General features: G+C 36.5%; 4 protein-coding genes across 7 annotated transcripts; 1 reads left to right on the top strand and 3 right to left on the bottom strand.

The window, feature by feature from the left end:
- Positions 1-5,559: 5,559 nt before the first annotated feature.
- LOC117983669 (facilitated trehalose transporter Tret1-like) lies at positions 5,560-11,819 on the bottom strand. Its single transcript, XM_034970286.2, has 8 exons — positions 11,647-11,819; positions 10,805-11,034; positions 10,045-10,365; positions 9,616-9,739; positions 9,133-9,228; positions 8,824-9,041; positions 7,944-8,126; positions 5,560-6,286 (listed from the first exon to the last, which is right to left on the bottom strand). Exons 1-8 carry the CDS (start codon positions 11,705-11,707, stop codon positions 6,041-6,043), a joined length of 1,479 nt encoding a protein of 492 aa, XP_034826177.1. The 5' UTR covers positions 11,708-11,819; the 3' UTR covers positions 5,560-6,040.
- A 2,277-nt stretch (positions 11,820-14,096) lies between these two features.
- On the bottom strand, positions 14,097-56,950 carry LOC117983532 (uncharacterized). 3 transcript variants are annotated; one of them, XM_069499627.1, is made up of 10 exons: positions 56,738-56,950; positions 56,350-56,448; positions 55,430-55,550; positions 54,267-54,381; positions 53,428-53,522; positions 52,798-52,927; positions 18,607-18,682; positions 18,068-18,088; positions 16,722-16,817; positions 14,097-16,376 (listed from the first exon to the last, which is right to left on the bottom strand). In XM_069499627.1, exons 1-10 carry the CDS (start codon positions 56,832-56,834, stop codon positions 14,686-14,688), a joined length of 2,541 nt encoding a protein of 846 aa, XP_069355728.1. In that variant the 5' UTR covers positions 56,835-56,950; the 3' UTR covers positions 14,097-14,685. The 3 variants fall into 3 exon arrangements, with proteins under 3 accessions (XP_069355728.1, XP_069355729.1, XP_069355730.1); XM_069499628.1 differs by lacking the exon at positions 16,722-16,817 and having other exon boundaries at positions 14,098-16,376; XM_069499629.1 differs by lacking the exons at positions 16,722-16,817; positions 18,068-18,088 and having other exon boundaries at positions 14,098-16,376.
- Positions 56,951-57,579: 629 nt separating this feature from the next.
- Positions 57,580-58,098, top strand: strat (RAB interacting factor STRAT). Its single transcript, XM_034970105.2, has 2 exons — positions 57,580-57,723; positions 57,862-58,098. Exons 1-2 carry the CDS (start codon positions 57,580-57,582, stop codon positions 58,096-58,098), a joined length of 381 nt encoding a protein of 126 aa, XP_034825996.1.
- Positions 58,099-59,845: 1,747 nt separating this feature from the next.
- Positions 59,846-73,341, bottom strand: LOC117983531 (zinc finger protein 431-like). 2 transcript variants are annotated; one of them, XM_034970101.2, is made up of 15 exons: positions 73,032-73,341; positions 72,279-72,410; positions 67,268-67,687; positions 67,045-67,167; positions 66,513-66,637; positions 65,500-65,574; positions 64,730-64,886; positions 63,712-63,833; positions 63,494-63,557; positions 63,383-63,405; positions 63,201-63,288; positions 62,745-62,867; positions 62,237-62,347; positions 61,431-61,546; positions 59,846-60,429 (listed from the first exon to the last, which is right to left on the bottom strand). In XM_034970101.2, exons 1-15 carry the CDS (start codon positions 73,137-73,139, stop codon positions 60,210-60,212), a joined length of 2,007 nt encoding a protein of 668 aa, XP_034825992.1. In that variant the 5' UTR covers positions 73,140-73,341; the 3' UTR covers positions 59,846-60,209. The 2 variants fall into 2 exon arrangements, with proteins under 2 accessions (XP_034825992.1, XP_069355744.1); XM_069499643.1 differs by lacking the exons at positions 59,846-60,429; positions 61,431-61,546; positions 62,237-62,347; ... (8 more) ...; positions 67,045-67,167; positions 67,268-67,687 and adding an exon at positions 68,097-70,036.
- Positions 73,342-104,237: the final 30,896 nt, after the last annotated feature.

Here is a 104,237-nt window from a genome sequence, read left to right as displayed (position 1 = left end):
TGGGAGCCCGTGGAGTATTATATTCTGAGGTGTCTTTGACGATTTATGTTGGCAGCACTGTCTGAATGTTTCCTAGTTTTTACTTCCTTTTAGCTTGTCAGTGTCATTGTCAATCATTCGTTTGATATTTTAACCTTAGTGTTTTAAGGTTATAAATGAATCGTACGATCGAAGTGATTACACTTTTTGTACTTAACTTTCGGTGTAATTTAGATTGTATTTCGACGATCCTTTGCACAAAGTTGAGTTGGAACAACACTGTTTTGCGGAGAGGTTATTATTTCTTGCGAAAACTATTTAAAATTGTTAGACCGTATCGCAAAACGTCTGACGTACAAGACAACCGGAACCGGAAAAACCGGAAAACAATTTTATGAATCATTGTATGAATTTTTATATATTTTGTCCTGGCATACGACTTCAACCAACTGGTTACGCTACCTACTAGGATCCCCGATATCGCTGATCATACCCCCTCTATTCTCGATCTTTTTCTCACCACTCACCCTACCGGCTACCAAGTTAGTGTCGATGCTCCGCTAGGGACGTCTGATCACTGCTTGGTACAGACCACCGTGCAACTTCCATCATCCGTTTGCACACGTGCTACCGGTAGCCGTAGAGTTTGGCATTACAAATCAGCTGACTGGGATGGTCTCCGCGAATTCTACGCCTCATATCCATGGGGGCAGCTTTGTTTTTCCGTAAATGACCCCAACATCTGTGCTGTGGCCGTTGCTGACGCTATACTCCAAGGTATGGATTGCTTCATCCCCAACTCTTTAATACCCACCGGTGAGCGAGCACAGAAATGGTTTAACGGGACCTGTAAGAGGGCTGCAAACCTTAAGCAATCCTCTTACCGATCCTGGTTATCAGCACAACGCAACAATGAACCAAATACCGCCATCCTGAAAAAACAATTTAATGCTGCCTCTAGATCCTACAAAAATGCCATTGCCAGGGCAAAATTCAAGCATGTCGACAGAATTGGACAGAGACTAGTCGCAATGCCATCTGGTTCCCGCGCGTTCTGGTCGCTGGCAAAAGCCATTCAAGGCAACTTCTGTCGTTCCTCGTTTCCACCTTTGCGCAAACCGGATGATACAGTGGCCCACACCGCCAAAGAGAAAGCCGAAATTCTAGGCACACTATTTGCTGCCAATTCAACGCTTGATGACGGGGGGAGAACACCGCCTACCATCCCGCGGTGTCAAAGCTCGCTGCGTGACATACGCTTTACCCAAACAGCTGTGCGTAAGGCACTCCTCTCTCTCGACGTCAATAAAGCGAGTGGGCCGGACGGTATTCCTGCGGTTGTGCTCAAAATATGTGCTCCTGAGCTGACACCGGTCCTGACTCGTCTGTTCCGTCTGTCTTACTCCTCCGGCACAGTTCCATCTTCGTGGAAGACTGCCTTAGTTCACCCTATTCCGAAGAAAGGCAATCATTCGGACCCCTCAAATTATCGACCTATCGCGATTACCTCCCTCCTGTCCAAAGTCATGGAGCAAATCATAAACGCCCAGCTGCTGGGATATCTTGAGGAGCACCAGCTGATCAGTGATCGTCAATACGGTTTTCGCCACGGCCGATCCGCTGGTGATCTTCTTATTTATCTCACGCACCGCTGGGCGGAAGCCATTGACAGCAAGGGAGAGGCTCTGGCGGTCAGTCTTGATATTGCAAAAGCCTTTGATAGGGTTTGGCATGAGGCACTTCTATCGAAACTACCATCTTACGGACTACCAGTGAAGCTGTGTAATTGGGTCGCCAGTTTCCTTGACGGTCGCAGCATCAAGGTCGCTGTCGACGGTTTTTGCTCGGAACTCAAACCCATCAATGCTGGCGTCCCTCAGGGCTCGGTGCTATCGCCCACACTGTTCATCCTGCATATCAATGACATGTTGCATCACAACAACATCCATTGCTATGCGGATGACAGTACGGGTGATGCCCTGTACAAAGGACATACACAGCTTTCTCGCGCAGTGCTGGAGGAGTGTAGAGCCAAACTTGTGTCTGACATAGAAACCTGCCTAGGTAAAGTGTCAGAATGGGGCGCACAAAACCTAGTGCAATTTAACCCAACTAAAACACAGGTTTGCGCGTTTTCCGCCAAGAAGTCCCCTTTTACACTGCCTCTTCTCTTTCAGAGCACTCCCCTCACACCTTCCAACAGCATTGGGATCCTTGGAGTCCACATTTCGAGCGAGGTTCAATTCCGCGATCATTTGGAAAGCAAGGCCAAATTAGCCTCCAAAAAGCTTGGGGTGCTCAACAGAGCAAAGCGGTACTTCGCGCCCGAGCATAGGCTCCTACTCTATAAGGCGCAAGTCCGCCCTCACATGGAGTACTGCTCCCACCTTTGGGCTGGAGCACCCCAGTACCAACTCCTTCCATTTGATCGGATCCAAAGGCGGGCTGTTCGACTTGTGGACGATCCCAAACTAACCGCCTCGTTGGAAAGCCTGGAGCACCGCAGAGACGTTAGCTCTCTATGCGTGTTCTATCGCCTGTATAATGGGGAGTGCTCTGAAGAGCTTTTTGACCTCATTCCACCCTCTTTTTTCTACAACCGCACCGCGCGCCACCGTAAGGAATTTCACCCTCACCATCTGGGTGTCTGGTGCACTTCGACCGTCCGCTGCGCCAGATCCTTCTTTCCACGCACGTGCAAACTGTGGAACCAACTCCCATCGGCGGTGTTCCCACTAGATTATAACATGGGGTTATTCAAGGGGCGGACCAACAAATTCCTAAAAGGCCGGCAACGCATCGGCGGCTCCTCTGGTGCTGCAAATGTTCATGGGCGGCGGTAATCACTTAACATCAGGTGACCCGCCTGCTCGCTTGCTCGCTATATCTATTAAAACAAAAAAAAAAAAATGAAACAATAAAAAATAGCAACAAAAATTTAATAATAATGGGCGATTTTAACGCTCGTGTTGGTCAACAAGTACGAGGTGAATACAAAATCCTAGGTAAAAACTGCTACGGAAAAAGGGATAAAAGTGGTAGCAAATTGATCAACTTTGCGCTATAATCTCATCAATCTGACCATAATTAACAGCATATTTAATAAAAAGGAAAAATCTCTCTGGACTTGGATCTCCCCCAAGAGTAAGAAAAGTCAAATAGACTATATACTATCCAATATGAGGAGCCCGCCGGGCGATTGTCTAAAACCTGCATCAATCATTATTACAATCTCAATTGTTCTGATTGGCTGAATTTGTGCGATTCTTGTTGCAACAGTGCATTGTAGCCATTAGTGAGCGAGCATTAACCAATCAGAGATGATTGCGATCGTGACATTGTAGCTGTCAAACAACCGCGATACGGCAGTAGTTTACCAACTTTGAAGTACTCAATCAACTCTCCTTCGCCAGTGACCACAGACTCTTGAGAAGCACAATAAAAATAGAAATAACCAAAAAAAGTAGAGCAAAATATGGCAGCTCAATTATTCAATTGAAGAGTGCCCAGGAAGGACGAAGCAAATTATCTTGCAAAAAAAAAACATAAGCAATGTATATTTGTCTAAATCAGAAAGTGTAGAGTCTTTCTACTTAAAAATAAAAGCAGCAATTTTAAATAGCATAAAGCAAAGCTGGGATAAAAACCCCAAGAATCATACTATTATAACCCAAGAAACAAAAAATATGATACAAAGAAGAAATGAATTAAAAAACAAAACCTCTAAAAGTAAAGATGAAAAACAGGAACTAAAAAATTTGTATAAACACATCCATAGACGCATTAAAAGGGATTACCATGAATACAGACTTAAAATTATTGAAAAACAGTTATTAATCAGTTCAGGCAGTTTGAAGAAAAGCGACAAAGAACTCAACTCAAGTAAATGCTGGATTCCCTGCTTAAATACGTCTAGTGAGAAAACTTATTCTAGATCTGAAATTATACATATCGCTACGGAGTTCTATAAAAATCTGTATAGCAAACGTATTGTACCACCTGAAAATACCCATATTATATTAGAGACAAATGGAGACCTAATACACACAGACGAAAAGGTAAAAAAGTTTACGGAAGTAGAGATTTTAAAAAAGTTGGAAAAATTAAAAATTGACAAAAGTAGCGGCCCAGATAAAATATCGAATGAGATGTTAAAAGTTGGGAGAACTCTACTATTAGAACCCCTAACTTTGCTTTTTAATAAAATTTTAGAAGAAAGAAAAGTACCTACAGAATGGGCTAATTCTGATATTATCTTGCTCTACAACAAAGGCGACCCATGTGACATTGGAAACTATAGGCCTATCAGCCTTCAACCTTGCCTCTACAAACTTCTAGCTACTTGCTTAGAGCAGCGATTATCAGAAATAACTGAAAAATATCAACCAGTCGAACAGGCAGGTTTCAGAAAGAGCTTCTCAACCGCCGACCACATTCACACACTAGATCAAGTCATAGAGAAATATCAAGATCAAAGACGCCCTTTATACTTGGCATTTATCGATTATACAAAAGCGTTCAACTCTATCTCGCATGAAAGTATGTGGTGGGCTCTACAAAAAAGCAATACACCTGTAGAACTCATAGAACTGATACAAGATATTTACAGCAAAAGCACAAGTAGAGTCAGGCTGGAGAGAAAAGGACCTGAGATCAAAATATGTAGAGGCGTTAGGCAGGGTGACCCAGTCTTGCCGAGGATTTTTATAATAGTCCTTCAAAGCATAATGAAAGACCTAGACTGGTCCAAAAAAGGAATATATATCAATGGACTATACTTAAGCAACTTAAGATTCGCCGACGACATTCTCCTCTTTTCCGAAACGGCACATGGTCTCAAAAAAATGATCAATGACCTAAATTCTGCAAGTCTCAAAATAGGCCTTGAGTTAAATAGTACAAAAACGAAAGTTATGACCAACAGTGTAGAAAAACCTATATGCGTTCGAGATACTCTACTAGAATATGTGCAAGACTATATATACCTTGGCAAACAAATTTCGTTTAAAAAGTCAAGACACCTAGACGAAATTGAAAGACGCGTAAAAATCACATGGAACAAATTCTGGGCCTATAAATACATACTTAAGTCAGATTTACCTCTAAATTTAAAAACAAAAATAATGGATTCATGTTTGCTACCTTGCCTTACTTATGCTAGCCAAACCTGGATATTCAACAAATACACAAAAAATAAAATCCAAACTGCTCAGAGGGCAATGGAACGGAGCATTCTAGGTCTGCGTAGAATACACAAAACTAGAAATGCAGCTATAAGAAAAAAAACGAAAGCTATTGATGCATTAAAACATGCCATGAAGTTAAAGTGGAAATGGGCTGGTTATGTTATTCGACTCACAGATAAAAGATGGACAAATACTGTAACTGAATGGCGTGGCCCAGTTTGGAAACGAAAGAGAGGTAGACCTGTAGAAAGTTGGGAAAATGAAATTAAAGAAACAGGAGGTATAAACTGGAGAAAAAAGGCTCTAGACAGGAAGACCTGGAAAAATCTGGATATGGCCTTTCTCGCTGAGAGGTCCTTAAAATAAAAAGAAAACAAATAATGACATTTCTAATAATTGTTATATTTTAAGATTAAATAATAAATATTAACTAATGCATGCACAAGTAAATTAATCTATATAGCTGTGAATTTTAATTATTTTTGTCAACCAATTATTTGTTTAATAATTTATTAAGGATGAATAAAAGGCTTTTTATTTTATTTTATTTTATTTTATTTATAGAGGTACCTACGAAAATTGTAATAAGCTATCCGTGCGACACTGGAACGGGTCGCTAGTCATCTTTAATCCATAATAATCCATACTAGGTAGGTACTTAATATTATAAATGCGAAAGTGTGTCTGTCTGCTAGCTTTTCACGGCCCATCTGTTTAATCGCTTTTGACAAAATTTGCCACAGAGATAGCTTGCATCCCGGGGAAGCACATAGGCTACTCTTAATCCCAGAAGCTCAACAGGACTCCCACGGGATATTAAAAAACCTAAATCCACGCGGATGAAGCCGCGGGCATATCTATAAATTACCTAGACTTCAAGCCTTTAAAACCGTCTGTTTTTCTTTTTTCATAAACAGTGGCTGTATTTTATCGGCGGATAGGCCTTTGGTCTCTGGGAGGCAAAAATGGCTGTAGGCAGCGCCTGTGAAACAGAACACGGCAAAAATGTAGAACGTGGCTCCAAGTCCTAATGCCTCCACTAACGGATTAAAGAAAATGAGGGTTATAAAATTTGTTATCCACATGCAAACCATTGATAAGCTATTGCAGAGTCCTCGGACCTGAAACAAGTAAAATTTTATAGTCTTCCACACTGATACATACGTACCTACTTATAGTTAGGGAGGCGAGGTAGCTAAATGGCGTAATTCAACGGCGCCGTCGAGACCTATCAAAATCGAAAGATAAAATAATTTCGAAAAGAAAAGCTCGTATGGTAAAAACCATTTTAGCGGTGGGTTTGGCGTGTACGGTTTTTCAAAAATGTTTAAAAAAACAGTTACTTGGGAATTCTCGAGCGCGTCAGATATTCATACTACGTATGCTCCAAGTGCCTCTGATAACAACGGTATACTAATCTGCCGGTTTGCGTGGTGGGGGTAGGCATATAAAGTAGTCAAAAATGCAAAAAAAAAAATTTACTCGAGCGCGTCAGATTTTCGGAAGGGGTGTTGAGTAAGCCCCAAGGAAGCTCCCTTTAAAAAAACTGACGATTTCGGCGCGACGATAAGTTACGATGAATTTTTGAAAATGCAAAAAAAAAGTTTTTTCGAAATACTCGAGCGCGTCAGATTTTCATAGGGGAGGTTTATCTCGGTATCCTGAAAGCATATTTTCTTAATCTGACAAAAATGTTGGTGGGTTCTCTTAATCTGACCGAAAAAGGTTTTGTGGTTTCTTTTTTTTCCTTTCTTTCTCCTTGATAAAACGGGGAATTTAAGAATGACAATAAAGCGATAGATACAACCAACGTAAATGTAGATGAAATGTAGTACGAATTGTATTATTTATTGTATAAAAAAATGAAATGATAAAAAATTGGATTATAATTGTATTGTTATGTATGCCTTATGTACCTTTACATTTTTGCTCAATACAATTCATCGTCTTCTGCTTCAAGTCAAAAAGTTTTAACTTTGGACAAAAATGTAAAGATACCTTTTTTGTGTAAAATAAAATTACCTTTTTTGTTTATTTAAACTTTTTTTTGGTAAAATGTATCGTTCGCGACTTATATGCCGCAACGCGTTTTTCGGAAGACGAAATGGCTCCTCCACACTTCCGGTCATGCGGAAACCGGCAGATTTTGTATTTTTAGTAAGTTTTAGATTATATTCTTCAAAATAAAAAAATAAAAAATCGCGCTCGAGAATGCCGGATTAACGTTTTTTTTTTTACAAATTCGCGACCCTATAACTCGGCGGCGTCAAGGACTTATCGTCAGTTTAGTTAAATTTAGTCTTAAAACACTAAAATCAACCCCCAATATCTTAATCTGACGCGCTCGAGTATTTCAGACTATCGATTTTTTTTTTACCAATCTGATCGTCTATCCTAGGCGCGCGTCACTACATATAGAGCTAAATACTTTACAAGGTTGTTCTATTAGGTCTAAGGTATCTCTCATATCTTAAACTGCCACGCTCGAGTATTACCGAAAATTCCCCTATTCGCCTCCCTAACTATTACCTGAAATTATCTTTGTCGACTAAAAAATTTTGGAGTTTGCTTACAAATTCTATCATACATCACCATTATAATAATAATATTATATATACGAAAGTGATTGTTTGTTGGTTTGTCTTTCAGTCACATCGCAACGTGGTGATGATTAACGTGATTTTTGCATGGATATGCATAATTAAAGAGGTCAGTTCTTTCGGACTAACGTTCGGACTAACATGTCCTTGTATTTAAAAAAGCTTTAAAGTTCCTCACCTCAGGTAGAAACACCTCCGCAGTAAGTACAAACGGAACTACACCAGCACCAAGGTTATACACAAAGCAGTATGAGTATATTACGAACGCGGTGAACCAGTGTGGTGCCCATCGCATGTGGAGCTGAGAGCCCAGTAATATGGTGAATATTCCGGACAAAATAGACGTTACTGTCATAAGGCTCTGGAAAAATAAAACATGTGTTTTATGTTACACTGAAGCTTCCTTACCAACTGACTTGCTACTCTTAGAATAGGCACCTTCTAAGCAAACGCGTCCCTACTTAGGCCACACCATCACTTCCCAACAGGTGTGATCATGGTCAAGCATGCGCATATAATGAATAAAAAAAAAGTTACATTAGCATCGAAAAAGAGGTTATAGCCTAGTGGTTAAGACATCTCGGCCTCCTTATTGGGCGATCCGGAGTCTGATCCAGATAACTTTTCGGTGCTTATGCGCTGTGCCCCAACGTTGTACCAATAATGTAATCTGTGATTGTAATTATTGGAACCATTTTAAATGTAGATTATCATCATTGTTATGAACCGATAGACGTTCATACACCACGGCCTTCTCGCCTAAATCGTCGTTTGATGTCGTAAGTCCACCTAGTGAGGGGTCTTCCAACGCTGCGCTTACCGGTGCGAGGTCGCCATTCTCGCACCTTGGGACCACATTGTCTATCAATTTTTCGAATTATGTGCCCTGCCCATTGCCACTTCTGCTTCGCAATTCGTTGAGCTATGTCTGTTACTCTGGTTCTCCTACTGATCTCCTCATTTCTGATTTGATCACGTACTTAGATTTGATCACGTAGAAATATTGATAATAATAATGAATAAATGAAATAAATAAAGATAAAATTCTTGATAATTACCCTTCTCCCAAATTTATCCAACATTGTAGCGCAAACCAAACTCGCCAGCAAGTACACTACAGCTAGCCAGATTGAGCAAGTGTTTGGATGCATAGTAGGCAATGCCTCCTTGAACAGAGACTCGGCGTATACTTGTAATACTAAAGAACCCATGAGAATCGCTACTGCCATCATTATAACCACAGCCAATAATGCTCGTTTAGATGATTCTGATCGTTCTATAATTGAAATAATAATAAAAAGCGTTCAGCATCAATCTCATAGCCAATCAAATCTAGTTTGAGTTTGAGTTCAAGTTTTTTAACTTACTCAAAAACTGCCATGGTGTTTCATGGGCCTCTTTTGTTTCTTGAACTGTAGTTGCATTCTGACTTTTCTCAAGGAGCTCCTTTGTTGCTTGAATATCTAAAATAATAATTTTAAATAGAAGAACAATAAAATTTCTTATCATACTTAACTGTGCAAATGTACCTACGCGTAATATCTACATGTACAAGCTCTTACAAATCTCTAAAGATTAGATCTCATATTAATGTAGTGCAATTAGTGATAAGCTGTACGCTTTACATTTTATTCAAATTGTAAAACTTATATTTCTCTTTTTTTTGTTTGTTTTAAACTCGTAATTATTTTCGTAACGATAAAATATACTAAACCGAAAATGTTTATTGCAGGTGATGGAAAGTTTTGCAGATTACCGATGTTCTTCTTTTTTAAAACGTAAACAATCTTCTCCTTTACCATATACCTAGTAATGCTCATCTCATAATATTTCTATTTCAATCTCATTACCATTTCCTTGCAATATTTTATCGATCCGTGGATCTAATTGCAAATAAATCTTCTTTATGTCAATTTCTACCTCTTTAGATGTAACTTCTACTCGACGATAAAAGGCTACAGATTCTGCCGCTTCCTAGAAAATAAAAACATTCAGAACATGGAAATAGAATATACCTATAGCGAAATTGCTTATCAAACAATAGTTCATTTGAAGAACTATTTGTTTCAGCGTATGTACGCTGAAACAAATAGTTCAAATGAACGCTTGACATGCAAACATTGCTTCACATAAAGCCAGTTCTTCAAACATATAAATCAAATCAAAATTAAATAATTTATTGAAAATAGGTAATAAATTACTCTTTTTGATGGTCAGATGTTGGATTTCTAAGATATAGTGGTGATAATTATTACGTAAATTTGCGTTAAAAGTCTTACCTTCTCTTTTCCAATCTTTAGCAAAAATACCGGTGACTCTTTCAATAACATCAACAGCATGATATATAGAACTGATAAAGACAAATGGACGTATAGAACTTGTTGATACGGCAGATACCCTCCAAGGGCATATGAGAATAAAAGACCTAGAAAGAATCCCGATACTGTAGTAGAAGTCAGAGCTCCTCTGATAGAGTCTTGAGATATCTCAGATATATAAATTGAACATATTCCCTGCCCTGCTGCTCCCACGCCAGCGAACCCAATAGCAAATAGAACTAGATACACAGAATCGGTCACAGCAATGATGCTCCAGGCAATCTAAAAAGAAAATTAATATTGCAGATTTTAATTTGTCATGAGTGATTTAATTACTCATATTTGTTTTGAAGTTTTGGAACTAGTTGAATAAGAAAATAAGAAAATAGGCTATCAGGTAAAAAAGCCCTGTGTTGTGAATACTCGTAGGGATTAGGTACCTATGCTAGGATGAACGAGCGTATACGAGTATGTAGAAGTGAGGGGTGCCAGCCAGGTAACCTCCCAGTGTGCCTGGGTGCTGCTGGTCCTTTTTGGATGCGTCCGAGGGGAAGAGCAGTATTCTGACCAGTGCACCCCGGTAACATGGCTAATAATTTCTCTTCGGGAATATTGTTGGCTATGTCTACTTATTATTTGCTATGTCTACTTATTATTTGATCTCTGAACAAGATTATGGTCGGTAAAATGGGATTTTGACTGTAACAATTGAAAGACTTACTACGTAAGGTAATCCAAAGAGCATAGCTGAATATTTCCTCCCAAACTTATCCACCGCATACCCACAAAATGGCGTTGCTACCAAAGCTCCTATATTAGTCAAGCTGCCTAATAAAGATATCTCAGTCAACGACATAGGAGTACTCAGGACCGTAGAGTTTGACTTGAATATTTCCATTGTGTATGAGGGCCAAGCGTAAACAAAGCCTGTTAGAGTAGTAAGATAGGCGACTGAAATCAAAAATATTAGAGTACTTAGTGCCGATTTCACCAACGTCGAGTGACATTTAACCGGCGAGGAATAAATTGGGGGTAATGACAGTTTTTGTATGAAAACCTGCCAAAATATTTTACTGTCGGATGCGGATAAGATTTATTTTACGTTGGTAAAATCGGCCCTTAATCGTTCTATAATTATTATTGAGTTATTTTTTATACGTAGGTAGGTACGTTTTTTACGTATAATATAGAAAGATATTTTTTTATTCAAGTAAGCTTTTACAAGAACTTTTGGATCTACATATTATTATGCATCTGCTTCGAATACCTGTACTACCAAGAAGACCAGAAAGAAACTCGACGGATGATATTTTTAAAGATTCGGTTTGCATTAATATGATGCCGTAATAGTATCAAATAAACTATTGTAATTAATGAAACTCTTATCTAGGATAAAGGAGTTTTGGTAATCACAACAAGGATTCATCATTGTTCAAGTTAATAATTATTTATTTACTAAGTAGGTGTATCTCATTCTTCATAATTCTTTCTTTATAAGACACTAGGCACTATTCGTCCTTCAAGGCTAGGAATATAACTGAATAAAAAAAATTTAAAACTAACTTATCAAGGTCGACATCCCTTGGATCAAGAACGCCATAGGTTTCACTTTTTCACTGTCCATTTTACAGTACAGTACATTAATCTACGGTATTTTTATTTACTATGCTGAAATTACGAATTTCTACGCGTTTTATAATTACATCACTTGTGTAATATTATTATGGTTCAGATGCTTTATTGTACTGGATTAGATAATAACGCGAAGATCAGTTTTGTGTAGTGTATGATACCTTCTCTCTCCATCCGACTCTGCTTGTATTTTGAAAACTATTCTGTTAGATTTTCTATTAGATTTTGTGCTTATTTGTGTGTTCGTCATATGTATTTTTTTCTAGTAGGTTATATTATTAATTAATGTTTTTATTAATGTTTAAAAACTCAGCCAGTTTTTTATTTTATAGATTATGTATAAAAATAATAATATAGCTTACCTATATCGCCAACATTCTAATCTTAAAATTTCTGGTCCTAACTTTAGCAAACATCTTTTCATCTTCATGGATCTATTAATGCAATTTTTTTTTCTCTATTCATATCAACTTTTAATACAATATTTTTAGTAACAATAGTTTGTGATATCTATCGAAAGAAAACTAATTATACACTTACTTACCTATATAAAGAAAAGTCCTGATTCAAACCCTTGGACCTAGAAAGCTGATACTTTGCACAAATGTTCTCATTATAATGTAGACAAAGAGTCAGGCCAGATTTTTCAAAATTCCCACGGCATAGGGAATAAAGAGGATTTATATTTTTGCCAATTTCGCTATTATTTATAAAACCGTAACTTTGCTTACTGTTGTTAAAAATTTAGCTTATATTTCAATCACCGAATTATTTGGCTCAAAGTTGTTTCTTGATTCAAACTGAACAACTACCTATTTTTTTTAACTTGATTAAAATTTTAAACTAACAGATAAACACGCAATCTTTTTTTTATTAATATAATGATCACAATCATACCATTAACATCTTTAACAGTACTATCCATAGTGAATAATATTCCATAAACAGTGACTCCTAACTTAGTAGCATTAAAGATTATATTTAATTAAATATTTTATCGACATGTTTTGCTGTCACTACTGTTATCATAGCTTTATAAATATGATGCTTTAATAAAATGTCTGCAAACAATAGTGGTGATAGTATTATTTGCTATATAATTTAACACTCGTCATAAAATGTAGCGTCTACAAAAATTAATAGTTCATATAAAGTTTCATTTCTAACAAAAGCCTTTTAATATATTGTACTGTATAAAACGGGTAATTACCACGATTAATTAAGCGATTTTAATATATTAACTACCTTTTAATAGATTAGGTACCTACTTTGTATAAATTACTTTTGTTTTCGTAGACCTCATGAGTACCAATATGTTAGTAGACCTTTTAATTGCAGTTATGGTAATAATATAATATCATAAACATTTAATTTATAGGTAGGTACTATCGGTACCTAGGCATACTACACAGCTTATAATATTCGGCCACGAGGTACCTAATTGCCAACATGGCAAATTTAAAGTTATTTAAAGCCATATTTCAACAAATGTAGACTATATTTTAGTTTACTAACGTATAGTGTTATTAACTAAATCTACTGATATAGGTACGTAGTTATACAAGTATCTTTCTATATAATTATTTTGTTACATTTTGCTAAAATCTTTTTGATTTTCTTAACACAAAATAATCAACCATTGATTGACAAATTGACTTCTTTAACACGAGATATCACAAACTAGTCAATCAATCTGTCGATAAGTACTTGGCAACATCATTGAGCTGAGCTTGGCAGCTTTGTTACTTATTTATCACTAATTTTAACTAAATTGATAAACATACCAAGAGCCGCAGCAGAAACAGCTGAAAACGGCAAGCGGCGCAAGTATGCCTCTCTTATCGAGAGTTAAATTTTTGTTCCGTTTGCCGGGGAGACCTTGGGGCCGTGGAGTCTTAGTGCAAATAAAATTTTACGAGACATTCATTTCACCGCGATCAATAGCCTCATCTGGTGATAGAAGGGCTGGCTCGTTTTTTGCGCAGCGAGCAGCCTGGCTGTCCAGCGTGGAAATGCAGCCAGTATTCTTGGCACCATTCCACGCAGGCATGATTTGTATAGTAATTAGATAAGGCTAGCTTTAAGTTTTATTGTAATATCTATAGATACTAATACATAAAATTGAAGTTTCTATCTGTAATTTCGAAATAACTACCCCAAATTAACTGTCTGTTTGTCTGTTTGAACCGGCTAATCTTCGGAACGGCTGAAGCTATTTTGACGGGACTTAGAGTAGTAGACACAGGCAAGTAGAGGATTAATCAGGGTGGATAACTTATTAATTTAATAAATAAAACAATAAATTTTCTTAATGTTTCAGGTATTTATTTATTTATAAAACTTAAATTATATTTACAAAACTTACATAAATAACAGAAAGCTAGGTAAGCTCTTGAAGCCTTTTGAAATAGTTATCTAGGTTCAAGTAATTATTATTTTTTATCATCTTAAAGTCTTAAATAATTATTTATTACCTAGTCTTGCGTATTCTTATTTAAATATTCCATAAAAGAAATATGCATGTATTATATTTTATTTTCTCGTAAAATATTAAGTAAATATGCATATTTTTTTATGTAAAGTAATAAATATTTTATGCAGTGATACGAGCCTACCTATTAGTAAGTATAAACGAAAATAATTATTGTAAAATATTTTAAATCTTACAAAGTATTCTATCAGAATTGGCAGTATTACATTTTATTTATAATTAATTATCTACAAATAATACAATATTAATTCACGACTCTACCATATTACAGTTTGTTTCCTTTTTTAATACTGAAATATGTAATTATAAAAATAATTTATAAAAATGTTACTTCAGTACAATTTAATGTAAAATGTAGTTTCTACATAAATATAAGATAATACACATTTGGATTTTTAAACAACATTGTTAACTCAATGAAACGGCGCAAGACAAAGTCCGCTAGGTAGTTTATATTAAAAACATCATATAAAATATTTTTATGCAAATTTAACAGATCCTCTTGATCTATGCCAACAGAAAGATACGGCTAAGCTACTTAATAAAGATCCTGCAAGTACTAATAATCCTCCCCATAGGGCTGCGCTGGATGAAATACAAATTCCGGTGTCTGCAGGCAAGTCTTCAGCAAAGACTACTCTGAGACCCTTTCCTATAGTTGTCACAGGCTCATAAGTCCTATTTCCCAAATGGATGATATCCCGTCTTTTCCGTCTTGGTTCAGTGCTTCCAGGACTGGGGCAGACCTCACAGTCAGTCTTACATAGTTCGACATCACATTGAATGATCAAATCCATTTCATCAGGAAATTTGAACGCGTTAAAGAACGCATATGCGATGACGGAGGCACCGGTGTTTCCTGTTTCCCTTGTTTTTTGGAACGCCCCGAAAAGTTTTGGTTTTAACACGCATCCATTGGAATCAGTCAATGGTACAACATGATTATTATCAGAATCTCTAGCTACACACTCTCTTACCAAAATATCAAATCCTGCATCTCCAGTTACGGATACTACAAGCGTCATGGTTTCTCCAATCTTAACTAATCCGTTAGCTTCCTGTGCAAAAGGTCCTCTACCAGTTTGAATGTCTAATCGAGCCATTGCAGTGTCTCCGCTGAAATTACTAGTAATTTGATTCAGCATTCCAACGCTTAAAGATGAAACCAGCTGTTTAGTTAAATTTCCTTCCCAGAGACATCTTACTCTGCGAATGTGATCCCAAACTTCTTGTATCCCAGGTTCATTTTGAAGTACTAAGACATTTTCTAAGTAAGCCTGACCTTCATTTTCGAAATCACTGAAGAATCTTGTTCCACATTTATTGAGACTAACAGTAAAGGAATATTTAATTTGGTTTGAGTTTTCTTTAACGTACACACAGTCAGAGTCCTTAAAATGATCTTGTGAGTAGATAATACCATTGTAAACTTTGTTGAACTCTATGTTGATGGTCATCATTTGCTTACCGCAATCAACAGTTATATCATGAATATGTGGAGGATGCCGATCATCATCTTCTGTCACTGACACTGGTGTGTTTGACGGTGTATTGTCACTTCCTCCGTATCCTGGGGTTTCAGGTTTTGGTCGATTTTGTTGGCTTGTGGGTTCTGAATCAGGCTGACTAGGCCTGTATGATGGAGAAGTTGGTTGACTAGTTTCATAATTAGGCTGTGATGGTCGACTAGGTTGATAGCCAGGTTGACTTGGCTGGTAGCTCGGCTGTGAAGGTTGACTTGGTTCGTAAGAAGGTTGTGTTGGTTGACTTGGTTGATAGGAGGGTTGGGATGGCTGGCTGGGTTGATAGGAAGGTTGAGATGGTTGATAAGTGGGTTGAGAAGGTTGGCTGGGTTGATAGGAAGGTTGCGAAGGTTGACTAGGCTGATAAGAAGGTTGAGTTGGTTGACTTGGTTGATATGAGGGTTGACTTGGCCCGTAAGGCGGCTGGCTAGGTTGGAAAGGTTGTTCTTCAGTCTGCGGTGGCTGGTATGAAGGTTGACTTGGCAGGAAAGGAGAGCTAGGCGTATAAGATGGGCTTGAAGGTGACGGACCTTCACTATACGCTGGTGTGGGTCGGTTACCTGATGGAGGGTAACCAAGTGGGGGGAGGTAAGCTGGAGGTTCAAATGGTCTAGGCCTCTCTGGCTTGCCTCCAAAGTATTGACGAGCTGAAACGTGAAAATATTCAGTTAAAATATTTAAGTGTAATTATAAAATATTATAAACAAAGTTTGTGCATTATTGTGAAATAGTGTAGGTAAATGTACCTTCATGTCACCATTAAATATGCGTGAAAGCGTGTTGAAACTGTTTAATGTGAAATTGAAATTACGTATTTACATCCATGTGTGTTCCTATTAAATTCTGTTTAGTTTTTGGTAACGTCACCTATTGGAACTATATTTTTTATATAAATTTTGTAAATTCTAAGGCAGCTTTACCGGGGACTTCATGTAATTGAAGATTTATAATAGTGTTCAAGAATTACTAATCCCTATATTCATATGACGGACCTTTCCTATTCTTCTGCTGATAAAGCCCTTGAATCCACTGGAGAAGATTGTTCACCGTTTCATCCGCATCAGCTTGTGACCCAGGTTGAAGATCAGCTGGAAATCACTTTATTATCAGGAAAATCATCCCTTTGCTGATGATTTCCGCCACCAGGATTAATTCTCTTTGCAGAGAGAAGACCACAAAATAACAAACAAAACTAGAATTTAGCAGTTAGATGAAAAAACCGTAAGAAAATTTAATAGGTACCAGAACCCTTAGAGAATATTTAGAAATTCTTGTTAAAACCACGACCATCTTGTTTTCATAAAAACATAATATTAAACTATGGAATTAGACAATAATGGATAAATGTGGATATCATGAAAATGATATCACCAGTTTAGCCTTTCCAAGTACCTAGCTCGTATATTACATGCTGCGATACCATGTCCAGAAACCAAATTATTAAGTTAGTATAAGTTTTGGAAATTTACATAGATTTAGATGTTAAATCGATGGAAGTTCACATGTACCTGAGTACAAGCAGTAGTTGCCTAACCGAAGTTGGAAGAAGAATTAAAATAATGGATATGCAACGAGAAAAAAGGCAAAGAGAAAATACCAGTAAAAAATATAAGAATTTTGAAGAAAAAAAATGAAGAGGAAACCTTAATATTATTATAACATAATAAATTATAATTTTGTATAATGTAAATTTTATTAACGAATATAGAAGATAAGTATTTACTATTATATTTACATTATAAGTATATTTATACTGTAGATTTCAAACCAGGAAAAGATTTCAGGTGAAGTAAAAACGTAAAAGATTGTCTTACTGAAGTTAATAATGCACTTGAGAAGTATTAAAAATATGTTGTAATTTTTTGTTTTGGAGAGCAGAACCTCCACCATATCGATAGCAGCATCCTGATCATTTGATTGACCTTTGGACGTTACTGTTACTACTATTCTTTGATAGTCCGAGATTGAAAATTTAGTTGCACTCGTAATATAGTAAAACCTGTTGCAATTTACTACCAGGATGGTTTTTTGCAAGCATTATTTTGCTAGTGAAATTATTAAAGATCTATAATAGCATTCAAAGATTGTCTATAGAGCAATTATTACTAATATGAAATTGTAAATAATTAATTTATGTTTAATGTATTTAACTGTAAGAGATATTTGAGAAAGGGAGAAAAAGCTCGCCCTAATATGAAAGCATTTGTAGTACTTAATATGGATAAAAGTTTTGCGTGAATGGCAAATTTTAATGAAGATATAAATTAATATAATATTAAATGATATTTGGCACGATAAAAACCATGTAACCAAGAAGTGTTTTGTGCAGTGTACGTACCACTCCTAGGTTTTTTCGGTTCTGTAAAAATATTTACATATAATAAAGATTTTGTACAGAAGTTTTGCATTATGTTAATACAGTGACATTTTACACTTGTTAATTTAATTAAATGCAGTACCTATTTAAATTCAGTTATTATTTTCAATTCCTTAAAACTACCTAACTTTGATGATTGAATTGTAATACATTAAATTATGTTAGTAGGATGCAAGCCATCTCTGGAACAAATTTTATAAACATCGGTTAAACGAATGGATCTTGAAAAATCTCGTGGAAACTCTTTGATTTTCCGGAACAAAGTTTATCTTGTCCACACCCAGGATGCAAGTTATCTCTGTACTTTTCATCAAAACGTCCGCCACAGTAGAAACGGATGGGCTGTGAAAATCCAACAGACAGACAGATAGATATATTTATACGGAAGGATCTTTAGTAGGTAGTCTATCGCATTATTTTTCCACGAAAACCTTATGACTATATTTTGTAGGGATCGCAACCTGCAGAGAAAGAACAATAAAAATAAAAATAATGCTTACTGAATCGAGAACTAGTTTCGATCGCACTCGAACACGCTACCATCGCGCATAACGCCATCATGCACCACCGGGTCATCTGAAATAAAGAAAATAACCAATTTTCACAATGCTTTTTTACGAAGTTTGTACTGTCAGGTTGGTCGCAAGTTGGGTGAAGATTTGATAAATAGTTTCGAACCTATAGGGACACTACTAATTTATACCATATACATAATTATGTACTATTATGTGTTATATACTATTATACTATAGGTAACCGATTTTGTCGGCCAGCAGGGAGAAATGGCGAATGCTCGTGAGGCGTATAACATCTGCCCTCAAAGACGTTGCTTCGTGATGACCACGACCGCTCTGCCAAGAGTGATACGACAAAGAAGAAGAACCGATTTTGAAAATTCTTTCACCAGTAGAAAGCTTCATTATTCCTGAATGACGTAGGCTACAATATTTTAATCAAAAAAAATTAGAGATCCCTATGAAATTGTAAAAAATTACCCGTTTGAAGCCGGGGCGAGTCGCTTTATATTTTGTTGTACTGTAGCGGGGAATAGAAATACACTTTATGTGAAATTTTCATCTTTCTACCTATTACGGTTCATGAGATACAACCCGCTGACGGACAGACAGCCAGACAGCGGCGGAGGCTTGTATCTAATAGGGTCCTGTTGCTACCCTTCGGATACGGAACCCTAAAAAGTAATGATGTATATTCACGTAAACACTAAATTGTTTAAAAATACTTCGTTTGCATACACTCCACCAATGATGTTACATTACGCAAAGCGCAATTGTTCATTGTGGACGCAGGTTCGATTCCCAGCCGTTGATTTATCACCCACAGACAATGGGTTTATCTAAAGCTATATGTTAATTGTACCTTGACATAGTAATGTTTTCTCGTCTTCCTCATGCTGATTCAACTAAAGCTTTATTACAAAGGCTTAGTAGATAAATAATACCGCTTGAGTAGGAAATAGTAATTAATGTCTGCATTAACTAACTAAATAGTTTTTTGAACTTTACCTAGTTAATATGCACCTGGACGTACTGCGGGCTGCCAGTAGTTTTTTTTAATTACCAACATAAAGAATGTTTAACAAAAATCAAATGTTAAATGATTTTTTATATTTTAAGACGGTAGGTATCATAGGTTATAATGTGAGGATAGTTTAGTGATCAATGAATCTGTACTAAACGGTTAAATCACGGAGTGATCTTTTTAAAGCTACGTAAAAAATACTTGAAATAGTTACGATTTAAATCTCCAGTCTCATTCTACTTTTAATACAGCTTAATAGAATAACGACCTTTGTCTTTGTCTGTTGGTCGCGATTTATATAATTAGCAGTGTTTGTAATTAACACAACCCAGATAATGTGACCTCTTCCATGTGAATCTCCAATTCACACCTTACAATTGTTTGTTTTTAAGAAAACAAAGACTATTAGGAATTAATATTAACTATTTACCTATTTCGCAATCAAAGTGCATTTCAAAGTTACGGTAGGTACAGTTAAGTTAAAGTTCTTACATTTCCACTTTTACATACTTAGGTACAAGTAATTATTAGTACAAAAAGAATTACAAGACATTTGACCGCGATTAATAGCCTCATCTGGTGACAAAAGGGCTGGCTCATTTTTTGCGCAACGAATCAGCCTGGCTGTCCTGCGTGGAAATGCAGTCAGTATTCTTGGCACCATTCCACGTTGTAATATTTGCATTAAAAAAAGAAAACAAATTGCTCTTCCCCCGGAAGAGACCCGCAACACTCAGGCACACGGGGAAGTTACCTGGCTGGTACCTCCACCTACCTACTCCTAGCACAAGAAGCGTTCGCTTAGTTGGAGGGGAAAGGGGAATATTAGTCATGAATAACACGGCTAATATTCTAAAAATATATGAAAATCCAAAAAAATAGACCATCAGCAAAAATTTTTGTACTGGTTCCTCGAAACTTGTCTAGTGCCGACGTCACTAAAATGGCGGCAACGCGCATTAGCAATTTGCGGGCAGTCGCTGTTTCTGTCGGCAGTCCTCACCGACTGTGAATTTTAAACCAACTTCATTTCTAGAGCTCGATATTATCTCGTGGTCTCGTGTCGACTCTGGTGGCATGTTATTAGTGTGCTTCCGGCCTTACTCGTTACGTTTTCGTAGTTATTGGGAAAGCTGTTCACAACAGCTCAATATTACGTGGTTTACATATTTTCCTGTAGGTAAGTACTTGGTAAAAGCGTTTGAGTACGTACCATTCGTCATAGCTATGATTGTTAGCAATTCACGCGTTGCGACGCAACGAAGGTAAACATTAACTATACCTACCAAAGCTTTTATAGAAATGGAAAGATTTTTTTTATCCAAATCCATATCCATACATATTATCATAAATGCGAAAGTGTGTCTGCTTGTCTTTCACGGCTCATGCGATCAACCGATTTTAATGAAATTGGTACAGAGATAGCTTGCATCCCGGGGAAAGACATAGGCTACTTTTAATCCTGGAAAATCAAAGAGCTCCCACGGGATTTTTAAAAACCTAAATCCACGCGAACGAAGTCGCGGACATCATCTAGTAGACTTATACGATTACTTTTGAATCGTCAAATACACCACTGGTTCGAAATGCCTTTTCTACCGAGATGAACCAGCAAGAAACTCGGCGGTTGCTCATGGATCATGGTTATGATGGTTATCTGGAACAGTCAGTAGGCATTATGAAAAGTTTATACGCTCGTGCCTCACTATCCTAAATGTTCAAGTAAAGCCGTATAATGAGAGGCAGTTATTAAAATACGCGGCATAAAATTACAGAGTCATTATTAGAAATTTTTGTCTTATAGGTACCTACTACCTAACTGTTAGTGAGTGCGCATGACCTCTGATGCAATTTAAATAGCAAAGCTTGGTTTTTGCAGACGAGCGCTTAAAACACGCTTTGTTTAATTATTCAAAGCTATTACTGAAATTAAGTATGTAGATTACCTAGATTGTGATTTGGTTGTATGATAAGTACTTAAGTTCGTAATTTGAATTAAGTTGATGTTACATTAATTGAAGTAAAAGTGTAAAAGTAATGTACCTACGGATGTAAGTACCTACTTACGTACTCGTACTTCCGTTTTCAGAACAGTTTTGTGATTTTTTTTTTTGGTAAGTAGGTTAATTAATTTCTAAAAGAGTCCATAATATTTATTATAGTACATTTTTGAATGCTAATGACTAGCTTTAGACTGCAACTTCATCCACGTGAATTACCAAGATTTGTAAATCCTGAGGGAATCCATGGGTCTTCCATTACAGATAGTATCTATCCTAGGGTTCAATCACATTTACAAAAAATAAAAGTAAAACTCGTCGACCCAGTTTCCTTGTCCTACCTAAAACTAGAACAAATGACTTACTGTAGAAAAACCCTTACCTATGAAGGACCTAAGTTATAATATTGTTTATACACATTTTAATTTTTAATTATCAACATGTTTTTATATGGGTCCCAGACCTGATTTTTTTTTTTTTTTTTTTAATTTGTACAACAGAATATCTGCACACATAAAATTGTACCTACACTCATTCGATGCGTTTAAGACTGATTTAGCTGTTTACATTATTTAAGTTAAATATAGGTAGGTACCTACCTAATGGCGAAGTTTGTTAATAATTTCGTTATGTTCAAATTATTAAATTCTCATGTAAGTGACTGATGTCTTCAATGAGAATGTCTTTAAACCAACTTACCACGATTAGGTTGAAGCAACGCAAAGCGTTATTACTAAAATTTTAAGTGCGTACAATTAAATTGAACTGTATCTCCTTCATTATGTAACTAATGAACATAATTTGTGACGAACAAATTAGTCAAACAAAAACCAATCAGTGCATTCAATCATTTCGAAATTATTGACACATTACGTTACAGTATAGGCTATTGAATATCATGTACGTAGATTTTAATTAGGTTCTAGTTAATGACGTGTAATTTTAATTTGATTTTTATGTATTTCCATACATTAAAATTTAAAAAAAATATACTATATGTACCTTATAGCTACAATTAATACAAAAAAACCTGAGGCTCTTAATCATTTTTCCGGATAAAAACAGCCTCTTTGACTTTTTACGAGATTTTGCTATGAAAACATAGTAACGCTCGCCTATAGCAACCTAAGGCAGATTCACATAATTGCATAACTGAATGTATGCCATGTACATTATAACAGTAAAGAAGTGCGAGTTTATGTAATGTGTACCTACCTTATAATGTCACTATTCACTGTTTAACCTTAGGTGAAAGGGTTTACGTCACTTGAACATTTGGTGAAATATGGGTGGAATCATGAATGATGCGGCGAATCATTGAAATATCTATAATTCGTCAGACAAGATTTCTTTAAGCTTTGTTAAGTAACTTCTTACACAAAAAGTAGCTATGTCATTAATCACATAGGCATATATTTTAGTAGGAAGGCAAAATAAATTAATTAACATTGAAATCTAACCGTATACAATATCTATGGAGATTCTTAGATAATGTTAGAAACCATTAACAGCCTCCATTAATAAATACTTATTGAAGGGACTGAAATTTTATATAAAATTGCTTTAAATATAGGTGGATTTAGATTTTTAAAATCCTGTGGAATTTCTTTGATCTTTCCGTATAAAAAGTAGCCTATGTCCATCTTCAGTCCAAGTTATCAATGTAACAAATTCCATCAGAGTTGGTTAACGGGATGGAGTGTGAAAAGGTATAGACACTAGACACTTTCGCATTTATACTAGTATGGAAGTATGGATTCTCTGCATGAGACTAAAAATACTTTGTAGAGCGTTGTTTCTGTCACTCATACCTATTAGACGTTTTGTCGGTTTCAACGACAGAGACAGTGCTCTATTATCTCCTTTCCGCTATGTATATCTGCTACTATCTGCTATCTCCTTTTAAAGGTCAATGTATGTACATTACTTTCTGCCGCGCACTGTACCTACAATCTAATGATAAAGTGCTCTATTAACCGACTACAAATAAAAATCTATTTCGAAATTTGTATCGAACAGCATAAACATATAAACAGATCGACAAAAAAAATATGTTAAATAAATCGGGTTTGAGTTTGCTGCACACAATTTCGAGATGTAGCACGTACCTAAGTATTGTTAGTATATTCTGTTTCCCTTTTCAAAAGCTTGTTTCGACTTTCATGTGAAGCTGTATGTTGTTGCTAGTAAATCCACTAAGAAATTCACAATTAATTCGTTTAGGGAAGATAATCTGAAAGAGAGCTCCTAGTAAGGTAAGGCACTCTTGTTAACGTTGTATCGGAGAAAGCTTCGAGCTTCATCCGTATTTGTATTTGCCTTACATGCACTTCTGGTCTTCTGCATTACTGCATTTACACTTCCTATTCACTTGTTTTGTTTACTATTAGATTTAAAATTATTTATTCCTAACTTATTCCCGAGACTTCGTTCGCGTGGACTACACAAATTTCAAACCCCTATTTTACCCTCTTGGTATTTTCAAAAATCCTGTCTTAGCGGATTACTACGTCATAATAGCTATATGTTGTTAGTGCCAGTAGTTTGACTTTGAGCTCAGCTCATAGATCAGTCAATCAGTCAGTCAGCTTTTCCTTTTATGCAATATAGACTAGATAGCCTGCAACTTCAACCGCGTGGATTCAGGTATTTTAATCCGGTGAGAACAGTTTGATTTTCCGATATAAAAAGTACTTAGTCTAAGTAGTCTAATTATATCCGTCTCCGGGATTCATGCTTTATTCTGTACCAAAATACACAAAGACACCACAAAGACAACGAGGTGTTCTTAAGGTGCAGCAGATGTTGGTAAATCTTTCTATCGTTTTCAGTGATAAAAGAAGCACTTCCTGCGGTCTGAAGGCTTTTACATTGCGATCTTTTATATCTACTTACTTAATTATACGTAATGGTAATCAATGATTACCGTGTGAGGTCAGCGTTGCTAAACAAACGAAATGGTTAAAGCTGTTGCAATCGAGCTATATGGCTATAGATTAGTAGAATAATACTCGTAAGTACCTACTAAAGATAAATCACTAATCACGCGTAGGGACAAAAAGCATCGTGGGAATGCACATTAAACGATTCATACCTATATCTACGTCATCACGAGTAAGCCAAACTTGCTTTAATTTTATAACAAGATTTAATTTAAAAAAAACTTAATCCATACTAATATTATAAATGCGAAAGTATGTCTGTCTGTCTGTCTGTCTGTCTGCTAGCTTTTCACGGCTCAACCGTTCAACCGATTTTGACGAAATTTGGTAGAGAGATAGTTTGTATCTCGGGGAAGGACATAGGCTTTTTATCCCGGAAAATTAAAGAGTTCCCACGGGATTTTCAAAAACCTAAATCCACGCGGACGAAGTCGCGGGCATCATCTAGTGTACAAATAAGTGCTCTACAAAATCACATTTGAAAATGGAGTTATACAGCCGTCATATTAAATTTTTAATAAAATTATAAAATTATAGCTAGTCACTCGGGATGATGTAAGGATTTTAACGATACCCGATGCATCCGTTCATACGTTTAGAAGTTCTGGTGGAACAAAGAAACTCACGTAGGTACATGAACTCTTAAAGCATTAAACTCCTCTTTCTGGGCTGTCATGTAAATTAATCCATATGCCAAGTTCAGCCTCACGTGGTGATGATTATAATTATAATTATTTAAGGTTAAGTATACGGTCGAATGTATAAGCGGGCTAAATTGAAAATAAGTATATTTTTTAAGAAAAGTGGAAGTACTTACTAGAAAAGCTATTGCTCATTTTAAAGCCAATATTTTTTAGGCAGATCACCCTCCAAGCAACAATGATTTGCAAAAAAGATTAAGAAAAGCTGCAAGTCGAATTGCATTCAAAAGAAACCGAGACTCCAACTAGGATTTTGAAGCCAAGAATGATTACCGCACCACTCGATAAGGAAGATCGATTGACTTAAATAGCATTCATACTGCAAATCATATCTCACAGACAGACATCGATAGATGTTCAATTGTGTGTGGAGTTACATCACGATCTGGATTTGTGACAGACAGATGAATATGTTATGCAATGTTTTTAACTTTGACTTAGATACTGTATTGCATGATAATACTACTTAATACAAGCAAAGTAGATATATTTTTTGAAGGATACATAAAATAGCGGTGATAGCCTAATGGTACAGACGTCTAGACCTCCAATTATTGTTAATCGCCAGTAATGGTATCTAATCAAATAATGGTAAATCATACTTTAGGAAAGCTTGAATTGTAAACATCTTGATATTATTATTGTCTCCAACGACGCTAACAAATGTTCTAAGTTCACTACAGTAATTTTCAAGTGATATTACCTGCGGATTTTTTTTGTGTCCCACCTTTATTAGACTGGATTTCTTTCTCCATGGTATGATTGCAGTCAGTATCAAAAGAATGGACTAAGTTAGTCATTTTCCGTATAGGTATGGATTACTTGGTATGACAGTTTTCCCCTAGTACTACCTATACGCTAACAGAATAGATGCATGGTGCATTGTTTGAGATCAATTAGAAAGACAAACACTCAATAAGGTTTCAGTAATATTTGAACACCTAAGTAAATATTATGAAGTCTAGATTTGGAACTCCAAATAGAGCTTAAAACGTCTTTTGTGATTATGTTTCTCGCGTTTAGGTTAAAAATGTATTAATTTATTAAATTTTCCGTTTTTGGTAGCCTGTACCTACAGTCGTTACCTACATCTTAAACAAAAATACTCTTGTGAAAACCGTGCCCGTAAACTTTTAGAGAAGATTTATCTGTAGAGCACTGAGATGGGGCAGGTTAAAATGAAACACGCTTGTCTACTATTGACACGCGTGTCGAATGCCATCGGAATCTGTATCTTAGGGTGGTTACAAACTATCGTTTTACACTCACTGGCATACGCGCTTTACATTTTCCGCTCGAATAAAACGAACGGCATTTGCATTGTGAGTGTAACTTTGCTAGAACTTACATATTTTGCCAACGTGCATTACATATTTTGTCGAATCATGTCTTTCCCGGCCATATTACCAGTAAATTATAGTTTATTAAGGTCTTCGCACATTACACTGACTCGATGCTGACTCCACTCAGACTCTACTCACAGTAAAACAGCATGGATATGTGAGTTTTATACCGTGTTCCTTACGGTGGATTTTCAACATTCAATTGAAAGTGAAGTGTACGACGAGTGGGCTACGCATAATCCACGCGTCGCTCGTGCGCTTATGACCATTTGCCCTTTATTGAACTTGCATTGCCGAAGCATCGGCCCTGCGTCGACTACGCGCAGGCAGATGCTGGTAGGTCTGATCTCTGATAGTTGACGCCGAGGTTGATTACGAAAAAAAATGCGACAATCATTGTTACAATTTCAATTGCAGTGGTTGGCAGAATCTATATACATGTAGTCCTCTGGTGACCGTCAAATTAATCGCCTAGCCGACTACTCATTGATGCTAAATCGAAAGTTAGAGTTGGAACTTGGAACCGTGGTGAATTGGTGTCGTCTATTTAGTGTGCGAAGACCTTTTAGGTCACACACAGTTATTATACTAGACTTATAGAGCCTCAGAATAAAACCCCCTATATTAATATCTACATTTCAATCTTATTTCACTTCTTATCTACGTAATTCAACATTTTCATTGATAGATCAAAAATAAATTGGCTTGAGAACACACACGATTAACCTAAAACAATGTTCGCAGCGTGTGAGCAGTTTTTACGCATCAGATACCATCTTATAACTATTGTTTAGTATATTGTAATGTCGGTTAACATATCTGGGGCATAGTGTAGCCAATAATGAATTTTATGTGGTGAGTTAGTCATGGAAATGTCAGCGGTTTGACATATTATAAAGCGTAGAAATTTACGACAAATTAATTACATGTTTATACAGATCGCGCGGCGAGAGTTTGGCTTTGACCTTCGGGTGGAGGGGATTACTGCGCATGGGTACTGTCACGCACACAATACTTTTCCTTTTTTATGTACCAGGTTGGATATTTGAGTGGGTCAAAATTCATGTACAGTGGTAATAATGCTAGAAAATAATACGAAATAGATAAACTTCTTCATTTATTAAAACTATTGATAGTTATTTTACTTATATAAAATGTTTATTTCCTTTTAAAGTTTACAGAGACAGCGATGAAAATTCTAAATAATTGTTTTTTAATAAAATTATTTATTCCAAGATACATGTAAAATTGGTACATACAAACAAAAGAAAACTTAAAATAATTATTAAATACAAAAGTTAACATTAAAAAAAAGTCTTAGCAGCAGTGCTATTCAGATTCTTATATAATAAACAATTAACGAAAATAGCAATTCACTTGTGAACGTGATTGTACAAACAGAGGCAGGGAACGACTGGAGCAGTGGAGCGCCAATCAGAGCACCGCGTGCGCCTACACACCCGCCCCGCACCCCACTAATTGCCCGTTGATACCCAATTTCTGATTTCTGCGCAATAACGGTCAAAGCCAAACTCTCGCCGCGCGTACTGTAGTTATAGGTATAACTAACGTTAAAAACGCTAACTAAAGTTTTATTTACAAAGTTACTAGTTAGCTAGTTATTGCTTATTAGTTACTAGTTTTATATTTATTTTATACTAGACGAGACGAAGTGGAAGTTTTTTAAAAATCCCGTCGGAAGTATTTTATTTTCCAGGATAAAAAGTAATCTAGTCTTCGGCTTGCAAGCCACCTATCTGTGTACCTACTAAATTGTGTTTAAATATAGGTTAAGAAGATGGACCATGAACACGTAACAGAAGAACAGACGAACACATTTTCGCTTTATTTTGTAATCATAGGAAAGTACATATTTATATGAAAAAAAATGTATTTTAAGTTGAAGTAAGTAATTTAAAACTTATTTCTCATTAATAAAATCATAATACTTAGTTGTCTTTATGTGGAAAAACTCCCTACATGTTATGTTAAAAACTGCTTACAATCTAACTATCTATATTTAATTTTCTACTAAATGGAAATAACGTCAACCTAACTTGATCATTGATGCACTCATAAAACCAATCAAGCATAGATTATTTTTACTTATCTGAGTTGTTCTTTTTTGATATTTCTTATACCCGGGCAAACCTAGAAGTGGAAGACCTGCGAATTTTGACTACAACATTAAACATATCAATATCAGTTCACACGGATTGGTGCACACTGTAAATATTAATTAATGTTATTAACCTATTGTTCGAAGTTTATGAGCTATTATAAAAAGAAGTTTGTTCTACAAACTGTATTACTTATAGATACTCGTACACCATTATACTGTGGCCTAGGCCATAGACATTTTGGCTTGGTTAACAAAACTGGTCTAAGTAGTTTGGCAAAAAATATGATCCATTGAAAGATAAGTGGAGACTGGAGACCGCGTAAAAATAGATAGGTACCTAGGTAGGTAAGCGAATAGTGTAAGGAGTCATTCAGCATGATGGACCGACGACGATATAAAGAGTGTGCTCAGAAGTGACTGGGTTGCTGACTGCTGAGGGCCGGGTGTGGTGGTGGTTATTAGAAAACGCCCATATCCTACGATGGACATCCACAGCTGACGATGGTGAAAAAAGCAGCGATAGTCTAGTGGTTAAGACGTCGGCCTACTAATTGGGAGGTCGCGAGTTCGATCCCGGGCTTGTACCTCTAATTTTTAGAGTTATTTTCTAACTCTAGGGTTTTATCACCTTTCTACGCTTAATGCTAAATATCACATACTATATAACGGCTACAATTTAGTTGCCTGAGAGTTCTCCATAATGTTCTCTAATGGTGTGTGGAGAGTCCGCCAATCTTGGTCTTCCAAACCTTTCTCATTATGAGAAGAGAGCCGTGCTCAGTAGTGCCTGCGATGGGTAAATGGGTTCATGATGATGTTTTATGTAATTCACCTAAAGATCTCAGTATACATTTAAATACAATTTGTATAATCGCCTCAAGAAATGGCGAAATACGAAATCGGAACATCAGTGTACAGAAACAGCATAGTTCGTGAGGCTGCGTCAATTAGCCAACGAGGAAAGCTATTGTTGCGATTTCGCAAAGGACGTCTTATTTTAACGGAATACCTCGTTATTTAAAGCTTTGGAAACTTAAACAGTGTTACACACGGACGAATAAAACGCAAATCAATATAATAAAATACTGTGGAATTGCCGATTGCGTCCATGCTTTGTTATTTAAAAAAATCATCAGTTATTGTATAATAACCTCGATTTAGCTTCATTTCACTAACCGGTTACGTCCGTTTCTTTCACTTGAAAATAAATGTAGTAAACATTATCCATACTAATTCATACTTCCATACTAATATTATAAATGCGAAAGTGTGTCTGTCTGTCTGCTAGCTTTTCACGGCCCATCCATTTGTTAAAGAGATAGCTTGCATACCGGGAAAGGACATAGACTACTTTTTATCCCGGAAATCAAAGAGTTCCCACAGGATTTTTAAATACCTAACCTAGTTATTACAAGTTGGTTTACTTATTGGGAAAAAATCAACTAGTTAATGGAACAGTAGTGTTAGTGTGATTAATAGGTAATAACATTTAAGAGTAGGTACTTAAGTATATGTTCATTTACATTAACATACAATACATTTATTTTGTCTACTTATACGCAATTTGTTCGAGTACCTACACAAGCTTTTCAAGTTCAAGTTTAAAAAACAAAATATAAACAATGTGGTTATTATTAGGTACATATAAGTCGATAAATATCAGTGAAACTCTACAGGTCACGGGGAAAGTCCTAAGTCTAGCCTTCGTACCGGCAGAACCGCTGTTCCTTAACCTTTAACTGCAGGTTAGAATTACCAACTTGATTAACTTGAATTTCTTGTTGAGTCTTCTCAGTAAAACCACGTTCCGATAAATTGGTAGTCATTCAATCTTTATTCTTTACCAATGGATAAATCACTGACGATTCAAGTAAGCATTTCTAAAGTTTCTACCTACGAATTTTTATGTTGATACTTCAAAGTAGAGTGGTACCTATATATGTATAATGTATATAGTGTTTTGGTTTCGCTAGAGTGAGTTACTTTGACGAGCTCTCCGAATGATTAGGCAAAAGCTTACTTAATGGACTAAGAACCAGCGCGTGCCAAACCTTCGTTATTTTATAAAAGCTGAAAGTTTCTCTGCGTATTGTCTCCAACACAAGCCGCCCTTACAATTTAAATGTGTAAGGGTGTTTGGCAGGGTATTGCCACAATACTAAGTGACTGGCAATGCATGACGTGATTTCTAATACCTACTATTCCGAAGAAGAAAAAAAAATTACAGTATACTTTGACGTAAAAAATATACACCTTTATTACCTGTTATCTCCTAAAGCCACCATGATACAAACTTCATAGGCGCTGATCGTTCCTCCCTGTGTTAGGGACATACACAGAGAAACTTTCAACTTTTATAAAATAACGAAGGTTGTCATCAGATATTAGCTCATCAAATTCAGAATATGCTCAATGCTCATACAGAAGCTTAAGTGGTAACAAAGCACCTACTATATTTTGTGTCATTTATGACCACATGTGCCTACATACTAGACTGCAGATTTTCAAATTAAAAATATCTAAGTTTAGTTTCTTAGATTTATCGCTTCGTCATGTGTTTATAGGTATGTTTTATGGCTTATAATCACATTCACTTTGTCACGTTGGCATTCATGATGTCCACTGCCTTGAGCTAAGTGCATCCTTCGGTGACCTTAAATATTTGTAACTACACTTAGCTGGCCCATAACCTTTGCTCATCAACTTAAGTCTGCAACGTTACGAAATATTCCTCTTGGCTAGTCATTATCGTTATTTATAATGTAAGTACTATTACATATTATAGCGATCGACATTAAAAGCTCTATTGGATATTCGATTTTGGAAATAACGACGTTACATAAAACATAGCTATATATACTTAAGTATTTTTTTCTAAGATAGGTTAAAAACAAGATGCAATTTGTGGTTAATAATTCATTCAGGTTTCCTAGTAGGTACGGTACATCTATTCGACCTTAAGATTTTAGAGTTTGTTGACATTATGAAATGTTTTTTTACTACTTCGAGTAGGTACAATCATACAAAAAAATAGTCAATCAAACAATTGTAATGTTTTTACTACTTTATGGGCAACAGGTAAATTGTAGATAGGACAACAACAAATTACAGGACTAAAATTGCGAATTCACGTTATAAGTATGACAAAATTCATAAATTAGGACAAAGACGCCTTGACATAGTAAAAGGATAGGTCATTATTAAATGAACGTATCTAACTATTATATTACATTTAAGCACATTCAAAATAATTGGAGACCTGATGGCTGCTATTCAGATGGACTAGAGAACATGTTGCGAAAGGTAGTGTTTCTATGTCGATAAACAAAATAATGGTGTTGTAATTTTTTATTGATTACAATAATTTTGAGATTGATTGAGAACGTGATGATCGATAAATGTTGCACACTAAAGTTGAAATCTCAGACTTAATCTTACGTAGGTATTTGGTACTTAATAAATAATTATAAGTAAGTAGGTATCCTACAAGGTGATGCAAACCCAGATGTAGAGTAAATCCAGACGTGAATAATGAATACTGACATAATGTTTTTTTAAGTACCACAAATAAACAAATAAATATTTAGATAAGGTTAGCTTTAAGTTTTATTGTAATATTTTCAATAAAAAAAACATTATGTACCTACGTGTTTTTATAAAAGCACTCAGGTAGGTATATTATTTATCTGTTTCAGTCCTAACATAATATTATTAATAAAATAATATGATTTACACTCTATATCTATCTCCGCACTGATCTATCAACCAATTACCATTACCAAAAGTTAACTTGAACAGAATAAGTAACTCAAGATATAAAATTCACATTATGTAGTAGGTATACACATTGTATTTTTATTAGTATTTGCAATAAAGTGTTTAAAACAAACTGATTAATGTACTCTCAAACGGCTCTGGGTCTAGAAAGAGATTTTGTAGGTAGGTATTACAGGTTTTGAAGGTTTTAGGTAACCAGCTGGACGACGCGATGGCGAAGACTACAAGCCACCAGAATAAGAACGAAACCGCACAATAGAAGAATGGCAGAGAGTAGAAGATGAGGTAGAACAAATAAACAGGCAAACTATTTCAATCTTACTATTGCAGAGATTAGAACAAAAAGAAATATCAACAAAATGCAGCAAGCTTACCATAAGCTTAAATAACTACCAGCTAATTTAAATATCAAAATAACAACTAACGTTTAAAAATTTTACGGTAACCAGAATTCACTTTCGCTGTTTTCGTTAATAGTTAGGTATTTTTTAATTACACGCAACTTTTACTAGACTATTATGTGATTTATCCTAGCCGCTGTGAACAAAATGAAAGTAAGAATGAAAATTTCAAGCGGATCTATAAATCAAAAACAGATTTAAATACAAGCTTTAAGGATACCTATAATTATACCTACAATTTATTAATACTTTAATAATACTATTGACTTTGATGTCATACATTTAAAACATAATTTTACTTTTCCAGCAAACTTTTTTGGTAATAACGGTTTTTAAAACGAAATCTTAAATAAAGGCGTAAGATTATGAGCTACGAAATGGCTACGAAAAATCATCAACTCGCAGTCGGAACCTCTCTTACCTATCTACTAGGTTTAGTTCAGCTTCAGATTGCAATTTAAAATTTAGTTAGTGTAATTGGACAATTCATTAAGAGATCCAGTATTAGTATCAATAGTGACGATCCAATTATTATGAATCGTCTTTCATGAAAATTCTTTCACGTCTTCATCTACGAGTTTGCCAAAAACCATGTTTGCCAAACTACCTACATTAATTTAATTTTTGAAAATATGTTTCGCATTTAGTTGTGTGGGTATGTAGTTATAGTCGATGATAACTGTCGATTCTTGTATTTCAATCCGCACATTGTCAGTGTGGTGGACTATGGCCTAAAACACATCTCTAGAAGAGACCCGTGTTCATGGGCCGGGGATGGATTTAGATGGTGATGATGAACAGCTGTCGATGATTTATTTACAGTAAGTGTTGCAAATTAAAAATATATTTTGGACAATTTTGTTTACATAAACCTAACTTGCACATTATTTTGTACAGATACCATTATATCACACATGTATCCATTATTTAACATCGTGAGGAAGAGAACAGTTAGATACATAGGTAACATAGGTAAATCATTAGAGTCGTGACAATATCATCTGTGACACGAAAGTCCTTTCACTAGGAAGTGCATTATTTGATCCTGTATATATTGTTTCGTTCGTGTTTTGGAAATAGTGTGACACAATTTATGGGTCATGCAATTATTAAGTATGCTTTCGATTTCGAACGGAAGTCGGAAATGTACTTAGGTACCTACCTATCGAATTGTGTACTTTATTGCATACAGGCACTTTAATAAACTGTATTTAGGCACATTAGGCGGGCTTATTTGACTACCTACTTGTTTGTTAAATCTTGCGATTCAGGTAAACATATATAATAAGTAGGTAGGTATGTATCTACCCTATTTAATCCGTTCTTAAAGTAGATATCACATTATATTATGAACTTTGAAAAACCATTTTAATAATATTGTAAATAATATCGGATTATTTTTAAATCTAATTCTCAATTTAATTGTGGGCTAAGTTATTTCTTTTATGAAATTTAGTAAAAATGGGCTTCATAAACGATTTATTTACTGTCGCAGCGCACTTATTGTATAATAATAATTATCACTCTGACCTTGTTTTGAGGTGATGTCAAAAAGTAAAAATTCACAGAACTCGGTCAGTAGCTACTGCATTGTTTAATTATGTAGAACAATTAACTATTATTATACTCGTTGAAAATTCCTTATATAATGCATACATCGACCAAAAAAGTATAAAAATTTGCAATAAACAGGTAAAAAACATACATTGTAATATCGTTCTCATGGTACAATTTCTTAATAGTGCAGCCGATCTATGACTTTATCTTACTCAGAACTAGTTGAAATGGAAAAATTACATTTGAATTAAGTACAAAATATAAGTTCTCAGGTTGTAAAATATTTAAACAAGGACCGAATTCAAAATAATGAACTATCCATACTTTATCAATGAAAAATAAAAAACTTAACTTGGAAAACTTAAAAAAATGACCTACCTATTTATGCATTATGCAATTGCAACTATAACTCAAATTAAAGGACACCAAATAATTAAGTAGATTAGTTTAGTGAAAAAAGCTCTAAGTATTTAAAATAAGTACATAGGTACCTAGTTACAATTGTGTATTTAATTAGTTTACACATTTTGAATTGTTGCTTATAATGAACAAGTGGGTAGGTACAAAAGCATTAGTCAAAAGTTTCTTAAAAGCTTTCAATTTCAAAAATTGGTTTCATGTGGTTTCACCATAAGCCTTTTCCCGCAAATATAAAAAAAAATCTGAAATCTCTTACCTTAAAAGCTTTGCTCCTAAACTGTAATCAGTAATCACCGCTAAAAAGAAAAAAAAATATTAAAATACACATCACTTGTTTCACAAAATCCGTTAAAACTGCGAACTATAAATTCAAATTGTGAATGAATGGAACGAACCGTTTTTTTTTAATAATAAAAGGAATGCATTGCCGGCTCTAGGTATTGGAGGAGAATGTTCGCGGGTGTTTCATAGTTCACGCTTATAACCTCTTGGGAGACATTACCACCATTTTGAGTTGACCCCCATTTGGTAACGTGTGGCTTTGCGTATGGGATTATTTAATAATGGCATCTTTTTCACACAATTCGGGGGCTTAATGAAATGAATTTGGTAATTAATTCATACGGGTGACTTAATGTGACTTAACATTTTTAGGTTTAATAATTTTAATTGACTGATAAAGAACAATGACATCTCATCATGGCTCTTATTTTGTGATATAATAGGACGTGAAGACCAGATTGCCCGGTACTACTACATAAGTCGTTTATGTTTTTTTTTTTTTTAATAACTTAGTAACTAAATAAATACATAGATTTTTCTATCATGCACAACTATGTTAAATCATTTAAAGGTAAACACTGCATGCAAATTCCGTATGTTATAGGTAGGATTTTATTTAAAAGTTTACGAAATTCGGAAGGATGGAAGTCCACCGTAATAAGATTCCAAGATTATGGAAATGGTCACAACCATTCATAATCAACCATAGTCATAACATGGTCATGTGGATCATAACATAACCCCCAGTTCCTAATGAGGATTACACACGATGAAGAGCAAGAGAGAAAAATTTTCGAAAATGAATAAGCTCAAGGCTTAGTGAGATTAGCCGACTTAAGGCGAGTCACCGAGGCTAAGCGGAAAAAACTGGTTTGCTAGATCAATTTTTTTAGGTATTTACTATTAAATAATGGCCTTGCTAAAAATATACAATATACCTAAAGACATTGTCTTAAGAATGTGCTACTTTGATACACAATAGGAAGTACTTCACTCGATCAAATAAAATCTTAAAATAAGCTGAAATAAAAGTCTAAAAGGAATTATTTAATACTAAAATTTCTGACTTGGCAATTAATTTTTATATGAAAATATTTGTCTTTAAGTACTACAGAGAACCTGCTAAATTTTGGTTTTCAACAGGACTTCTATAATTTATTAAATTCAAATTTAACGTTTGAAACACAGAATTAGAACGTTGCCAAGCGGTTTACTTCAAAGCCGCGCTGCCCGCCTCGGTGACTCGCCTTAAAACTTGTCTATAGTCCGTAAAAAATGACTCCTCACGCGCCGTTTTAACTCTATGGGTTTAACTGTCATGTCAAAAGTACGGTTCATCTTAAAAATAAAAACCGGCCAAGTGCGAGTCAGTCTCTTTACTACAACCGTATTTTTTCGACACTTGGTATAGTAATCTTACTCTGAAAGTTGAAAATACTAATTATTAGTTTAAACTTTAAACAACACATTTTACCACAAATTCACGGTTTTCGGATTTATTCCTTTACTTGTGTGTGCTACCTACCTACCTATCTGATAAATTACATGATTCTAGCTCAACGGGAAGTACCCTATAGGTTTTCTTGATAGACAGACAGACAGACAACAAAGTGATCCTATAAGGGTTCCTTTTTTCCTTTTGAGGTACGGAACCCTAATAAGGACTGATTCGTACTTTTGACATGAAATTTTACACAAAAATTTAAAATGGCGCGTGAGGAGTTAAATTTTACGCATTATACCTAATAGTAGGTAGCTACTTAAATTAAATAGGTACAAAGCTTCCATCGTAATTGTATTAAAAGTTAAGTAAGTACCTATATATTACTTACTAGCTGATGCCCTTGGCCGCGACTTCGTTTGCGTGGATTCAAAAAAAATCCCTGGGAATTGTTTGATTTTCCGGGATAAAAAGTAGCCTATGTCACATCTCCAGGTCTTTGACTATACACATGCAAAAAATCACGTCAAACCGTTGATCTGTTGCGACGTGATTGAAGGACAAACCAACAAGCAAACACACTTTCGCATTTATAATAGGGGTAGTGATTGTCTACACTAATATTATAAAGAGGAAAACTTTGTTTGTTTGTTTGTTTGTTTGTTTGTTTGTTTGTTTGTACTGAATAGGCTCAAAAACTACTGGACCGATTTTAAAAATTCTTTCACCATTCGAAAGCTACATTATCCACGAGTAACATAGGCTATATTTTATTTTGGAAAAAAATAGGGTTCCGTAAGATATTTGGGTTTTTCGGACACAAGGTGTAAAAAATCAACCAGAAAAGTTACTTATTTTGCGTACGCTGCCTAAACTATAAAAGATAGAACCATAAAATGTTCTAATTAATTGTAGATCTTATAAATATCTACAAAAAAGTCCGCGACACACTATACCCATCTATGTCGAGTGAGGCACAGCAACCATTTTTTTATTTAAAAATCTTGAATTTTTTTTGGACTACATTTAAACGCGTTTATTTTACTCATGCCATTAATCCTTATCAAAATAAATGATTTCATCAATAAGAACAGTTTATGGAGATAATATTTGGTCTTTGAATGATTAAAATTGGACGTTTGGTTTTGAAGTTATGGCGAAATTAAAATATTACGATTTCTGCTGCACGGCCCGTTGTATTATCTACACTAATATTATAAAGAGGAAAACTTTGTTTGTTTGTTTGTTTGTTTGTTTGTTTGTTTGTTTGTTTGTTTGTACTGAATAGGCTCAAAAACTACTGGACCGATTTTAAAAATTCTTTCACCATTCGAAAGCTACATTATCCACGAGTAACATAGGCTATATTTTATTTTGGAAAAAAATAGGGTTCCGTAAGATATTTGGGTTTTTCGGACACAAGGTGTAAAAAATCAACCAGAAAAGTTACTTATTTTGCGTACGCTGCCTAAACTATAAAAGATAGAACCATAAAATGTTCTAATTAATTGTAGATCTTATAAATATCTACAAAAAAGTCCGCGACACACTATACCCATCTATGTCGAGTGAGGCACAGCAACCATTTTTTTATTTAAAAATCTTGAATTTTTTTTGGACTACATTTAAACGCGTTTATTTTACTCATGCTATTAATCCTTATCAAAATAAATGATTTCATCACTAAGAACAGTTTATGGAGATAATATTTGGTCTTTGAATGATTAAAATTGGACGTTTGGTTTTGAAGTTATGGCGAAATTAAAATATTACGATTTCTGCTGCACGGCCCGTTGTATTATATAAAGAGGTAATGTCGTTAAGTTTGTTTGTAGGGGGTAATCTTTAGAACTACTGAACCGATTTTAAAAATTCTTTCACCAGTAGAAAGCTACATTATTTCTGAGTGACATAGGCTATACGGGATCTTTAAAAACCTAAATCTACGCGGGCGAAGCCGCGGGGATCAGCTAGTATTATATAAAGAGGTAATGTCGTTAAGTTTGTTTGTAGGGGGTAATCTTTAGAACTACTGAACCGATTTTAAAAATTCTTTCACCAGTAGAAAGCTACATTATTCCTGAGTGACATAGGCTATACGGGATCTTTAAAAACCTAAATCTACGCGGGCGAAGCCGCGGGGATCAGCTAGTATTATATAAAGAGGTAATGTCGTTAAGTTTGTTTGTAGGGGGTAATCTTTAGAACTACTGAACCGATTTTAAAAATTCTTTCACCAGTAGAAAGCTACATTATTCCTGAGTGACATAGGCTATACGGGATCTTTAAAAACCTAAATCTACGCGGGCGAAGCCGCGGGGATCAGCTAGTGTTAAAATAAGTCGGTAAGTACCTACCTATTTAATTAAATTTTTGTAAAAGAATATATTACTTAAAGCATAATATAAGCAAACTAAGTAGCAATTTATTTTTAAAGTGGCTATAAGTACCTATAATAAAACATAAGTATAATAAAACAGAAAAATTGTAGGACGTAAATGAGCAAAAATTAAAAATCTAAATATTTTAAATTGACGTTCCTACTCAGTACCTACATAAGCCAAAATTATTATAACCAATCAAGGCTATCCGTAAATGTATAGGTACTATAAGTAGGTAGTTAATAATAATTACTTTAGACCAATAATTGATAATGTGAATTTTACCAATATTGGTTATACATAGTTATTTGAGTTTTCGCACAAACGTCTATTTCTCTAATTACACCAAATAGACCATTGCATCTTATTTCGTAAATGAGACAATGAGCGGGGTTGCCTATTGAGACGTCGCTATTTCGCAACCTGTCAGACCATTTACAATACGCACAACAAAAGACAATTTGTTAATAACTTTATCTCTGAGGTTCATCTCGATACTCATTAAGAAAACTGCTGGTTCCGTAGAAGTATTTTCTACTACAATAAATATTAAATAGATTGTATTGTAGTAGGTAGGTACTTATCGAGGCAACGCCCGTCGGCGCCAGACGGATCATTCGTCCTATATTAGGACCATCCACACCCAGTTCCCCAACTCCCGTCAATATCACTTCAAACAGTTTTCCAAAAACTATTTTGAGAAAGCAATTAGGCTCTCTAACCCTAGTCAAGTTGTTAAGGCTGCCTCTTACACCCCGATCGTAACGACTACCCCTCTACCTCCTCCTCTCCTCTACCTCTAAAGACATCTGTCTTTAGAGGTTTTAGGAGTAGTCGTTAGGGGGTTAGGTAGGAACCTATTTAAGCATACGAGGATTTTTGATTTTATTGTCTTACGAGGTGTTAAAAGTAGAGTATTAAACTTAGGGGTAATACTGTCTAAGGCTAGAATCTATAGAGCGTGCTTTGACTTTGCTTAGACTTAAGTCACTGTTAAAACGAGACAGGTTTACGCTCCTATTTAAACGCAGCTATTTAACCGTATCTTAAGTCTGAGCAAAGATAGTGTGCGCTCTATAGATCTCACCTTTAGTCTTGGGCGCCCCTAAACTCCGCGCTTCACTCAGGATTCTAGATGCAGCACCCTCGCTACGCTCGGTAGTTACTATGAATGGAGTCCCTCGTTACGCTTGGGATTTATCGATATTACCGCCATGTTGAATAGAAGTAGGTAACTGAAATATTCGTCGCAAGATACCTATAAAACAAACTAAACAAAAGTGAAGCTATGGAAATAAAACTTTAAGATAAACCAATCAGAGAGGATCTCTAACATCGAAGCTTTTAAAGCGCGTAACGACCATGTGAACAAAAAACAACTAAGTATGGTTTGTAAGAAGTTAAGAACAGTCGTTTAATTATCAATTTTGAAAAATTAATTTGCCTCATTGAAACAGATTCAAGGCCGCAAAAGCTTTGTTTTAAAACTGTGGGTTCGCTTGGAATCTGACGTAATATGTGAAATAGTATGTAATCTAGAGCCACACTACGTACGTACGTATACGTACCTACTAGTTGACATCAAAGTACGGTTAGATAATATATCTAATAATAATTAATTAGATCTAGTTGAAGTGAAAGAGGTTAGCCGCTGAATCCAACTTAAGTAAGATGGGTAGCTTTAAAGAAGCTTCGACATGTCTTCTCGTCTAAAACTCCTGAGTGCCTAAAGGCCGAAGTCATCGAATAGTGCGTGTTTCCAGTTGCATACGTAGGTACACACGATCCGATACAATATGGTCGCTAACTATAACTTCTGCCCTCATAAGAAAAGTCACTCAGCGGGTAATAGAGAGAGATATATGCTCGGGGTTTCTCTACGTGATCAAATATAAATTAGAAATGGGGATATTCATATATGTAGTTGTAGGTACCCCGAGTAATCGATATAATTTAACCGCTTACGAAACTTTGGTAATGGGCGGGGCACATAGTTTGAAGACCCGATAGGTACCTACTTAGATCTAGCGTTCCAGTACGATGCCGCGTAGAAACCGTTCCAAGTTTCCAAGTTCCATATTAGACTGCATCATTACTTACCTCCACCAGGTGAGATCGCAGTCAAGGGCTAAGTTGTATACGAATAAAATAAAATAAAAATGGATTCCCAGGAGGGACTTGGAAAGGCGACTTCGCACCGGGAAACGCAGCGTTAGCATAACGCTCCTAGGTGGACCTAGGTAGACAGATGACATCGAACGTGTCACAAAGAAGCCGCTGGATCAAGGCGACGGAAGAGCGCGGCTTCTGGACGTCCCTATACAAGCGACCTACGTCCAGCTGTGGACGTCTATCAGTTGACGAAAACGACGACAATCCTGTTACTATTTTTTATTTAATTCATTGTACAGTTATCTAGTCCCTACGCTCAGTTAAACACTCTTAGGTACGTTCCAATGGTTGCGTTTACGAGCTATAAGTGAAGATTATGGCGTACATAAATTCAAATTGACATAATTATTATGAAATCTCTCTAATGGTTGTATAACAAGATCAGTTATTAAGATATTTTAATGTTACGTTTATAGAGATACACATGTTATTCAAATTCCAGAATGATTAAATTATCTACGGTACAGTTTATAGCTATCATGAGAATTTAGAAAAATTCGGCTTTATTCTTTGTAAAGGAAACCCCGTTGCAAAATTTCAATTTTCTAGGTCCAAGGGTGAGTTGGATGCGGATCTTGTACTTTAAGCGATACCTAGGTCACTTGATGCAGTTGTATCATTAATTGTAGATGCCTATAATACGCGACAGATCGATACGGCAATCGGGGTATATGAGGCGGAGGGACTCCACGCACACCCGCACGTCACCCGCGCTATCCCGCATCGGGTTAGCGCGGGGGCTGTGCGGGTGCGCGGGGCGTCCCCGCCCCGATTGCTTCTCGACCTGTCGCATACTAGTCTTACCTAAAATCAAAACAAAAGGTCTACTTCACAATAGTCGATAAAATATTTTTGAAATGTTGTGCGCTAGTAAAAGCTAATGATTACGTTTAACAAGTGTAAGCTAAGTACATATTTATTGTGTGTTTATTTTCTACACTGAATAGCAGAAACACACATAACAGTTTTCCGTCCACGGCATAATTTCCGGAATTGACCAAAACAATAAACTTAAACCACAAACGAAAATTGAAAGTAGGTAGCTGTGGGCGTAGTAGGTGCTAAATTAGTTACATTGTTAGCACCATAACACACGCAATACTTATATCCTGTAATCTTTGTATTTCTTAGGTAATGTCATAAGGCTAGCGTAGACTTTGTACAAGAATTCTAGCGCGACATCATTCCTATCGTCGAGCTTTAATTTCTTTGCTCTGGATAAGCGGAGCCCCTTATAGCTATGGACACAATCTCAAGTTTTAAGGCGGGAATCCACTACGTTCGTGCTCCGACTTGCCTTCGCGTGACTATGTGCTATAAATGCTCCGGCGGGTAGTGTGGCTACTACTGGTCCACGCGGTGGTGATTTATGTGCGAACACAAAGCGAAGCGCAGTGCGTGTGTGTGTGGTGGTGCGTCTAGTAGCAATGCGCGTACCGTCTCCATTAGAGCAGTAACTCCAGTAGAGCAGTAAGAGGGCGGAGCGCAGTTGGAGCTCTGACATAGGGGATACCCAGCTTTTGGTAGGATATTTGTGAGCTATGACTCAGGTCATCCTTACCTAGTAGTTTTCCATCTCTGGTCAGTGATAAGATTGTATGGCCAGTGGTCACTGTCGACTTCTCTATGGAAACTAAAGCAAAAAACTGGTTTCCTAAATGCTCTTTACAAGTTAAAAATCTACCAACAAGCCGTCCAGTATAGAGTTCTATGTACTTAGTTTTACTCACAACGTTTACCTACACTTTTCCAATAAACCTACCTTTCTGTTAGTTTTAGGCAACATATTTCAATTTCATTTATTCTTTCATAATCAACCCATCGCCGGCTCACTACAGAGCACGGGTCTCCTCTCAGAGTGAGAAGGGTTTTGAACATTGTCTACGCACTCTGGCCATGTGCAGATTGGTAGACTTCACACACCTTTGAGAATATTATGACTCTCAGGCATGCAGGTTCCCTCACGATGTTTTCCTTCACCGTTAAACAAGTGACATTTAATTAATTAAAACGCAAATAACTCCGAAAAGTTAGAGGTTTAGAAGACGGACGTCCTAACCAATTATTTGAATTCCATTGAACTATAAGAGTGGGGAACACTTTGATTTTCCGGGATAAAATTTTTGTGTCCTTCCGGGTGCAAGCTATTTCTATACCAAACGTCAAATCTGTGAAAAGCTAGCAGACAGAGAAACACACACTTTCATCGCATTTATAATATTAATATGGATTTTCTTACAAAATAAAACAATCTTATCCAAACTTTAACTACTACTACTACTATAACTTAACCACTTATTTTTTAAACTTGGAAAAGTTACAGTCTTTTCAAGTGCTTATGTTAGATAATTCATAAGAATTTATTATGATAGGTATTCTCAGCCAGTACTTTCAATGCTAACAACGCAACAGAATTTCTCCCATGAACTTGGCAACCAATAGGAAAGTACCTACCTACCTACTCGTAATCAATTTGCTACAAACAAACAAGTTGTCGGAATCCTCATATTATCTGCCATAATTACATAATTGTTTTTTACCATCACTTTCACTAAAAACATAAATAAAATTCATGTATTCATACATTGTCACTTTCGTGGACCTTTGTATTCAAATGATTTTGTGTTCTGTCATAGGCCAATCCTAAACCGCCGCGACATTTTTTTTTCAGATCGATCTCTAAGAACCAGTGCGTGCCAGACCTTCGTTATTTTATAAAAGCTGAAAGTTTATCTGCTCCCCATCACTGGGAGGAATGGATGTTTGGATGTTGGACGTCCGCGGACGTCCGACACATATAATATTATTATCTCGCAAGAAGACTGTGCACACCTAACAGCCACGGGCCGCGGCTATTGACTATTGTACCTATTATGATAATTATATGACCTAAGTACCAATAGTTCGTTAATCTAAGAGTACTTTAAGCCGTTAGCTAACCTTTGCAAATAATATTTCAGAATTATGCAATTCTTGCCTTAGAAAATAAAAGGTAAACTTTAAGCAGGCAACAATTAGTAACGATCTTGTAAGGTCTTGCAAAAGGCAACATAAGATTTGCGTGGCCATTGTCTAGATACGCTTGTAAACGAGTTAGCCCAGTTACGCCTACTATGTGTTGTGTGTACCTAATCTTACTTGCAGGCTGCAGCAGAGCAGCCAACGGTTAGTAAGATACCCATCCAATGCACGTCGAAGCGTATTCAACGCAGCTCCTCGAAGTTATATGAAACGAAATGCGTAGCAGCCTCCCAATATGCGTTGAGGGTGGCCACCGGTCCTTGTAGTATAAATCGTACACAAAAACGCGCTTGTTTACTATGATGTCTTTCAGTGCAATTGCTGTTGCACATCGCTGCCGTCGTGCTTTTCGTTTGTAGCTATGTATAATATTAGAAGTTAATGAAGAGAATAAAGTAATATTATAAGCGATGTTACTTATTTGATGATTGAGCTTACTTCAGGGAGCTTTATAATTATTTTTCACACCACTCGCTCTAGAATGCCTTATTACAGACCTGTTAGCTAAGGGTAAATTACGTCATACCATTCCTATGCAGACTTAGTCGGGTTGTAATGTTGTACTGAAATCCATTATGCCTTAAGAGATGTAGGGATGTAATGATTGAAAACTAGGGAGTTTTCAATAGATATTTCATAGATATGAGGCTATATAGTGAGAGAGACCAAAACTATCTCTGAAACATTGTAGTGTGGTATTACTTATATTATACATATATTCTGTGCTTATATGTAAAAACCACTAGCTATTTAGTATTTTGTGATAAATGCAAGAGGTCACGACCCACATTAATGAGTATCTACTTGAGAACTGCTACAAAACAAAGAATACCACTTACCTAAGCTAAAATATCTCGCTATGCTTATGAACTACGTAAGCTATGGTAGACAGGACTTATGAATTAGGTAGGTAACTATTGGGTATTTAGGTACCTAATGTTGATTTTGATTGACTACAATGACCCTCGAATTTAACTAAAATAATTGTCAAACAGATGACTCCAAATATATTTCTTTGACAAATCTTTGTTGTGGTTATTAAATTTAGCTATTAACACATGCAGTAGGTACAATCGCGAAGAAAATACTTTAATAAAATGCCTAAAAACGTAGGGCGTGCCTCTAGCACATGAGTAGATAAGGTGGCCACACTGCATAGGCGATAAGCCAACGAATCGCAGCTACGTCGCGTAAAGACCGGCCGCACTCGTAATTATGTACACCGACATGTTCTATACCTACAAATAACTTGATCAGTCGAGCGACAAATCCAAACTAATTTATTTCCATCGCAGGAAGTCTTGTCGCAACTCGTCGCACATGTAATGGCACTCTGTTGCTACATTTGAGCGTGCCAATGTGGCCACGATGATGCATTGCTGCTTGATTATGGATCGCACCTAGTCGCCGTTCGTGTCAAATGTCGCTGATCGCCGAAACAATTTATTACACTCAGGTTAGCTGTATTACATTTGAAAAAGTCGCAAGTTATAATCAAATAAATTTCACATGCCGCTGGGGCGGCAGTGCGGCCATCACCGTTGTCTGTGAAAGTTTGTTTCTGCGTTGTCGCCGTCGCATCGCCATCGCCGGTGTGTGCGGCATCGGTCTAACTTTTTACTTACTTTTTTTTCAATGGAAACAGCTCAACAGTTGGCATTTTTTTACTTTTTTTTAAACCTTAGGTAACCTACTCCAATTATTGACCCAATGTAAACACTACTTAGATGAGTAGGTAGGTAGTAGGTACCTACAGATATTTTTTACTCATTTAGGTAAGTAAGTAAGTAGGTGTGTCTTGTTATTATTGAAAAATCTTTCAAGATCATGAAGATTTTTGTATCTCATGAAAAATTATGTCTGTGATATTATGTTCTTCTTCTTGATTAAGCGATTTAATTGTAAGGTCAATTCTCCAGTAGCAAGTTGTATCTTCAGAAATCAGCTTATTAACTTGTTTCCTTTACCTATATGGTAGTATTTAAAACCATACCAATCAATGATAAGAAGTCGGTAAAAAATAGAAGCAGTTTTCTTTGCGATTATCCTTTTGTCTAAGGTCATTATTACATCAACTTAACCCTGACCCAAGGTGGTCACCTCTAATAAAATTTTGATGTTTTATCCTAAAAGCCGATTAGTTAGTTTCACTATAATGATACCACCCATTTAATCATACGATTTTTAGCTGAAAGAAAAGAGTTTGGTTGAAAGTTGAGACTTTTTGATTGTCAATTTGTAAAATAAAGATGGAATGTTGATAATTAATGACGTAAACTTAAAACTAAAGCTACGTTCTAAACGCGCCCTGGTCTGAGAAGAGCTCACAACAAACTCAGCCGGGTATTCTTTTTGGTTTTTACCATTTTACAACTTATTATTTTATTGTCTATCCTACTAGTATTATTTTTAATGCAACGTGTGTCCGTCTGCTAGGTTTACATAGCCCATAAGTTTTTAAGCGTTTTGACGAAAGGTAGGTACGAAGATAGCTAGCTTGAATCCCGGGAAAGGACGTAAACTACATACTTTAATCCCACGTAATACTAGTCAAAGAGTTACAACGGAATTTTAAAATCCGTAAATCCACGTGGACGAAGTAGCGACTTGCAGGAATCATATTTTATATGGGTATTTGCCCTACTTGGTACAATAGCTTGCATCCTGACGGAGAGATAATCTTACTTTTTATACCGGAAAATCAAAGAGTTCCCGCGAGATGTTTAAAAACCTAAGTAGGTAAGTACCTAAGTAAGTTATTAAATCCACGCGGACAAAGTTGCGGGCATCATCTAGTACCTACTTATATCATAAAGGAATTAAACTCACGAACAATAAAACCGGGTCGTGTATAAAAATAAAATAAATAAAAACCTTTGTGAGTGACACGGAATCTTAGGTCGCAAATTTATTAGGTACCTCTTAGGCACCTACCTATTTAGGTAGACTATACAAATTTTGTAAGTTCCAACATCTTGTTTGTTAAACTGATAAAGTGGCCTCTGGGCAGTTAGGTTTAAACTTTAAAGCAACATCAGACTAATTCAATATTAATACCACATTTATTTTGAAATCAAAGTGACAAGTCGATTTAGGTCTTAGAGATTGATGTACCTATCAGCTGCTACCTAACATTACAAAATGACCTAAGATTATTTAGCTCATTGTTAACCATAGTATTTCACAAGTAAATGTAGGTTTAGATCTTTATACCTAAGCTCTATGACTAAATATATCTAATAAGCAGGTAATAGGTAATTTTAGAGAACCCACAGTTAACAGGAAAGTAATAAGTAATAACTAAATAAAATGAAATAAAAATATGAAAATATAGCTACCTACCTCACTTGCTATGGACGTCAGCAGTGAAATATAAAATTCAAGCAATATTAACCGAAAGTAGAGACTGATGATGGACATTCTAACGAATTTTCCTACTCTAGAGCGAGTTGGTAATCATTAGGAGCTATAAATTATTCAGTAGATAGGTACCTACCTAAGTATATCATTTACATGTTTAAAGTTGTTACCTATCTACCTATATAGGTACGAAATTAGAAATGCGTAAGATATTTTTCTACCTACTTCCTTAAAAAGTTGATAAAAATTTCAAATTCACCCGTTCTTGAGTTAGGCGAACTTCTGAGAATCGTCAATTTCCAAAAAACGTTGTTTCCTCCGATCACAATTGCCGTTATACGATAATAGCACAGTTTAAGGAATTCAAGGCTGTGTCACAGCCGCGGCGCGTGCGCGAACTGACTCCCTTGAAAAAGGACCCCGGATGGGTTCGAAACTAGTCGGGCTAATGTCGACTAGACACGTGAGTACAGCCGGGATAGATATTATTTATAATTAGTATGGATGGAAATCACTCACGATAGTTTAAACGCTAAAATACATATTCTGATTTCTGTGTACTGAACCCACTATAAGACCGTTCGCTCGTAGGTACCTACTTGAGTGGATTTTCTTGTAATCGTGTAAAAAGTAAATTGTGCAGCAAAAATAATTAACGAATTTTAAAATTATGTATAAGACTTATGTAATGTGATATAGGTAGACGTGGGTACTACGTCTAATGCGTACATAGGTCGACAGGTCGAGATGGTTATCAGGGTATGACTTATGAGGTGAGGGGACGACCCGAACACCGCGCTGTCCCGCGCCGGGTTAGCACGGGGGCATCCCCATTCCCCACCCCGACTGCCATCTCAACTTGTAGTAAGTAGCACATTCTATTTACACTAGCTATAGTGCAGGGAGGGAGGGTGCTGGATTCAGGTGGCGCAGGACCGTTTCGTGTGGAAGTCCCTACAAGAGACCTATGTCCAGCAGTGGACGTCTATCGCTTGATGATGATGATGATAGTGCGTTTTGAGAAAGGACTCGCCGTATTATTTTCTGAGTCAACTGTCATGACAAAAATACCGGTTTACCGTACTAAATCATAGTAGGTAAGGTAAGTAGGTAGGTACCTAGATATTTAGCTAAAAGACAAAATTCAAGCATTTTCAGAAATAAGTAGGTAGGTAAATACATAGATCGGTACTTAGATATCCGTAATCCAAATCTGTACAAAACATAAAAGCACGTAAAAGTTCAAAGCTAGGTGGGTAGGTACCTATACCTACCTACTATCTACGAAGAAAGTCCATAATTTCCATACTAAATTGGTCACGTCGTCTGACCTCACGGCACATGGAGATGCTATGTAATCTGTGGAGATGAAGAATCAATGAGCAATAAGTAAGTATTGATTCACTTACCTACCCATAAGTATCGGCTTAACTAGTATGAATCAAACGGTTTCTAAAGTCCTACCCACCAAGTTTATAATATTAAGTTCTTACCTAATTTCGTATTATACATATTACTAGCTTATGCTCGCGACTTCGTCCGCGTGGACTACACAAATTTCAAACCAATATTTCCACACCTTAGGGGTTGAAATTTCATAATTCCTTTCTTAGCGAATGCCTACGTCATAATAGCCTATCTGCATGCCAAATTTCAGCCCGATCCGTCCAGTAGTTTGAGCTGTGTGTTGATAGATCAGTCAGTCAGTCACCTTTTCCTTTTCCTATTATTCGCCCCGAACTAAGACCTTGCAGTATCCCATACTTCCAGATAGTTTTTAGGGTTGCGTACCTTAAACGGAAAAACGGAACCCTTGTAAACTTTCATTTATTTATTTATTTGTATTTATAAGATTGTGTACTTTGTTGTCTGTCATGAAACCTATACGGTACTTCCCGTTGACCTAGAATCATGAAATTTGGTAGGTAGGTAGGCCTTAAAACTCCGAAAACCGTGAATTTGTGGTCATTAGAATCACAAAAAATAGGTTCAAAATAAGACACCAGCTGATAATGTACGTCATTATATTCATAAAACTTAAATAAAATCACATTTCATAGTACTCGTAAACGCATGGGAGCAATTATTATTTACTAGCTGATGTCCGCGACTTAGTCTACGTGGAATTAGGTTTTTAAAAATCCCGTGGGAACTCTTTTATTTTCCGGGATAAAAAGTAGCCTATGTCACTCTGCAGGTCTTTATCTATACCCATGCAAAAAATCACGTCAATCCGTTGCACCGTTGCGACGTGATTGAAGGACAAACCAACTAACCAACAAACAAACACACTTTCGCATTTATAATAAGGGTACTGATTTACTAGCATACATAATTATGTAAACAGTGAACAAGACTAACCTATCACTATTATTAAATTAGCGTTTAGGTAATATTAACTTTTACTATCACAAAATATAGATATATTTTAAAAGAGACTACACATCACTGCTTCAATACAAAAAGGACACAAATCTAAAAAAAAGTAAAATCGTTTTTATTTCAAAAATGCGACTATAGGTCATAATATATAAATGCCGCATTTAGTTTATTTTTTATTTGATAAATAAGAGTTTACAAAAGGACCACTAGACATAAAACATATAATATAATATTATATACTACTATTTACTAGTAGTATCTATAGCCGTAGCCCGCCTACGCCGCCGGTTTTGCAATTACTTACAGTAGCCGGCAGAAAATATTGTACATCAACCTTTAGAACGAGGTTTCTCCTTCGTAAAGCTTTGCCTCTGTCACTCATACCTAACGTTTTGTCGGTCTCAACGACAGAGACAACGCTCTACGAATCCGCTTTCTAAAGGTCGATGTACAATATTTTCTGCCGCGTACTGTATGTAAAACGCGGCAGGCCGCTAGTTTTCGTTCAGTATAATCTCTTTTAGATTTTAAAAATACATACACACTTAATTAATGTCAAATTAATTAATTATTAACTGTCAAACAGTGGTAAATAAATTACCACGTTTTAATATTTTACAACTAAGTATTTAAAACCAAACCCCTTATTTCGACGTAGACTACCGATATAATATTTGAATTATACAAAGAGAGAAATAGCATAACAAAAAAATATATAGGATCGAAGGCTCTAAAAATATTTATTATTTATTACTTTGAATCGTTGTTTATTTTCAACTTTGTTGGTATTATATACAATTTGAAATACCTACATAATTATAATAAATAAAAAATACAAATTAAGATATAAACATAGCTAATTTTTTTATATAATAATATTACCACAGTTTAACGAAATACTACCAGTTGTTCGACGCCTTTGAAGTCGAGCGATGCCGCCGCTCGTGTAGGTATATACGTGTTCCTATGCAAATATGCAAGGGTTGTCACAAAATTGGGATTAAAATCGCGGGGAAATCGGTGAAATTTTAGACCCTTGTTCTGTTTAGAATTCGTGTAGCATCCGTAGACAGAACAGTAATGCACCAATTTATGATAGAACTTACTAAACAACACTTAAAATATTTAAAACCACGCTCACGTAAACTCTCGTCCATCAATCACGCCAGACTACGCGAATCTGCGTGCAGCGGGCCGCGCCGCCTGCGCTCCGCAACCCACCCCACCGTTGCTCTGTACAAGTACATTCGTAATTGGACTGTATATTATTTCAAGGCTGTAATGTTACTATTATTAACTAGATAATGCACGCAACTTTCTCCGCTTGGATTTAGGTATTTTGTTACAACCCAATGGGATCTCTTCGATGAAGTGCCTCCAGGATGCAAGCTATCTCTGTATCAAACATCAAACTCGTGCCGTGAAAAGCTATCAAACAGACACACTTTCGCATAAATTTATGGATATTAAACATACTCTAACTTCTCAACAATACTTCTAAAGTACATATTTTGTCGACATGTTATAGGCCAAATCCGAAATGCCGGCACATCACGATTGGCCTAGACAATCCTTAGAAATGCCAACAATGCTTAGTCTATAGCCAAGTTTTGGCACCTGCCTTGCAAGTTTTCATACATAAATCAGGATTGCCTAGTCCAAAACCAAATTGATAAAATTGAATTTTTAGTTTAGACTAAGAATTTAGGTACTCCATGGATGGGCTGCCAAACTCGGCAGCAACCGAAGATTTGGCTTTAGAAAGAGTGCCCTCGGCATTTTTAAGGATTGTCTAGGACCTAGGCCAATTTAGTGAAGTGCCTAAATTTCCACTTTGAACAGAGGGGTTAAATACCCATAAAGAAAAAAGTTGTTTAAGATTGAAATCTCGTAATGTATAATGCTTGCACAGTAACAGCCTATTCCCACTTGTCGTCTGTAGGGGCCCGGTTTTTAATCCGATGTTCCAGTGGCAGAACATTTTGGCACAAAATTGGTTTCAGGCAAAACTTGTGAATAGCTTGATATCAAATGTTCTGCCACTGTGTTATGTATACAATATGGATAGCAAAGAGTATTAAAGTTTGTGTTTAGAGTAGGTACTTACTTCTTACTTTGTTGTATGAATAAAGTTAATGTAAGTAGGTAGGTTGCAAAAGTGTATGACAATCTCAGTTCATGTTGACACTACCTAGTCAATACATTTTCTAATGTACTCAAGTGTTTAATTTACTAATACAAACATAATACACTGGAACATCCGATTAAGCTCCCGGTCCCACGACAAGTGGGAACGAGCTGTAACATAACACAGCCAACAATCATGATCAACACATTATAAGACCTTTTTTAGTACATTAATTGTATGTTTTTCTATGCATTCTACAGTGACTTCACTGGCCATGTCCCATGTTATCATGCACGCGTATTACTTATACAATTTGAGAAAATCTAACTCTTTTCCTCTTCTTTTCGTTTCACTTCAGCGGTTTGATCGGGCCTGCGGCCTAAAAGGTCTCTTTTAACGCAGCATTTATCACTCTGAAAATTAAATAATCAGCTTGTTATACTATTAACATTTGCATGCTGAAGTAAATATCGCCTCCAAGACCGTCTCGTCACCCGCGCTAACCCGGTGCGGGCGAGCGCGGGTGACGTGCGGGTGTGCGGGGCGTCCCCCGCCTCATAACCCGATTGCTATTTCAACCTGTCGCAGACTATAAGCGCGAGCGAGAAATCCGATAATAATGGTTTATGACTCAGTTCGCGCGTTTGTAATGGCTCAACAAAAGCAATCAAACTAATAAAAAGCGTTAAAAAAAACTAAACTGAAAACTAACATACACTCACGGAATCGTCGTCGCTCGAGTCGCCGGTGTCGCTGGAGCTGTCCGTGTCGTAGTGGCCCAGGCCGGGCAGCACGCCCACACACTGCATCGCGCCCAGGGTCTCGCCGGCTACCGGGGACGCTTTCTGCCCACTGTTCATAACATTCAAACATATTATTATACAAGTCAAAACTAAAACCTTTTTCTGTCGCTTGGTATATTATAATTTTATATATATTATATATATTGTAGTATATTTATATTTATGAATTTTCAAAATTTTCTCTTTCATTTGATACCCCACTGGATTAGATTATTATATTTTTTGAGACCCCTATATATATATATATATAGGGGTCTCAAAAAATATTTTTTGAGACCCCTACTTTTTTTAGTGCAACATCCCCCATATTAATTTTGTTCATTTAAAATGTTGCCTATGTGACCAGGACTCTAATAACAAATCGATTTACACCTCGTTCATCAAAATCGGCTCAGTAGTTTACAGTGAACACAGAACACACATAAAAACAAACCTTCATAGACCGCTAAAATCATAACCTTCCCTCCTTCTGGCTTTGCCATAGTCGGGTAAAAACTCCACAGGCAAAGCTCATACAACGTAATTTTAAGTAGAAAAATCAATTTTCACCTATTAACAATGCCATTTTTGGGAGGCGATAGACTCTTCTCCTTTTCTTGCTTCTCTCCTTCCATTTCACTTGCTTTCCTCTTCCGCACAACTACCTGCAAATAAATATTCCCAACGTTAATCTATAGTCTATATTCCTCTCTCGCGCTCCCGTAGATGATTTTACAGTAGACTATTACAATCGCACGTGCTGGCGATAAAGTGAAATTGTTTAGAGCAAAATAAGCTTTCGGACTACGGTTGCGGGGCGTCAACGACGAAGATCTGCAGGAACCGTCGGGAGATAATATGGAGCCACCTCCACCATCTACACTTCAGGGTATGCACTTATGCTGTGGTTAAGAGGTGGTTGGCTGAGTCTATGAACACTTTAATTACTTACCTAAAAAAGTGTTCAGTGTGTTTTTCAGGCTCCTAAACATGGGAGTTTAGTGTCCGTTCACACAGACCGGCTCTGACAGAATCGGACGGTGCTCTTCTTTTCACACAGACCTCCGGCGCGCGTACGGTTGGAACTGGCCAGAGCGACCGAGCTTTGTTTCACATAGACCGGCTGGAAGAACACTGTACTGAAAGAGTACGCAAACGGAGCTGTTCGGCTGCGCGAGACCGGAAGAGCGCGTCATCAGAAATCATACGTAGCCGGTCGGCTCCTTTCATTTTTTCACACTAACCGCGTAAGGTTTACTCTCCGGCATGCTCAATAACAAAAGAGGTGAGAACTATCCAACACTCTATTTTAATCGCTATCAAAATCTGCTCTCCGGTCCAAGCCGGTCTGTGTGAACGGACACTTAGCTGACATATATTTCTAATTTTATAAGGAGTGTTAAACTCACCCCTTGCAGTTTATTCTTCTGTGGCTGAGCTGTAGTTGGTGCGGTACGCGCAGGTGCTAGCTGTGCTCGCAGTCGAATCAACTCTTCACTCTCTGCCAAGGTTGACACTCTTTCTCTGTATGGACATTAAATTATTATTGTAAATAAACAAAACACTAGTCTATAACATGAACAGTACTAGTCTGTGGTCTATCCAACATTGTTTATTAACCTGTCGGAAAACCTGCATCAATCATTGTTACAATCACAACTGTTGTTATTGGCTGGAATTTATGGCATTCTTGTTATAACAACGCATTGTAGCCAATAATGAGCGAGCATTAGTCAATCCCTCTGATTGTAGCTGTCATTTTACCGCAATTGAGCACGAGATGATTACAATTGTCACACTGTAGTTGTGCCCCAGGGGCTCATACACAAGGGTTTTCAACAGTCACAGTGACAGGGGTCAACTGAGTTTGAAGTTTAGTACAGAGATAGCTTGCGTCCCAGGGCCATATGGGCATAGGCTACTATTTGTCTTGGAAAATCAAGAGTTCCCACAGAAATTTAAAGGAACTTAAAGCCATACAGACATAATCATCTAGATTCGAGAAGACTATAACTAACAATTAAAGTTGAATTTTCAAATTTAATATTGTAGTGTAGCTACAAAACATGGCTACAGTACGCGGCCGAAGGTAATGTACATCAACCTTTAGGAGATAGCAAATTTGTAGAGCACTGTCCATAGACAGTGCTCTACAAAGGCAATGTATTCATTGATTTGCTGTGGTAGCCTAGTGGTTAGGACGTCCGCCTTCCAATCAGAGGTCGGGGGTTCGATCCCGGGCACGCACCCCTAACTTTTCGGAGTTATGTGCGTTTTAAAGTAATTAAAATATCACTTGCTTTAACGGTGCAGGAAAACATCGTGAAGAAACCTGCATGCCTGAAAGTTCTCCATAGTGTTCTCAAAGGTGTGTGAAGTCTGCCAATCCGCACTTGGCCAGCGTGGTAGACTATGGCCAAAACCCTTCTCACTCTGATAGGAGACCCGTGCGTGCTCTGTAGTGAGCCGGTGATGGGTTAATCATGATGATGATGGTTCATTGATTTTGGGACTTTGGTAGGTATGCCTCTGCAAGATGAAAATACTCATAGAATGCCTAAGGATGCTTCACCTGAATTCTTGCATTTCTTTCTTTTCTTCAATGCTGATCTGCTGAGCTACCTCAGCCTTGGTACGCTCAACTAGATCCAGGAAACCAACCTCATCATCATCCAGACCTCTGATCATGTTCTCTAAAAATGAAAAGATACATTTTAAGTGCCCTATAAATGGTCAAACATGTTTGTCGAATATTACATGTTAGTCAAATTATTTGATTGTCTGCGGTTGTGTTTGATGTCTTTGTCAAACAAACTTCATGTTTGTCAAACAAACTACGTGTTTGACAAATTTGATTGACAATGTGTTTGACCATTTACGGGGCACTTTAGCCTGAAATAAATGTGATGTGTGACAGTAACGGTGGTTACGTGCTCATCCTATCCGAGTCGGGTTAGGGATTTAACTGTTGGCTTTGGCCGTAGGTCATGGCGATAACCCATTCTCAGTATCGGCTTTGGTCAGAAATCACTTAAGCTTCGGTCAGACACCAATAGTAATTTTTGTTTTTGGTTTACAGTAAGACAGTTTTTATGACTATGGAATCCTACCTTATGCATATTCTAACAGTCACTTTACCAGTTTTTATTCTTTTATCATTACTAGCTTTTGCTCGTGACTTCGTCCGCGTGGACTACACAAATTTCGAACCCCTATTTCACCCCCTTAGGGGTTGAATTTTCAAAAATCCTTTCTTAGCCGATGCCTACGTCATAATAGCAATCTGCATGCCAAATATCAGCCTGATCCGTCCAGTAGTTTGAGCTGTGCATTGATAGATCAGTCAGTCAGTCAGTCATAGATCTATCAACGCACAGTCTCCTGTCTTTTTATATATTTAGATTAAAGATTAATATCTCTTACATCTTTGGGGCTAAAACTCTCTTCATGTAAATATATACAGTTAAACAGTTAATAACAGTTTCTGCTCACTGAGTTTATGTGCCTCCTCATATTCTGCATCTTTCTTCAACCTCTGCTCTTCAAGACGCTGGAAAAGTGGTCGCGTGTCGTAAGATTCTTCTGGAGCCTCTGTTAAGAAAAATTAGGTATATCAATTGTGCTGTAATGTTACGAGGTGTCAAACTCAGCCTTTTACCATTTGAATAGGGTTACACATTATACAAAGGCATAGTGTGTGCAATCCGAAGTAAAAGCCATATTGTTGAAGCACTTGCATCGGTGTACAAGCCCACCGCAGGACTCAGGCAGGAGTTAGGAAAGAGACATGCAAAAGCACAAACATTTTTAGGTCAACCCGCGCATATTATAATGCAGAAAAACATTCAGGTTGAGTGAGTACTGTATCAAATAGGACAACCTTTTGGCTGATCCTCGGTTCGCACTTTTTCCCATTCTTCTTGACGCCGGCGTCTCGCCTCCATTATCTCAGATTCTGATATAAAACCTGAACTCATTGTGTTGCGTTATTTTGTTAATATAACTTTAATGATTTATTGTATTAAAACAAATTCGGCATTCGCAACCACACTTCTCAAAGCTTCTCAAAATTATCCACAGATCACCCAGTGAAATTATCTCAGCCACAGCAGTTATTATTTTTTAACTTGTTTTACGGCTCTGGAACGTAGTAGTCATGTAGTAGTGTAGTACCAAATAATTTGTATGTACTCCTACGTAGTACACTCAAATTCCTCAAGTTACAGTAGGTAGTCTACAAGTTTCGTAAACAAGTTTCGGCAACAAGTTCTGCAACAAGTTTCAACAACAAGTTGCCGATGCTTGCTGTTTGTTGTTTGCTACAAGCGTGAAGGTCTGAAGGATCACGATTCAAGTCCTTTAGGAGTTGTTTGGCAAATTCTTGCCAGTGTCGGGCAGTAACCATTTTTGAAATAGTCACACAGGGTTGTATCTGTCAGTGTCACCCCCAAAGAGTACCTACCTATATAATCACTACGGAGTAAATGTGTTCTGTGATCACTACGTTTGTCACCCCGTGCCCCCAAGTCCCAACCCAACCCCATTTGAATATTGCAACAACTGTGCATTATTATTATGCATGCAAAATTCATTAAATTCCTTTTACTTTTTCCAAGTATTGTTAACAAATTGTAAATATTTAATTCATTAGCAGAGACTAATACATAATCAACGTTATAAATAACCCTCTGTAGTCATTCAACTTTATTAAATAGCTAGGTCATGTCTGAAGTCGAAAATACGGCCAATGGTGATTCACTAAGCGATTTAATTGATGAGGATGGCTTTAATAAGTTAGTAGTTAAATGCAAATATTGTGGCTCTAAAATATTGGACAAAAAATCGGGAAAATACATCGCTCAAGAGGTAATTTCAAAACCTATTGGTGCTTAGATGCTTATAGTTTAACTTAGGTAGTTTGGCACTTTCGTTTCGTAGGGGCTTAGATTTGTTGCATTCAAAACATTTTGATAAATTATTTGAATACTTACTGTGTAATTTCAGAAAGAGCTGCCTCTCATGCAACAGGACACAAGAAACGAGGGGGAAATACAGAGTGAAAAAGTTAACCAATTCTATCATGTGGAGAATATGTTCACTTTCGAGAACATAGGATTTACACACACAGTAGATTGTTACAAATATCTAAGTTGTGCAGATTGTGATGCTGGGCCCGTCGGATATTATGATATGAACACTAAACACAGTTATGTAGCGTTATGTAGAATAGAGAATGCTTAGAATTATAAAGTAATTGTTGTAAAGGTGCTTTTGAAGTAATCACTAATCAGTATAATTTTTATTGACTGACACTTTATTAGTGTTTAATAGGACCATACACAAGTCTGCCAGCCTGTTCATATGTAATGGTTTTCTAGCTCATAGAATTCCAGGTCTGATTTGGTGTAGAATATTAGCCCAAAAGTTGAAATAAAAATTCAATTCAATTATTTTTAGGTGAGAGTCCTAGGCCCCTAACTTGCAAAACTATTGACATTAATGTGTCTACCAATACATAAAAGACATACTCATTTAAAGATTCATAATAGAGACAAAAATATGTGCTGCCTAGCCTATAAGGCCTTTCCTACCACCTTCATTCCTGCTTTCACTTTTTATGAGTTGGTTCCAGATTCCAAAATTCAGTTATGAAGCTTTGCTTATGGCTGAAATTAATAATAATAATCAATGCTATTAGTAATCTATCTAACTATAATATAAAAGAAAAAGGTGATTGACTGACTGATCTATCAATGCACGCACAGCTTAAACTACTGGACGGATCAGGCTGAAATTTGGCAAGATAGCTATTATGACTTAGGCATCCGCTAAATAAGAATTTTTGAAAATTCAACCCTAAGGGGGTGAAATAGAGGTTTGAAATTTGTGTAGTCTAGGCGGACGAAGTCGCGAGCATAAGCTAGTCTGTCGATATGTTACTTAGCAACCTGTTATATTTATCCAAAATTGTATGGTCTTTTTTGACAAATACCAATATTGTAATCTACAGATTACAGATAGATTGATTATTAATTTTGCCCATTACAGAATTCATTTCTAGAAGACTGATTCTGATAATTTAGATTGAAATTAAATTAATCTGACTTGCTCTGTAACCCTAGCACCACACTTTGTCAGCTACAAGTGTTATCACTTCTTATTAACTAAAGAGTGTAAGTTTTCAAGTTGAACTAACCCAATGAGGTGATAGAAGTACCTATGTAATAATTGCAATGTGACAATCTCAAGTTTGCTAGGGAGCTAAGAACATTATTAAGATTAAATCAAATCATTAATAAATGCAAGTGGTAAATCAGTTTCACCTGTACATATTATGTAATATGTATGTCCATTCCTATGTCCGAAAAAGAAAAAGATGCAGTGCAAACTGCAGTTGGGATTTTTTTAAACTTTTTAAATGATTATTTATTATAAGTACTTATAGATTTTGAGTGTCTGGACTCTGCTGGAAGTACCTATTATAGTAGTATAGTATAAACAACATCTTTAATAAGTATATATTCAATTGCAATTTGCTACATGTAATATTCTATAATGTTGTATTGCTTGAGCTCATTTACATATCATTCCAATGTAGTAATAATTTTTTTCGGAAAAGAATAAAAATATAATTTTGTTAAAAGTATAGTCCATAGGGGACGTCACCGGGTTAGCGCGGGTGGTTCCCATCCTGATTGCCACCTCGTGCACGTGCAGAGCCCCAGAATAATTTTGTAAACCTACTATAAAAAAGTTTGAATATTAAAAAAACAAACAAACATGGAATAAAGGAATAAACATACCTACTTTATTAGATTTGTATTTTTTTAAATGCCTACCTACTAGTTGAAACTGTGCTGTACCAATATTTTCTGTCTACAAATAATTATTTTAATATCAATGAAGCAGCAATGTAGTGTAGGTAAAAATTGGAAAAATATTATCTCCATTGATTTGGTGGGAAATCCTAGGAAAATCATACACAATAATTAAATTACTTTGTATTTTCATTTACCTAAATACAAAATGGTCTGATAAATAATCTACAATAATAGTTAAATTAACTTATTGGAATCATTTGAAGAGAGTAGGTAAGTTGGGCTGCGCTTATTTAAAATATGAAATATATTTTTTTCATTTGCAAATATACCTACAGCTTTTTCAGCTTCTGATAAGTAACAACGACAAAATTTGAAAGAATTAAACAATCAACTAATGTAATTATATTCTAACCACAAATCATTACAAAGAACAAAAAAATATAAAGAACAAAAACATAAATATAAAGTAGTGATTTGGCCTTATACTATAAAAATCCCAAACTATTACATAGCTAGATGCGAGGTATTTGTTTACGGATATTTTTGGTAACCTAGCGTTAAATATTCTAGATTATTATCACTTTGCACCACCGTTGCATCGGTTGTGGTGACCGGATCGGACGTAGGTTCGATTACCGGTTTCGCCGTCGATTTCGACAGCGGCGCATTATCACCAGAGTCCATGCTGTCTTCTGTTATCCTTATATTTAACTCTTCTTTTTTTGGTAATTCGTCTTTTCTTCTTCTGATTCTGTAAAATTATAAATCGTAATATATTGTGATTTCTTTCGAAAGCTTGTGAGAAAAGTGGTGATAGCGGAGGGTTTAAGACATTGGCTTACTCTAATTTCGATCCTGGGCACGCACCTCTAATTTTTGCGTTTTAAGCAATTAAATATTTCTTTCTTTAACATTGAAGGAAAATATCGTGAAGGATCCTGCATGCCTGAGAGTTCTGCATAATATTTTGAAAGTTAGGTATGTTAAGTTTGCCAACGCGCACTTAGTCAGCGTGGTGGACTATGGCCTAATCTAATATGCGAGCTATATGAAATTTGATCAGCTTCAAAAGAAGGTGAAGTAAGTACCTATACAAATTTGTAATTCTCCGAGATTTCTAGACTACTGGGTGTTGAAATTGTTTTTTTTAATCATAGTTTTTGTCAGTTTCAATAATAGAATTAACTTTTTGGCTAACTACGATGGTATCGTTAAAATCACAACGAGGCACAAGTAACGGCCATACCAGACTCGATGCTTTTAGCATTAGCGATCGGCGATTTTGCGACTGCATCGATGCTGTATCGCGTTTTGATAACTTTCTGCGTTCCATCGCTGTATTGAAATCGTGCGATTTAACGATTGTTTCGACGCTACATCACGTTTTGATGACTTTCTGCTTTTGATGCGCTTTATTGGAATCATACTAATATTATAAATGCGAAAGTTTGTATGTGGGTGTATGTGTATGTTTGTTAGTTACTCTTTCAGGTTAAACAACTGGACGGATTTGGCTGAGATTTTTTAAACATGTATCCACTCGGATGAAGTCATCTCCGCTCGTCCGCACCGGGTTAACGCGAGGGCTGTGCGGGTGTGCGGAACGTTCCCTCCTTGATTGCTATTTAAACCTGTCGCGTACTATATGTGTGGAGCGTTCAATCGCAGCATCGAGCTTCAGAAAAGCAACTAAATCGCCGCTTACTGATGCTGAAACATCATGTCTGCTATGGCCCTTAGTAAAAATTTTACCTTTTCGGGTAAGGTTGCATGAGATGGAAGGTTTTATAATGCAATTTCATACTGTTGTTCTGGGTAAACCGCTTATCACACAACGTGCAACCGTACGGTTTTTCTCCCGTATGAGTCTGAAAAGTGCGAAACTGATATGAAATGTGTGTTATGCGTAATCCATACTAATATAATGGTATAAATGCGAAAGTGTGTCTGCCTGTCTGCTAGCTTTTTACGATCCATCCGTTTAAACGATTTTGACGTATCACTATAGCTTGCATTTCAGGGAAGGACATGGGCTACTTTTGGTCCCAGAAAAAGCAAACTTTGCCATGGGATTTTTAAAAATTCTAAATACATTCTGAACAATTCGCTGGCATTATTATCGATTTAGTAGGTACAGTGATAGCTTATACAAGCTTTTCTCCAGACAATGATGTAAACCACCTTTTTATCCTGGAAGAGTTCGCACGGTATTAAGAAAATAGAAACACATGCGGACGAAGTCACGAGTAGGTCATCTACTAATTAAAATATCAGGAATGGGCATAGCGCACTTGTGCTAGTCTGATTCGAGTCTGAGAGAGAAAATTTTGAACTGAATTCGGATGTCAATACTCAATAGTAGCAGTTTCTGATTCAAATCCGAAAAAATACGGCCATTTCGACGGCACTTTCTCGGATTTAAATCGGACCAGTGCAAAAAAGCCCTGAAATACTGTGTATTCATACATCTATTTCGAATCGAATTTTCCCGTATTCGCAATGGATAAGTTTATTAACAACCGAACATAGAAACGTCATTGGTTAACGTTGCAACTCACCACTGAGTGTCGCTTGAGGCCCACGTTGGAGTGGAACTGCTTGCCGCAAGTCTCACACGGGTGCAAGCGCTCGCGGGAGTGCATATTCTGATGCGCCGTCACACTGCCGGGCTATAACATTATTGCTGCATAAATAAAAGCGTTACGTTTTGAAGGCATGAGGAAATAATCGTGTCCTGTCCTAAGGATGACGGCGTTGTCTTATTTAATCATGAATGGCTAGCGATAGCGTTAAACTCTGGCCGTACATGATCAAGTTTACCGGTCAAGTTCGCAGCGGACTTGAAGGGGCGTCTAGTAAACTTGACGGTGTATGAATTGAAGAACGAACCAATAAATCAACAAACACAGTTTCGCATTTATAATATGGACAGTGATGGATAAGTCACGATAGTTTAAACGCTAAAATAGGAGGAGGTTCTCTAAGGAGTTTTTACAAATACCTAAAGCCACGCATACGAAGTGATGGAGGAAAGCCAGTATTACGATACCTAATAGATGAACTAACCGCGAGCGAAGCTCCACATATCTCGCAGATGTGTCTCTCGTTGGGTGCGAAGAACGACGTCCCAGGATGTTCCGAGATGTGGTGCTTCATACACGCCGCTTGCGTCTCGAAATGTTTCCCACACTGAGGACCAACGAGGTACATTTTGAGATCTCACTCGCCATTTAGCTCTATGTGTCAACTGCCATGTTTGTGTCAACTGACATGTAAAAATTACGATTTTGGTCCTTATTTTAAAGGTGTAGTACTTTTAACATGACAGCTAAACATGATGACATAGAGCTAAAATGGCGTGTGTAATCTTAAAATGTACGCACTATTTTATAGATAGTATTGGATATAAGCAGGCGTAGCTGGGTAGAGAATAGCTGAGGTCAAAAACGCGTTTCTTATTAAAAAATGACATAAATAGAAGCATACTTTTAATCAATACAATATGTCTAACTTTTAACTTACTTGATGGCATGTGGTAGGTTTCGTTCTAGCCCTCCGAGTTCTTCTCAACTTTTTCCTTTGTGGTTGGAATATTTTCTCATCAGACTTTCTGAAAATATGTAATTGTAAATTAATTTAGCTGACTAATAATAATTTATTTAAAGAACAGAATATCCAAGATATTAAAATAATATTATACTTACTTGTCTTTTAGCCTGCTCGTAATCTGAAAAACATCACAAAATATTCAATAAATTAAAGTAAGAAAACTTTGGTTAAAATTAAGCTGTTTTTAAATTTAAATAAAGCCTAACCTTTGCTTTTAATAATTTCCCCAAAATTTTTCGTGGTTGCGGATCTTCAGGGTTTTTATCTACACTGAAACAAACGTAACTGTTATAGCTATATACTGAGCGACACGAATATATCAAGAATTTATAGTTAATATCAAGGAATTTAACTAAAAACGCGCCACGCAGCATCGGGCTATGTTATAGGAACGTTTACGCCATGAAAAATGTAGGCAACTTACTCGTCACCTTCAGAATGCATTGCCGAATGAAATAGGTGTTCATCGTAAGCCTTCCTGGTCTCAAAGCGGATGTCGCAACGCGAGCAAAACGTGTCGATTTCGTCATCATCTTCCGGACTCTCCTAATAACAAGTAAATGATATAAAATTTATAACATAAATAATTTCAGGAGCCCTACCGCGGTAGTTTGACAGCTAGTGTGACGATCGTAATCACCTCCGATTGGTTGATGCTCGCTCACTATTGGCTACAATGCATTCTTGTTGCAACAAGAATTATGTATGACGACCTCCCTGGCGCAGTGGTGAGCGCTGTGGTCTTATAGTGGGAGGTCCCGGGTTCGATTCCTGGCAGGGGTTTGGAATTTTATAATTTCTAAATTTCTGGTCTGGTCTGGTGGGAGGCTTCGGCCGTGGCTAGTTACCACCCTACCGGCAAAGGCGTGCCGCCAAGCGATTTAGCGTTCCGGTACGATGCCGTGTAGAAACCAAAGGGGTATGGGTTTAATAAAAACTGCCATACCCCTTCCAGGTTAGCCCGCTATCATCTTAGACTGCATCATCACTTACCACCAGGTGAGATTGCAGTCAAGGGCTAACTTGTATCTGAATAAAAAAAAAAAAAAAAACACAAATTCAGCCCATCAGAACAATTGAGATTGTAATAATGATTGATGCAGGTTTTAGACAATCGCCCTACAGGTGTGGACTAGGAATTCAGGCACTTCTAGATTGGCCTGAACTTCTTACGAACTTTCGCTTTGGACTAAGCGCTCAGGGAATCACGTAGACCAATAGCGATGTGCTGGCATTTCATAGTTTTGGACTATAAATACCATATAAAGTGCGCGACAGGTTGAAATGGCAATCGGGGTGGGGACACCCCGCACACCCCCTGCGCTAATCTGGTGCCGGCGAGCGCGAGTGACATGTCGATGTACGGGGCGTTCCGCCGCCTCATATCCCGATTGCAATCTCGACCTGTCGCGAACTATACCTAGATTTAAAAGAATACTTACAACTTCATTCTCTTCGTCGTCATTTTCAACATTAAAACAGTGCTTGACCCGTTTATGGAGACGCAAGCCAATCTCGCTGACAAATGACGAACCGCAAAGCGTGCATAGATGATCGCTCCTATGCGTACGTAGGTGCGTATAGTACGTTGAGGAATGTCTGGAGGAAAATCATCATCATCAATATCAAGTGTTAGACATTTTTTTATTAGGCCCTCAACTACGATCTCACCTGGTGGTAAGATGATAGAAGCAGGGTAGCCTGTAACTGATGGAAGGGGTATGATAGTTTTATTAAACCCAGTAAGCCCCTAATCAATTTCTATGCGGCAACGTCCCGGAACAACGCTACGAATGAAGCCTCTCACCTGACTAATCCAGAGACAATTTAGAAATTATACATTCCTAGCCTCACCACTTCATAAGGGAGGTCAACATATTATGCCTTATTTTAGGTAGCGCCAACGATTGTAATCCATGGCTTTTTTTCATCTATAAGCTCCACTCCTTCGGGGGCGCCCTGCATTGCGTTTGCCGAGACGCGCTCTCTATTCGAAGAGCAAATACCTACTCCAGTGGCCTTAGATCGAATCGATTCTATCATCGGAATACAAAACCACTTGATAGGTCCAATCCGATGTCCAAAAGTATAGAAAAGTCAAAGTGACGTCACGAAATACAAAGTAGGTAGGGTACTGTAGTAACCCCATATCAACAAGATTTTTTTTACATTTCATTTCATTACTATACAGCAGTCATTTTTTGTTTCTTACCTAAATTCTTCATCACAATGTACACATTTCTTCGTGAAACCACTGTGATAAATGTCGTGTAGCAATGCTGTATTTCTGAAAAAAAAAAGTTTTAACGCAAGACATTTTCGTGTCTGAAATAGATCTTCGAATGACTGGGGCCGATTCTCTAGCACACAATCTCTAAACTAAACTAAATTAATAGGTCTAAATCTAGTGCTCTCCTTTTCCGCAAGCAACATTATGAAAGGGATGGCAATAGATTTAGACGTGCCATTTTAGTTAAGTTTAGAGATTGTGTACAACGGAATTAGCCACATTGATTTACTAAATACTTATGCCGAAGACTTTAAATTGTTTATTGAAGCTGGGTATCCACTATTTTAGCAAACAAGAAGCAGAATTCAAGTAGCAATGCCGCAAAACTATAGGCATCAAAAACCAGTCGCACTTCTATAATCACGCAAACACAAACACTCAAATGTGCGCACAACACTATACCCCTTCCAGGTTAGCCCGCTTCCATCTTAGACTGCATCGTCACTTACCACCGGGTACTGACTATAGTGTGTTAGTGTACACTATAGTGTATAACTAATACACTATAGTCAGTACCTACTACTTTATATATGTATGTATATACAGTATACCTAAGCATTGCCGATTTTTACGTGAACTCAAAGAAACGTTCGCTACTGAGCGCACGTTTCTTTGAGTTCTTCGCCTAAACATTTCAAGTGCGCGGAATGCTACAGATTTAGTTGGTACCTACTCAGCCTTAACATTTTCTTATAGTTCTCAGCTTCCGAGACGGTCAAGCGGCTTGATCAAGCAAACGGCACTTTTCTCATACATCGAACACTCCGAACGTTGCGTCAAGCAAAAATATAAAATCGCATTAATCACGCGTCAAGCACATAAATGCTTGACATGTAAACGGTCTAAATGCTTGACTCAAGCAAAAATCTACGTGCTTGACGTCAAGCAGCTTAACCGTCGCGGAAGCTCTTAACAGAGTAATTAAATAAACTCACTCAAGAGGACAGATTAATCCACACCGTAGACACTTGTATCTGGTATAGTGTTGAAGAAAATGTTTCTTGAGATGGCAATTCCATTTGAACCGCATTCGACAGAAACGACACTCAATAGAGCCAGACTGTGGGAAATGAAACCATTTTGTCAATAACACATAGAGTAGGTGTAGTACAAGGGCATAAAACAAGCCATTTCATTCGAGATATATACTCGTAAGTCGAGGATAAAATGTGTCACTGATAAGTGATACACTGACTTTTTCTTCTGAGACCTAGCTGAGCATGTTTGAAACAGGCGCAGGCATAGATTTAGTTTTAAGTTAACGAAAATAATTATTAGGTACCACAACGGTGAAACATATATAAATGAAAGATTCAATAGGTGCAAAAGTCTATGTGAATATAATTATTTAGAATATAAGTTTTATCTGATTTTAGTAATAACTCTTAGAATAGTTGAACAATCGTATCTAATCAGATTATGATCAGAAGTTGCTGGAATATAGAAGAGAAACTCGCATGTTTTTACCTTATTATGCCTCAGTTTACGATGTCTTTTCAACATTTCGTGCTTCGAGAATCCTTTGAAACAATCTGTGCATTTGTACGCTGCGACCACATATTTCTCACTTTGAGCTCTTTGTCTGAATTCCTTAAACATGATTCAATTAACCATTATTAAAGGTATTTATAAATTATTATAATATTGTACGACATAACGCATACATAGATATTTTAAAGAAATAGTTTACCTTTAAAGCTTCCTCTTCCGATAATTTCTTTTTTTCCCAATGTTTGCTGTTCAGTAGCCTACTCCGTTTATAGTCATATGCATCTTTGCCTTTTTCATCAAAATCATCTTCGGCGATTTCTATCTCTGTTTTGACTGGTTCATTATTTACTTCTTCAGTTCTTTCCTGAGTAATCGGAGGTTTTTGTTCCGAATCTGTTTCAGGATCAGAAGGTAGCGACACACCATCATCCCGATCGTCGACGGGTTCGTTAAGATATTCTATATTTGTTAATCTTTGCTCATATTGAGTTATTTCTTCTTTTATCGGAAGATATTCTTCCGTTGAGAATGTTCTCAGTATATTATCTTTCAGATTCAGTTTCGCGAGTGGTGACTGGAGACATGTTCTGTTTAATTTGTAAATGGCTTCATACGAAACCTAAAAGTTGATGACTATCATAAATAAAAAATGATACTAATTAAGTACTAAATGTTTTTTAAACAAGAGAAGTGTGGCCTAATTGTGGCAGCGCATAGTAAACTTTTACTAATTTGACCTTAGTAACTGTTAAGGTGACCTACTGTGGAGGTCCAAATTTGGGCTTTTCGTTTCCTTCTTGCCTTGGAGAGCATCTTAAGCAGTCGGTCCCGGTTATTATCACTAGCATCCATTGAAGTAGGTAGCTAGCATCGGATATTATATCCGTTACACCTAAAAGCAATTACGCACTCATCCGATCCAAGTCCGTGAAAATACGTTCTGAAGTAGTCATAAAACTATTTGTATGGTACCTTATGTCATAATATGACGTAAATATTTTTTATATTCGTGTTTTCACGGATTCAGATCGGATGAATGCGTGATTGCTCTAAGAGTTGAAATTTCTTTCTCTTAGTAGAGTCGTATGTGGAAGAACCTGGAAACTCAACATACCTATATCTAGGTATGTTGAGTTACCGGGTCCTTCCCAATTTCATTATCCCAAGAAATCCTCTAACATTATGTAAATAATGCAAAGGAGTCAGATGAAGATTTAGGTGTTTAGTTTTCATTATTAAATAAATACCTAAATAAAACCAATAAACATGACTAGGATATAATTTATTATATTGGCAATACAATTATTGATACTAAATAGTATTCCATACGAATATTTAAGTCACATGATTAAACGTTTTGACACATTCCTTAATTATTTACTTATGATTAGATTAGACTAGAAAAGATAATAATACTGTGATATAGGTAATTTTAAACTTTTATAGTTTACGATTCATGACTACACAAGCTTAAATTACTATCGGAATCTTCATTTGTAGTATGTTTAGCTATTACATATCTAAATCTCATTTGTGATACATCCAAAGTTTTCATTAAAAACTGCTGACAGACTCTTATATCTTCTCCTTTATGTGATATATAATAATGATAAGTAATATTCTTTGCGAACGTAGATCCTTGGCGGCGTCCGATCTTTTTTGGTCTTATACACGACAGCAACCAGTCTTGTTGCTCTGATTTGTTCATTTTCCAATAACGTTCATGAATGACCAACCTGTCTACTTCTGTTAATTTAACCGAACAGTCATTACCACATTTTTTGTGGCAAGGATTGGGTCTGACTTGTTTACTGAAAGGGCGTTTTCTGCGATTTCTAATACGTTTTTTCTTAATTGATCCTTCGTCGCGATCTGGCTCCACTTGTAATTGCTTCAAAGACTCTTCAGGACCTATATTTACTTCATCAGGTTCAGGAACAGTTTCGAAGTATTCTCGAGATGTAGCTGGCAACAAGCTATGTATGTTTGGCGCTACTTGATTTTTTGAAGCAATTCTCACTTTTTTACCTTTATTTTTATTTATAGAATATGATTTAGTTTGTTCTAAATTAGATAAAAGTAATACTTTAGAAGCATCATTACATAATGATTTTGATTCATTCATTAGTAATTTTTCAGCATTGTTATAACATAATTGTATGTTATTTTTTTCTGTGCTCAATTGAGATCTGATACTTTCGGAAAATTCTTGAGATTTTTGTACTGGATCATGGTAATTGCTTGTCGACTGTGTTTCTATCCTTTTGTCATTAATATCCGAGTCATTTTTCTTTATTAGATCTAAACCTGTCTCAATAAATTTGATTAGATGCGATGCATTTGGTGAATTTGATTTCTGAGATGCGTTAGTCAAGTCACTATTAGAGACTAGGTTAGTATCTATATCATTGTTTCCTGAGAGATCTAAATTTCCTTCTATAAAATCTATGTTAGTCTCATCAAATGCTTGAGATATACTAGGCAAATCGCTATATAGCATTGAAGAATCATTATCATCCAAGCCGTCCAAATTTTCTGCCAGATTTGAACTAATATCTTCATATCCTAAATCAGATTCAAGGAACGTATCGTTGACACTAGGTAACTCACAGATAACTATTGGTAGCTGATCATTTTCGGTTAATTTTCCAACATTCAGATCTATGTTGATATTTTTTGAAAGATCTGATTCAGGTTCTATACTTGGTTTTTGAAATGAGTGTTTATTAGGTGTTTCATCGCATATTTTTGACAAAGAAGCATTCTCGATCATACTTTCATCTTCAAGTACTACATCAAAATTATTCACAAAGAATGAGTCAATTTCTACAGGATCTGTGCTGTTGAAATCATGATTTAGAACTGGAAGTTCTGCTACATTTATATCTGTTTCTAAGAAAGGGTTTTTAACTTCGGATTCTTGACGTGTCATATTAGTAGAAAACTTCGACAGTTCAATCTTTCCAGCCTAAAACAAACCAATTTTTTCATTACCAAAATGTAAAACTGAATACATGTCTTTAGTCTTTATTCATACTGCATAATTCCTTCTTTTAAAACATAATCAACAATTTAAAGTGATATTTCAAACTTCATAATTTCTTATGAAAATTGTATTAGTGTATTAAAAAATAATATTTGTGAGTATAAAATTTCTTCACAACCAATTATTTAATATAGCAATCAATTACCTATTATCTAATCATCATCATGTTTACAGAATAATAATAAAGAAAAAAAAAACATATGAAACATAAATCTGTCAAAACTGTTGGTTTATTCTGTAAAGTTTATTAGGTAGTAAAATATCTACTTTTTTACTAACATTAACCTAACTTTTAATTTAATTTATTTTAACTTATTGGCTTGTTTTAAGGGTGATATCGATAACACGTTGAAATATAAAGTTCCAAAATCCTTAGTTAAAATTGCAGAAAGTCCATAAACCAACAAAGTTCATAAGAAAGTGACTCATTTAATTTTTATACAAAATGAAAGGGATAAAAGATTTAGCAAGCATCATTTTAAAGACTATTATATAATAATAATTATTATTATTAAGTAAGTAATTAGTACAATTATTTTAGGAATAAAATAAAAAATAAATAAATAAATATTTACCTCAATATCAGGCAACTATTTTATCCGCGTACAACTAACTTGAATTGTGTGGATAACAAAGATTCAACAGTAACAATAAGAAATAAATAAACTTAATTTAACGAATTTCAAACTGCACACAATATTTTTCGCAATGCATAATCAAATATCTATTCGCAATTAACTAAGTATTAATTTTAAATATAATAGGAACGGCATTCCGAACCAGTGGTAAATTAAACCTGACTATTCATAAGCACTTTTAAAAAGTTTACATGAATAAAAGAACATTCTATTCTATTCTATTCTAATATCTGTTTGACAGTTAAAATCTTAAAACATGAAATAAAAAACGATAGTAAAATAAATATATGATAGTAAAATTACTTCTAAATTGAGCTAATGCTCAATTTAGAAGTAATTATTGTATATAATTATTTATGATAAGTATTATTATATATAAGTTGATTTGGGTATTTATTATAAGATATTTATGTAGTTTATTAGATTCTAGTACCGTAGACCTATTCCACGTCTTGATACGCCTTACTCACAACCTTGAATGGGAAGCTGGAAGAAATCTCTGTTTAGAGATAAGCATTTCCGATGTAACTAAATTTATTATTACTTTGTAACTACAATTTTTGGTACATGAATAATAAAAATAAAATAAATAAATAATTTTGTGAGTAATAAAACCCAGTATGCTCCCTGATAAAAGAATAGGCACAGATTAAATCTTATGGAGTCAAGATGACATATGCCAGATCATTGGGAATCACTAACCACTCAAATTAATAATATATAATCAATTCTACCTGTATAATAAGTTTCCTAGCAATGCTATTTTTTTTTTCAGAAATTGTGTGGCCTTGTTTGACAAATAAAAATATTGATAACTAGCATTGACAAATTATGGATATGATTTTATTAATTTTGGCCACAATAGTCGCTTAGATTGGTAAGACTTAAGACAAAACTTTCAGCATGGTAAGCTAGAGGATATTAATAGTATCATTCATCAGTGGCAGTGATAGCCAGAGAGCTGGCTTCAAATCCTAGCAGTATCCAGTCAGTGAGATTTTTGATTAGTATTTCAAAATGTAATTAAGTAAGAATAAATTATTAGTGCATGTTGAAAATTGCAGCACGGACAGGGATTAAACCTGTACCCATCTGGTTATCACATGTGGCAGTGTTCGCAAACAGACTAAACAACAGTGGGTAAACAGACTAAAGGCACTCTAAGGCTGAGATGTATAGAGCGCACTTTGACTTTGTTCAGACTTAAGATCGAGTTAAAACGAAACAGATTTATGTGAGAGATATACCTTTGTCTCGTTTTAACTCTGTCTTAAGTCTAAGCTAAGTCAGAGTGTGCTCTATAGATCTCACTCTAAGGCCATGACAGCCAGAGGGATGAAGGTCAATCCCTGCCGGTTCTGCAATTTTTGATATGCATTAAAAATAATATATATTTTGGGATTGCCTTAAAAAGGTAAGCACTTTAAAAACAAAATAAGTTCAGGTTGATTCTTATGGCTGTTATAATGTTATTAAAATTACAGGTCATTGTTAAAAACAGATGAAAATAGTTCAAAACAACTTACAGGGCCTTTTCTTAGCAATTCCTTGAGTATTTTTTGTCCTGTGTAGCATTTTTCTTTAAATTTGTGAAATTTGTGCAATAATGTGGCACATTCGAAGCAGAAGTAATGTGGTAGCTCATCTGTTTCACTTACCTAAAATAGGAAAATAAGTAAATAGAAAACTAGTAAAATAGAAAAATAACTAGGGTCCAAATCTGTAGCACAATGTGCCCCGTTTTAAAGTGCACAAACGAAAAGATGTTAAACTATTAGTAGTGCCTAAACTACTAAGATGATTCTAATGAATGAGGTGTCAATCGATTTACTATTATGGTCTGGATGACATTATAAGGTGGATTTTACATGTAAAACAATAGGGTCTCTGAATATTTTTTTGCTATTATATCAAGTGAGATGTCAAATGAAAGAAGAGTTGATAAATATAGTAGGTACAATATTAAAAGCTACAGAAAAAGAGTTTTACTGTTTCAACATTCAATATGAGGAGTAGCTGGGTTAAAGTTTTCAATTCCATCTTTTTCAATTTCAAGTGGATCGTAAAGATTAAGGACTCGACAACTAGGTATTCTGTACGACAAATAAGCATTTTTCTCATTTAGGTACCTACTACCTACCCATACCCAAATCTACAAGTTTAAAATTTAAATAGGTAATAGATATATTTTAGCTAGGTAATATGACTACATAATATTGTAATAATAATGTTGTTCTCTTTTTTGTTAAATCAATTAATGTACAATGTAATATACTTACTTTCAATGCTAAAACTTCCTCATAATAAGATTTTAGTTGAAATTGTTCGTAATTGTAAACCTTCGATTCGGTGCGTAAACATATGCGGCATATTTTTAATTCTGACATGTCTATGTTTAATCACTTTATTGCAGTAATGTTATATAGAAAAATTAGTCAAGAGCATATTAATTATTACACTTAGCAGAAACTGGAATGAAAAATCACGAAAAAACTAAGTAACAAAATGTTTATTCAGTTTATTGACCACAAAATTTGTTTGACGCAAATTGATTATTGATTATTGAATGCATACCAGCACAGAGTAGGTACTTTTAACATATGGAAACATACCAGGCACAGATGCATCATACCAAAGAGATGCATACAGCCATAGAGATACAGGATGATGATGATGACATTGACATTGTAATGGCAGCACCATTACAATCACAGATAATTACAATGTAATGTGACTTCTTGCGTCAAACCGCCAGTCAACATCCAAGTTGCCAAGTGCGGACATTTCTAAGATACCTTGAGCCATTTGAGCCAAGATTTTGAGGCTCAGAATAATGACTGCCTTGAGGATACCGAAAAATTGTCGTAGGTATTTATAAAAAGATTACAGCAGATATGGGTAACATTGGTATAATAACATATTAATATTATTGACCGAGCGAGGCGAGGTCTCGATATTGCACATCTCCGTCTGTCTGGCCGTCTGTCACAGTCTTAAAACTTCTAAATTACTGAACGTATTTTTTGTGTTTCTTATTATGTTGGTATCACCAGCTAATCTTCTTAAGGCAGCTCAGTTCGGTGCTTTCTTCATACAAACGTAGGAGGGAAAATACAACAATATTCGATATTGTACGCACAAAACTAAGAATTATATCGATTTATCTCGTCATTATCTAGGTTCAATGATATCTAAAACATTGAAAAAAATATTGATTTAAAAGTTACGAGCCTCAAAAGATTCCTATTTTAACACTAAATCTATGACAACTTTGGGCGTAAATAAATAAGATTAGGGATATGAAAATCCTAAAACAATTTATCATTACACGTAGTTTATTTATTCATTAGTTGAAATAACTTTACTTTGCAAACCTAAATTCAGTAGTTTTTTCTCAAAAATACTTTTCCCAAACTACTGTTCAACCCTTTTCAAGCGCTAAATTTCGGCTAAAATCATCATGCTTCTCACCCCAAAACATTAGACACCGCGCGGGTGGCGGAGGGAAGGGCCAGCCCAGCGGCGCGCGGCTGCGCGTGTAATATTGTGGTTTCTATGACGACAACTGTTGTTATTAATTTGTTTTCAAAAACAAAAGTCGTAATGATTTCATAAAATTAATTTTTATTCAGTGGCTATGCAAATGTGTAGAAGATTGAGCAGAGCAGAGTCAATAAGTCCTTCAAATACTTCAAATGCATTTTGTACATTGACCTCTGGAATTTGAAATTTGGACACCAATTTTATTCATTGGTTTATTGACCTGACTTTGTTGTTGAGGTCCTAGTAGGGATATCTACTCGTGTGGTCCTAGTACAATAGGTAAGTAACTTTGTTTAGTTATTTATTTTATCTAATTTTAAAAAACCGGCCAAGTGCGAGTTGCTCGCGCACCAAGGGTTCCGTACTCAGGTATTTTTTTGACATTTTGCTCCATAAATCAAAAACTATTATGCATAAAAATAAATAAAAATGTGTTTTAGAATACACAAGTAAAGCCCTTTCATATAATACCCCACTTGGTATACTTATCATACATTGAAAATTGAAAATAATATTTTTTCATTAACACACTTTAATTTTTTTTTGTAAGTTGTAATCACAAATCTATGGTTTTCGGATTTATTCCTTTACTTATGCTCTAAGACCTACGTACCTACTAAATTTCATGATTCTGGGTCAACGGGAAGTATCCTATAGGTTTGTGTGACAGATACGACACAGACGGAGAGACGGACAGACAGACAACGAAGTGATCCTAAGGGTCCCTTTTTTCCTTATAAAGTACGGAACCCTAAAAAGGTACCTGTATATGTATAATAATATAGGTAGGTAGGTACCTACCTGGTGGTATTTCTTTGTATTTTTAGGGTTCCGTACCTCAGAAGGAAAAAACGGAACCCTCTGTCTGTCTGTCTGTCGGTCCGTCTGTCCGTCCGTCCGTCTGTCCGTCCGTCCGTCCGTCCGTCCGTCCGTCAGTCCGTCCGTCCGTCCATGCGTCTGTCGGTCCGTCCATCGGTCCGTCTGCCCGTCCGTCTGTCCGTCTGTTCGTCTGTCGGTCTGTCCGTCTGTCTGTCTGTCCGTCTATCTGTCTGTCTGTCTGTCTGTCCGTCTTACAAATAAAGTACGCAACGCTTCGTACAAATAGTACTTTTTTATTTATTTACTAGCTGACGCCCGCGACTTCGTCCGCGTGGATGTAGGTTTTCAAAAGCCCGTGGGAACTCTTTTATTTTCTGGGATAAAAGAAGGCAGGTCATGCCTGTCGTAGAGGTGATGGCCGTTGGAGCCGGAAAGTTCTTGAGTGGAGACCGCGTAGGTATAAGTAAGCGTAGTGTGGGACGCCTTCCAGCACGATGGACCGACGATATACAGAGGCTGGCGGGAAGTGGCTAGGTGAGGAAGGCTGAGGACCGGGTGTGGTGGCGCTCTTTAGGGAAAGCCTATGTCCAACAGTGGACGACCGCAGGCTGATGATGATGGAAAAAATCACGTTGATCCGTTGCACCCCTCACACGTCCCTATCCGCCTTCTCCACTCCTGTCACACTGGCGAATAAGTTTGGAATAGAATAGGATTTCGATGGAGTGCGTGGATTTTTGTGAACGGAGTTCAACCATGTAGTCGTGGTTTGGTACAATAGTAAATGGTATAATATTAATTCATATAATAATATTGATTCAGATACAAGTTAGCCCTTGACTGCAATCTCACCTGGTGGTAGGTGACGATACAGTCTTGCTTACGACTATTTCGGATCGGAAATTCTTGGATTCAGGTTAAATGCAGTGCAAAAAGAGAGATCATTAGGATTCCGTACCTCAAAAGGAAAAAGGAACCCTTATAGGATCAGTTTGTTGTCTGTCTGTCTGTCCGTCTTACAAATAAAGTACGCAACGCGTACTAGTACGCGTAGTCTGTCTGTCTGCTAGCTTTTCACAGCTCATCCATTTAACCAATTTTGATGAAATTTGGTACAAAAATAGCTTGCATCCCGGGGAAGGACATAGGCTACTTTTATGATAAATAAGATTTAGTGGATACCGCTATTTTTCTGGAAATAACGTTAGATGCGAAACTTCAATGGGGCTCTCATATAAATAACTTATCGAACAGACAGTTCTGCTGCAAATGCGGTAAAAAAGATTCGCCAGTTGACAGACATAGAAACGGCGAGACTAGTATATTTTAGTTACTTTCACAGCATTATGTCATATGGCATATTATTAGAAAAGAAAAAGAAAGAAAAGAAAAAACGTTTATTTTTTAAAGCTGTACCACACATTACCAGTTACCAACTGGTTAGGTTATCCCAGCGCCTCTTATACTTGAGTAATAAAGTCAAAAACCTCAAGTAGAAGAAGCGCCGGAATAAAGTATGTCATGTGTGGCACAACCCAAAAAAAAGGTCCCTACTCAGCATAAATGCATATTGTCTTGCACAAGTACAAAAACATACAGCGCTGGTTTTCAGTAGAAACCCTGATTCAGATGGCACCACGGAATTATTATGGGGTAATGCTGCTGATATAAATTCTATTTTTGTGCTGCAGAAAAGGGCTGTTCGAGCCATATATAGTATGGGACCACGAGAGTCGCTGAGAACTAAATTTAGAGAAGTTAAAATTATGACAGTGCATAATCAATATATTTTTGAAAATTTATTGTACGTATATAAAAACATAAATAAATTAAAAAAAAAAAGTGACTGTCATAAGTTCAAAGTGACTGTCATAAGTTCAAAGTTTTCATAAAACGTAAACTAATTAAAAAATCCTATTACATTGTAAAGGATTATTTAAATGATAAGCAAGCTTGGGAATGAGTTGCTCGGCTTTGTGATAGTTCTAATAAGTTTAATTTATGATTTTGTAAAGTGGTGATAATAAAAAGAATACCCGGCTGAGTTAGCTGTGGGCTCTTCTCAGTCTTGGGCACGTTTGGAACCCTCGTAGCGTTTGCGAAATAATTATCACCACTATATTTTACAAATCCAACAACTGACAATCGAAAAGAGTAATTTATTACCTATTTTGAACAAATCATTTGACTTTGACTTTTGATCTCGGAAAATCAAAGTTCCCACGGGATTTTTAAAAAACCTAAATCCACGCGGACGAAGTTGCGGGCATCATCTAGTGCATACTAAATAGTTTTTGATTTATCATGCAAAATGTCAAAAAATACTATTTACCTATTTATTTATTTTTATTTTTCACTAGCTGCCCCGGCGAACTTCGTACCGCCTAACAGTCGATTCTTTTTCAGGATTTTTTTAAAAATTTTCTCTACGTAAGAACCATATTCGTACTTCAAGGAATATTATAAAAAATGAATTAGCGAAATCGGTTCAGCTGTTCTCGAGATTTGCGATCAGCAACACATTTAGCGATTCATTTTTATATGTACCGAAATTCTAGTTACATAGTAGTAATAAATTAAGTTACATTGTAAATGCTTATCTCTAAACAGAGATTTAGATATAAACATTTTACTATTGTAGTACGGAAACCTCGGGGCGCGAGTCTGACTCGTACTTGGCCGGTCGGTCTGTCGGTCGGTCGGTCGATTTATTTTAGAATGCATCGTATCGACAGCTGGTGGTAGTAGTTTACATATATCCTACTAATATTATAAACTAGGTGAAGCTATGATAGCCTAGTGGTTAGGACGTCCGCCTTCTAAACGGAGGTCGGGGGGTTCGATCCCGGGCACGCACCTCTAACTTTTCGGAGTTATACGCGTTTTAATTAATTAAATATCACTTGCTTTAACGGTAAAGGAAAACATTGTGAGGAAACCTGCATGCCGAGTTCTCCATAATGTTCTCAAAGGTGTGTGAATTCTACCAATCCGCACATGGCCAGCGTGGTAGACTATGGCCAAAACCCTTCTCACTCTGAGAGGAGACCCCTGCTCTGTAGTGAGCCGGCGATGGGTTGATCATGATGATGATGAGGTGATGCCCGCGACTTCGTACGCGTGGAATTAGATTTTTAAAAATCCCGTGGAAACTCTTTGATTTTCCGGGATAAAAAGTAGCCTATGTCACTCTCCAGGTCAACCATACCCATGCAAAAAATTACTTCGATCCGTTGTTCTGTTGCGACGTGATTGAAGGAAAAACCAACGAACCAACAAACAAACACACTTTCACATTTATAATAGGTGTAGTGATGTGTGTGTGTGGATGTTTGGATGTTTGTTACTCAATCACACAAAAACGGCTGAACGGTTTTGGATGAAATTGGGAATGGAGATAGATAAAAGTGTAATTTAGGGTATACCCTAAATTAACACATAGGCTACTTTCTATCCCGGAAAATCAAAGAGTTCCCACGGGATTTTTAAAAACCTAATTCCACGCAGACGAAGTTGCGGGCATCAACTAGTAATAAAATATAATTTGGACTTATCCGAATTCCGAAAGTCAGGGTTGTCAAATCACACTTATATTATAAAGGCGAAATTTTGTATCTGCGTGTGTGTGTGTATAGGTTTGTTACCCTTTCACGCAAAAAGTACAAGACGGATTTGGCTGAAATTTGAAATAGTGATCGCTTTTGAAAGAGTTCTCGCGGGATTAAAAAACCACTATATCCTCGCGGACGAAGTCGCGTGTATCATCTAGTTACAAATATAAGTATGTAGGTCATAATGTGTGCTTAGACAATTTAATTATATACTTGAGTTTTCGTGTAACAGAAACAAAAATGGATTGGCGGAAGAGGAAAAAGAAACGGTTTAGACTCGCAAAAGCTTCTCGCAAAAGCAAATCACTTGCAAAGAGGAGATCTATTAAAATTCATCAGAATCTTTCCAAACCATAATATTATCTTGTGATGATAATGCCATTACTTTTTCGGGGTTATTCCCGTGCGTCACACCCGACGTGAGTAACAATGTGACTCGACGGAAATTTTATTTGACTGAATATGTACTTTTCCGGGATGCTGAATTTGATAATGACATTTATTTTCAAATCCAAAATAGCAGACATGCACTTTTCACAAAAAATAGAAATGGGTGTCGTTTTCAGGGTTTCCAGGATGCTGGTTTTGATAATGACATTAATTTTTTAATCTAAGATGGCGGGCCAGCACTTTTTATAAAAAATAGACGCGAGTGTCGTTTTCAAGGTTCTCCAGGATGGTGAATTTGATGATCACATTTATTTATTTTTAATAAATACTTATATATTATACTTCTATTTTAGTGGATCACGGGATTTTCTTTGGCAAGGAAACGACAAAGCAAAAAATCGAATTGAATTAGATTATGATGCTATCACACCGTACCATTTAGAGCCAGCTTCTGAAAGTTTGACACTGTGTTTGTAAGTTGATATTATTTAGATACTAGCAAATGCCCACGACTTCGTCCGCGTGGGCTACACAAAATTTCGAACCCCTATTTCACCCCCTCCAGAGTTGAATTTTCAAAAATCTCTTCTTAGTGGATGCCTGCGTCATAATAGCTATCTGCATGCCAAATTTCAGCACGATCCGTCCAGTAGTTTGAGCTGTGCGTTGATAGATCAGTCAGTCCAGTCAGTCAGTCAGTCAGTCAGTCAGTCAGTCAGTCAGTCAGTCAGTCAGTCAGTCAGTCACCTTTTTCTTTTATATATTTAGATTAGGAATTAGGATTAGGATAATATAATTATTATGTTACTAGCTGCCCCGACGAACTTCGCACCGCCTACAGTCGATTCTTTTTCAGGACATTTTTTAAATTTTTCTCTCCATAAGAACCATCCCCGTACTTCAAGGAATATTATCAAAAAGAATTAGCGAAATCGGTGCAGCTGTTCTCGAGATTTGCGATCAGCAACATATTCAACGATTCATTTTTATATAATAATATAGAGATTTACTATTTGTTGTCAGATTTGTCAATGCTGAATTATGTTGTATTTTAGTGACTCAAGACATTCCTTTTAGAAGAAAACAAGGAAAATAAAATGAATGTGCCCAATATACGTACCACTGAAATCCAACATGATGCTGCAACATTCAATTCCGTACTAAATATTGAAAGGTCTACCCATACCATACTTGTAAGTTGTTATGCTATGTTTTTTGCATACATTCTATATAGATAATACTCACAATATATTTATGTTGATTGTATGTTTATTAATTCCAGAAATGAAATGGAGAGCTTCAATAGTTCTGCGTCGAATGATACATCTAATGTGACTGTTGAAACAGAAAATGATACATATTGTGTTTATGTGTGTAGTGGGCTTTTAGAGGGAAATTGAATTGTACCTACTTCCTACTTATAAAAATAAAATTTTCATTTTTGAGATCAAAGTGGAATTTATTTAGACTTTTTTATACACAAGTAGATGGTATATATAGTTTTTAGTCGCTACTAATAGATAAGTGTAGGCAACAAAATTTATTTTCACAGACAAACGAATGTGTAATCATGTGTTCCTAATAGGTAATCCGCCAGCACAGAGAATTCAACTCCTAGAGTACGCATATACAAGGATTTACATGAAAACAAAATCGTAAAATGTTGGCGGGGGACAGGGGAGAATGCTTTGTTGTGATTGGTGGACTGACTAATAAAAACAATGTGCGGAATGAGGGTACCGAACGGGCGTGGGCGATGATTCATTTAAAATTCCGTGGGATCACCACGATTTAGCAATGCAATTCCTTAGGTACAGCATCAGGGTCGAGAAGTGGGTCTTCGAGTTCAATGATAAAGTCTTTACTTGGTAGATATAGGTACCTACCTCTCAATATCAATTTATAACCGACAGTTTCAAAATCCCATAAGTTTTGGTGGTCATGTCCCCTGCAGCATCAGGATTGAGGAGTTGAAATCCACATTTTATATAGGACAATGTTGCAAAGTTTCTTTATCAATTAAAAAAAATACGCAAATCGGTTCAGAAATCTCGGAGATTTCTGTGTACATAGGTAGAAAAACACAACTCCTTTTTTAAAAGTCGGTTAAAAAAGTATCCTTTGTTAATCCTCTACTTGTCTGTAAAAGTCCCGTCAAAATAGGTTCTGCCGTTCCGAAGATTAGCCCGTTCAAACAGACAGACAGACAGACAGTTTTTAAAAACATTTGATTCAGCTGTTATGGTACAGTTCAAATAACAATATTATGAGCTTGCGGTAGTTATTTCGAAATTACAGACAGACACTTCATAGAAGTATGGATTTCTATAATATAATATAAGTACGAGTTGTTTATACACGCTGAGGTAGTAGTTACCTAATAGGTATGTATGTAAGTGAGATTTTATAGTATTCATCAAAAGATAAGTAGGTAATCATTATCATTCAAAAAAAATTTAAAAATATCTATTTCAGTAGGTAAAACAATTTCACATAGTGCGTAGTAATTGGGACCATCCCAGTAACTGTTTTAGTATTGCTACGAGTACTCGTGGCAGGCGACCCCGCTCTTCCATAAAATCTTATACAATAATAATTGAAATAAGTAGTTCCTTCATAAATCATATATTTACAAAAATTCATCGGTGACATCTGTCCAACTATCTGTGTGCCATCATCAATATATCCGGACGCTAGTGTGAGCGCATGCACTCGCTACACTGCTCATCACTGAGTCTATTTCTTTCTATCACAATGTTAGGTGAAATAGCATACAGGTTACCCACGTGGGCCGAGCAGTTCGGACGTGCATCCAGCGTCACCTTAACGGCTGGGCTGAACCGATTTTAACGGCACTTGCAGTCTGCACGGGTAGGAAGCAAAGACAAGACGTACAGAGGAAAACTGTTTGGTAAAAACTGGTATGTAAAGGGTATTTTTTATCCCTGAAAATAAAATGTCCAAAGTCCAAACTGTTTATTTGGAAATCTTAAATCCATGCCGATTAAATTGCGGACAAGAGCTAGTCCTGAATCCTAAATGAATTTAATGTGTGTATCCACGAAAGTATTTATTAGGAAAAGGGATCTTCCATGATTGATTCGGAAAGGAGTCCTAACTCCTAATACAAAGGTATATTGTGTCACTGCAGCTGCACTCATCGTTATAAAATGTATAAGTAGGTACCTATACGTACTTATAAATATGGGAATTTTCCTTTTAATAGTGTAATAAAAATTTGTTATTATTATTATTAACTAAATAAACTAACTAACTAATAAAAATGTCAGTAGGCAGGTATCACTCACTCGGGGTGCCAGCCAGGTAACCTCCCAGTGTGCCTGGGTACTGCTGGTCCCTTTTGGATGCGTCCGAGGGGTAGAGCAGTATTCGGACCGGCGGCGGCGCACCCCGGTAACTTGGCTAATAGCATGGCTTGACTAGCTGGCTGGCTTCCGAGGGGGATGCGTAAACGCATTTCCCAGCGATGAAAAAAGGTATCAATCACTCAAACAGACAAAGTGAAGGGACTTGATCCTAGGCTTAGATGAATGATTACCTGGATGGATACTAAGCTCCAAATGCGTGTCAATTCATTTATATGTGCGTGCGTCATCTTGTCACTGTGTGCACGCATCTACGGTTGGGATAACGAATTTTATAAGGATATCGATATTACAGCTAAATTAATTATCTATGTTCAGATGACGGAACACTTTCATTAAAAAACAGTAAATCTCTTCGAATATTTTTTATTTATAAATGCGAAAGTGTGTTTGTCCTTCCTTCACGCCCTAACTAAACAACCAATCGACTTGATTTTTGGCATAGATATATTTGAAAGGACGGAGAAGTAACAAAGGAAAGGTACTAATCCTCGCGGACGAAGTCGCGGGCATCAGCTAGTACTTAGTATAAAAGGAAACACATTTTAATGAATTCAAATCAATTTATTGAGTAAAAAGTAGATAGGCAAACAGTTTGTTGGTTCTACTTCCCACCGCTTCAAATGTAGGTAGATAAGAAATGTGACTTGTTTTAGGATCGTCTTTATACGTGAAACAAATCAGATCTAAGTTGAGATCAGCTGGCATATTATAGCTGCTCGATACTCTTTAGGATAGGATTTCCACACGCCACAGTCTTGCGCCAACACCATCCGACTCCCTGCGACTCTCTTCACAATCTGTTAAAAAAACAAGTAATAAAATTAAAAAGCTACAAGACTCACGATGAACTACAGTGGCCCTGGTAAGTTCTATTTTCCTTATTACTGACCAAAAATAGATGCATTTGACGATTCAAAAGTAAGAACTTCTAAAAGTTTATAATTGAATAAAAAATTATCCTCAGTCTTTACCTAACTACTTACCTACTCTTGCATGACATTGAGGAGTTGGATTAGTGATTAGTTGTTACAAAGTTTATACCTACCTGGCAGCCAGCCTGGGTAGCCTAGTGTCTATTCACAATCAGAAGACCCAAGGCTTCTAAGGTAAATAAAGTTCGACTCGTTTTGGTTTCACTATTAGCCAGCTCTTGACGTGGTTTTAGTTTCTTTATAACCTGAAATTAAATTTTATTTGTCATGCTTTTAAAAATGCAAAAATCCTTATGGTCGTCATAGGGATTTTTGCATTTTTAACTAAAATTAAAAAAAACTGTAAAACATAAGAAATAATATACTTCCTCAAAACAGAAAATTAATAGTTGGTCTCTTTTTGTTTAACTATGGTCAAATCAAGAAAATTGCAATGTGCTACTTATCTAGTAGTAGACACCTACCGGCTACCTACATACAATTTGAAAGTGCTTAGTCCATACTGGTTGATAGTACGTACCTATTTAGGATATCCTTCAAATGTACTGGTACTGCATTTAATTGTAATTTCTTTATTTTAAACTAAAAATATAGTGAACAGGATTTTCGAAATGTTTTGAACATAGGCGAGAATATTTCTTTGGCTCCCAGTTTTTTCGTTTTATGGCCCTGATTATTTAGAAATGTGTGGCATTTCTAATTTCAGGACATTTTGGAAATCTACAAAAGTATGCAAATATTATTAAAACGATAAATTTGATTTTATCGATAAAGTATGTACACACATCACTACAAATGAGGCCTAAAGGAATGGCATTAAATAAATATTAAATTACGCTAACGTGACGCTAAACGTGATTTTGTTACTTTGTCACGAGATGATTACACTTATAATATGCAAATCTTTAATTTTCAGCGATTTTCGGAGTAAAAATCGCGGTTGGTAGCGATGAAATAATTATTAAAGACTAACCCGTGAAAATACAATTCTGTAACTTTTACGCCTCCTTTCGTAGATCTGCGGGGCGATTGTCTAAAACCTGCATCAATCATTATTACAATATCAATTGTTCTGATTGGCTGAATTTGTGCGATTCTTGTTGCAACAATGAGCAACAATGCATTGTGGCCAATAGTGAGCGAGCATTAACCAATCAGAGATGATTGCGATCGTGACATTGTAGCTGTCAAACTACCGCGGTAGGGCCACTGGATGCACAAAATACAGCTTCACACATTTTGTTTCCACTTTTTGATGTAATTTTGAGCCTGATTTTTCTGATTTTTAAATATTTGGTAAAAATGTTGCATCAAACCCCAATGTTTTGTCTGCTTAAGGGGGCATCTGTCAACTATACTGTAGGGCGATTGTCTAAAACCTGCATCAATCATTATTACAATCTCAATAGTTCTGATTGGCTGAATTGGTGCGATTCTTGTTGCAACAATGCATTGTAGCCAATAGTGAGCGAGCGTTAACCAATCAGAGATGATTGCGATCGTGACATTGTAGCTGTCATTCTCCCGCAATCGCGCAGCTGGTCACTTTTTTCACCGATAGAGCGACGTTGCCAGAATTATATGAGCTATCGCTTTTACACAAATGGAGGTTCCCTGAAAAAGACGGAGATAACAATACCTCTTTGACACATAGATGTACAAGAGCGGCAACACGTTATGGTTACCTCTATGTATACTATCTCTATGATCCTAGGTATGTAGGTATTTGTTTTTTTACAGATTAGGTTTTAGTCCCATACCATACCTACCTACTTACCTTTTTGTAGGTAAAAAATTCCGTAGCAGGAAACATAGTTTTCAGGTTCCTCAGGCAAAAAAGTCATGTACATAAACTATGTTTAACATACGCGACACTATGTACACGACAGGTCGAGATAGCAATCGAGTTATGAGGCGGGGGGACGCCCCGCACACCCGCATGTCACCCGCGCTATCCCACACCAGGCTGTGCGGGTGTGCGGGGCGTCCCCACCCCGATTGCCATCCCGTATAGATACTAAGGAGTAACTGAACACCACATAATAATAAATTCTAAATGTCCCCATTAATTAACACAGGTTTAATAATAAATTACTGCTACATAAATCCAACACCTAAGGCATAAAGAGGTATTATATCTGCTCATTATTTGAGACAAAGCTCCCTTGACACTGGAACACTGGAACGTTCAGTGCACACGCGATGTTCCGGTGTAGCAGAATGAAAATACAGATATTACAGAATATAATTTTGTAACGAAATATCCGTACCTACTTCGTTTGCTTTTAGTTCACACTACAAAATGAATTTCTATTTCAAGATTTTTCCTACTTATTCTCTTATTAAAAAAATAATGTTGTACTAATTGTAGAAGCAGGCGTTACTTTGCGAAAGTTGTGAACCACGTTGACAGTCCACAAAATAGTTCGATAAGTAAATAATTACTTAATCATTTATCAAAGCATTGAATCCACATCATTATAATACAAAAAAAAACAACTAAAATACCTACATCACAAATTCGCACTTATTAGAGTCAAGTCTGTAAGATAATGCATTCAAACGAAGCATAAAAATAATAGTCATTGAAGTACCGAAGGCGCCATTCTTGAATGGCCAAAGTATTCTAATGAACTGTAATTTGTTCAAGTTTTGCTGTTTTTGGACTATTAGGCTAATTGTTTTTATGGACGTCTTTGTTGTTATACTTACGTACATTAAGTTCAAATTGTTGGAAACTTTAAAGTTTGAACTTTAATGACTAGATAGATAGGTTAACATATCAATCTTTGTTGATGTGCTTGATGTAATTAACCTGCAAACACAATTAGGTATTTTGGTGTGTCATGACGCGAAGAAGGCTATCGGATCACTACATTTTTATGAAGACGTGCAGTTGAGTCTATCGCGGTGCTACGCCACGCAAATGATCGATGTCCCCTGGCCAAGAAAGGCTAAGTATAAGATTTTATTTTTTCTTACTATTTAGGGTCGAATATTTTACCAAATCGCATCTCTGAATTCTGATGGAGTGCCAGAATTTTTTTTTGGGTGGACCTGACGTAGTTTCTGCTCAGTAAAATTTTCAATTTCACTGCAGAATAGTAAGCAGAATCGCGGAGCAGGCGTGGTTTTTTTATTTTAGATTGTTAAAGCAAAACAGAAACGACTGCAGAAATCGGGAAATTTGACCTACTTATACAATTTTATTGGGAAGTAAATCATTGAGAAAACGATTTAAATTTTGTCTTAGATTTCCTGGGGGAGGTGGTGGAAGGGAGGTTTGAACCCACAAAACCCACCCTACTTACAGCCACACTAAATAATGAAAAACAAAGATAATCCTAAGTGCTGTCTTAACAAAAAATGCAGCAAGTCATGTCAGATAAGCTACGACCGATCGGACCGATGACTAATGGATATGGACGGGCCTTGTTTTTGGAGGCTTACTCCGAGCCTTGAGTCAAACTTTTTGTAAACAAAACTCGTTCACGTTTACATTCAATGTGTAGAGAAAAGTTAAACAGCGTCCCTAGCGAAGCATTTCAGAAACTTTGCCTCTCCATACATTTTGAACGTAGAAGGTATGCAAATTGGTTACTCCGTGAATGAGTTTTGTTTATTCGAAAACTTGGAGCGCTGCTTTACGATTAAAACTCTACATAAATACCTCTACCACAGTATAAGTAGTCCGACACCTTTGATATCTCGACGTGAATGTCGTCATTTACGTCGAGATATCAAAGACCACGACGACTGCATGGACCCTTCAATACTAAAACTACGTACATTACGCGGCCGAAAGTAATATTCCAATATGTACTTAGAACAATTATTATTGTCCGTAGATAGGTAGCACGCGGACTTGTAGCTTACCGCAAATTATTATGTAGCCCATAATAGCTTCAGTAACTTCGTAATCTCTACGCGTGTAGGTAGCTACGCGTAGAGTCCACGCTACGGGTATTTTAGACAGGCTACGAAATACTTCTCTACAAATTATTATTATTATTCACACTAACATCAGGTACAAAATGTGAAAGTGGAGTAAGTTCTCTGGCTCTTTCCTTAACCGCCTTATAAATATGACTTGCCCTCAAAAATTTTGGCCTGCTCCATAAAATGTCAAAAGTAATAAAATAAGCACCTTCTCGCATCTCTTTTTCATTCTTCCAACAGTCTCTTCCATCTGACATTTCATATCACAGAGACTAATCTAGTCCGTAACTAAGTATCGTTTGAATTTGCCTTATCTCTAAGTAAGACAAATTATAAAGGTAGGATTTTGTTGTCATTACTGAATGCGGGCAGCGCGACGGGGTCTCCCTTGATACCCTGTAATGAAATCTGAGCTACTATTACCTACTCATCTAACCATATTGTGTTACATTTTGTTTACGTAGGTAAGTTACATTAGCTGGCCAGGCTGCACGAACAAATACGGTCCCGTAGCCCAGCCACCAGATCATGCGTGGGACACTACTTAAAGGGTTTTGGTCGCTAAGAGTCCTGGGGATGCAAAAAATCCCGTGGAAACTCTTTGTTTTTCCAGTACAAAAAGTAGCTTATGTCAGTCCCGTGGTGCAATCTCTGCACCAAATTTCATCAAAATCGGTTAAACAGATAGAGCGTGAAAGGCAAGCAGACAAACAGACCGTCACATACACTTTCGCATTTACAATAAGGGTCGGGTAAGCCAAATAAGCTAGCCAATCCATAGTCCATACTATCCATTAGTATGGATTGGCTATCTTATTCGGCTGCGGATAATGAGGTCCCAGTTTCGAATCCCGGGTTGGGCTTCCAATTTTCTAAGGCTCTACAATATCACTTAGAGAATGAGGCTGTAGCCTCCCTGAAAGATTAATATTTTTTTCACAGAAATAAAAATACTTCTTATTTGCGAGAAAATTGCAAAAAAGATTAAGTAGGTACTATCACTTCTTGAAAGTCGAAAGGTTATCCTCCATCTAGTTCTCAGAATAATATTGTATCTCAATTTCCTGTAAATTATCTGGGCGGAAGCTTTTAAAGGCGTCGGTCTTGTTGATCGGGCAACAATTTGACGGGAAAGAGGATTGGAAAGGTATTTATTGGCATTATTCCTTAGCTATATTCTGTCAGATGGGCTAACGTCCTGAGTGCAATCTTGTAGCTGTATGATAGGTATTCATATTTTATTTTAGCGTTTACAATAAGGCCAAACCCTTCTCTCTGAGAGGAGACCCGTGATCTGTAGTGAGCCGGCGATGGGTTGATCAAGATTATGATGATGTGTTTATTGGATGATTAGAAGTAACCACATTATTACGAGTATGAATGTTAACGCTCACGGCATCTCTCTGTTCTTTAGTAGAACGGTGAAGGAGAAACAAGGCTGTGAAGTGCCACAAATACTTAAAAACTTTTCTTATCTGGCTGGTTTGCAAAAGTTCAAGTTCTCAATTGACACTTCGCAAAACTCCCACGTAACTCGCGTTAAAACAGGAACGTATATAAACGTATACAACGGATATGTGGCAATTATTTAATTTCATTTGCAAGGGTTGTTTTATGTTAATGTCAGAAATTCTTGTGTCGGTTATGGTTTATAAAACAAGTTGTATGAGTGTCACCGTCACGCAAGTTTTAGGACGGCCACGGGCGTTGAATATGCCTGTACGTCATAGCACGTCGGGCATAAAAGCCTTGGTTATTTTAGTACAAGCCCAAATAGAGCGGCGCGAATAAACGTTAGCAAAAATAATGAATTTACTATAGGCACTCGTATGCGTCATTTATAGAAAGGGCAAGAAAAGTCCTGCCTAATAAAAATGACGCATGCGCCACGAGTATAAAATATGACGTACCTACTACTTTCCATAGGTATAGAATATAGATATGGTTAACTTTATGACAGGCAGGGTAAATCTAGGTACGGTTTATACCTACCACAGATACCTATAGATATCTTAGACGAATGATTTACTTATCAACAGGAAATTAGAATGCCCAATAGGTGGCGCGGGCGTAACTTAAATTCGAGGTAGGTACAAATTTAACATAGTTTTAGTCTTGGCCTGGATTGGTCTTAATTGGTCTAAGTCAATTGACCTAAAATATATAATATTTTCGTCTCAGTTGAAATGCATAGGACCAGTTATCTATTACCAGTTATTATAGTTATACCAGTTATAATACTTAGTTATAAAGGGCCATCGATACCATACGATGGGCTGACTGTCAATGTTTAGACTAAGACTGTGGCTAATTCTGTTGTACGTACATAATCTCTGACCTAAACTAAAATAAATGATTGGTCTAAATCTGTTGCTGTTAAAAATATAGCATTAGAATTAGATCTTTCAATTTAGGTTGGACTCCCTGGGGCCATAGAGTCTTAGTGCTACAAAAAATTCTATGAACAGTTCACCGCGATTAATAGCCTCATCTGGTGACAGAACTTTCACTTTTTTGCGCAACGGATCAGCCTGGGTGTCCAGCGCGCAAATGCAGCCAATATTTTTGGTACCATTGCACGCGGGCATTAATTAGATAAGTTATAAATAAATAAGCTAAGTTTTGTTGTTATATTTTCCAATTTGCTTCTAATTGGTAAGCTGTATTTATTTAGTTTAATTTAGAGATTGTGTGGAACAGAATTACCCACACTATAATATTTATTACGGCAAAAGATTCCGTTATAAATTAAAAATTGATACGATTCAGCCCGCGCTATTTCCAGTCAAGGTAAACATGTTCAATTTTAGTTTGCTTGTTTTATTATGTCGTACATTGTAAACAGACGATTACTTGGTTCGACATTTTGTTTAAACTTCTAAATTATTGTACCACTAAGAACGCCTACGAAAAAACCGGGTAAGTGTAAGTATTCGTAGTTCTTGCACAAACCTGTAAAAAAAATATGAATCGAATTCGAATCAGTGCTTAAGCCTACACACTCACAAAGACTCACATTTCATTTAAATTTTTAATAAATCAAGTAATTTTTTTGCGATGAGACTACTGGACTAAGAGCCAGCGCGTGTCAGATCTTCGTTATTTTATAAAAGCTGAAAGTATTGTCTCCAACACTGGGAAGAATATTATACTTTGACGTAAGATTTTTACACCTTCATTACCGGTTATCTCCCAAAGCCATCATGATTCAAACAAACGTTCCTCTCGGTGTTGGGGATAGTACGCAGAGAAACTTTCGGCTTTTATAAAATAACGAAGGTCTGGCACGCGCTGGCTCTCTCTATACCTATTTATTACCTATTATAGAGAAAAATCTTAAAGCGGTATCCAGTTACCTCTCAGTAGTAGGTACCAACCTACTTGGCCAACATAGAAAGAGACGCAAAGGACATAGAAGTGAGACGCTGAGATAGTTAATAATTACTGGTATAATATTTCCCAGTTATCTCAGTGATAAATCAACTAAATATCTGCAAACAAGGCTAACGAGGGGTTCGCTAGCGTTCGTGTGACAAATTAAAGTGTCAGCGACGCCAATTTCGTTGGCACATAAACATAAAGCTTCGTACCCATTAGAGATGCCTTAGGCCGAGCAGAAATAGAAACAGAAACCGAAAGATTTTTTTATTAAAATAAACTAGGTACTTTTGTAGTTTTGTACTTTCAAATGCATCTACCACTGCCTGGTTCGGAATGCCTTTCCTCTGCGAAGAACCTTAAAAAAAAACTAGGCAGCCTCAACTTGAAGAAGTAAATTAAAATTCTGCTGAAATAGATACATCTCCTTCGTCTCCGCAAAATCCATGGTTTAGTTTGAGGTTCCTTTTACAGCGACAAAATACTTTTATATTGTTCGGCATTTGCTTCACGATAATAGTCATTATCATCATGATCAACCCATCCCCGGCTCACTACTGAGCACTAGTCTCCTCTCTGAATGAGTAGGGTTCCAATGCAGATTGGTAGACTTCAAACAACTTTGAGAACATTAAATCGAGAAATTTCAGGCATGCAGGTTTTCTCACGATGTTTTTCTTCACCATTACCACAAAGCAATATAATTTTCCGAAAAGTAGAGGTGTGCCTGTGCTCGAACCCCCGACCTCCCGAATAGGAGCCGATGTCATAACCACTAAACTAACTGGAATAAATTTACTGGATCGATCCACACTATTCCATAGTGTGGATCGAATGTGAGCTAAACTTTCGTCATATTAACTGTCCTACTCTTAGGTGCATGTAACTCCATTTAAGTAGTTATGTACATTGTTCAACCTCAATACGTAGAACAAGAACATTGACAAGTGCCATAATGTTCCGCGAAAAGCCGATATAACTTAGGCAATCGTACAAGTTAGTGCCGACTTACCAAACAGACGCAGCCGTAATAGACACTTTAGACCTAAGTTTGATGAAATTTAATGGGTCATACCAAAACTCGTAAACTCCTATCTGTTAGTATGTTTGAATAGGTATAAAATGTGCCCTTAACATATTACTTAGTCCTTGGATTATTTATTATCTTGACTTGTACTCGAAAGGGATTTACTTGACGCTGTTAAGTAGGTACCTACCTATCAGTTGTTCTCTCAGCAATACCTATCGAATATTGTTTTTCAAACAAATCTCGAAGCTTCTTCGACTCACTGTTTACATTCATATCTCAAATTATAGGCATTTAACTATTATGTACCTACTATAGGAGCATATTTTTTACTGTCTATTTATCAATCATGTTTTTGAATATTTCCTCTAAAACTTTTAGTTGGTTTAGATAATTAATTATTGATACACGACTTCATCAGATCATTTTAAAATTTAAATGTTTTTAAATTAGGTATATACCTAATTATACTTAGGTGGTTAACCCTTGATTCCGATTTCACCCGCTGTTAAGTGATGATGCAGTCTAAGGTGGAAGCGGGCTATCTTGGAAGAGGTATGGCGGTTTACCCCATACCATTTATCGGTTTCTACACGCCCAACAATTTTAAATCAATGATGATCTGATCTCCTTATAATAATATTATAACTAGTACTTAAGTAGATACATTACCACTCAGGATGACTCTTACTTATCTTGCTCGCTATTTTGTAGTTTTACAAACGCGCTGAATTTTTTATAGGTATGCTCGTTGATTCAGGCCAAGTATTGACTAAAATATGGGTGAGTTGACTAAGCACTTGTTAGGTTTAACAAGGCCTGAGTCATATTTTTCACACCCTCGAAAATCTTGTCTTTCAAAATATTATATTTTCCCTGATATTGGAAAAATATTTCAAATATTTTAAGGATTCTTAAAGTTGTGTAAAGTGGGAAAAACCTTTTCCTTTCATGACAACCATTCAACTTATCTCAGAGTAATTACATATTTGCTATGAAAGACTTAGCCCGATGTACTTATAGTACGTGAGGTGAGGAAGATGGAGAACGGGGCGGGAATATACCGCACACCCGCACAACCCCTGCGGTGCGTGCAAGCGCTGGTGACATGCGGGTGTTCGGGACGTCCCCCTTCCTCATACCCCGATTGCCATCTCAACTTTGTCTGGTGGGAGGCTACGGCCGTGGCTAGTTACCACCCTACCGGCAAAGCCGTGCCGCCAAGCGATTTTGCGTTCCGGTACGATGCCGTGAAGAAACCAAAGGGGCATGGGTTTAATAAAAACTGCCATACCCCTTCCAGGTTAGCCCGCTTCCATCTTAGACTGCATCATCACTTACCACCAGCTGAGATTGCAGTCTAGCTTGTATCTGAAAAAAAGACCTGCCGCGGACTACATTAAAAACTTTTATGACGCAGTACGAATTGAATTCGAAATGTATTTGAAGAAAATACTGCAGTAATAAGTAGTACATAAAAGACAAAACTTTTGTACATAAAAGACAAAATGTACGACTTAAGTGTTACTTTACGGTCGATGGCCTCCACGTTCATCATTGTTACATTGCTATAAGCTTTACTGTTCTTACTTAGTTCTGATCTTAGGTACATTCCATAGGAATAAGCGAAAGTGTTTTGGTCAACAATAAAATAAATACGGCTAACTGGTGAAGATATTTTATCAAGAACAATGTTCTAAAACAAAAATTAGAATTCAAAATATATAGGTACCCATATATCTAAGTATAAAATGAAGAAGGATTGATTTCAGAGAAATTATATAGGTACTAGCTTTAAAAAGCAGTCTTTCTTTCTATTCAATATTCAGTAGTTAGGTAAATAAATAACTTGTATTAGGTACAAACTACTTTGTACCTAATGCTTGTAAACAGAAAGCTACTGAAAGAGTAGGCCGCAATTTTTTTCTATGGAACTGGGGTAACATAACGGGAGGTTTTATTCAGGGCTCAAAGCTAAACTTATAATTTACAAGTAGGTAGGTATATCAAATTTTGGTAGAAAAATAAAGAACCCTGACATATTATGCAACACAAATTAGCTTTTTTTAACGTTAACCGCCTGTGGTGCAATTGGCCATTACTGCTTGAATAACCTTTACTAACATTCTAATAACGTAATTATTTGTTACTATCGGTTACAAGTTATACTTCTTCAGTAAAAATCATAATTATTTTGCGACTATGTACTTACCTATATCTGACCTCAGCGGTGTAGGTAGGCCTATTTATGTTCAAACGCTGTATGTGATAGAGCTATAATATCTAATTATTAAAAACAGAAATTGGCAAGCTTTAAATATTTCAAAGTATTTTTGTAAAATAAATTGGCACGGACATAAGGAAATATTTTGTGAATGTTAAAATATACAAATACACAAACTTTGCATTTCAATTAGATTATTTTGTCACTTCACCGTTCTTTTTTCGTAAGTTCATTCATAAAATTACTACCCATATTATAAATGCGAAAGTGTGTTTGTTTGTTGGTTTCATTGGTTTGTCAGTTTGCCCTTCGATCACATCGCAACTGAGCAACAGATCGACTTGATTTTTTGCATGGGTATTGGATATACGTAGTTAAAGACTTTGAGAGTGACATAGTCTTTATCCCGGAAAATCAGAGTTCCCACGGGATTTTTAATAACCTAAATCCACGCGGAGGAAGTCCTGGGCATCAGCTAGTGCTACCTACTAATATGCTGATCGATGCTACTTAATAATATCTATGAGTACCTGATTTGCTAGCGGCAATGATAATAATTTTCCAGTCCTATTTGCTCAGGAATAGAACTTACCTGAGTTAATTGCATGTTAGAATCTAGGCACACAAACATACGTGTATTTGTCCTTGAAAAGTTAGTAGGAGCAGTTAAAGGTGATCACATACTACGCCAAGTCCCCCAAGAGGCGCAAGAGATGCAAGAATTTCCATTTTTCTTTCCATTTCTGCGCTCGACTCGGCCCCTCAGAAACGCGAGCCTCATCTAAGGCTTTTTTAAAACTGAATATGACGTATGTGAGGTCAGCAATCAGTTGAACGCATCGGGCGCTTTGCAGAAATGCTGATTACATCAGTAGAGCTTTGCGTTGACTGAGGTAGTTCCACCAAAAAACAAAAATGTAGTGACGCAATTATTATATTACAGTGATTTGTTTAATGACATAACCACTACTCTAGCGATTATCATCTTCATCTTCTGCAAATTTCCTCGTTCCGGATTTTATCCCTAAGAGAGATACCCAACATAGCTCGCTGGTGACTTTTGATTTGTGGACGAGGCCAACTGTCAATGTCCACTCATTGAAGAATTTAATCATAAATGTTTATTCTTTCTTTCAAAAGAATATAGAAAAATGTCCCTCTTGCGGTTTTTACGGCCTTAGTATCTCTTGCAAGCGTGTGTGAGCTTAAATAAATCGCTTCAATCGTAAAGAGGGTTCTATTTAACTGTGACCGCTCCAAAGAGATCACGGATTGCGAGTGCTTTAAAATGGGCGAAAATAAAAAGAGCTTAAGTAACAGCATAATAAAATCCACTGAGTGGAATTCTTTGTCTCACTCATTTTATTAAGAGCTTAAGGTTTTCTCTGTTTTCTAACTTTCTTATGTTGACTGTTGAGTGTATTAACTAATTATAGCTTAATGCGGCAGTACAGGTACACGTTAACAGATTCAATTCCCAGATTTCCATAATAAACGTAAATTTCCTTTGTTTATGATAAGTACTTAGATTTTGTCGTCTTTAGTTTGTAGATAGGTAGGTATATAGGACGCGATAGGTCGAGATGGCAATCGGGGTGGAGACGCCCCGCACACCCACACGGCTACCGCGATATGGATACGGACTACTACGGATAGATATATTTATTGTGTTAATTTCGAACGGAAAATTGTTATGTCGCTTGTTCTAACGTTCACGTCGTTAACGCTCTAGTCGAGAAAAAACAAATAACCTTTTCTTAAAGTATACTCCAAAAACATTAGCGTCATGTCCTTGATGGAAAAGCAAGTTTAACCACACCTACTGCGGTAGAGAGGGAAAGCTTATTTGGTCGCTAACAGAACTGACGCTGCATTTTTCAGCCTTTTATAGAATTACTGGATGGTGCCCGCGACTTAGTCTGCGTGGATTTAAGTTTTCAAAAATCCCGTGGGAACTCTTTGATTTTCCGGGATAAAAACTGTATCCTTCATCCGTCCCCGGGATGCAAGCTATATCTAATAAACGTCGTCAAAATCGATTAATCAGATGGACCGTGAAAAGCTAGCAGACAGACGGACAGACGCATATTCGCATTATGGAATGGATCAGTATGGATATGGATATAACTAATCCATACTACACTTAAAATTTTAAATGCGAAAGTGTGTATGTCTGTCTGTCTGCTAGCTTTTCATGGCCCAATAAGCCAACCGATTTGGATGAAATTTGGTACAGAGTTAGCTTAGATCCCAGGGACGGACATAGGCTACTTTTTATCCCGGAATATTAAGAGTTCCCAGATGATTCTTAAAGGATCATCTGTTTAACCAATTTACATGAAACTTGGTATAGTACGCGGCAGAAAGTAATGTACATCGGCCTTAAGAAGGAGATAGCAGATTTGTAGAGCATTGTCTCAGTCGTTGAGACCGACAACACATCATATAGGTAAGAGTGACTGAGACAACGCTCTAGAAAGCCGAAATGTCATTCTAAAGGCTGATGTACATCACTTTCTGCCGCGTACTGTACAGGAGTAGCTTGCATCTCGGAAATTGAAAAAGGAAATTTTTATCTCAAAAAATTCAAAGAGTTCGACGAGACGAAGGCGCGGGCATCATCTAGTAATATTATAAGGTGGTAATTTATATTATGTAGAGGGTAATCTGAAAAACCAATAATCTGATAGGTACTGATTTTTTTTTCACTGATAGATAGTTACATTATCGTCGAGTGCTATAGGCTACAAATTATATCACGCGGACGAAGTGTCGGGCAAAAGCTCAAGTAAGTACCTAATAATATACCTAATGCTGCTTAGCCCAATTCTTCGCTTCTTCTTGCTCTTTTTTGACTAACGCTTGTCTCCAATCAAATCATGATAATCCAGCCTAAGGTTCAAACAGCTTGCCTTAGAAGATGCGTATTCCCTCTTGATTTGAAAATATCTCTAAGTATTGTCTAAGTAAAATCTTATGCTGCTATTTGCTAAATCTGCATTTAGAGCATAAGCAGATCCTCGTGATGTGAGCTATAGCATCATCTCTAGCTAGTTAACCTCTCTCGAATTTGGACCTATACCTAGCTGGATTGTGTCCCAGGTATACAATTTTGAGTGCAGAGCTCTCAACGATTACAAGATGTGCCTTTGATTATGAGCTACTACATATTTGAAATTAATTATACCTACGTAGAAAAGCCTTCCTACATTATAAAGCATGGCAATAAGGGTTGGCTGAATGGTGATTGGGGACTGGAGTTTGCTTGATTAATTTACTAATTTTGGTGCAAAGAACCGGGCTTATTGTATATGGATCATTAATCAAATTATGCTGAATGTTTTATTATAAATAATAAGTTGAAAATCTGAAGTGAAAAGAAATAGCGTTGCTTTTAGCCTTCTTTCTTACATAAGCAAAATTACTTTGAGTACCAACCGAATCATTAGAAAAGATTTGATTAACTGATAAATATTTATATTCATTTTTATTAGTTTTGGTTTTCTTTTTTTTACAAAAAATAGTGAGCAATCGAGCAGGCGGGTCACCTGATCTTAGGTGTAACCGCGGCCTTTATCACTTAACATCAGGTGACCATGAACATTTGTAGCACCAGAGGAACCGTCAATTGTCAAATTGTGGTTGCCAGATATATTCTATCTATCTATCGGTTTCTATTTGAATAATTGCGTACGGAAATAATGCTGGATTATTTTGTCTAGGTAGTCTATCTATTGTACTTAAAGCGCTCGGGATGCGCTGACACGGGCGTTTGGCAAAACAAGTGCATTAAAGCTGTTGGAATGGTCAGAGTATTTCATGGCTTTAGCTTTGGCATTATTTAGTTAGCTGGCGAATCAAAGATCTTTGTTGGTAGGTATGCACTTGCTTTATCAACACTGAAACTCCCGCCCGTTCGTGTCGATCACGGCCTTCTAGCGGTTACATCAAACGATTTCAGTTTTAATTAACTTTGAAACAAACTTTAAGCTAAGGTTACTTATTCTAATTTCATTGCCACGAGAGACTAAACTGTGATATGTGCATTTGAAATAGATTGTTTATTATTTGTAGTTCATGTAATTTTTGAGCAATCCTGAAACACGTATTTTTTCGGTATTTCCAACTGAAAGCTAACTCATAGGCTAGATCGATGTTTTTAATTCCTTTCGTAGACTATATCTATCCTTTCAATTTAATGGACTCAAAGGTCAGTTGAAAAAGATTAAGGATCTAATTGGGATAAGTTCTCCTTAATAGATACAGTTATGTTCTGTTATTTTGAAAGTTTGAATGCCATTTGCTCAGAGTTTTTTTAACCGAATCTCCTCATGAGAAATATTTTTTATTCCCGTGCTTATTAGTACCTACATGTAAGTAATCAAGAATACTATTAAGTGAAAATTTGTCTATCTGTTCTTTTCACGACTCATGTTCTTAACTTAACGGTAGGTACTGTCCAGAGTTTAGTAGTACACACAGTACCGTCTAGCATCCCGGAAACGGACATATCCCTTTGTCTTTCCTAGATAAAACTAATTTTTGTCCAGGATGTATGGATGGATAAAACAAATTTAATACCACGGGCTTTTTAAAAACTTAAATCTACCCGGATGAAGTCGCTGGTATCAACTATTCATGTAGAGCAAAATCCCAGGACCAGATCTTACTTATTTTCTGAGAAACAAAATGTGTTCACACCATTATTCAGTGGTGTGAGCTATATCTACTATCTGCTATCATAATATTATGTGCTAGCTTGTGCCGACGGCCAATTTATAGGTATCAGCTGCTAAAGGCACCTACGTATAACCCTTCCTTTTGACTTTGCCGTAGTCGGGTAAAAAATACTTTTCATTATAGCTATACTTTATTTTGTCTTTCTCTGTCATCAATAATTTGACATTTGAAGAAGAAGGCCATACAGAGTAAGTATTACTTTTCGTCCGCTATTCCACGTGTATTTGTTAGAGGGTTAGTGATGATTTTTATACTCGGATATAGTACCTACTCGTAGTTGACAGGACGTCGATACAAGGCTGAACCGAGAACTCGCTCTAGCTCACTTTGATAAAAATGTCAAGTGAAGGATTAGTTCTTGGCGAGCTAAGAGACGCAGTTTTTAACAATGAGCTGCAAATTTTGCACGAGCTCTATTTTTAGCTGAGTCGGAAAGTTTACGTAATAGTTTTGAACTTTAAACGTAGGTGAATATTAAGTTTGTAAAGTACGTGCTACGACGCAGGCTACACAGGTACGAACGCTACGAAGTAATGATTTTAATACATCTTTAGAAACGAAAGTATCTATAGTACGCGACAGGTCAAAATTGCAAAAGGGAAGGGAACGCCCGCACACCCGTATAGCCGCCTAAACCCAATACGGGCGAACGCGGGTGACGTGCAACTTGCGAGCGTCTCCCCGCCTCATACCCGATTGCCATTTCAACCTGTCGCGCATTTCTACCTATGTAGCCAATTTGAGCTATGAAAGATTTAAATAGTCAACTTTCCTCTAGATTAGGTTTTCGCATCCGCGAATAAAGCTACGCTTGGATTTTCTCTAGGTGATCAAATAGGAAACGAGAAGATCCGTAGGAAAACCAGATTAACCGACATAGCTCAGCGGGTTGCGAAGGTGAAGTGGCAATGGGCAGGGTACATAATAAAATCGACTGGGTCTCGAAGTGGTACACAGGCGGTCGCGCACTGGAAAGCGCAGTGTTGGAAGACCCGCCACTAGGTGGACGGACGACATCAGGCGAGTTGCAGGCAGCCGCTGAACTCAGGCGGCAAGCGTAGCGTGTGGAAGTCCCAATAAGAGACCTATGTCCAGCATTGACCGTCTAGATCGATCCATGATGACGATGAGATAAATGAGACAATAAAGAATTTTCATTTTCTTTTCACATATACAGGTTGGAAATAATTTAATACTTTTGGATTGTCTTATGCGCACTTCTATTAAAACTTGAAAACATGAGTCTAATTTTTATGTTTTATTTTTATCTAGTATTAACACCAAAATAGATCTTACCAAGTTTCGTCCAAAAATAGAGTTTTTATAGCCAATTTATAAGCAATGCGTATTGGTACCTAATACTAAAAATTCATGTTTTAACGTAGGTCATTGTAAGAACGGATCATTAGTCGGGATAAAAGACTTCCTTTGTATGTAACATCTTTCAATTCCTCTACAATATACGTAACTATTATATGCAGCTGAATTGAGGGAATAAGTTAGGATGAAGATTATATTTTCGTTGAATGAACTGCTTTGATCAATTTTAAAAAGGTAACTTGTTGCTACGAAACGTAATTCTAGCCCTACGTTTTATTTGTAAAAGGATTTATGACTGATTTAGGCAGAGAGTTGTCATATTACTATAGCAACAATACCCCCAGAATAAATTCTACCTCATATGGTGTAAAAGCCTTTATGTTATTCAGAAAGTCAGCAATGGTCTCGTTTTTAAAACGGCTCTTAATAAAGCTTTGATGATGCTGTTACGGTGATATCATCATCATTGCTGTCAACTGATAGACTCCCACTGCTAGGCATAGATCTCCACACACCACGACCTTGCGCCGCATGAATCCGGCGGCTACCTTTGACTCGTTTGATGTCGTCTGTCCACCTTATAAGTGCGTCTTCTAACGCTGCGCTTCCCGGTGCGAACAGTATAATAAGATTATAAGACAAAACAGAAGGCGGGGATTCGATGCAGGGAAGCACCATGAAAAAAGCCGAAAAATATTTTCCCTTAGCTGACAGCGTTGCAACAGCACCATACGTCTACCTATATGACGTGGTGAGGACTAAATGACTACGTACCTACCAGATGCGCTCTAAAACTGGGCAATATCCTTTGCTTACAAATGTGTTAAAATCTTGACGCGTATATTTTTTAGACAGTAGATAACTTGAATTACTTAATTGAATACAAAAAATAATAAACGCTTCTAAATATTATAATAATAAAATATGTTAGAAGCCTGTGCTCGCGGCCCTCAAGGGTCGTAGGCCTTCTCTATGCCCCTGCTATTTGGCGCGTCTTGCCACCCTATTGTTATGTCACTGATAGTACCTATGTTCCACAATGCAGTCAGTGCATTGTTCCCTTCAGTGCTCGAAGTAAAAGTTGGCTTTGACCTATAAATATTAATATCGTTTTTCAGCATAAGTTTAGAAAGGTTTATTACGAAACTATAGGTATTACATACCTCCATTGTATTTTTAAATTCAATTAGTATTCTAGGTTTCAATTGAAATTTAGTAAAATGGATTTTTCAAATTAAAAATACAATTTAGATTTTTCTATGGGAACAAGCTCGTTTGAATCGACAAAGGTTTGTTCAGCTTCCATCGACCATCGACGTTAGTAACTATTTTTCGTAACCGGGTACGAAATAAAACTAATACCTACTTCATCTTTTCGTGACTGGTTATTAATCATGAATATTTTACCCGGGTTCGTAACGAAATAAGATTTGTAACTGGTTACTAATCAAGGGTAATCGTGATCGTAATAATAATGATTATTATTTATTTTGCCAGAATATTGTACATGCCTATTAATTAAAGTACGCGACAGTTCAATATGGCAATCGGGGTATGAGGCGGGGGATGCCCCGCACACCCGCACGTCTACCGCGGACACCCGTACCTGATTAGCGCGGGGGCTGTGTAGGTGTGCGGGAAGTTCCCACCCCGATTGTCAACTCGACCTGTCGTGTATTTTAATTAATAGGCATGTACCATATTCTGGCAAAATAAATAATAATTATTTTTATTACGATCATGGGTCTAAAGAATAAATCATCCGCATATGCTACCAAGCATGGTGTGCAAAATTATTTAAATTATTAAATAATCGGGTTAGTAACTAACTACAAAATGAAAACTAGTTTTGATTCATCAATTTTACAAATTAAAACTAGTTTTCATTTTATAGTCAGTTTCAGTTACCCTTGACTACACGATTACCCTTGATTAGCAAGCGCGGATCCACGATCCCTGGGCACGATGGGCATGTCCACAAGCCTAATAGACAGTAGGTCCTAGATCCGAAACAAATTGGAAATTATAAATCCCCAAATGGCACCTGCCGGTAATCGAACCCGGGACCTCCCACTTATAAAACTAACTATTGCAATATTGTAAAAAACTTCGCGCTCGCTTGTAAAAAACTTTAAGTTAAGTAAGATAACTAACATACTTTAAAAGTTGGAAATACTAACTATGTAGGTATATAGATACTGTTCATGAACACATTTTAATTTTTTGCTGATGTAGCCACAAGTTCACGGTTTTCGGATTCGTAAGTGTTTACGTTCATAAGTTTTTTACGGTAAGCATATACTGTGCAATAAAATATTACGTAGGAACAGCCTTAAATGTAATCGTAAACATATTTAAGTATTTTGCTTAAAAAATAAAAAATACTCTTAACATAATTACAGTACTATCTCTATACATAAGTTTATACTTTAAACCCGCAGCATAGGGTTGAAATTCTCTTGAAATGTTTTTGGATATCGGAAAAGAGGTCGATCCCTCTGTACCGCGCAATATAACAGATGCGACGCTATCGGCCCGGATATGAAACCTGCCACTAATCTAGCTACCATAGAGTTAGCAAACGACAAAGGAGCCTTTTCGTGTTGTATAATCCCTACCCATATCCGTGCTATATCCCTACCAATATTATAAATGCGTAAGTTTTAGTTTGTTTGTTGGTTTGTTCGTTAATAAGTTTTGTTGGTTTCTTGGTATATTGGTTTGTTCTTCAATCATTCTTCAATCACGTCGCAACGGAGCAACGGATCAACGTGATTTTTGTACGGGTATAATTGAAGACTAGGAGAGTGACATAAACTACTTTTTATTTCGGAATATCAAAGAGTTCCCACGGGATTTTTAGAAATCTAATCCCACGCGAACGAACGACACGAAGTCGCGGGCATCAGCTATCAGCTAGTAACACATAAACTCAAAGTCAAAACTGATCTAAATTGACAAATCTAAGGTGCAATACATACTCACAAAAAACTATGGCCCTTTGAAATTTGGTGCTACCAAAGTATAGTGCGAGTAAGTTGAAAGTTTTGATCATCAAAGATAGAAAAGTCAGTTATGTGGGACATGTTCTCAGATAATATAATCATCGATTATTTTGGTAATACCTTAATGGTAATTAATTATTTATTAAGAAAGAAAGCAATACATAAATAAGGGGCAGATCAACAGCTATAATTCCCGAAAAACGGGAAATGCATTGGCGGTGCCCCTGGTGCTACAAAATGCAAATGTCCATGGGTTAATTTGTAACTTAACATCAGGTGATCCTCGTGCTCGTTATTTTTACAAAAATGAATAAAAATACTTACCCAATGGTAATCTATACTTTTGAAACTCTTCAACAAATTGACAATCCGCGGTACATTCAAAAGTTGGCTTTTCATGTGGCATTGTTTCACTGCTGATGTTTCATATCTCTATTTTAATCACTGTACTATGCGACAATGTTTCATGATATTGCGAAATCGATCTTCATTTCATGAGACTACAATATTTCTCCTGAATGTCGTGACTCGTGACACATCGATCCCTTGTTCGCCTCATCGTTCGTTGTTCTTGGCTTTAGTGCGGAGACAGTTAACTAACAACGCTGGAACAAGCATCTTTACGTGAAAGTTGAATTGAATTGAATTCGTTTATTAATTACTTATTAAATAAATTTAATTTTCACGTAAAAAATCTTGTTTCAGCGTTGTTCACTGTCTCCGCACTAAAGCCAAGAACAAAATATACCTAATAATTAATGTTTCTTTTATATGTACCTATATGCAGACCGTATTGGAAATATCTTTTGTGGTACATTGATACAGTTAAATTTGGGGCACATTGATCAACATAAACGCAATAGGTACATGATTGATAGGAAATCATGAAAAGACTTATTTAAATTCTTTAAAAACTTTAGCATGCATTAGAAAGCCAAACAAGGCACAGAAAGCTTGCAAATACAGGCGCTAACTTAGCCTCAAATAATCTCAAAGAAAAAGCCGGTTTGATAAGACGCTTCGCTTAAAAATGATTTGCGATATTATGATCGAGTTTTTAGGCAGTAGGTAGGTAAGTATTTGAGGGTGATCGTCAAGACCTGTAGTTTGAAGTTCCAAACGTTATGACTCCAATCTAACACCTCAAAAGTCCATTGAATTGATAAGT

Source organism: Maniola hyperantus, chromosome 7, assembly GCF_902806685.2.
Source record: "Maniola hyperantus chromosome 7, iAphHyp1.2, whole genome shotgun sequence".
Taxonomy (NCBI): Eukaryota; Metazoa; Arthropoda; class Insecta; order Lepidoptera; family Nymphalidae; genus Maniola; species Maniola hyperantus.
Note: the sequence above shows the minus strand (reverse complement) of the source record. Positions and strands in the feature narration are given on the sequence as shown.

Excerpts from the sequence above, each read along its gene's own strand:
- LOC117983531 (XM_034970101.2), bottom strand. The coding sequence starts at position 73,139 with ATGTCAGAATTAAAAATATGCCGCATATGTTTACGCACCGAATCGAAG. Across the intron at positions 67,688-72,278 it reads AATTGCTAAGAAAAGGCCCT|GTTTCGTATGAAGCCATTTA; the intron begins GTAAGTTGTTTT and ends ATCAACTTTTAG. Across the intron at positions 60,430-61,430 it reads ATGCAACCTTACCCGAAAAG|AATCAGAAGAAGAAAAGACG; the intron begins GTAAAATTTTTA and ends ATAATTTTACAG.
- LOC117983669 (XM_034970286.2), bottom strand. The coding sequence starts at position 11,707 with ATGGACAGTGAAAAAGTGAAACCTATGGCGTTCTTGATCCAAGGGATG. Across the intron at positions 9,042-9,132 it reads AACACCATGGCAGTTTTTGA|AACGATCAGAATCATCTAAA; the intron begins GTAAGTTAAAAA and ends TTTCAATTATAG. Across the intron at positions 8,127-8,823 it reads TGGATAAATTTGGGAGAAGG|AGCCTTATGACAGTAACGTC; the intron begins GTAATTATCAAG and ends TTATTTTTCCAG.
- strat (XM_034970105.2), top strand. The coding sequence starts at position 57,580 with ATGTCTGAAGTCGAAAATACGGCCAATGGTGATTCACTAAGCGATTTA. Across the intron at positions 57,724-57,861 it reads GAAAATACATCGCTCAAGAG|AAAGAGCTGCCTCTCATGCA; the intron begins GTAATTTCAAAA and ends GTGTAATTTCAG.
- LOC117983532 (XM_069499627.1), bottom strand. The coding sequence starts at position 56,834 with ATGAGTTCAGGTTTTATATCAGAATCTGAGATAATGGAGGCGAGACGC. Across the intron at positions 18,683-52,797 it reads ACTCGAGCGACGACGATTCC|ATGACCCGGTGGTGCATGAT; the intron begins GTGAGTGTATGT and ends TCTTTATTTCAG. Across the intron at positions 18,089-18,606 it reads CGAAACTAGTTCTCGATTCA|AACCGAAAAAACCTAGGAGT; the intron begins GTAAGCATTATT and ends ATATTTTTACAG.